The sequence below is a fragment of the Canis lupus genome, chromosome 24, assembly GCF_011100685.1.
Source record: "Canis lupus familiaris isolate Mischka breed German Shepherd chromosome 24, alternate assembly UU_Cfam_GSD_1.0, whole genome shotgun sequence".
Classification (NCBI taxonomy): Eukaryota; Metazoa; Chordata; class Mammalia; order Carnivora; family Canidae; genus Canis; species Canis lupus.
Window position 1 is genome coordinate 17,053,628 of NC_049245.1, and position 132,556 is coordinate 17,186,183.

General features: G+C 43.5%; 1 protein-coding gene and 1 long non-coding RNA gene across 3 annotated transcripts; one reads left to right on the plus strand and one right to left on the minus strand.

Annotated features, from left to right (window-relative positions):
- The first annotated feature begins 554 nt into the window (after window positions 1–554).
- SLC23A2 (solute carrier family 23 member 2) lies at window positions 555–106,639 on the plus strand. Of its 2 annotated transcripts, NM_001313813.1 has the most exon segments (16): window positions 555–623; window positions 31,912–32,173; window positions 48,058–48,156; window positions 55,698–55,814; window positions 57,778–57,935; window positions 73,458–73,546; window positions 74,555–74,625; window positions 75,549–75,730; window positions 84,722–84,842; window positions 85,600–85,756; window positions 89,485–89,632; window positions 90,773–90,878; window positions 96,529–96,658; window positions 97,319–97,456; window positions 100,071–100,166; window positions 101,947–106,639. In NM_001313813.1, coding segments are annotated over 15 exon segments (1,953 nt in total). In that variant the 5' UTR covers window positions 555–623; window positions 31,912–32,065; the 3' UTR covers window positions 102,180–106,639.
- LOC119865629 lies at window positions 43,646–47,594 on the minus strand. The gene is made up of 2 exons (XR_005377645.1): window positions 47,463–47,594; window positions 43,646–44,041 (listed from the first exon to the last, which is right to left on the minus strand). It is a non-coding gene; the product is annotated as an uncharacterized LOC119865629 (long non-coding RNA).
- Window positions 106,640–132,556: the final 25,917 nt, after the last annotated feature.

A 132,556-nucleotide genomic window follows, 5' to 3' on the forward strand; every position in this document is an offset into this window, starting at 1 on the left:
AGGGGATCCCTGGGTGGCTCAGCGGTTTAGCACCTGCCTTTGGCCCAGGGCATGATCCTGGAGTTCCGGGATCGAGTCCCGCATTTGACTTCCTCCATGGAGCCTGCCGCAACCCCCCCCCCCCATGAATAAACAAAATCTTAAAAAAAATTTTAATATATTAAGATCTTATGCTAGAGAATATGGAGTTTGAAAATTATCAAGGAGGAAACCCCAACTAAGTACGAAATTGCTGTTTCCAGGCATTCTAAAATACCATTTTACAAAGCATTCAGTGCAAATTAAGAGTCAATTTTGAAGGGAATGAATGAAGGTCCCATTTGTGATCCTGCCCAGGAGCTGGCTGGGGCCTCCTAGATGCTCCTCAAGAATGAAGGCGTAACAGAGCAAGTTCTAGGATTGGGCACAGCTGAGTGAGAAGTAGACTCCATTCATGTGGAGAGCCTTCTGGTAGATTTATTATTACTGTTTTTATTTACCATCTGTTTTTCTTTAGCTAGGTCTTGACTCTGCTAACCGGGACCCCCCTGTGGTTTCAAGCTTGGACCTCAACAGCACCAGGAAATGTAGCTCAGCGGATTGTAACGGAAAGCATATGGACAGGTCCACGGCCCAGCATTTAGGTGCGTCTGAAACCCAGCCTTTTTTGTTCTGCATTTTGTGATGCAGTTGTGCTGACAGCCTTTTAGTGTTAGAATTCATTTGTGCTTGACCTTGCCCTTTGCACATGTCACGAACAGTCTAAATGCAATCCTGGGAATAATTAATTGTTCCATTAATGCTAATGATAAGGTAATGGACTGCTTTAGGCCAAATTCCTTGTAAGCAGATTACAGTAGAAAATAGGCAAAGTCTTGCCACTTAGGGGTAGTGATAAGGTAGGAAGTAAATATTTTCCTTTTCCTTTTTATGCTTTTGACATTATCAGTAAAAATTTGAGTACCTATTGCCAGTTGAGGCTCCTTGTCTGGGTCCCAGGTCTGAACCCTGGGGGTTAAGATTAAAGACCTCTTCCCTCTTTTTCAAGCATTCTGCAGTTTAAGTAGTAAGATTATTACATTGCATTCCTCCCTTCCCCCATCCCAAAGCTTGAGGGGCATTTTGGTTATTTTATTTTATTTTTTATTTTTTTAAAAGGTGGGTAGGTAGGTAATCCTTTATTATTATTAATATTTTTTAAAGATTTTACTTATTCATAGAGGGGGGGGGGGGCAGAGACACAGGCAGAGGGAGAAGCAGGCTCCATGCAGGGAGCCCAATGTGGGACTCGATTCCGGGTCTCCAGGATCACACCCTAGGCTGCAGGCAGCGCTAAACCGCCGCACCACCGGGGCTGCCCATTTTGGTTATTTTAAATTTTTTGCTGTTACAAATAATACTGCAGTGAAATTTCTTATACTTATTTTAGGGAGAATACCCATAAGTAAATTTCTAGCAATAAAATTGTTGGGTACAGTGCTTAAGATTTTTTTTTTTTTTTTAAGATTTTATTTGAGAGAGTGAATTTGCATGAGAGCACAAGCAGAGGGGAGGGATAGAGGGAGAAGCAGGCTACCCTTGGAACAGGGAACCTGATTTGGGACTCTATCCTAGGACCCTGGGATCACGACCTGAGCCCAAGGCAGATGCTTAACCAATTGAGGCATCTAGGTGCCCAATTTTTAGTTTTAAAATTATGACATATTGTCCTGTAGGGAAGCTGCAAGAATTTATACTCCTACTAATAAAGTCTCTCAAACAGGTTGTCTTGTCAAAACTAAATTTATTCAGTATAGTGGGTGTAGAATGTTATGTCAGTGGTACTTTTATTTATTTTCTTTTAATTTACATTAAAATTTACAGTTATGAGAGTTTTCACAGATGCTGAAAGGGGATCATTTTTTAAAGTTTTTTTTTTTTTTTTTAAAGATTTTATTTATTTGACAGGGAACATAAGCAGGGGGAATAGCAGGCAGAGTGAGAGGGAGAAGCAGGCTTCCCGCTGAGCAGGGAGCCGGATGTGGGGTTTCATCCTAGTATCCTGGGATCATGACCTGAGCCGAAGGCAGATACTTAACTGACTGAGCCACCCAGGCACTTCTTAAAATTTTTTTTTCATTTTCATTTTTTTTTAAAGGTTTAATTTATTTATTCATGAGAGAGGGAGGGAGAAGCAGGCTCCATGCAGGACTCGATCCCGGGACTCCAGGATCACACCCTGGGCCGAAGGCAGATGCTAAACCACTGAGCCACTCAGGGATCCCCCCTTTTCCATTTTCTAGTAGAAAGTCTGTACTTGCTATTTAAAACAGGAAATTCCAAGAATTTAGGAGGAAGATTCTTGATCCTACCACCTAATGATGCCACCGTAAACATTTGTGGATTTCTTTCACTTTTTGTTTTCTATGCAGTTTTTTTTTTCTTAAGCTGGTATCATTATATTTAATACATTCTTAAAAGTAATGTTTATTAACCATGAGGAAGGTGAGGGGAAGACTGTTCTGTCTATGGATACCTGCAAAATACATAGTTTCTCAGGTCTTAGAGTTTGTTAGTGTCTTTCTATTTTAGTCCACACATCCCTTTCTCTGCTCTATTTGTGCATAGAGCTTCTGTTTGTGCATAGAGCTTCTGTCTCAAATCTCTGGCCTTCAGGGGCTCTTGTCAAGTGTTAATGCCACTCCCAGCTCAAGTTCAGCATGTCCAAAAACTTTGTCCATTACTTATCTCGTCAAGCCCCTTTCCTTATTTAAAGGAGATACTCTTGTTCTTTTTTTAGAAGTCCTCTTTGACACCAAATCTTCCCCCCCTTTCAGATCTCTCCCTTTGTCCCTTCTACCATCCCAGTTGCCAAGATCCTCATACTTGGGTTAACACAGTAGCTTCTTAACTTTCCATCTTGAAATTTTTTTTAGCAGTAGACTCGGTTTTCCTCACCTGCCCAAAAACTCATGTTTCATAAAGCTGTGTTTCATTAATGTTGGATTTTTAAGACTCCTTTGACCCTGCAAGGTGTTTTTGTCTTCCACCTCCTCTCGTGTGCTGTGGCTAAGCTGTTTGCATGGCCTAGAGATTCCCAATACTTGGTTTCCATGGTGGCCTACTGCTCAGGACTTTCTCTCCTCCAAGGCTGACATCCAAACTCCACTTTCCCAAATTAATTTCTGACTATTTCTGGCCCTTGTGAGTTCCTTTCTCCCAATTGTTCATGCACAGTTTAATAATTATCATTTCTCTCAAATTCACTTACTGTCCTAGTCCACTGAGATGGCAGGTGGCTTTACATGTAATCCATTTCCATCAGTGCTGAGATTTGTGGCGGCTCACGAAACTAGCCAAATGGTTGGTTTATCCCCCCCCCCCTTTTTTTTTCCTCTACAGGTCCTAAATATTTAGCTTACAAAGCTGGGAAAAGCAAAAGCTTGCTGATTAGTATGTTATCGAGAGCATACACGTGATAGTTCACTGTCTGGGCATTCATAGCTGAGAACAGTGCCAGGAGCCTGTAGACTATGTGGCCGGTTCTGATTCAGGCACATTTTATAAGTTGATCCATAGACGTGGAAGGGTTCAGATAGAAACTGGATTAAAGACTCGGAGCTGTGCGGAACCGTGTTTTATTGGTGGCTGACTTCCGAGAGGCTGTGTGTGGTAATTCTGGTGTTTTTGGTTTACAGACTGTGCTGTTGACATCAGTGCCCCACTTTCTCAGAACTAAACATGTTATATAAAATTCATTGTTGATAGTTTGATTGGTAGCAACAAGAGAATTAAATATTTACTGGAAAAAGTGGGTACTTTCAAAAACCTATGTAAACACTGATGATGATCAGGGAGCTTGCATAAGAAGGTAAGGAAGGAAGACGGTTACTATGGAACAGTTACTATGAAGGGACTCCAAGCATATTAGAAGAGTGTTGGCCTTTTCAGTGGGGTGTGTTATAAAATCAATGTGTTAGTGTTGAATTAAGACCCAACTATTGATAAATTGCCTAAGTCCTTGGCTGGCTTTCTCTTTGGTATGGAAAAATCTAATCGATAAATTTGTCCCATTCCTTCTAATGATAATTAAAAAAACCAAACAGGTATTATTTGGCTTTAGGTTTGCCATATAAAGTCAGAACTTGCAACTCAGTAGTTACAAGGGCCCTCTGGTTTTGAGCCCTTTGGATGGACCCTGTTAGTTTTATTTTATTTTTTTAAAAGATTTTATTTATTCATAGAGAGAGAGAGAGAGAGAGAGGCAGAGACACAGGCAGAGGGAGAAGCAGGCTCCATGCAGAGAGCCCGATGTGGGACTGGATCCAGGGTCTACAGGATCACACGCTGGGCTGCAGGCGGCGCTAAACTGTTGCGCCACCGGGGCTGCCCCTACCCTGTTAGTTTTATTTAGGTTTCTTGTGCTGGTTCTGAGCTTGTAGGGCAGACTCCCCCTGCCCTGGCTCCCCTTAGGACCTTTCAGCTAGCCTTGTTGTTAGCAAGTGGATTTACTCTTTGGCCTTTCTCACATCTGGCTCCCTCCTTCTTTCCAGTGCTGTGAGTGTGAGAAATTAGGTTATTAAGGTTTTGGCACCTGCTCCCCTCCATCAGAGTGCGTGCTGCAGAGCTGATAGTGTAGCATAGTAATATAGGGTTTGTTCTGATGTCTGAGCTAGGAAACACGGCCATGCCTATGTTACGTGTATGTGCGTTTTGTAAAACCTAAGTATTGGAACATACTCTTTTGATGGGGTCTGATCACAATTACCATGGTTGTGTACTTGCATAACTTTTCTCTTTTCCTGGTATCTTCTTTCTTTAGACCAGTGCTGTTCAATACAGTTACAATGGGAGTCACATATGTGATTTTCCAGTAGGTATATTAAATGAAGTAAAAAGGGGGTACAACTAATTTTAGTAATGTACTTTATAACATATGAAAAGATTATAATTTCACAATTAATTATACGATTATAATTTCGTATAAAATTATTGATAGAGATATTTTGCTTTTTTCCTCCATAGTAAGTCTTTGGAGTTTCATGTGTATTTTACATGTAGCAGCACATCTCCTTTGGACTGACCACATTTCAAGTGCTCAGTAGTCATGTAGGGCTGTTGGCTCTTGCACTGGGTGGCACAGCTCAAGGCCCACGTTGTTCTGCACCACTAAATAATATGTTTTCAACTTGTAAGCTTTTGGATTTTGGGGTATTTCATAACATAAGCCACTGCATAATAGCATGTAATTATAATAGTTCATGGGCTGCCTAATAGAATGTACTCATTGTCAAATGATGCTTCTTTCAGCTTCCCTTTCTCATTTTTTTTCCTGTCAAATTGAGAGATTTCCTGTTGCCTGGAAAATGCTTCTGAACTAGTTCTATAAGTAAATTGATTGATAGGCAGTATTTCTAGATAATTTCATTTATTCCCTGGCTTGAGAAGAAAAAAATTTCAATGTATTTTAAATTTATATATTTATATATTTATATATATTTTTGTATATATAAATTTTTATTTATTTATTTATGATAGTCACACACACAAAGAGAGAGAGAGGCAGAGACATAGGCAGAGGGAGAAGCAGGCTCCATGCACCGGGAGCCTGACGTGGGATTCGATCCCGGGTCTCCAGGATCGCGACTTGAGCCAAAGGCAGGTGCTGCGCCACCCAGGGATCCCTGTATATATAAATTTTTTAAACTAGTTTTCTATTTTACCCAAGAGCCACAAATGTTTTGTAGCTTACAATTTTTACATATGATTGATTTTAATGAATTAATATGTATACATTAAAATTTATTAAAAAATTTTTTTTCATGAGAGACAAAGAAAGGCAGAGACATAGGCAGAGGGAGAAGCAGGCTCCCTGCGGGGAACCAGATGTGGGATTCAATCCCAGGACCCCGGGATCAGGACCTGAGCCAAAGGCAGATGTTCAACCAGTGAGCCACCCAGGAGCTCCTACAGGATCTTTTCTGGGAGTTTTATTTCCAGTTACTTCAGCTCTCCTGAGCCTTGCCCTCTCCCACACAACACTTGTGGAATCTCTGCACACATCCTGTCCATCCTAGGTCTCACTTGTTCTCTACTGTTTCTCCTCAGGCACTCTGGTGCTCTCTGGTTTCCTCTTCCCTTCCTCACCTTTTTTACCAGCTGTGGATGCCACAGGGAGTCATGTGATTGCCCACTTACTGGCATCTTGGTTTCTTCACTGAACTGTCTGGGTGATTTACCAGCCTTCCGCAGTAGCACAGTTCTGCTATTTCAGTTTTTCCACAGTTTTTGTCCTGGTTACCCTCTGCTTGGAGAGAAACCAGGTATCAAAGTGACTTTCTCCATCACCCATTTACAAGTTCTGGGCTCAGCCAGACCCTTGATTCTTTTTTTTCCTTTTTTCTCCTTATGTGAATCTTTTCACTCTTCTTTTCTTCAATGTCATCCTCTCTCCTCTCCACCATGACTTCCACTTCTTCATTAAGAAAACAAGTTACCAGGTAGATGTTCCCTCAACTTCTGCCCTCCTCCCTCATTAAGCATTGAGAAACAGTGACTATTTGTGTACACCTCTGCCCACTTTGTTCCACAGAGGATGTGAGGTAACCCCACAGGTGGTCTGTGTGGAACTGTTGTAACAGATCCTAGAAGTTTGCCTACCAGGGTTACAGGAGAACTGCTTCCTGGTCCCAGTGGCATCGTTAGGACTTCTGGTCCCTGGTTTATGGAGACATGTTTGTGTTTTCACAGAAAGCGGGGTCTTAGAAGTGGCACAACCCTCGGGCTGCGGCAGGTTTAATGCCCTCTTGAGATGACAGAGCCCATCCGGGGCACAGTCAGGGCTGGAAACTCCATCACCTCTTTTGTGGCCTTGCCTTATCTTAAATGAAAATACTTCAGATAGATATTTTTCCCCTGGGAGGGAGGTGGGATTGGAGGTGACAAGGAACTGAAATTTATTTGTAATTAAAGAAAAATAGATAGTGGATCTACATGGAACAAAGTCTAAGAGCTTCTGAGGACAGACCAAGTAATTATGTCTCCTTCCTGTCTGATTGCAGATCCCTTCTCTGCAGGCAAGTACTTGTACCAGGTTTTATTTGTGTGTTCTGTGTATTCTTTTGGTAAGAGTTTGTTCTTTAATAGTGAAATTTCACATGTAAAGAAAATGAATGAATGAACACTCAGAGGCCAGATACTCAGATTTAATAAATCTAAACATGCTGGTGTCTTTGCTTTGTCTGTCTTTCTTTTAAAGGAAATAAAAACATTTTAGATAATCTGTTCTTTGCTAGTGTCCTCTCCTTCCCTTCTCTAGCAGAGGTAACTCTGCATTTACATTTTTACTTTTTTGGGGGGGAGGGTAGAGGGGAGGGAGAGGAAGAGTATCTCATACAGGCTCCACACCTAGTGCAGAGCCCAATATGTGGGGCCCAGTCTCCCGACCCTGAGATCATGACCTGAGCTGAAATCAAGGGTCACATGCTCAACTGACTGAGCCACCCAGGCGCCTCTTGTATTTTTACTTTTGTATTACATGTTTATATACCCATAAACCCACATTCAGTGTTGACTGCATGATTTAAAACCTTAAGCTCATGTGGCATGTGTTCTTCAGCCTGCTTGCTCATTCAGGAATGTCTCAAGGCATGTTGACCCAAGGGGCTAGATAGAGTGAATTCATTTTAGTTGTTCTTTTTTTATTCTATTTAAGCATCAGAACTTATATATTCTGGGATGCCTGTGTGGCTCACCGGTTAAGTATCTGCCTTCAGCTCAGGGCATGATCCTGGAGACCCGGGATGGAGTCCCACCGGGCTCCCTGCATGGAGCCTACTTCTCCTTCTGCCTGTGTCTGCCTCTCTGTGTCTGTCATGAATAAATAAATAAAATCTTAATAATAGTAATAAAAAAAGTATGGCTCAGGCATTTCTAATATAACCAAATGTGAAACAGAAGCTTTTTTTCTCTGACATAACCTGGCTCCTTTTTTCTTACTGTTTCACCATTGTTAACATACTGATTTATTAATATGGCTCAAGATGTTTTCTTGCGGCCAGTTGGGAGGAGAGGACATACTTCCACTCATATCCCATGGGCCAGAACGTAGTTGTGTGGCCACATCTAGCTGCAGGGGAGGCTGTGAAATGTTGCCTGAATTTCATTGGTTGTGCCCAGCCTAAAATCAAGAGTTTTTATAAAAACAGTAATTGAGTGAGGGAGGACTCTTGGAAATATATAGTGGTCTCTGACACTTCTGATAAAATATAGAAGTAGTCACACAAAACAATGCATAGTTGGAAATAAGTTGTACATTTTACATTTTAATTCTTTTTACTTTTCTGTATGTTTCAAATTATTCAAAATATTTTTTTGAAACAAAGTTTTGTATTTACCAATTATTTTACCAAGTGTCAATTCAACATTGTAACACTAGGGGGTGGTGTTAGGCAGTGCATTTGCTGTTTGTGTTTCTAGAACTATTTTTTTTCTCCCAGGTTGGGCTCATTATAGAATCAGAGCAGTTTCTGTCCAGTTGGTAATCCTAAACTTTCTTTGTTGTCTTACTCAGTTTTTCAACAGTTTCCAACATTGAAATGTCAATGTGTAATGTTTATTAGGAAAGATAGAAATAAGCACATATAAGAATGTTTCTCAAAAGTTTAGATTTTGTTTTTAAAAGGAAAACATAAACTGGATATTGCATTAATCAAATTATATATTTTCAAATGCTTAATTATTTCTTGGGATGCCTGGGTGGCTCAGCAGTTGAATGTCTGCCTTTTGGCTCAGGGCGTGATCCTGGGACACAGTATTGAGTCCTGCATCAGGCTCCCTGCATGGAACCTGCTTCTCCCTCTGCCTGTGTCTCTGCATCTCTCTCTGTGTCTCTCATGAATAGCCTTTAAAATAATTATTTCTGAAGAGTTAAACATTTTTTTTTGTCTTAAGTTTAGCCTTTTAGTTGGCTTGCATCATTTTTTTGGTCCTAAATTTACCAACTTTATAGGTACTAAGATTTGAGCTACCTTTTTTTTTTTTTTTAAGATTTTATTTATTTATTCATGAGAAACAGAGAGAGAGACCGAGAGGTAGAGACACAGGTAGAGGGAGAAGCAGGCTCCAAACCAAACTGGGAGCCTGACGTGGGACTTGACCCCGGGTCTCCAGGATCATGCCCTGGGCCAAAGACGGTGTTAAACCGCTGAGCCATGTGGGCTGCCCGATTTGAGCTACTTCTAATTTGTCTCTTAATATAATGGGTGAGGCATAAAACTTAGAAAACCAGATGAACACAAAAAAGAAATACTCAGAATCCTGCTTTATAGAAATGACCACTGTAAAGAAATTGGTGTATTGCCATATACTTTCCTAGTATACTTGTCCGTGTCTGTATACAATACTTTACAAAGAGGGGGGATTATATGAGTTAATGGTAGTGCTAAGGATTTTTTTTCTATGTTCATACTGTATGAACTACCTATTTTTCTGAAGTGTCTTATTCTAGATTTTTTAAAATAAATTTAACATTTTATTTTTTTATTTTTTATTTTTTAAAGATTTATTTTTATTTATTTACGAGAGAGAGAGAGAGAGAGAGAGAGAGAGAGAGAGGCAGAGACACAGGCAGAGGGAGAAGCAGGCTCCATGCCGGGAGCCCGATGCGGGACTCGATCCTGGGACTCCAGGATCGCGCCCTGGGCCAAAGGCAGGTGCAAAACCGCTGAGCCACCCAGGGATCCCCTTATTCTAGATTTTTAAACTGATTTTCTGAGACCCATTACCTATGAATAATTATTTTCTTTTTCCAATATTAGAACTTTAAAACCTTTTTCCAATATTAGAGCTTTAAAACGCAGTAGTTAGGATAATTGTATTTTTAAAAAATATTTATTTTTCTTTCTTTCATTCATTCATTCATTTTATTTATTACACCCAGAGAGAGGCAGAGTCCTAGGCAGAGGGAGAAGCAGGCTCCCTGTGGGGAGCCGGATAGGGGACTAGATCCCTGGACCCTGGGATCACGTCCTGAGCAAAGGGCAGACACTCAACCACTGAGCCAACCAAGCACCCCTGTTAGGACAGTCTTCTATACTGGAGGCTGTGAGACTCCTGTTCCTGGCTTTATGGGTACTGTGTGGGGTATTTCAGGGTAAGTATCTCATTGGTTATGTCATGAGATGGGGATGCTTTTTGAGGACCTTTTTTCCTTCTTTGTTGAATGTGCTGAGTTTTATTTGAAAATTGATGCTGAGTTTTATCCCATGCCTTTTTGGTTTCTTCCTTTTACTTAGTTGTAGTACTAGCTTTCCCCTCCCTTTTCTTTGTCAAGTTTGTGATCAGGATGATGCTAAATTTCTAAAATGGTTAATAGGGCCCCCCCCCCCCCCCCCCCCCCCCAGTGCTCTGGAGCTGAGTAGCTTAGGAAGTTCCTATTTCTTAGTGCTTGGAGACATTTGCCTGGGAGGCTACCAGGGTCCATGTATTTTTGAGTAGAAGGTTTCTATCTTGCCTTGGCCTTGGGAGGCTTGTTTAAGAACCTTCTTGGATGTATTTATATTAATTTACTTTTTTTTTCTTGCCAATTTTTCTGTCTTTCTCTAATTTCTTATGCTTTCTTTAGGGTACTTTTATTACTCATTCTTTATTGTTGTAAGGGTGTTTTTACAGTTTCAGTTTCATCAGTTACTTGGGAGAAAGTTGAAGATTTTGAAGTTGTTGCGACTTTGTTGTTTAATAATCCTTTTGACATTATGGTCAGGCAGTGAGAAATAATAAATGCTCCTTTTCTTGGGGGCTGAACTTTTCATTTGGCATGATGACCAGTTTTAACAAATGTTCTGGAACCAATGAAAATAAAGCTCTGTGGGGTGCACAGTTTGGTACCTATTATGTTAGTCTTATTTGTTATATTGGTCACATTTCCTAATCAATAAAAAATAAAGCCCACGTGGAGATTGCGCCTGTGTCCCTGTCCCTTGACCCTTCTGCCCCCATCTTCTTGGAAACAGGTACGTTTATGAACTCGTGGTCCTTTCTTCCATATTGTTAGCCAGTGTGGACTTTATTTCAGTGAAATACTGTTTGGAACATAAAAACTGGCATAAGATTTCTGGTCTGAATTTTTTACTTTAGCAATGGAAAGTTAGCCTTTTTCTCCCCCCATTTGATACTTCCTGGCATGATTTCATAGTGTCTGATATTTAAAAAAAATGAGGCAGCATTAATGTTGCTTTATTCTTGTGTCACTTTAAGGTGTACATTTGGGCATTGTCATTTATATTGATACATCTGAGAATACTTTGCATTTAAGTCACATTTAGTTTGTGTTTTAGTTTGTAATGTTCCCATTTTTTTAAAGATTTTATTTATTTTATTCATGAGAGACACACAGAGAGAGAGGCAGAGACATAGGCAGAAGGAGAAGCAGGCTCCCTGCAGGGAGCCCAATGGGGGATTTGTTCCCTGGACCCTGGGATCGCTCCCTGAGCCCAAGGCAGATGCTCAACCATTGAGCCACCCAGGTGTCTTTCTGTTTCAGATTTTAATAGTGGTTTCCTTTAAGTAAAAAACACTTTTTAAAAACCTATCCAAAACATAAAAACCCCATTTCTCCAGTAGTTATCCCATCCCTAAGATCCATTGGTATTTTAAAAGTCCTGCATGTTTGGGAGATAAGTTTAAGCATTATCTTATTGCCTATCTTCAGTCTTTAATAATGTCATCTTGCTCGACCTGCTTTATTAATTACATTTCCACATAACCTAGCATATTCTTGGAGAATAATTTGACCTATGCATTTTGTTTCATAATCAGGTTTATCTTCATTATTTAGTTTCGTCCTGACCTTGATGGTTTTGTTTGGCATATGTGAATAGTACCTCTGTATTTTAGGGGCCTTTCTGAATTTTATATAGTTGGAAGAATAACCTTAACCTGTCCCTCCCCTTTCTGAGCCCCTGCACATCTGAGGTGGCATTTTTTTACTTTCTCACATGAAGGGTAGCTTGTCTGGATATAAATTCTTCGGGAAAACCTTTTTTTCAGTTCTGTCTTCATTTTCTATCGATTTCTGGCATTTTTATGCTGCCTTGGAAAATCCTGGAGTTCATCTTAATTATTGCTACTACTTAACCCAAATACTTTCTCCTTCTTCCTGGGTGTTTCTACAACTTTTTCTTCCTGTAGCTAAATTAGTTTGCCAGAGGGTGTACAAGAACAGGTTTCTTCTCTCTGAGTTTTGTATGAATCTGGCTTACTTTGTAATCTCTCTACTCAGATTTTTCTTAATAGAGAATAAAAACCTTCTATTTTGATATCTTTTTATATCTTTTTTTTTTTTAATTTATGATAGAGAGAGAGAGAGAGAGAGAGAGAGAGAGAGAGAGAGAGAGAAGCAGGCTCCATGCACCGGGAGCCTGACATGGGATTCGATCCCGGGTCTCCAGGATCGCACCCTGGGCCAAAGGCAGGCGCCAAACCGCTGCGCCACCCAGGGATCCCCGATATCTTTTTATATCTTGAAGCCTGTTCCATTCATTTTTTTATGAAACCGTCTTATTGAGATAGATTTCACATGCCACAGAGTTCGCTCCTGTTTAATCTGCACAGAGCAGCAGCTTCCAGGGAATCAGAGACTTGTGTAACCGTCACTGTCAAGTTTGGAACATTTTCTTCATCCCATAAAGAAATGCCAAATTCATTAATAGTCACCTCCATTCCTGTACCCCATCTCCACCCCAGGCAACCACCAATCCACCTTCTGTTTCTGGATTTGCCTAGTCTGGACATTTCATGTGAACGGAGTCCTGCTACATGACTGGATTCTTTGTTCTTTTTTTCTTTTTCTTTTCTTTTCTTTTTTTTAAATAAATTTTTATTTATTTATTTATTTATTTATTTATTTATTTATTTATTTATTTATTTATTTATTTATTTATTTATTAATTATAGGCACACAGTGAGAGAGAGAGAGAGTCAGAGACACACAGGCAGAGGGAGAAGCAGGCTCCATGCACCGGGAGCCTGACGTGGGACTCGATCCCGGGTCTCCAGGATCGCGCCCTGGGCCAAAGGCAGGCGCTAAACCGCTGCGCCACCCAGGGATCCCTCTTTCTTTTTCTTAAAGATTTTATTCATTCATGACAGAGAGAGAGAGAGAGAGAGGCGAAGAGACACAGGCAGAGGGAGAGAAGCAGGCTCCATGCAGGGAGCCCGACGTGGGACTCGATCCTGGGTCTCCAGGATCACACCCCAGGCTGAAGACAGGCGCTAAACTGCTGAGCCACTGGGGCTGCCCTTCTTTGTTCTTTTTAAATCTAGTCAAGGAGCACTAATTTTCCGTGTCTTGTATTTGCTGTTTGCTTTTGTCCGTCCACACTTCTCATCTGTGAACTGTTACGGCCTTTCTAGACTTTTCCTTGTCTCTCCGTGTTTCTCCGACTTGTCCTCCTCCACCTGCTTGTTTTCTGCTCTTTCCTTTGGTTTTCACTTCTCATTGTTGCTTCTTCACCACCCTGAGCTTGTCCTCTCTTGGTCTGTGTCCATTTCCTTCACATAATTGTGTGATCCCATTTCCCTTTTTTAAAAATAGCAACTTTTTAAAATTCCTTTTTGTTCCAAATTGAAATTTTCTTCTGATTCCTGCAGTTTAACCTTTTTGAGGTTAAGAGTCTTCACAAAACAGTCTGGGAACGATTCTTATGTTCAGGATATGGAGACTGGATTATTTTGCCCACAGGCCGCATACTGGGTCCTTCTTTTCACTCACTTTGGAAGTAAGGGGCCTTCTGGTCTGTCTACCTGGGCATGTAGACCCGAGGTGTTGGCTGTGTCATATGTGACCGGGGCCCTAGGAACTTCTGTGACGAAGCTCCTGCTCCAGAACTGTTAAAGCTCATGGCTCCCAGCCTTCTCCCCACTCCCACTGCAGCTTCTACTCCAGTCAGGTGGCACCTCTCTCTTGTGCCCACCACTGACTTCCCCTAAGATGATTCACAAGTGAGTAACCATCAGAGCTGCTGTTGTCTAGGCTGTCCTGTCTCTCCCTCTGCCTTTCTCATGTCTTCCAGGGTGTACTGTGCTGCCCCTTCCTGCTTGAGCCATGTGGTCCCTGTGTGGTGTTGGGGAAATAGAGGCAGGTTCTGGCCCTCTCACCATATCCCAGGGGCGCAGGTGCCCACCACCCGGGTTTCTGGCAGGCCCTGGCCTGGAGCCAAGACTAGGAAAGACAAAAGTATGATGACAGGTGTGGCTTCTTCCCTTCTGTCGGTACTAGATTGTCAGTGTGTGTTTGCTATCTTGCGTGTGTCTGCAGGCCCTTCCACTCCTCACTGGGGCCTCGGCAGTGGGGACCTGCACATCAGATGCCACACGCATCGTAACCCGCATTCAGTGGTTGACTCTCAATATTGCAGTTAGTTGTTGCTTTTCTTACTATTTCAATGAAGAGATTGTGCTTTGAGATGTCTTTTTAATCTTTGAAAGTCTTTGAGCTTTGAAAACAATTGCTTTGGGGCCCCTACCCTAGATGGGGAAATGAGAAATTACCAGGAAGTAAGAATTAATCGCTCCTTTCACTGAGCTTGAACACAGTTTGAGTGGACTTGTTCATCTGACCAGGAGTGTTTGGAAAGATAGGTTTTAATTTCCCTTATTTGTGTGGGTTTGAGAAATGTAATCCCAGCAACTGCTTGGTTTCCACAATAGAATATCCACCCGGCCACATAGAAACCTGCTCTGGATCAATGGTGAGCAGGCCATACCAGAAGCATGTAGTAACCATTTGTAACCAGGTGGTGGCTGTTGTGTAATGTCTGACTAGGTGGTATGGTTATACAATTTTGGCAAGTCTGTGTGGGTTATAAAAGCCGAAATTCCTTCAGCACCTGAAACGGCTCATGCTGAGCATCAGGACGATCCGGCTCAGCACGGGTGCCTGCACAGAATTGGTGGGTTGGACACTGATTAACGAGTATTTTTGTGGAGAGGGTAAGATTTCTCTTTTCAGGTAAGACCATTTCTTGGTCCGTTAGCTCTGCTTTGGGGAATTAGTGTCTGTGTCTGTCTGTGTGTGCATCTGGGCCGGGTGTTTGCGTCTGCGGCCACATACCTTATCACTGTGTGTGCTCCTGTCTGTGGTTGAGTGGCTGGTTTTGTGCACATACATAGCTATGTCTACGGGTGTCTCTGTGGGTGCGTGAGGAGCCTGTGACTCAAGTTTGCCCAGCTGAGTTACCAGAAAGTCTCCAAAGTCTGAGTTCTCTGGACTGTCAATATTTAAAAAAACAAACATTAGCATTTATGCAACTCTTAGAAGGCAGTGCCCTTCATTAAACATGTGAGAGAGTGACCTTAAAACCCGATCTGCAGCAATTGAAATGTCAGATGCTATGCTTTCAAGTGCTCATTTACCTTATTTTCTGAGTGAGGTCCAGTCCTGGGCCATCCAAGATTTCATGTGCTCTTTTATGCAGATTTTTAGGGCCTCAAGGAAAAGTAAGGAACACAGATTAAACTTCATGGAGAGCGGGAGTCTTTTATAGCTGAATACATCAATTTTTTAATCCTTTAAGGTTTGGGGATTATGAAAATGTTAGGTTCAGATGCTAAAGAAAGCTGTGCATCTGTGGCATAGGATTCTAAGTGACTGTAGTCTCTGTATTTTTTTTTTTTAATTGTTTTTAAATTTAAGTACTCTCTACACCCAGCGCGGGGCTCAGACTCACCACCCGGAAATCAAGAGCGCTCACTCTTCCGACTGAGTCAGTCAGGTGCCCCTAAATGGCTTTTTTTGTTTGTTTTTTTTTAATGAATTAGGAAGAACATGTTCCTTTGCAGGGGAAAAAAACCCACAACCCAACTATATAACCTACTCCCAGGCATAAGATGTTTATTGACCGTCAGGAAACAGGCTCCCGTTTATCGAAGGTCAGGGAGAGCCTATTTGGATCACCGAGTACTTGGGGTTAACTTGGAGAAGAATTACAGTGTCCCAGACCCAGGTAATTGCAGGGCAGTTGAGGCAAACCCATTATTCAGTCATCAGGTAATCCATCAGGGTAGGTGAAATTTCAGAACGTGCTTTTCCTTATCTTGGGAAAGCGTATGAGAGAGGAGGAGGAACTCTTGGGAAAGCAGGGGTTGGTGAGGAGGAAAAAAGATGTCACAGAAGAGATTTGCAGATGGAACAGATGACAGGTAGTGGAGAGGACTTAAGGAAGTGTGCTGCAAAACCCAGCAAGAATAAGTTAAGAAATGAAGGAACAATGGATGGAGTTTGACCTCTTTCTGCAGGTGAGAGAAGGAAATTTGGCTTTGGCACCAAGGACAGGAAGAACTGATAAGAACATTCCAAAGAGGAATGGTATGGTCTAAAGAGTAGTTCATGGTGAGGGCTGATAACTACAGGGAGCTTGAGGCGATGGAGTGAACTATCATTTGGAATGCTGCTGCAGGCACCTGTGCCCCCCCCCCCCCCCGCCCCCTGCAGAGGCAGCAGGGCAGAGTAGTGAGAGGTGACTCCATGCTCTCCCGAGGCTTCCCCTGAGAAACAGGAGGCACGAGTTCCCAGTTGTGCTGGAAAGGGAAGATGGAGCAGGAGCTGGAACAGTGCCAAGGGGTGCTCAGGGTTAGCAGGGGCCAGCCATCCCTGGAAGTTACCTGACCACGCAGGTTTGTCTTTGTACTGGGAAAGGGGCAGGGAGATAACAAATGACAAAGATCATTTGGAGGTGTGCAAGAGGAGGAAGCTTTCCTTGCATTCCTCAATAGCACCGGGGGCTTTTTTCAGCCTCGTCCAAAATGACCTCCGTTCATCTTTGGGCCCTGTTCTGTTAGTCTCTAAGGGAATTGAGAGCAGATTTCACGCTCTCAGAATGGTTGTTGTGGCTGCCATTCGCCCTTGGCTGTTGTCCAAGGGAAAAATCAGCCTCTCTGCTTCAGTTTTCTGAGTGGTGTGACAGGTGATTAAGAATAGCCCTTCCCAGCTTTGTTGCAAGGGTTAAGCGAAATCCTGTTTGTGTCTTGGATAGGATAGGCAGTCAGTTAAATCTGAATGTGTTTTTATCTTGTCATTAAAATTGCATATAAAATTAGCTTTCCAGTGGCCCCCAAAATGATTAATACATTTAAGAGAGTCTTTGTGAAAACACTGTTGGTACAAAAATGGGATGTAAAACATACAGTAGGAATAAATGTAGTAAAACCAACCTTGGGATACCTGGGTGGCTCAGTGATTGTCTGCCTTCAGCTCAGGGTGTGATTCTAGGGTCCTGGGATCAAGTCCCACATTAGGCTCCTTGCAGGGAACCTGCTTCTCCCTCTGCCTATGTCTCTGCCCTTCTCTGGGTGTGTCTCATGAATAAATAAAATCTTGAAAAATTCTGGACTCTGCTTGAATTTTCTCAAATATACTTCTGTATTTTGATTCTGGCCTATAAGCTCTACCTTTTGCTCCATTACCTCCCCTTCTCCCCTCACTTGTCCAGGGCACATGCTTTCCCTGAATGAATATGGAGGGTGAGGATTAGGTTTTGTTTCAGGTGTATCACTTACTGGCCCTGAAAATAAGTTTTCTTTAGATATTTGAATGCCTTTTGTGTGGTAGACACTGCCCCTGTCCCTATTCCTGCGTGGTCTGGGAGCTGGCCCAAGCCATGTGCTTAGAGGGACAGCTAACCCAGGAATTCTTTTGGAGGAATTCTTCTTGGAGGAGGGAGGGGACTTCTTGAGCTTCATCCTGGGAACTGCAGGTTCATGTGGTCCATGTGGATGGTACCTGGGGCAGGAGAGTCATGGTTAGGATAATGAATCTTAAAATCTTGTCATAATTTGGGGAAGAAACTTCTGCTGGATGAGATCAGCCCCAGAGGTGGCTGTATAGCATCTAATACCTACAGCATTAGGTCAGAAACATGAAGATCAGTATGGATTTTAAAGTCCCCAAACCAGTGAAACGAGCTGCTTTGACCTTTTACTGTATGCTTGACTCTCTCTTCCCCTAGCTGAGCAGTCAGTGAGTCAGCATCTTGCCCTCTGGGTCCCATGACCATTGCTTTTCATGGCTCAGCTTGTATGTGAACTGACATCAGCAGAATAGCCCCTCTGACTGGATTTAAGTGCTCTCTTAGGATTTAGAGTTTAGTTTGGGTCTAGAGCTTACTCTGTACTAGGGCAGTTTGGGCCCTGTCTCCAAAAGAGATGGAAGGGGTCTTCTGCAGGCAGGGAGTATTCTTTAACATCTTCTGTTTTACCAATTTGTGAATTTTATGCTCCTTAAAATATTTGCTTTAAGTTAGGAATGATCCTCCCTCACCCCTCGACTTTCCAGGAGGATTTGCCGTGTCTACCCGGTGGTCCTGCAACCCACCCTTGCGGCCCCCATTTCCAGGTGATACCCAAGTGGTCCAGATGCCTTTTCTTCCACCTTCAGAGTGGGGCGGTTGACATGGGTGTGACCTCTAAAGCGCTGCTCCTCCTGGGGTGTCCTCAGTAGGTGTGTTTTTAACAGGGAACCTGGCAGTGAACTCTGGTCTCCCATTCAGAAACCCAAGTTTTATTGGCTGCTTTGAAGCATTTCTTTCTCTCAAGAGAAAAGTTGACAAATCAAGACTGTGACAGAAGACTAACAGCTTGTTGGGTGGCGTTGGAGATTTTTTTGATTGCAGTCATTGAGGTGGTTCAGTGTCAGGCTCTGGCAGATGTTAAACAGAAGCCACTTGGAGGCCACAATTTTGGATACCCTCTACCCATGTAGCAAGGAGATATGATGATACTTTATTATCAGTGTTCTTATCTTGCACCATTTGAACAGACTTTTTCTTTTTCTTTTTTTTCTTTTATTTTCTTTTTTTTGAACAGACTTTTTCTATGGATATGTTACTTGAAGCCCAGCAAATAACCTGATCTAAATTGGGTACCTGGGGGACACCTGGGGTGGCTCAGTGGTTGAGCATCTGCCTTTGGCTCAGGGGGTAATCCTGGGATTCCAGGATCAAGTCCCATACTGGGTTCCCGTGGAGAGCCTACTTCCCCCTCTGCTTGAACTCTGCCCTTTTCTCTGTGCCTCTCATAAATAAATAAACAATCTTTAAAAATAAAAATAGTAAATTGGGTACCTGGAATATGCCTTTTTTGTCACTGGGTAGGGCTTTGGTTACATCAGTGACTTTTAGGATTGTTTTTGTTGTTGGTTTTTAACTGAGCCACAGTAAGGTATTTTACCTTGAAACTAGATAGCCTTATCTTGGGAGGTGTACTCTGAAGTTTCTTGTCCTGTTAAATATCATTGTCTTAAAATTCTGGTTGAGATCCACTAGGGTGGATATCATAGCCCGCTGCTAGTGGGTAGTAAATTGCAGTTTGAAAAATAAGAGCAAAAGTTCGAAGTGTTTTGGAAAGGCTGTAGGAGGATATTTTCCCCCCTCTGTTATACCCCATGACACTGTAACTGTCATCACAAGATCAAATAATAACCACCACTTACAGGTTCATTCATTGTTGCCTAAAGGAAATAATAATAAGTAGGATGAATGTCAGAATCGTAAACTTTCTAAAGCAAGACCCTATGTATTAGGCAACCACTCAGGTCCTTTCATTTAAAGGGAGTTGAGCATGTATAAATTGAGGTTATGTGTTCCAATAATCTTTTTTTGTCTTGGATTAAAAGCATTTAAGTCAAATGTTAGCATTTAACAATTTAATGGAGCAGTCACAATTCAACTATAATCCTCTAATAATGGGATTTAAGCAGAGAGGGAGCCACGGATTGGCTTTTAAAATGTGCTTTATCATTGAACCTGGCCAGCCCTGAAAGCTCTTGTTTGTACCTTGGTAGGAACCAAACTACAATGTGGCAAGTTGAGATTTTGAGTTTCTTTATCCTAAAGTTTTCCTTGTTAGTCATATTCTCAGCTGTCTGGATAGGTTTCTGCAGGCAGAGAAATTACCCCATCCCACGTTACCCATACAAAGGTGGGGGTGATCTGAGAATCACTAGCATCAGATGTTTGCGTGTTTGTTAAATTTATTTTTAAATTTATTTTTAATTTAATTTTTTAAAAAAGATTTTATTTATTCATGAGAGACGCAGAAAAAGGCAGAGACACAGACAGGGAGAAGCAGGCCCCCTGCAAGGAGCCTGATGGGAGACTCAATTCCATTCCGGACCCTGGGACCACACCCTGAGCCGAAGGCAGATGGCTCAACTGCTGAGCCACTCAGGCATCCCTAGGAGCTTGGGAGTATAAAGATGAGTTGTACACAAGGAAGATTCTACTCTTCGGGAGGATTCCTAGTGGTTAGTTCATTCAGCTATTGAGTGCCTTGGACTAGGAACTGCTAAATGCTGAGAGGAAGACACGTTTTCTTTAGGATTTGGTTTTACCTCCAAGAAACATGAAAAGGCTTGGTTAGAAAACTCCAGGAGCAGTTCAGCCTTTAAATTCCGGTTGGATAGTACCATCATTAAAAAAAAATTTTTTTTTAAGATTTTTATTTATTCATGAGAGACACAGAGAGAGAGAGAGAGAGAGAGAGAGAGAGAGTGTGTGTGAGAGAGAAGCAGAGACATAGGCAGAGGGAGAAGCAGGCTCCATGCAGGGATCCTGATGTGGGACCCGATCCCGGGTCTCCAGGATCACACCCTGGGGCTGAAGGCAGACGCTAAACCGCTGCGCCACTGGGGCTGCCCAGTACCATCATTTTTCTAAGTCAGGTAGCCATGGTAAGCCACAGTAGGGAGTTGACCCATGCCTCGACAGCAGATAAATGGTCAGATAAAAACAATTAAGTACGGAAGATATGATGACTGGCTGAATAGTTGATCAAAGAAGTACTAATTCAAAGCTGTTACTCTGCATTTGTTCGTGATTATTGGTGGCTGGCTAGCTGGTGGTTCAATCCCTAGGGAATTGGAAGTTTACTAAAGACTTGAATATTTTACTTCCCTACTTGCTCATAGCAGAATTTGCTAAATTACTGTTTTTCTGCTCTGACAGGCGTAGATTTATTTTGAGGTTGAAAAAAGTTATTTTTTATGAGACTGTAATGATTTCCTGCTTGCTTTAAGGTGGTGATTCTTAACCATGGCTCCAGGGGGAGCTTTATAAACCGAATGCTCAGGCTCCATAGGCCTATTCGGCAGTTCTGTGGGTAGGGGACCCCAACATATATAGTATTTTTAAAATTCATAAGTGGTTCCAACATGGAATCACAGTGGAGGATAGTTTCTTTGGGGGCGGCCTTGGGTATGGGTACACCTTTCAGTGTTAGTCCCCCCCCCCCCCCCGCCTTTCCCAGCTAAGCGTAATTTATAGAACTTAAGTTTTTCTCCGTTTCTTTTCTGACAAGTTATTTTACAACTTGAAACCTAAGAACTTTATTCCATGTGTCTTGTCACTCTAAGCCTGTGTCCTGACCACTCATCAGAAAGGAACAAACTGTTTTGTGTGGTCTTGTTATGAGGAACTGACCACGTTTCTGGATTTGATTCTGAACAGAGTGATGGAACCAGTTGCTGATGTAGGCATCATCAAGCTCTTCAGGGAAATAGAGGGACATACTTTTCACTGTTAAGTGTCTCTATTTTCTGAGTTATTTTACTTAAGTCTTTTGCCCCTTATCAGCATTTTGGTTGACCTTTTGGTGTATGTATGTATGTATGTACACTTAACACACACACAGTGGTTTAGGTTAGTGCTCTATATAACTTTTTATCACTGTATGAATTGCCTTTAATTCTTTTCACTCATTGCCTGATTTTTAAAAATTGGTATTTTTTATTGTAAGAACATTCAGCCTAAGATCTACCCTCTTAACATCTTTAAATGTACAATACTGTATTGTTAACTGAACAGTGTTGTATAGCAGATCCTAGAACTTACATTTTATTTTATTTTATTTTATTTTATTTTATTTTATTTATTCATGAGAGACATACATAGAGAGGCAGAGACACAGGCAGAGGGAGAAGCAGGCTCCATGCAGGGAGCCTGATGTGGGACTCCATCCTGGAACTCCAGGATCACACCCTGGGCCCAAGGCAGGCGCTTAACTGCTGAGCCACCCAGGTGCTTAACTGCTGAGCCACCCAGGTGTCCCTAGAACTTACCTTTCACAATAAACTTTGTACCTCTTGAATAGCACCTCCCTCCCAAGTCCCTGGCAACCACCATTGTATTCTCCGGTTTCTGTGAGTTTGACTATCTTAGATACCTCCTATAGATGGAATCATGCCCTCTTTGTCCTTCTGTGACTGGCTTATTTTACTTAGCATAGTGTTGTACATACTTTCTGTACCTAAGATAGGGTGAACATCTTTCCATGTCAATAAATATTTCTATGTCATCTTTTTAATGTCTACATGGTATTCCTTTGTGGGAACATACCATAATTTTGCCATTCAGTTCCCTAGTGTTGAGTATTAGATTTTTCGTGATTTTTGGTCTTATTAATAATGCTAACATGCACAATTTTGGAACTAAATCTTTGTGTCCTAATTAACAAGTATTAATATATCTATTAACAAATACTAGAAACGAACATGAGTATATCTCTTCTGATGTGTATAACCAAATTGCCTCTCATTATCAGCAAACTTATTTTTCATTAGGTGTGTGTGTTTTTGTATTTGTTTACTATCTTACAAATAAGCACATTAAAAACAAACCACATAGGGGTGCCTAGTGGCTCAGTTGGTTAAGCATCAGCCTTCGGCTTAGGTCATGATAGCAGGGCCCTGAGATGCAGCCCCACTTTGGGCTCCCTGCTCAGTGGGGAGTCTGCTTCTCCCTCTCCCTCTGTGCCCCTGCACTTGTGTGCTGTGTGTGCGTACTCTCTCTCTCAAATACATAAATTAAAAAAAAAAAGCCACATAAGTTAAAAAAAAAAAAAAGTACCTCATTTTATTGTACATTTCATTTGATTTTGGACACGGTTGGAACATTTATTTTGTTGTTTGTATTTGAGAGGGATTAAAGATTAGAAGCTCATATATTTTGTCTTTTTTTATTTTAAGGACTTTTGTTTCCTCTTTATTGATTTTTAAGAGCTCTTCAAATACTAAAGATATGAACACATGATCTTATATAGGGTACATTTTGCTTTTTAACTTTGTGTGATTTTTCTCCATACAGAAATCTAAAAAATTTATATTGTCTAATCAGCCTCTGTCTCATTTTCATCTTTAATGACATTCTAAGAAGGGAGTCCTCCACCCTTACGTTATATAACCATTAGTGGCCCGCCCTTCCTTTCTTCCATTCATCTTTTTTTTTTTTTTTTTTTTTTTTGGTGTGTGTGCTGACCTTAGGACTTGGTTTTTCTGCATTTTATTATCTAGTAATGAGCTGGTTGTTTTGGCATGTTGTATTGAAAAATCCATACTTTGCCTTATGATTTGAAGTGCCTCCATATCATATATTTCTTGGTTTTGGGGGTTTCTCTTGGTTATTTGTTTTTGTGAACTCTTCTGTTTATTACAACTTTATTAGAGTTTCTTTCTGATAGAACACATGTTTATTTTTTCAGATATTTATGGCTATTTTTTTATTGCTATTTTTGCTTATCCTTCAGGAATTTTAGCAAGCCCCCTTTCTCTCCTTTGGGGTATTAATTTTTATTAAATTTATACACACACACATATATATCATAAAGTGAATATTCTTATAGCAGCTCTCTTATTCCAGGATGTAGCCTGTTTCTCTGGTTATTTAGATCTGTTTTATGGCCCTTAGTAATAGTTTATTGTTTTATTCAGAAAGGCCTTGCACATTATTTATGAAATCTAAGTAATGGCTGTCATTGCCATCTTAAACAGGATTCCTACATCCACCCTTATCTTTTGGGGCAGTAGACTTTTTTGTAGATATCTCAGGTTTTGTGGCCCAGATATCCTGTCATATGTTATTCCTTGCTGTTGTTTACTATTTAAAAACGTAAAAACCACCCTTAGCTGGGGACACTACAAAACCAGGTTAGACAGTACTTTGCTTGGGGGTTGGGGGTGGGGACTGTAGCTCTCACTGTGTCATCCTTGTCATCTCCAGTGAGCCTCATCTCTCATCTGACAGCTCCTCCTCACCCTTGTTGCCGGATCAGGGGCAAGATAGCAGTGGTTTTGCTTAGTCTTTCTTTCCCAAGATGCTTGTTGCTGGCATTTGGGGAATGTTAGAGTCCATCAGCACTGAAAGAGCTCTGCTAGTGTGTTTTGTACCTAGCCATCTATCTGCTGGTAGGTTTGCTCAGATTTTCCTGCTTCTTGATAGTGGTTCTGATTTGGTCTTTTACTTGCAAACACTTCTGTCAGCTGAACGATCACAGTGATGTCAACACCCTGGCGTGTCCCTGACACCAGTGCACCTGGTGTGTCACAGATGTGGTTGATGTTGGCTGATAACTTCCTTTTCCAATTTAGTGAGAGTATTAAGAATGAGTGTTACGTTTTATTGGTACTTTTATTTTTTATTTTATTTTATTTTATTTTTTACTTTTAATTTTTAAACATCATTTATTCATCTCACAAATCCTAGGAAGCCTTCAGTACAGGTACCAAGTCCGAAACTGGGAACCAGGGATATGGGAGGTAGACTCTGCCCCTTGTTCTGACAGTGGTCTGGCTGGGTAGGCAGATGGATCTCCCCACAGTGTAGCCATCTTTGTTGTTCCCCCGTGCCATGGTGATGTGTGGCAACCAGAGGATGCATGTGTGGGAATTACCCCAATGGAAAGGGGCGAGCGAGGTAAAGGGTATTTATTTTGGAGGCACTGCACATGGAAGAGCCTGAGGAGCTAGTGGAGGACCCAGCACCTGAGGACCCAAAACAGAAATGACAGCATAGCGGGCCCAAGCTTCCCAGTAGGCATCACTGTGACTCTATAGCCTTGCTGCAGAATTCGGCTGTCATTCTGAGATGCATCAGGACACCAGCAAAGGGCACAATGGCTTCTGGTCATGCTGGCTGATTTGTATGGATAAGAGGAGTACTCGAGGTGGAACAGGACCGGGAGATCAGAGGTGGTAGGATGGTGTCAATGCTGCAGAGCGCACAGATTTGGGAGTTTTCTGCTCTGGGAGATGTGGGCTTCAGCTTGGGAGAGGGAGCTCGGCAGTCCTTGCCCCTTGGGGCCCCCTCAGAAATCCCAGAGCCGATGGCACACAGCAAGTTGGGCAGAGACTGTGCTTCCAGGCCAGCTTGTATTATGTTCGCTCAGGGAGGTTGGCTGGAAACTGAGCATTCGAAGGACAGTCTTAGGTCTTGATTGTATAAACACTGTTAGGATGGGAATGCTCATTAAAGTTTGAATCGTGCCCCACTGTTTAAGGCTGTGTGTCCTTTGGCAAATTACCTCACTTCTTTGCAGCTCAGCTTACCCTTTTGTGAAGTGGGCACATGCTTGCAATACTGTGCTTACTTGGGAAAATGAGGTGCCACTGACACAGTGATGCAGGTACTTAGTGGTAGGGGACTGTAGCTGTTACTCTCACTGTGTCATCCTCGTCCTTTTCATCCCCAGTGAGCCCCATCTCTTGTCCGACAGCTCCTCCTCACCCTTGTCATCGAATCAGGGGCAAGATAGCAGTGGTCTTGCTTTCCCAAGGAGTCTTTCTTTCCCAAGGAGTAGGAAGAGGGGCAATGGATGGACTGAGGGTGGGCAGATCTTCCCTAGTGAGATTCCATGGGAGATCTTGTCTTTTGTTTCATTATAAACTCTAAACCAGACCTTAAACCCACCCCCACCCCCCTTTTATCTTTATCTGGGCCTTGGCATTACCCCACTCAAGTTCAGCCTGTGTGGATGAAGCACTCTGATCTCAGGTTGGTGCCCGGGTTTTTGGTCTTGAGGCTGTCTTCATAACTCTCAAGTATTTGGCTGTGGATGCTCTGTCATCTGGGGCCTTCCGAAGTACATTTCTGTGCTCGGTGTTCGCTGTCTCCTTCCTTCCTTCCACCCTCTGTTTGTCTTCCACTCTTCCCAGGTCGTGGCACTCCCTGCCCTGAAGCCTCTCTCAGAGCATCATTGCCTTGCACTTTGTTTGGGCCCATCCCCTCTTGTGCTCACTTGTTTCCACGTCTTCAGGGCACTCCAAAGGGTGCTGCTCTGTAAGAGATGGCAAAGGCAGTCGGTACGTCCCAGTAGCGCTCATGAGGGCCAGTTAAACACTAAGTAGAGAAACAGAATACTTGATGGAGAGTGGTCTTGCCACAGTGGCACTGTCCCCCTTTGTTCCTGGTCATGGGGGCAGTGAGGAGGGCTGGTTGCTGCAGTGGATGATTGTGTTTGACATGAAGATACAGTTCAGCTAGGAGAATAAAAGCATTCTCTGGTAAAAAGCCCTGTCTTTTTCCCTGAGGTTAATGTGGGTGAGTGCGGGTTTGAGAGCACTGCCCGTCTGCTCATGGCGGTGGGGCTGCGTGATTTACGAAGGGCTTACTTGGTCCTTCCGATAACTGCAGAGTGTAGTCTTGTAAAAACCTGGCAGTGGCTCATGGTCCTCTTTGCTGGTCCCCTCTTCTGTGAAACCTAAGCTTCTCACAGCTAAGGTGAAGGTCTGTCAGGGCTGCTTCAGGGATATTTTATTGTCATACTGTGTGTGTGTTGTTTTGTTTTGTTTTGCTTTGTTTTTTTTTAGATCTTGGGAAGCTAATGGGTGGTAAGAGCTAAGACAATGTAGAAAATTGATGGATTTGATTATAAAAATGAAAATAATTCTGAAAGATCATCCACAAAATTCATGAGCAAATAAGAAGCTGGGATAAGATATTTGGAACCAATAAAGCAGAATATTAAAGGGTTTATGTCCTTAAAAAATAAAGATTTTTAAACACTATAGGCAAGGGGATACGAAGATAAGCCACAAAAGTCTCTGTACTTGCTAGCAGACATGAAAAACTCGTGAGTCAGTGCTTCACAAAATCCTACCCACTGGTGTAGGTTTGTAGTAGAGTTCTCAACTTTGATGAGATGGACCGATTCTTTGCTGGTGGTATTGCCAATTAGGAGAGTCTTCCTGGAAGATAATTTTATGTCTCAAAAGCCTCATACAGTTATCTCCTTAGTCCTCTTCAGGGACTCTGTTCCAGGGGACTGGGATGTGCAAAGGGTTTGTTACACAGTACCATCACATTTCATTGTAATTATTATAAGTATGGTCTCCCACATGGCCACCAGCAGAATTATAATTTCTACACTGGAACTTATCACTGTTACCATAGTTCTGAAGAATAATGAGATGTGTATATGCTAGAAAGGTAGTGGTGGGTTTTGAAGGGGGTGGTAGGATCACTGGGGGTTGTCTGGATGCAGAATTTTAGGGCTGCCTTCTTTCCTCTTGGAATACTGCCAGCATCACGTGGTGGTGGTGGTGGTGGTGGTGGTGGTGGTCTTCGTTGTCTTTTTTACTATTAAATGAGAAGTCTTATAAAAGACCATATATGGATCTTCCCTTAGTAAACAATCTTTTTGTTTGTATGTTTTTTCCTGACAAATAAAAACGTCTTTCCTGTTGAGATTTTGTATCTTCAGAATTTAGACATTTTACTGGGGTGTGTCCGTGGGGTCCTCTTTCAGTATTCTTCCCAGTCTAGCTCTTGAGATGTCTGGTGGAGGTGAAGTCTTCCTTTGCTGTGAGGATATTTTTGTCTGTTACTTCTTTGACTCCTTATCCATCTGTTCTCTTACTGTCTCTGAACACTCCTCTGTGTATGTCTGTATTTCTTTATTGTGTGAGCTGGATGAGGGAGGGAGGGAGAGAGAGAGAGAGAGAGAGAAGGGGAATCTTAGTCGGGCTCCATGCTCAAGGTGGAGCTGGATGCAGGGCGGCTCGATCTCGCGATCTTGAGATCATGACCTGAGCCGAAGTCAAGAATTGGACACTTAACTGTGAGTAAGCCATCCAGGTGCCCCTGGAAACTCCTCTTATATAGACATTGGTTCTTCTGGTACTAAAATCTTTTTGTGGAATAGTTCTGATAATTTATGAGCTTAGCTCCCAGTGTATCTATCAAGAGATTATATTGGCAGTTATTTTTAACCTCCAAGAACTCTTTGGTCATTTAGTTCTATAGTTATTACTATTTTGTGAATCCCACTGAAGATATGAGTTAAAATTACTTTTAGGGTACTTTCCTGATTCTTTTTTTTTTCTGCCTCGTCAGGCATTTAGTCTTTGTAGCTTGGTCTGATTTCTGCTTGTTTATTCCCCTCTGATGTCCCCTGACATGCCATCCCATCCTTGGTGCCAGCACTGGGGCTGGCCCCCATTTTGTGTACAAGGCTGCAGAGTGGTGGTCTCAACTGAGCTTTTTGAAGTCGAGTCCTCTGTTAGTTGCCAGATGGGTGTGCTGTGGGGATTGCAGAGTGGTTTTAAAATGTGATTTATGCTTTTGTATTTCCAAAAAGTCTCTGCAGTGTTTTTATAACCAGAAATAAAATAGTATTATATGTTATCACTATCTTGGACTCTCAGATTACAGACCCTGGTGCCATTTTGACTTTTTTTTTTTTTTTAAGAATTTATTTATTTATTCATGAGACACAGAGGCAGAGGTACAGGCAGAGGGAGAAACAGGCTCCTCACAGGGAGCCCCATGCGGGACTCAATCCCTGGACCCTGGGATCATGCCCTGAGCCAAAGGCAGACGCTCAACTACTGAGCCACCCACACGTCCCACCATTTTGACTCTTGCTCTGACCTGTGTGCTTGACATAGTGGGTGCTAGTTCTAGTTCTCTCCCAGTTTCTCTCCAACCACCTTTCTTCCTCTTCCGTTGCTGCTGCCCTGCAGCCCTCATCCCTTATCTGCACAGCCACTCCAGGCTTCTGACCGTCATCTCTACTTGTCTTCTACTGTGTCCACTATGTACACAGTAGAGAAGTTCCTTCCCAAAGCACAGATCTGACCACTATCCTTATCCTTTTTGGGTCTCCCTATATTCTCTTCTTTTCCCTGCTGAATTGAGTGGAACTTATTTAACTCAGCACGCTCCTGGTCCTAGCTAGTCCTTCTTAGCTGTGCATCCACCATCACCTGTGCAGTGAGCTGTTTGGTAACTAATCTCACTGCTTCTCTGATGTACCTTTGTACATGGTTGGGTTTGGTCTGCTTCACTTAGGTGGGCAGAGGCAGTCTGGAGGTGACAGGAAGCTGGCCTTATTGCACTCATCTATTGGTGGTGTCCTAGTGACCAGATGAGCAGCCTGAGCACTGTACCGGGCATAGAAGGCCCCAGATGAAGGGAGACAGAGAATCCGAGAGAGAATCACTGAAAGATGTATCCAAGGCTTCAAGAAGAGGACAAAGCATGCTGACTACAGAGTGGAAGTATGTATGTGAGGAAAAGACCAGTAAATACATAAGGGTAGAGCTACTATAGTTCAAGAAAAGGTCTCTAATCTGCTCTAGGAACCTGAGCAGCCATGTAAAGAAGTAGCCTCACAGGTGAACAATAGAAGAAGGGACACTCCTGCTTCTTTACAAACTTTGTTTTTCTAGGAATTCTTTGTTTTGTTTTTGAATTGTAAAGCACTTTAAGTGAGAGCACAAGAAAAAGGTTAATTCTGAGTAAAATCTCTGTTAGGGCCACAGGTAGAGCCTTCAGGGTTTTCAAAGCAATGTCCATAACTTCCCCTCTGAGTACAGAAAGTCCTCACTTTTTTTTTTTTTCCCTCTCACTTTTATATATAGGAAACTACATAGTAAAATGGGTCCTCATATCCCCTACAGGCAGCAGAAATGAATAAGGAAAAATATAGCCCGCTCATCCCTGCTATAATAAAAGGAAAATTATTTAAAAAGTCACAGAATTGCAGTAAGTCTCATAGACTTACTCCTTTACAGGGTTCTGTCGGGGGATATACTTCCCAAACTGGAACATGTATCCCTTGTTCTTGTGCTGAGGATCCACATGGCACATGGGGTATATCATTTTTGGAGGAGGGAGATGTTTTTGTTTATTTATTTATTTATTTTTTGGTGGGGGGGATGTTTTTAAACCAGGGTTTCTCAGCCTTGATAGTATTCACATTTGTGGCCAGGTTGTTCTTTATTTTTTTCAGGTTGTTCTTTATTATGGAATCTATCTCATGCATTGTAGGATGTTTAGCAGCACTCCTGGTCTCTACCTGTTAGATCCTAGTAGCTCTTCCCTGATTTGATGACCAGAAATATCTCCAGGCTTTGCCAAATGTCCCCTGGAGGGAAAATCACTTCTGGTTGAGAGCTACTGCTTTAAACAGGCATGGGTATGATGTAACCAAGAATGCAAAATGCACATGAACATTAAACTAGAAGAGTCCAGGGATCCCTGGGTGACGCAGCGGTTTGGCGCCTGCCTTTGGCCCAGGGCGCGATCCTGCAGACCCGGGATCGAATCCCACGTCGGGCTCCCGGTGCATGGAGCCTGCTTCTCCCTCTGCCTGTGTCTCTGCCTCTCTCTCTCTATCTGTGTGTGACTATCATAAATAAATAAAAATTAAAAAAAAATAAACTAGAAGAGTCCATCAAAAATGTTTGATGTTCTACTTAAGGCAACATGATGTTTGGGCACCTGTTTCTTTCGGCTTCCCTTTTTGTGCTCTACCTACTGAACGCCCAAATTTTGTATAATTTCTTTTTTCTTATTTGTCTGTATTTCAGTTTCTCCTCTGGCTCATCCAGTCATTGTTGAATGAAAGAGTCCCTGACAGACTTCCTCGAACAGGTTTCCTATTTGTATTTCTAAGCTTTGGGTAGGTCTGTCTTCACACGTACAGGATAGCTTGTTATTCACTCTCAGTGGGACATTAATTGGTGCTGAGATCCGACATCATTCTGATGAATGTTCTGTCCTTTCTCACCCCTACCTGCTTGTGGTATATATTTCTTTTTAATAAAACTTTGGGCATACTTAGGCATGTTTTATTGTACATGTGCCAACCCTTGTAGGGATCCTTTATGTCCTCTCATTTTTGGAAGCCAGAATTCCCCAAATGCTTATTAATTTTTGGGTGGATCTCTTTTATTGTCCAAGTCATACTTTTGTTTGAAATTGAGTTTTTAATTTTCTTCTTCACTGAAACTTGGCTGCATAGAATTGTTTCAGTAATTTCCTACTCCTGACTTTTGCTTAGAATTTCTCTTAGCTCGGAGCATTGCATTTTTCCTCATTGACGTCTTGGAGCGTTCCAGATCCATTTTGTTCTCCTCCCCCCGCCCCCTTATCTTTTGACATTTTACCTCCTTTTCTATTTTGTCTTTCTGGTTTCTTCTTTATGTTGTTATTTGATGAATACAGAATGTTTTGGCTTTATGTTTTGTGTGGCATTCTTCCAGCCCATTTAAAGGTCATTGTGACACATTCTAGGAACTTTGTGTGGTCATTTAATCCTAGGTTGGTTTTATTTATCTATTTCTTTTTAAATGTTCTTGAGTGCCTTCCCCTGCCTATAATTGGATACCTATAGGGAATTCAGAACTTTGATATCCATGCAATCATAGTATATTAGCTATAACTGCACTCACTGTCTAATATGGTTACTGCTAGTCACACGTGACCATTTCAATTTAAGTTAATTAAAATTAGATACAAGTAAAAATGGGTTTCCCCAACAGCCTCGTAGGTAGTGACGATTGGCTCGGACAGGGCAGATGCAGAACATTTTCATCTCTGCAGCAGGTTCTGCTGGAGAGTGCTGGGCTGTGAGAGCTGGACCCTAGTGCGTGTCAGAGAAATCCCTGTGTGGCCTTTCCATCCTTGTACTTGGGTATTGCTGATGGCCCAAGTCAGTGGTCCCCTTGAGGGGGCAGCTCAGAATCTGCATGATTAACCAGAGATGGGGGACTTTAAGTATGATTAAGTAATGTGCTTTCTTTGCTGTTTGGATGTAATGCATACCCTGACTTCTTTGCAGGAAATGCAGTGAACGTGTGTCCTGTGCTGTTTGTGGTGATTTGGCTGCTTCCTCTCTCTCTAGGTGCTGAGAGATGGCGCTTATGGGGTTCCTCTCTGCCTGAGCATCGGGCCCTCTGGACACTGGAAGAGCCAGCTCAGATCCTGGGCTCTGCGCCTGCACAAGCCTTCTCCTCCAGCCACTTCAATCCAGCGGCTGAACTGCTTGTTTCCTCTTAATGATGGGTATTGGTAAGAACACTACGTCCAAATCCATGGAGGCTGGAAGTTCAACTGAAGGCAAATACGAAGATGAAGCGAAGCATCCTGCTTTCTTTACTCTTCCGGTAATTCTGTTGTTCCCTTCTTTCTCTCCCCTTGACTCTCAAGTACTTTCCGTATCGAATCAACATAGGATTAGCTTTAATACTCCTCTGTTTTCCCTGAAGGTTAAGGCATCTGAGAACCAAATGCTTTTCACGGGAGCTAGTCTTTGGGAACCCCATTGGCTGACTCTGGTTTTGGCTCTGCTGTGTGGAGTCACCTGATGGGATTAACTCCAGGAAGGAAACACACACTGTTGTGAATGTTGTAAAACCAGCCCCATGCTTACTGTGTACTGGAGGATGCTGAAAGCTTAATTCTCCCTCTAAAACTATGTTCTAATGAAGTAACCAGAAACCCAACTTCAGACTTACCTTGCAAAGTAGAAGAATGAATGAATGACTCACCACTTGGAACCCCAAAAGTCCATGGTTTATATTATGTTTTTTTATGGCAAAATGTAGTTTTACCTGAACAAGTGTTACCAGTTAGAGAAGGCTGATAACACATTTGTTATAGTCAATGCTGATACTTTTCCAGATGCAGAATTATGATTTGATGTGTATAAAGTTATCTAAAGTGTTGGTTCAAAAAAGGAAAAAGCTCTTTAGAGAAAACATCCCTCCAGGTGTTTTTTTTTTTATTTTTTATTTTTTTATTTTATTTTATTTATTTATTTATTTTTTTTTAAATTTTTATTTATTTATGATAGTCACAGAGAGAGAGAGAGAGGCGCAGAGACACAGGCAGAGGGAGAAGCAGGCTCCATGCACCGGGAGCCCGATGTGGGATTCGATCCCAGGTCTCCAGGATCGCGCCCTGGGCCAAAGGCAGGCGCCAAACCGCTGCGCCACCCAGGGATCCCTGTTTTTTTTTTTTTTTTTTTTTTTTTAATACTGGAAATGAGGTTCAGGGCAAGAATATCATTCTAGGATTCCCTAAAGCATGGTCCTGGAATTTGCCTCACTGTGGCATTATTCTGCAAGAAGAATGTGAACATGTATCCTTAAGTACATTGACTTCAGTGGCATTCACATTTTGATTTTTACCCTATTGATTCACAGAGAGGTGTCCCATTGGTTTTACAACTGGCATCACTGTTTTCTTTCTTCCTATAAAGTGAAAATTTTAAACTGGATTTTCTATTGTGTTGAAGGCTTAGGGTTACTATTTTCTGGAGGCAGAGGCAAATTGGTTTTCCAAGTTTAAATTAGATCATCTTTAAAGAGTGAAAAGGAAGCCTTTATGCCTGAGTATTGATTTGTCTGTCCTGCTGCCTGAGAGCCCAGCGGACCATTCCACCCTTACTATCCACTTGACATGAACATGAGCTTGCCTTCTTCACACCCCCCTTGTAATTATGGGTAAGAGTTTTAGGTTGACTTGTTTTCATACTCAAATTATGAACTTTGCAGTTAGTTGAATCCACAGCATATACTGTCCGTTTTCATATTTATTCCCTGTTTTGATTTCCTTCTACCTTCCTCTTCACTCACTTTTCATTTAAAAACAAAACAAAACAAAACAAAAAAACCACACAACAAAACCCAAAACACTGGGGATCCCTGGGTGGCTCAGCAGTTTAGCACCTGCTTTTGGCCCGGGGCGTGATCCTGGAGTCCCAGGATCGAGTCCCGCGTCAGGCTCCTGGCATGGAGCCTGCTTCTCCCTCTGCCTGTCTCTCTGCCCTCCCCCCCCCCCCCATGTCTATCATGAATAAATAAATAAAATCTTAAAAAACAAAACAAGACACTGTGTGAACGGTCACTACCTTTGTCTTTGTACATCTGAAAATAACTATATTTTGCTGTCAACTATTGGGTGAACCTCTGTTAATTACACACTAGAGTTTTTCAGTATCTTTGTTTCTCTTTAACTGTTTTCTCATGGTTTGGGTATCTTTTTCTAGTGCTAACTTCTGGATGGATTCCCTGGTGTTATTTTCCAGTTTATTAATTCCTTGTGGACAGTCATGTGTTTACGTTGAATTTTTGTTGCAGGGATTATAATTCTTATTTCTATTTGGTTCATGCCTGCCTATTTTTCATTCTTAATTTCTTGTATGTATGTGTTTGTGTTGTTTAAAAATGTTTCTTCATTTAAGTCACTGAGGACCCTAGTACTTTTTTTTTTTTTTTTTTTTTTTTTAGGATTTAAAAAAAAAATTATTCATGAGAGACATAGATGAGAGAGAGGCAGAGACATAGGCAGAGAGAGAGAAGCTGGCTCTGTGCCTGGGCCCAATGTGGGACTTGATCCCGGGACTCCAGGATCATGCCCTGGGCCAAAGGCAGATGCTCAACAGCTGAGCCACCCAGGTATCCTTCTAGTACTTATTTTAAAGTAATTCTTCAATTGTTCTCTTTTTATCTGGCAAATCTCTTCTGAGATTTTCTTCCTCTGTACACCCCCCCCCCCACCCCCCATTCCCCCACTTGTGTTGCTGTGGTTTCTCATTCTCCCTTCCTGGACCCAGTCCAGAACTGGGTTTTAACAGCAAAGATCTAACTCTCTGCCTCAGTGGTGTCAACCACGACATGACCTGCTGGACCCTAGCTCTGAGCACTGGACCTGGTTCTCATCCTCCTTGTTGGGGGTGGGGGCAAGTCCCTGTCTCCCCACTGGTGCTGAGGGCTGCCTGACTGAGGCTGCCAGCCTCAGAGCCTCATGGGGCCCAATGTCAGCCTATTTGTTACTTTGTTTCTTGTGACAAAGTTTTATCTGTTTTGGGGTTTCCTCCTCTACCATTATTTATAGGAGTGGGGCTGGGAAGGACTGTTCCTCAAAGCATTAGCTTCCAGATCCATCTTCACTAGGAGTCCCTCCAAGTACATGGGAGCTGAGAACATGGACATGATGTGTAGTTGAGTGTAAATATAATGTGAATATAAAGTTGGTTTAACAGTATAGCGGTTTCTTTTGGGAATTTGCAGAATTTTTCGCCTTGTGTTGGGCTATAATGGTAAGCGTCAGAAAGGAGTGAGAAAGAGTAATAAAGTTGGCCTCATGGGATCAAGTTGCCGGCAGGAGAGAAATGGCAGGGGAAGAGGCCAGGAAGGGTCAGCACATGAACGACCAGGATGACTTGGAAGCAGGGATGTCAGGAAGTGTGTTCACACAAACTCCTGCGGAGCTTATGAGAAAGCAGACGGCAAAACAGCTGAAGGAAAACATGAACAACAAAAGTCTGTCAAAGAATGTTTGTAAAGAAATAGTTGATGTGATTGAATTTGGGGTTATAGAAAGTTTTGATAGGAAATATTTTGTAATAAAAATAGGAACACTGTACTGCCCATATTTAATCAGTAGTGAGATTGCTGTCCCTTAGAAAACTTTGAGATAGAAGACCGTTTTTGCATGGCTTGCTTGTTAACAGGACAGTCTAGTGGCTAGAGAGGAGGTAGTCTCTCCACTGTCCAACCGGTAGGCTTATTTTGGTTGCTGCCACTCTGCTCTTGGGATGTTCATCTGTGTCTCCCTATTCCTCATTTGGCCCACGAGTCTAGACAGTAATTTCATAGAATTGGGCAACCTTAGAGCTAAAAGTAGCCATAGAACTGTCTTAGTGGTTCTGTGGGAAGGTGAAATGCACGTAAGTGTTCAGTTCGTACTGTATGTTAAGTAAAGTTCACATCTGTTGGATCACACAGTCTCTTGGCCCAGCTAGCTCAGCTCTGGGTGAGTAAGGCAGGAGCTGCACACAGACAACACTGGTGACAGGTATAGTGTACATTGATCTTCTGAGTTTGACAGATGTTCCTGGGCATGGTCTTTAAAAAAAATAAAAGAAAAAGGGAGTTGGGATGGGTGGTGATTGAGCTGTTGTAGCTGCTCCTCTGGTGGGAATAAAAAGTGGAAGAGGAGGGTTGGTGTCTTCTTGCCTCCAGCTCCTTGTCACTGTAAGCATCTGGTGACCTTGGTGATTCTTTTCTCTCTCTCTCTCTCTTTTTTTTTTTTTTTTTTTAAAGCTTTTATTTATTCATGAAAGATACACAGAGAGAGGGGCAGAGACACAGGCAGAGGGAGAAGCAGGCTCCATGCAGGGAGCCTGATGTGGGACTCCATCCCGGATCTCCAGGATCACTGGGCCAAAGGCAGACACTAAACCACTGGGCCACCCAGGGATTCCTGACCTTGGTGATTCTGATTGTGTTTTTGTTTTCTCTTGTCCTTAGAGCATGGCCCCTCAATGCACTGGAAAATGGTATTTCTTTTTATCTAGAGCTGTGCTGCCTGATACGGTAGCTGCTAAGCCACATGTGGCTACTTAAATTCATTAAAATGAAAATCTAAAATTCACTTCCTCAGTTGCACTGATCAAGTGCCCGATAGTCACACAAGGCAACTGGTTAGCCCATCTCTTTTTACTTGCTGGTCACGATCTTGCTAGATGCTAAAATGAAGGCTCTTATTTTCCTATTTGCTTTGGAATTAGAAATTAGGGCTTAGGCTGTTGGCTATTATGGTGCTAGAGACTGGTGCTCTGGAGTGCAGGGAACGGGGACAGCAGGAATCAGCTGGCTGCTCCTCAAACCAGTTTTGGGGGAGGGTTTGTTGTTGCAGGTTGCCGAGGGTAGGAGGGTGGGTTTTGGTGGCCACGTGCTGGGGATTTTATCATTGGAGATCTTTTGCATCCTATGTTGGATGAGAACTTCCTCAAATGTGGCAGAAGCTGATTTTTTTTTTTTTTTTTTTTTTTTTTTTTTAAGAAACTCAGCATGGAAAGGGAGTCAGGATTTCTTCATCTTTTATTTATTTTTATTAGAGAGTGCATGCAAGTGTGTGAGTGGGCGTGGGGAGGGAAAGGGAGAGATACTATTAAGCAGGGTCCATGCCTAGTGCCATGCCTGATGACACAGGGCTTGATCTCAGGACCCTGAGATCATGACCTGAGCCAAAATCAAGAGTTGGACACTTAACCCACTGAGCCACTCAGGCACTCGGGAAATTAGTTTCTTTGAACAAAGTAAAGCAAAAATCCATGACAGTACTTTAAAAAGAAAAAGAATAAATTCATATGTAGAAGAAGAGTGATGAATAGATCACATTTGAGAACAAGAGCTTTGCAAAGCTCTAGCATTTGCAGAAGTTAGATTGTGTGATCAGAGTTGATATTAAATAAGAGAAACAACAAAAGATCTCCTTATCCCACAGGAATCTTGTTAGGCAAATTTGTGTGCTTTTAAAGGCAACTAGGAAATGTGTAATATGAGTGAAGGTCAGATGGCAAGAAATTAGAACCAGAAAAATAGCAAAAAGTCTTGAAGAACTGTTATACCCTAACTTCTTAGGCCAGGAAGGACAGCCAGGACAAGGTCTGCAGTTCTGTGTGGGGAGCTCTTGTGTCACCTGAACTTGGAGGGGATGTCAGGGGAAACCAGGTTAATAGCCTGAACTTAATGTTGGCAGAGGTCCACCTATAGTACAGCCCGTTTCAGCACGTCGGAGTTGTAGTGCCAGGTTCATAGCTGGCAGTAGTGTTTAAGGTTCCTTAAGGTTTTATGTCTTCTCCTTCTAATTGACCCTGTGAGACTATTGGGGTCTTCTCTCTTGAGGTTCCAAAAGTACATTCTTTAGTCTGAAGACATTAGGGGTCTGGACTGAGGAGTAGCTTCATTAGGTTCAGTTCTATGGAAGGGTGGGAGAAAAACTCCTCATTCATACAAATCCATAATTTGTTTCCCTTAGCTTATTTTCTTCAGAACCATATAATGGTAGGAACCCATCATGCCTCCCAGTGGGTGGGCACCACACAGACTTCGTAACAAGCTGCTACAGCCTAGTAGGAGATAGATGGCAAGTCTGCAATCAAACCCTAAGTGTCAGGGTTTGAATTCAGCATGATGTGCTGTGAGAGCACCCTTGAGGGATCCCTGCTCAGCCATGTCTATAGGAGTGGGCCTGGCCTGTCGGATATTCTCAGGGGAGATGACCTCAAGGTCCTGAAAAATGTCTCAGTAAAGCAGGTCAAGAGGAGGAAGACCTAGGGCCATTCAGCTGGAGAACAGCATGGCCATGTCCTCTTCTGTCAGCCAGGGCACAGGTCCTGCTGCATTAGTGCAGAGTGACTAGCTGAAATATGCTCTAAATGCTGTTTGCGTTGGCCTCTTGTAGCACAGAAAACCGTTTCCTAAGTTACTAGGTAGGAGAGGCTTGTAAGAGGGTCATGCACAGGCTCTCTAATGTTCAGGTTTGTGCTGGGGCAGTCCTGGCTTGGATCTCTTGTTCTGTATACACATCGATCCAGTTTCCCTGTACTCCTACAAGGGTCCTGGTTTGGATAATAAATCTTATGGTGACCTTGATTACAACCAAACATAACTATATCAAATAGCTGAAAACATTTTAGCTCTTTCAGAGAAACTTTTAGAAAAGTCTTCCATGTGGTTAGACTTTTTTGTGTGTTAAGTCTGAAAACACGAAAAACCCTGCTCATACATGTTCACATTAGGAAATGTGGAAAACAGAGCAAGGCATTTAAAAGGGAATATTTCTGAATTGGAAGGTTATGAAAGTGATCAGAAAATATAGTTGGGTTGCTTCCCTTCCACTTTGTAGTTACTAAAGTCACTTTTTCTCTTCTGTAGATTTATGCCAAATTTGACCACTTCTGTAATCCAGCAAACTAGAAAAATGGAGGGCTTTCCTTATTGGCTATTGACTTGGGGGATTTTATCAGCATCAGTAAAAATATCACCCTTGTCTTTCAGGTTCTTGGTAAAGGAAGGAAAGTTTAAACCTTAAATAGAAGAAGATGATGGATTGTGAGAAAGCCTATATACAAAAGGAAGGAGGTCATGATACAGCAGTCAGATAAAGAGCCCTGGTCCAGCCAGACGTATTGGGTCAGGGGCCAGCAGCTCAAAGTCGAGCTGTGTAAGACTGCCACTCTTTTCTCTTTCCTGTTCCATCTCTCCTCCTTTTCCTCCCTTCTCTTGCCTCTTATTCTTGAAGAGAAAGAATCTTGGCAGACATGGGGAGGGGTGGGCAAAGAATTCATATAAGAGTAGCTGTGATGGGACACCTGGGTGGCTCAGCGGTTGGGCTCCTGCCTTGGGCTCGGGGCCTGATCCCCGGATCTGGGATCGAGTCCCACATGGGGCTCCCTGCAAGGAGCCTGCTTCTCCCTCTGCCTCTCTCTTTCAGTCTGTGTGTCTCATGAATTAATAAATAAATCTTAAAAAAAAAAAAAAAGTAGCTGTGATTCCTCAAAGCCTCTGACCTTGCGATGGCAGATTTGAATAGGCTCACCTTCAGCAGAAGATTTGGTGCAAATGTTTCTGTTTAAAAGCCAGCATGGAAGCATAGAAGACATAAGAAGACTCATTCTTACGAGTTAAATGCCAGGTGCCATGGAGTCTCTTCTTGTGCATTCTAAAATAGAGGGCTCTGAGTCGTTAGATCTTAAAACCCAGAGTCTCAGCTGGATGGTAATAATAGGTATCTTAGGAAATGTTCTCTTTCTGAAGAATAATTAGATCTTGGGATCGACAACGTGTAATTCTGAGAATGGTCAGATGAGGAAGAGAGTGTTTGCTGCAGTTTCCCAGGAGAGTTGATTTAATTCCATTCTTCTGTAGGAGCTTGAATCTACTGCAGAGTGGCCATGATTAGGGAGGGAATGCTCTTAACAGGTCAAAATTGAATAGCCAAGACGAGCAGCCTTTTCTGTTTAAAGTCTATCAGTTGGAAAGGGGGGATCAGTTGATACATGCTTTGAAGTAAAAACCCTGAAAAAATGGTATGCAAATTATTTTGATGCATGGTATGAGAGATTCCTTCCCTTCTTTCTTTCTAGAGTTTGTCTTAAAAATTAATTTAAAAGGGGCACTTGAGTGGCTCATTTGGTTAAGGGTCTGCCTTTGGGTCTGGTCATGATCTGGGTCTTGGGATTGATCCTGTGGCAGGCTCTCCTGGCTCAGTGGAGAGTAGGCTTCTCCCTCTCCCTCTGGCCCTTCTCCCTGTTTATGCTTTCTCTCTCTCAAATAAATATTAAGAAAATAATTTTAGGGATGCTTGCGTGGCTCGGCAGTTGAGCATCTGTCTGCCTTTTGCTCAGGTTGTGATCCCAGGGTCCTGGGATTGAGTATTGGGCTCCCAGTAGGGGGTCTGCTTCTCTCTCTGCCTGTGTCTCTGCCTCTCTCTGTGTGTCTCATGAATAAGTAAATAAAATCTTTTAAATATTTATCTTAAAGGTTCTTATTTTTAAGTAATCTTTATATCCAAGGTGGAGCTCGAACTCACAGCCCCGAAAATAAGAGTTGCATATTCCATTGACTGAGCCAGCCAGGTGCCTATTAAAAATTAATTTTTATGCTCTCGTTTCAGATAGTATTTAGTATTTCAACTTTTTTCTTTTTTTAAAGATTTTATTTATTTGAGATAGAGCACGTACTCATGAGTGGGGGGAGGGCAGAAGGAGGGGGAGAAGCAGACTCCCCACTGAGCCTGGTGCAGGGCCTGCCTGGGCCTTGATCCCAGGACCCTGAGATCACTACCTGAGTGGAGGTCAGATGCTTAACCAACTGAGCCACCCAGACACCCCTAGTATCTTAGCGTTTAATTCAAATAAAACTTTGGTAGTTTATTTATTTATGAGAGTGCATGTGCTCGTGAGTTGGGGGGGAGGTGAAGATGGAGAGGGGAAGAGAATGTTAAGCAGGCTCCACACCCAACACCGGGCTTGATCTCTTGACCCTGAGATCACGAGCTGAGCTGAAATCAAGAGTTGGATGTTCAACCCACTGAGCCACCCAGGCACCCCTGAGCTTTGGTAGTTTTAAATGAGAAATGATCGTAATTTAAAAATTACCACCTACTAGTTGGGACACAGTTTGGTATAAATGATGACAATAACAGAGTTGGTGCAGTCTCTTCCTAGAGAAGGTTTATGAAGTTGATGAGTGTTTCGGCTGATTGTCTCCTTTGTGTGTGGCCAGATCCACAGAATCTGGGCCTGAAAGCACACCCTGTCTAATCTGTTTTTTGTTTTTTTTTGTTGTTGTTGTTTTGTTTTGTTTTTTTTTTTTTTGAGGCTTGCTTTGTGCTCTAAGCTTTACCAGATGTGACGGGAGTGCAGCAGAAGCAGTTGCCCAGGCTTCCCCTTCCTCCTCCCCACCACCAGTGCCATCCCTGTGGCCACTGCGTTCTTCGGATCTTCACATCAATCTGGGTCTTTGTTCTCCCTGCCTCCCGCCCGGCCTTGTTCCTTTCCAAGCCCTGTCTGTCATTCCTGCCCATGTCCTAGACTACTTAAGATTTTTTTTTTTCCTTCTAGGCTCTTATACCTCCTGAACCTTTTACCTCTGAATTCTCTGTTCACTCCTAACCTGTATTTACCTAAGCTAGGTAGCCAGGATCCCTGGCTTTGACAATGAGAGGTAAGGTATTTCAGATTGATTTCTTTACTATAATCTAAGTCCATAATTCTGATGGAGAAAAGACTCATTTCCTGTTAGGATTTGATACAATACTTGAGGAGGAAGGTAAGCAATAGGAGGTTGACCCAGTGCTTCTTTTCCCTACTACCCTGATTTTACCTGTTCTAAAGCATCCACGTTTCTCGTCAGGCTTCATGGTACAAATGTGATGTTGGAATAAAATGGAAGTAGCAAGAAAACCGAGGTGTTCTTTTCCTTTTTTTTTTTTAAATTTTTTTTTTTTTTAATTTTTATTTATTTATGATAGTCACAGAGAGAGAGAGAGAGACAGAGACACAGGCAGAGGGAGAAGCAGGCTCCATGCACCGGGAGCCCGATGTGGGATTCGATCCCGGGTCCCCAGGATCACGCCCTGGGCCAAAGGCAGGCGCCAAACCGCTGCGCCACCCAGGGATCCCGAGGTGTTCTTTTCCTTTATCTTTTTTTTATAGTTCACTTAGGTTTCTTTTCTGTCGTTTCATTATTTGTATAACTTCTTTATTTACAAGAGAAATATGTTCACTGTGGGAAATTAGAAACTATGGAATGATGTCATGAGAGGAAAAACAAATGCATTTAAAATCCTACAACTAGAAAAACAGTATGCTATTTTGGTGTATTTCTTTCTAGAGATTTGAAACAAATAATTTGGGAGTTCTTTTACAAAATTCTGTTGTATGCACACACTGCTTTATAAAGTCCACTAACTTTGTATTCTATCCTGGCATATTGATGCCCTTGAACATAATTTGGAATTGTGACATAATAGCAAATTGTGGATCTGACTTTTGCACCTTCATTGGGACCTTGGGTTGTTTCTCAGTGTTTGCCAGAGTAAATACTAGCTTAATGCATGTTAACATTATTGCAAAACATATTAGTTTTGAATATTAACGAAGTGGAACACTTTTTTCTTGTGTTCCTTGGCCATTCACATTCTTTGTGAATCTGTCTACTCCACCCCTTTTATCTATGTTGAGCTATACCAATGGTCAGAAATGCCACAGACCTATTAGAAGTCATGTCTAAACAATTGAGCCACATAGGCATCCTGATACCTCTGTTCTTTAAACACACTTTAATTGTAGAAATGGATACTAGAGGAAATAATCAAGTGTGTGTGTAGGAGGGTAAAAATCGTGCTACCCTCTTATTAAAAAAATAGACAACAGTTAATTTGGGTTACTCCATTTTTACTTTGAAAATAAGTATAAAATGGCTCCTTAGCTACTGGATGTATGAGAGTGGTGGGTGATTTATACCCCACCCCAGATAGGTTCTGAACCTCTGATCAGAAGCATGGGGTTTTCCAGGTCCCTGTACCCTTCACCTTACTGGTGTCCACAGCTGCTGGTTCACACTGTCACTCTCATTCACTGACGGTTTAAACTGACATTGCTGCGATACTGACCCTCGTCATGACACTCTTCCGCTATTCCTCCTGTCTCTCCTGCTTCCTATATATTGAGCCATTTCAGGATTACTGTTTAGAAACCAGCATTTTAGCATTATTATCTTTGTTTACTGGAAATAAAACACATGAGTAAGAAAGATGTGTTTACTGAGCAGTGGACCTACCCTCCTACACAAAGACAACATGAGCCCTGCAAATTGGGAACAAGCCATCAGCTGGACAAATGTAGGCAGAGAAAAGCTGCTTGGTTCACAGCTGATGGAGTGATTATACATTATTGGTTTGGCAGAAAAAAATTAAAGCCATCAAGTCTGTTTTCAGATAGTTTTGGGGGAGAAAGGACATCTTGTTCCCAAAAATAATGTTTTTTTTTTTTTTTTTTAAATAAACACTAGATCAGTTTCCTAAGATGAAAGATTCCAAGATCCTGTTATCTGCCATGCTATTAATAACACAAAATAAAACCTGCCTTATTATATTTAAGAAGCTTTCCCAGTCATGTTTTATTTCAGTTGAAATAATATTTAGAGATTCAAAAATATGAAGCTTTGATAGTATCAGCAACATTATTTTTATCCTTTTCTCTTAAAGTCAGTGCTTTTCCTGAACAGATTTTAACGTCTAATTTTTAAAAATTTCCCATTGAAAAAACATACAGATCATCAGAATAGCTAATTTAATAGACCAGAAGAAACAGTAAAACCAGTGTTGTTTTTTCAGCAGTGTTTGGTCATTTTCTGCACACACACAGAGTGGAGGCAGCAGGTCAGAGGGCACCCTGGTGGGCATGTCCCCATCTCCTGTCAGCTTTGCTTCTCTGGTGCCAGATCCCCCTCTCCCTTCGGTAGGAACTTGGTTCATCCCCCGCTTGCTCCAGAACACCCCCCTGCCTTCCAGGCTTGTTTCCATTGCCCCAGGATGTTGTTGGAGTGCTGGAGCTAGACATGTTCTCTCTTTGGGGATGAGTGTGGCACAGGTAAAGGGCAGCAGTGCAACTCTGGAACAGGAAGCTGATGGGGATGGAAGGTGGGCTCTCAGGTCCCCGGGGATGGCTTGACCTGTGAAAATATGTTAGAGATCATGGTTAGGTTATTTAGGTCAATAATATTTATAGTTAAGTAAACATCTCGCACTGGCCTGGTAAAGTAAGTGATTGATTTTTGTGAATCAGACACCTTTGGATTGGCTTACAAATCCAAACTGGCCCTTGTACCAGTTTATTTCTCTGCCCTTCCCTGCACCAGTCTCCTTGGGGACAGCCACCCAGGCACCTAGGTAATTGATTTCACAGTAGCCTGGATACTTTCCCACCTGCCGGGGAAAGCTGAGCAGCTGTGATGCTGTGCTCCCATCTGGGCAGGCTCCGGGACCATTAGGGCCACATCCTTGCTCTCTCCTGAACCAGACTACCTTATCCAGAACACTGTCTTCAGTACCCAGTAGCAGCCTCTGTTCCCATTGCTGTGCCCTTTACTGCACCTCGCCCTTTCACTCTCCCATTGCCATCTGAGTGGCCTGTGCTTGGCGCTGCTCCGTGGCTCCCTGCTAGGGCCTTGTGTCCTGTCAGAATTTCTTAGCCTGACCCCCCACTCCAGGCAGCGCTCTTGGAGGAGGTGCAGGACTGCCTCTTCATTGCCTGGGCACAGCAGGTGCACCAATGGAGTTCATCAAGTGAATATGTGAGCCTTTGCCTGGCCTGGGAAGCATTCGCATCTTTTGGTACTTACCTCCTGGTGAGTGTGTGTATGGAATAAGTCCAAAAAGGCGTGGGAATTAATAAATTCTGACAAAGTCTGCAAAGTTTGGTGCCAGCATATGAATTTTAAAAAGTCATCGAGGTGAAATTTACACAATTTAGCCATTTTAAAGCGAACGATTCAGTGACATTTAACACATTCACAGTGTTGTGCAACCATCACCTCTGCCTAGTTCCAAAATCTTTTCATCACCCTGAAAAGAAGCCCTGCGCCCACGGAGCAGTTGTTCCCTGCGGCGACTGGCTGTGAATGCAGATGAAGGTGAGTTTTAGCCAGGATAGGACTTTGGATCAGATCTGGGTTTCTTTGATGACTTAGTAACTGAGCATTATTGTTACAAGAGAGTTCATCCTGAGTGTGTGTACGTCTTGGCGTCTCTGTGGGCTGAGCACTGCTGTGCTAGGACTTGGAGCATGGTTCTAATAGTAAGTTAGAGTTTCCTGTTGTGGACCTGAACTTGGCTGGGAAAGTCCATCTTGCTGGCAGCTGGTTTTACGGGCAAACAAATGCCCCAAACCCAGGTAACTTGTGTAAAAAGCTATCACGTGACTTAAAAGGTAGTTCTGGAAATCTTTATCTGTAGTGCCATAAGGAAATACTGCCCTGGTAGAGCTCTCTGGCATATTTTTAAATTAGCCTCACACTTGGGTTATTAACCTGTATGAAAAGTTTAATTTTTCACTGATTTATTAAACTATTAAAAAACAAATGGATTGAAGGGTGTTTGGACCTCCTCAGTTTGAGCTATGCTGCTTATTATTAGATCTTTAGAGTCTATAATTTCTTCACCCTTGTAAAAAGAAGTTGTCCTCATTATAGGAAATTCCCAAAATAGAGAAGGAGAAAAAGGTGAAAATGGCCCCACTGATTAAAGATAACCATGGTTAATATTCTGGTGGACACCTTTTTTATTGTTTGTTTAAAAACGCAGCATACAAATAACATACAAACACATGCCGATTATGAAAGACCCAAATGTTAGAGGAGGATTGGGAGTGAAAAAATCAAAGGAGTGCCTGTGCCTAGGGCAACCTTCCTATTGTTGGTCTGGGGCCTTTCTGCATTCTTTCCCAAGTGTTCAAACAGGCAGACTGTTAACGATTTTTTTTTAAAAGCATAGTTAGGATAGTTCTAGACTTACTGTTTTATGACTTTTTCAAGAAAAAGTATTTTTTGGGAATTCTTTCCTTACCAGCACATTATTTTTTTCTTTTTTAATGGCTTTTTAATCTTTTTCACTTTTTTTTTTTTTTTAAAGATTCTATTTATTTATTCATGAGAGACACAGAGAGGCAGACACAGGCAGAGGGAGAAGCAAGCTCCATGCAGGGAGCCTGAAGTGGGACTTGATCCCAGGACCCCGGGATCATGCCCTGAATCGAAGGCAGACGCTCAACCTGAGCCACCCAGGCATCCCAACATTAATTTTGAAATTATATATTTTGATATCCCATAATCTCACGATATTTGTATTTATTTTTTTTCTCCATTGGTTTAATGTCTTTTTTTTTTTTAATGTTTGTTTCCAGGGATTCAGCATTTTAAGTATCAGTCATCAGTTTGGTTTTTTTTTTTTTTATATCCGTCATCAGTCTTGAATGCATATACTATTTGCGTGGATATTCCTGGAAGATAAGTTTCTATGAGTGCAGTTGCTTGATCCAAGAAAATGCCCCTTTTCTTCTGGTCCTAATTACCCTCCACAAGGGGCCGCATATCTCTTAGATAACTCAAGGTAGCTTTCTCCCTACACCCTGGTCAACACTGGATTCACCTTTTAAAATATCCCCCTAATTTATGTTAAAAAAATGAAAATTTCTAAAAATTTCCTTTATAATTTTAGATGAGGTTGAACAGCTTATCATGTGTTTTAGATATTTAAATTTTTTCCTGTGAGTTGTAGACCTCTGTCATTTGCCCGTTTCCTGTGGATTGTTTTATTGATTTGTGGGTGTTCTTTATAAACTATTGATGCCGACCTTTGTGGCTAGACCTTCTTTTAAGCCATCACTCATCTTTTTCTTCTTTTCAGTATATTTTACAATACCAGATTTTAAACTTTTTTTTTAAGATTTATTTATTTATTTATGATAGAGAGAGAGAGAGAGAGAGAGAGAGAGAGAGAGAGAGAGGCAGGCAGAGACACAGGAGGAGGGAGAAGCAGGCTCCATGCTGGGAGCCCGACGTAGGACTCCATCCCGGGACTCCAGGATCGCGCCCTGGGCCAAAGGCAGGTGCCAAACGTCTGAGCCACCCAGGGATCCCCAGATTTTAAGCTTTTTATGTACTTTGTCAATTTTTCTCTGTACCTTAAAAATGCAGTTGTGCTATTATTCATGCATAGTTATTTTCAGCATTAATTTTTCAAGATGGGTTCCTAGAAATGGAGCCGTTTGGCTAAAGAGTAAAATATTTTAAGATTTTTGCTACAGGCTTCCAGGACCTAAGATGATTCCATGTGCCTCACCAGGGCACGCATAAGGGGTGGTAATCTGCAGGTTCCCAGGGGTTCGCCTCCACTCTTCAGAATGAGTTCTGCTTGGGCAGCCTTGGTGGCGCAGCGGTTTAGCCCTGCCTTCAGCCCAGGGCCTGATCCTGGAGACCTAGGATTGAGTCCCACATCAGGCTCTCTTCATGGAGCCTGCTTCTCCCTCTCTCCCTCTCTCCCCCCTATCTCATAAATAAAGAAATCATTAAAAAAAAAAAAAATTCTGCTCCTTACCTTGAGGGCCCAGAAACTAGATTGTGTCAGTATGAATAGCCCCAGGCCGCCTGTCCAGTGCCACCTGTTAATGCCTGCATGTACCAGGAGGCTAGTTTGTACAGTAACCAGTGATGGGAAATGTCAGCATCTTAGGCGATCAGGATTGCGGAATTACTGGTGGGGAGGGGGGCGGGCAGATGTGCCACAGCACGGAGTTGTCATCATGTGACTTGGGAGGGATCATGACCAAGGCAGCTCAGGATGCTTCTCCCTCGCTCAGACACAGCTTTGGCACCCAGCCAGGCCTCCTTGGCCTTGGAGGGTGCTGCAGGCCCTGCTCCCCTGGCTTTCTGTGGGTGCTCCAGTTTGGGCCTCCCCTTGTGAGACTCGTGGTATATTTCTCCCCTGTCAGAAGCACACACACAGTTGCTGATGCAGTGCACACGTGCCCAGAATTTCCTTTAAGAAAACTAGAAACTTGGCTGATTTGGTAGGCAAAAAATGCACAGCTTGTGTCTGTTAGAAAAATTACAGAAGGCGTCTGGGGAGAATGTTTCTGTGCAGTGCATGATATACAGTGAAACAGCCTGTAAATGATTTTGTTTCTCGGCAGGTGGTGATAAATGGAGGTGCCACGTCCAGCGGTGAGCAGGACAATGAAGACACTGAGCTCATGGCAATCTACACGACAGAAAATGGCATTGCAGAAAAGGTACCTCCTTGCTCCAGCCTCTCCTGTTTCCCAGGCCCCCTGCAGGGTGTGGCTATCCTTCCTGGGGGCTTGTGTCTACTCTCCTGAGTGATTGTGTTCTCTTCATGGTGGAAATGGATGAGGAGTAGCAGTGACTAATTTTTAATTGTCTTGATGGCAATTAAGGTGAGACCTATATAGAAGTCTTTGTTTTTAAAGGCCTCAGCCAGTATGCTGAGGGGGAGGTGGTTCAGAGTTGGAGTCTGGACTCCGGTCTGGGTGCTAATGTGACCCAGATCCCGAGGGAGTTGCTTAAGCTCTCTGGGCATCAGTTGCCTCATCTCCAAAATGGGAGGAAAAAATTGTCAGCATCTGTTCAGTTCTGAGGTTTAAACAAAATAATAACATAGGTAATATTAGTGTTGTGCCTTGTACGTACTCTGTTGCAGTAAATGAGAATAAAGCCAGTAGATAGCTTACGTAGACTGTGATAATGAACAGAATGATGGAAATCGCATGCTGAGGTGGGAGAAGTTTTTGTTTTTTTTTTTGCCTCATCTCCTTGGGGTCAGTTTGTGTGACTTTATTAACAGAGGCCAGGAGAGGCCTGCCCAAGGAGGATCTAGATGCCTTGATTGATTTTTTTTTTTTTTTTTTTTTTACTTTGTATCAATCACTATGCCTATTACATGAAAAGTTTGATTCTAGGGTATTTCTAGATTGCATGGCAGCTCTAAGACTTCTCAATTTCATTTGATAGACTTTTATTATTTTTTAGAGAGAGAGGAGGGCAGGGCAGAGGGGGAAGGAGAGAGAGAATCTTAGGCAGGCTCCATGATCGATCAGTGTGGAGCCTGACTTGGGGCTCGATCCCATGACCCCAAGTCACCATCTGAGCTGAAATCAAGACCTGGATGCTTAAAAAATTGGGCTACTAGGCCACTCTTATTTGGTAGACTTTTAAATTTTAAAGCACATTTTATTTTCACTGTGAAAATCTAATTTAATCAGTTTTTGTAATGAAGCATTATATTCTAGAACCACTGTATTGTACTTTTTTTATAGTAAGCTCTATACCCACTGTGGGCTTGAACTCACAACCCTGAGATCAAGAACTGCATGCTCTACTGACTGAGCCAGCCAGGTGCCCCTGGTTGTACTTTAGTTAATGTGCACTAAATATTCTAGAAACAGACTATTAGAAAGTTGATACATGCAAATATAGTACACAGCTTAGGAATTAGCACCATAAATTTATAGTGTAATCACTAAAATGATAAAGAACAAGGAGACTATATTGAAATTCTGGAACATGTCTGTGTAGTTTCTTTTTTTTTCCATTTTGGCCATCTTGACCAATATTGCTTTTTGGTTGAGGTATTATAAATTTGGTCAACTGATTATAAATTTTATGGAGGCCAATTAGACATGTTGAGATGTTAAAATTCCTGTGGTATTGGATTCTGAGGTGCTCCTCAGAGTGCAAGAATTGAAGGAGCGGCTTTTGACATGTTGACATGTGAGTGCCTACCTCTGCAGCTGAGACACAGCCCACAGAGACGGATCTGGGCAGGGAGCAACCAACTGGCCTCCTTGGGTCTCAGCATCCGAGTGGTATATCTTGTAGTCCACTTCTGAATTCACAGCCTTGTTAGCAGTATCCAATTTATGCATACTGGGTCCTTTATCAGAGTCACCAGAATTTCCAGGGTATAGGCTGTCATGATTTTAGACTTCCATTATCCAGGAAATGATGATCATCTTTTGAAATGAATAGCAAGGAGCATTAACACTCAAGGCTTTTTAACATCTATAGCAGTACTTTTTACTGATGGCTAGTGAACTGTTGTCTCGTTTATGCTAGACACTTACTTACCTGTTTGAAAATCTTTTTCACTGTCTAAACTTTGATACATTAGTATTTCCTTGGATGCTAGTGATATAGGATATCTTCCTGTTTAACTGGCTGATTTTATGAAATGACAAGTTTGGAGAGAAGAGCTACCATGTATTGAATGATGCTAAATGGTCCAGGCTTTGGGCTGTATGATTCAAAGAGCGGGTCACATTTAGCCCTCACCGAAACCCGATTAGAGAGGTGCTACCACTGTCTCTGTTTTAGAGAAAAAGAAAATGAAATTTCTGTCTTCTGTCTTGAATTCATGCAAAGAAAACCTCATGCTGCCCTTTGGGATCTTGCCCTTTTTTTTGTTTTTTTAATTTTATTTGAGATAGAATGAGTGAGAGAGAGAGCGAACAAGAGCGAGAGTGCACACACAAGCAGGGGGAGAGGGAAAAACCAGATCTCCATTGCAGGGAGCCTGATGTGGGGCTCAATCCCAGGACCTTGGGATCATGACTTGAGCTGAAGGTGAACATTTAACTGATTGAGCCACCCAGGCACCCCGGGGGTCTTGCTTTTTAGAGGGCATTGAAAGGCTGTCTCTGAACACCTGACTGAATTAACAATGAAACCTTGCAGGAGAGGAGGAGTAGGGGCCAGAGAAGATCATCCCACATATATTCTCCATATTCATGTTTTCTTAATTATAGTGAGCTATTAGTTTTCAAATACTTATTTTATATAAAACTTCTGGTATCTCTTAATACTCTTGAGCTCCTTATGATAAATGCTGGTTAACATGGTGTTAACTGCAAGATACCCATCTTGGAATATACTCAAAGGGATTTATTTCTGAAAGGACCAGAAGGATAATGCCTTGAGTCATGAACCATGAATCTGTAAGATAGCACTGGGACCCACGCCCAGTACATTCTGAACTTGACCCCAGTACTGTTGGGATTCTTCAGTGAGGGATGCTGAGGGAATTGAACTTTGTTTATAGTGAGGGTATTTGGAACAAGGATGAAGTAACTACAAGTAAACGGTTTAGAAATATCAGCATTTTGTTGTTTTACAGATTCCCCACAAAATATGTTTACAGAATCATGTGAAGTAGTTGCAGTGGTATTGGCAAATCACTGTTAATCACAATTTCAGAAAGTCAGTTTCTGGTAATTTCTAAAGAGCAGCCCTGTTTTTCCTGGGAGGCCATGTAGCATGGTGGCAAATGCAGTCTTCGTGTTCAGCTCTTGAGTCACTCACTCAGTCCCTCAGTGTCTCTACCCCCTCATCTGTAAAATGGGGTTATGATAACACGTAACTTCCCAGGGCCCTTGCACAGAGGACAGGAGAGTATAAAATAGCTTGAGGCTTTTAGGAAGCAGAGATTGCCAAAATGCGAAAACAGTCCCAAGTGAACTAGTTCACTTGCATAGTTCAACGTGTACCACTTGAATATCCCACCTGGCTTGGCACTGGGTTCTTTAGCTCCCCATTGTTTCAACAGCTGTCACCAAGTTTGTTAAATAGAAGATCAACTTATTTCCATAATGTTGAAATTTATTTTTTTTAGATTTTTTTTTTTTTTTATTCATAGAGACACACACGGGGCGGGGGGGCGGGGGCAGAGACACAGGCAGAGGGAGAAGCAGGCTCCACGCAACAAGCCTGATGTGGGACTTGATCCCGGGTCTCCAGGATCACACCCCAGGCTGCAGGCGGCGCTAACCGCTGCGCCACCGGGGCTGCCCGAAATTTATTTTTAAAGTAAAAGACCTCCTTTAAACTTTCAATCCTTGTGGATTCTCTTTAAAATTAAGATACTAGTAGTTCTTGTAAAAGGTGGTTCTCTTTGGAGTAGATTAAACAAGAACACAGCGTAGGTTATTTTTGAAGCTGGGGAGAGAGATGGGGTGGGCATTCCATATTTCCACTTTTATACATGTATGGAAAATTGTGTAATACGAATTTTTTTAAAGATTTTATTTATTCATGAGAGAAACACAGAGGAGCAGAGACACAGGCAGAGGGAGAAGCAGGCTCCATGCAGGGAGCCCGACGTGGGACTTGATCCTGGGTCTCCAGGATCATGCCCTGGGCTAAAGGTGGCGCTAAACCGCTGAGCCATCCAGGCTGCCTTGTGTAATATAAACTTAAGAGAATAATTGAGACATACCTTTTTGTTGCTACTCTTTCATTCTCTGGTATTGATTGTGGCTTTGAAGAAATCAGGCCAGTTTTGTTTTCTTCTTTTTATCAGCACCTTGATCTTTTTGCCTGTATTTTGGATTCTTTATCTTTGATATTCAGTAACTTTACTTAGGTATGTTTTGATGTTGACCATTCTGGGTCAGGATTTTTTGGCACTTGGAGTATTTAGCATTAAAGGTCCAGTTACTCTAGGAAAGCTTTCTTGAATTCTGTCTTTATTTTTTGTTTTAGTCTGTTCTTTTAGTTTTCTTATTTGGGGGCTCCAGTGAGAGATATTTTGAATCTCCTTTGCTTGCCTTCTCTGGCTGTCCTTTATCTCTAATCTTTTTTTCTCTTACATGATTTGATACCCCTCCCCCCCCACTTCCAGCCTGTGACCCTTACTCTGTTTTCTCTTTATGTCTGTTTTCTCTTGTGCTTTTATCACTTCCACTATTTATTCCTTTTTTAAAAAAAATTCTATCCAAATTCTGTCAACATATTCTATTTCGCTTTGCTCTTAAATTTGTTTTAAGGTTTTTTTTTTTCTTTTTTTTTTTTAAGATTTTATTTATTTATTCATGAGAGACACAGAGAGAGAGGAGACACAGGCAGAGGGAGAAGCAGGCCCCATGCAGGCAGCCTGAGGTAGGACTCGATTCGGGACTCCAGGATCACGCCCTAGGCTGACAGCGGGTGCTAAACCGCTGAGCCACCCAGGGATCCCATAAGGTTTTTCTTAATACAGTTGATTGTTTTATTGAGTTTTGAAAATGTCCGAGTCTGAGCAACATTGGTGGTATGGTGGTAAGCATGACTGCCTTCCAAAATATCTGAATAGTTTTTCATCAATTCATTGAGTACTTTGTGGGTCTTTTTTTTTTTTTTTTTTTTTTTAAGATTTTATTTATTTATTCATGAGAAACACAGGCAGAGGGAGAAGGAGGCTCCATGCAGGGAGCCCGACGTGGGACTCCATCCCGGATCTCCAGGATCAGGCCCTAGGCTCAAGGTGGAACTAAACTGTTGAGCCACCGAGGCTGCTCTTTGTGGGTCTTCTAATTTGCAACCATATCCTTTAGTTTTTGGAATTTTTTCTTTTTGATTAATTCCTATATTGTTTTCCTTGTTCTGTTCTGACTTCTAAAAGCTTATTTCTTTTTAAAAGATTTATTTATTTGAGAGCGAGAGCTTGTGAGAGTTGTGGGGGGCAGTGCAGAGGGAGAGAGAATCTCAAGCAGACTTGGTGCTGAGCACAGAGCCCAACATGGGACATATCCCATGACCCATGAGATCATGACCTGAGCCCAAAGCAAGAGTCAGACGCTCAACTGAGCCACCCTGGCATCACTAGACAAACTCTTAAGAACAGGATATTCCAGGGCATCTGGGATATTCTATCAGAGCACTTGACTCTTGTTTTTGGATTAAATAATGATCTCAGGGCTGTGATTCAGCCCTGTGTCGGGCTCTATGTTCAGCATGGAGTCTGTTTCTTCCCCCCCATCTGCTCCTCCTTGCTCACTCTTCTCTCAAATAAGTAAATAAAACCTTAAAAAACAGAAGAAAACAAGATATTCTAAGAACTCACAGGTTGTCTCCCAATTACCAGGCAAAGACTGGGCCATTTTTTGACGTGTGGGGGCTTGGACAACCCAGACTTGCTGAATTAATCTTTTCTTGCACACCAGTACATAACCACATTTTTCACACGCATGTATTTTCTCTACCATCCCTACAAACAAATTTTTAAAAGGCATATGCAATCCATTTTAAGTCCTTCAGGAATGTAAACCCGCCAATATCCATTGTTTAGAAAGGAAGAAAAAGTTTTCTGAAAGGTCAGCCTCAGTTCTCATTTGGAGTAGCTCAAATGTCAACTTACATCAGACATTTACCTTTAGGCTTTAGAAGGTGAGGCTGTGGGCAGCCCGGGTGGCTCAGCGGTTTAGCACTGCCTTCAGCCCAGGGCGTGATCCCGGAGACCTGGGATCAAGACCCACATCAGGCTCCCTGCGTGGAGCCTGCTTCTCCCTCTGCCTGTGTCTCTGCCTCTCTCTCTCTCTGTGTCTCTCATGAATAAATAAATAAAATCTTAAAAAAAAAAAAGTGAGGCTGAATTGTGTCACTTCTTTTGTTCAAGGTATTTGGCCCCCCAGATCCCCATCTCCGTCTGCACAGGAAGTCGATTGACAAACAGGGAGTCTGTGTCTTTCTGTGGACCATATCCATGGATAAGAGGGCATAAGTGGGGCTGGAGAAGTCAGAATGGTCATCTTTTACTTTTGTTTCCTGTTAGGTTTTTTTTTTTTTTTTTTTTTTTTAAGTTACAATAGACTTAAAAAAAAAATGTGCCTCTCAGAGTCTGAGAAATTTTTCATAGAGTTTTAGAAGAGTTTTGAAGTTCATAGAGTTTTGAAGAGATGTAGGAGGATTTGAGGTTACCTTGACTTTTCTGTTTAGCTTAGAAGTAATGCAGATATTGGCTGAAAACATCCAGACTATAACCTAAAGTGTTCAGTCTTTGTGAAGATTTTGGCTCAAAAAGCATGCAACACAAAAGTCTGTAGTAATGGTTGGGGAGAGAGAAAGAAAAAAAAAACTGTCCCCTAAAGTATAAATACATCTTTAGTCTTTTTTTTTTTTTTTTTTTAAAGATTTTATTTACTTATTCATGAGAGACACAGAGAAAGAGGCAGAGACATAGGCAGAGGGAGAAGCAAGCTCCCTGCAGGAAGCCCGATGCAGGACTTGATCCCATGACCTGAGCCAAAGGCAGACGCTCAATCACTGAGCCACCTAGGCATCCTGTTTATTAGTCTGTTTGTTTTTTTAAGATTTTATTTATTTATTCATAGACACAGAGAAAGAGGCAGAGACACAGGGAGAGGGGGAAGCAGGCTCCATGCAGGAAGCCCGATGTGGGACTTGATACCGGGTCTCCAGGATCACACCCCAGGCTGCAGGCAGCACCAAACCGCTGTGCTACCAGGGCTGCCTTTTAGTCTGTTTTTAAACAAAATTGGAATCCTCCTGTGTCCTTTTTGAATTTGCTCTTTTCACTCACCATTGTGTCAGAGCATCAGTGCTTTGAATAAGAGGATGTAGGACTTTTTTTTTTTTTTTTTAAGATAGAGATCTTTCTCCTTGCAGGTATGGGGTGGAGCAGAAAGGGCAAATTAGTGCTCTCTGTTTGAAAGTGCTCAGCATTTTATCACATTTTTTCCTTTGGGGTGCCACTCAAGGACGACTCATGCTAGGGTATTTCTTTGTGGACACCCTTTCCATGTAGGGTGTCCCCAGCAAGCTGGGTGCTCTTGCTGGTAGGTCAGTGACAAGGGATACTGAGCCCCCAAACTCTGAGGACAGATTGTCTAGCTGAGTGTGTTGAGCATTGTATCAGAGGCAGGCAAAGAGAGTGGCCCCCACATTATAAAGTTGTTTTTCAGTAACAGCCGCCTGTACTGAGCTGAGTTCATACTGGTTTTCACTTTTATTAAATAATTCCTTTTCTCCTTGTTGCTCTCAGAGCTCTCTTGCCGAAACCTTGGATAGCACTGGCAGTCTAGACCCCCAGAGATCGGACATGATTTACACCATAGAAGATGTCCCGCCCTGGTACCTGTGCATTTTTCTGGGGTTACAGGTAAGATGGTTCCTTTAGGATGTAACCACCCAGCAGACGTTTGATTTGTCCGAATTCTTTAAAAATTCAGTTTTGATTTTTATTTATTGACGACTTTATTACAAATTATTCTTTTAAGAATGATAACTGGGACTTGCTAGCATTCATTTCATAGTAGTGAAAGGAAGAAAAGAACAGGAGGAAGAGGTTGACCTGGGAATAGAGGAAGGAAAATGTTAAAGGAACAAGCAAGATGAGTGATGCGGCAGGAAGGAGGAAGGACCATGGAGATACAGAAAGAGGAGAGGGAGGGAAGAGAAGTTTTGATCTTCATTCCTATTTCTGCAGTCCAGTCATGGTCAGTTCTTCCATGACACGTGGGTGACACCAAGAAGTGCCATGTTGGCCAGGATGTATGTGGGAGGTTTCAGCCTTATCTGTAAGAGAAGGGAGACATTGCTGTGGTAGAAGCTTCGTCTGCTGTGGATTGCAGTGGGAGCAGAGTGAGTAAGCCAGCAGACAAGGGAGCACCAGGTGGGAGGTGACACAGGCTGACACAGAGCCCATGCATCTTGAGTATTTTCCTCCTCTCTCTCAGTACTTTTTGCCACTTAAGGATTGGAGTGGGGCCTTTGGAGAAGGGCATAAGTTGGGGGCCCCTTTCCCCCGGCCTGTATCTGGTTGGTGGTTTTAGCCTGGACTCTCTTCTGAGGTTTGACTTGACTTCCCTTTCTTCCTTTCTCAAGTTGGAATGGGCTGTTCAACCTGAGGCATTTCAGATGCTGAGAAAATTGGTCCTATTGCCCAGACAGGTGTAGTCACTTGGGGTGGGGCTGTACCTGGAGACCTTTGACGCTTCGGTCCAGTTTCCAATACTCTTCGCACCCCTGCCTGCACCTTGCACACAGGCCTCAAAGCACTTGGTCACCTGGACTGGAAGTTGTCTAATGAAGGAGGACTCAAATAGCCAAAGGAGTGAAGTGGTCTTTAGCTTGGGCTGAGTACCCTGAATCAGGTTCAGGAAACTCACCTTTAGAAATGTTTATATTATAGATGTCTGATAAAGAAGTATTCCCTGGTCAAATGGGATCGGGAAATCTTGCATAAGTCCTGCTTTTCTTGATGATATGGAGTCTTCTTAAGCTTGTGAGCAGTTCCCCACATGGAACACCTAATAGTGTTGTATGGTTGAGCATCGGGCTGTAAGTAACCCATTTTGGCAAACATGAGCAGAGATGGGGAACTTGGGAAGGAAGGTAGGAAGTTTGCTGAACAGACAGAAGGAGTGTGACCAGTGAGTGCCAGGGATGTCCCACCAGGGCTGAAAAAGTTGGGGACCAGGCCCCAAAGGAGGAGTCGGGGATGGGTGCTTTCTGGAGGGTTCCCACAGCTACCATACACCCATAATCCTTCTCTGATGGTAAACAATGCCAGACCCTTAAAAAGATGGAAAACACCTTGAGCAATGAAGCATGTGTAACTTTAATCCACAGATCTGAGAGAATAAAAAAAAAAAGGCCGGTTGATTATCTCAAAAATATAGAATTCCACATAAAATATTGACAAATCCTGGAAGAAAAAACTAGTGAGACTAACTAGGGTTTGTTTCAAGAATGGTTCCATGAAATAAAATTCATGTCAACAGATTAAAGGAAAAAGATCTCAGATTTTAGCAATTGATGCTACAAAAGCATCTGAACAAAGCAGATATTCCCAGCCAGAGTTATGTAAATAAAACCTCACCTGTGCAGGCCTGAACTCAGGTGAGCTGAAAGACGGGAAAACATACCAGAAAGGAGAAACACTAAAGAAGAAAGAGGATTTGGCACAGGGTATGCTTGTGTGCCCCAAGCACCAGAGATCCTTCTGATGGACCATTTAAGAAAAATAATGGTGGGGCGCGGGGTTGGGGTGGGGGCAGTTCAGTTAGAATTAGAGACAAAGAAGGGTTTCCTGTCTTCCTGACCACCTCCTTCATCCACAGCACTACCTGACGTGCTTCAGTGGCACCATCGCCGTGCCCTTTTTGCTGGCTGACGCCATGTGTGTGGGGTATGACCAGTGGGCCACTAGCCAGCTCATCGGGACCATTTTCTTCTGTGTGGGAATTACAACCTTACTGCAGACAACGTTTGGATGCAGGTGAGATTGGGATGCTGAATTGGGATACTGAAGCCCCCTGAGGCATGGAGCCAGGCCACTCACCCAGGGCTGCTCGGAAGGACTGGCTGGAGCTCGCAGGGGGTGTCCTAGTGGCCACTGCCCCCCACCCCCCAACCCTGTGTTGGTTTCCTTGGTGGAGGGATCAGCCTCCCACTCAGGTGTGTAAGCTGGAGACTCAGACTCACTCTCATCTCCTTCCAGATTCCCAGTGGGCAAGTCTCATTCTCTCCAGGATCCCCTTCCTGTCCCCCTTCCTTTAGCTCAGATCTGGAGGTGCTTCACTCATGCCCCATGGTTCTCTCCTCTCTGCTCTGTGGGGACACCATCTCCCCCAGGCAGTCTTGCTAACATTGTGTCTTTCTCTGTGCTGCTGGGCAGCAACCCCACTCTCTGTTCCAAAATCTGACTGTCTGACTGCCCCACCCTGTAGGCTTCTCCCTTGCTGTGTCCCACCATCCCCTGGGTGGGGCCCACCTCTGAGCCCCACACTCACCCTGGGCAGAGTTCCTCCCCGAGCCTGCTGTTGGAACCTGCTGTACTTGTGCTCCCTCAGCAACTGGTAAACCCTGCCTGTCCTCCCACCTTGTCCCTCCTGCTCTGTGAAGCATCCCTGTCTCCCCAAGGCTGCTGTCATGGCCTCCCCTGAATCCCCGCACATACATCTTATGTATAGTCTCCTAGTGTGGCTCTTATGCCACTTTGTCCTTTTTTGTTGTCATGTCTTTTCCCACTGGATTGTGCTCCCCTCATTAGTGCCAGGGCTCTGGCTTGTCCACCTAGATCCGTCCAGGTCTGCCTCCTCCTGCAGGCTTCTCGTTCCTCTCCTTTCTCCTCTTCACCCTCGTCACAGTACAGCCTCCTTCTTTGTCCCCAGCTCTGCTCATGGTGTGGAGACTGCTGAGGCGGGACTGTCCCCAGGAGAGGGGGCAGCAGAGGACACTTGAGAAAGTTCTGTCCCTTGCCCCGTTAGAGACAGCCTGAGGAGGCTTCTGCCTTTCCTGCTGGGGGAACAAGAGGGAGAAGTCACAGAAGGCAGCTTGGGAATCATGGACTGTACTCTGAGGAGTAAGAGTCCTCAGAGACCTCAGGAGGGCTGCCCTTACTTGGGCCAGGAGAAATTCCAGAAGGGCTGTGAGTAGTGCTGAGGCATTCTGGTTGGCAGTGCCGGCACCAGCCTGGGAGGGGATGGGGTAGCTCCCTGGCAGGTCTGCTGATGGATGGAAGGCTGGGGGGCTGCCCAGCAGTTGGAGGGCAGGAGTTCTGCCCCTCCAGGACTGCCTATAGCCGTTACTCTGAGCACATCCCTTACCTCAGAGGGTGAATCTCCATAGAGGATCTGTGAGGGGAGGAGCAGGTGTCATTGACCTGCTGCGGGGAGGGAATGCATTCTGGGCATTCCACAGAGGACTTGAGTTACTGTCTCAGAGCCAGGTAGGGAAATCTGGCTGGGAGCATCTTTCAGTCTTTTGATAAAGCATTTGAGGCTCTACATTTCAAGCCTAGAGTGTATTAAAAAGCTTTTGTTGACTGACTCTGGAGCCTTACCTGGTACACAGTCCACTGGTTCTCTGGTTGGGGAGTTGTTCTTTTTCTAAACTGTTGATGCACTGGGGGGCTTGTAGCATAAACCATCTATAAATTGGGCAGTGCTCACAGTTGAGAATTGCTGGTCTGTCTGAAGAGCAGAGGGAATGCATATGTCTGTTTTGTGGTAAAATATGGACTGTTGGCTGCTCTGCCCTGGTCTCATGCCAAGGAGGCTAATCCTGACTGACAGTTGAGCCTGGCAGCCACAGGCAACTGTGCTGTTGACATAGAAGGGAAGGTTGGGGTCTTTGGGTAAGGACCCTCATTTATGGGAGGGCACTCATTCAGGACCCTCTTGCCCATTCTCAGGGCATGAGAGACCTAAACAGAGCAGCTTGGATCTGTGCACTTCAACCCCATGGCCATGCCCCCCCACCGCCGCCCCCAGCAGTTGAGCAGAGAAAGAACAGGAGAGGGATTTGAAATACCTGCTGGAATGGCTCAGAGACCCAGCATGCAGAGCTGCAGTGTGTATGCACGTGCAGACGTTTGTGAGTGCAACGTGAGTGCGTGTGTTACCCAAGGGGCTTGGTGAGTATAGCTTTCTTTGCTCTCTTTCGAGGGGCGTATCAGGGAAGCCCCACCTGTGTCCTTGTGTGAGAAGCAGCGGGTCCCATTCCCACTGTGGTATGGCCATTTGCTTAGCTATAAATTGGGAAGTGGGTGTCACGTCTGCCAACCACATTAGCGAATACGTGCTGCTGGGGCAGGATGATGTGTTGAATGAAGGGCTTCCGTGTGGTTTTGTCTTGGGATGTGGATTTTCTATGGCTGTGTGCGGTGGCGTCCATACTTTTAACCTGGGAAAAGAGGGGGAGAAAACTCCTGACCTGCTCTCACAGATTCGTAGCGAACAGTCCATGTGTAAGGCACTGGGTGACGGTGCCAGTTGTGGAGGTGTTGAAGTGAGCATGTGCTGTGGAGCAAAAAGGGCAGCCACCTGCACCCTTTATAGTGATGTCCTGGGGATTTGAAGGGAGAGTCCAAGGAAGGTGATAGCATGTGAGGTCTTGAAGACTCAGAATAGGCTCCTTCCTGGCCCAGGAGGGTTGAAAGAACATTTTCTGTCCTGGGAAGGGCAAGGGCAAAGGCAGGAAGTCAGCCTGCTGAGTCCTCTCCCTCCACCGGAGGCCGGGCTGTGGGCCAGTCTCTGATGCTTGGGCCTTGGGACGGGGCAGGGGAACTTGCTAGGGCTTTGTTGGCAAGACACTACTGGGGCTGTGCCTTGAGAGACATTACCTGGATGCAGTGTAGAGGGGGTGATGGGCCAGATTCAGGGGACAAGGGATATCTAAGAGAAAGGCAGTGGGGATCCGTGCAAGGATTCGGGAGGGGAAATAGGAATGAGGATGTTAGAGGTGATAGTCCCTGTGTGGGATGGTAGCTAGCCAGAAGGTGGTGGGGAGAGACGGATGGATGGAGGCAGAGTGAGAGAGAGAGTGTGTGTGTGTGTGTGTGTGTGTGTGTGTGTGTGTGTGTGTGTGTGTTTGGGGGATTGAGTGATGAGTTCAACTGTAGCCTGCATTCTAGAAGTCCCTTCCTGCTTTTGATCCTAAGATGGAAAGAAAAACATGAGTGTACCTTGAGTGTTTTGATTAAAGGATATGATTGAATGAATTTGAGCAGCTGCCTTTGGGGCTGGGGAGTGTGGCAGAGCAGCCCACATGTCACCCCCCTTGGGTTCCTGGCCCTTCTTGCACTGAGCTAACTCTTGCTCTCCTTCTCTGTGCCAACAGCACTTTTTTCTTGCCTGGGATCCTTGCTTCCAGTGTTGTGGATTCCAACTCTGCAAAGCCTCAAGCTCTTATTGATAAATTCTTTTCAGTATTTGTCCACCATATATCTGAGGGACTGCTGAGCACGGGTGAACCAAGATGGTGAAGTGGATGAGGGGCACTCCCCTCCCTGCCTGGCTAGTCACCACCTCTGGGGTTGGTTTGCTGCACCTGGTTATTCACATGTTCCATCTACCCACCCTTCACCCTTTCCAGTAGAGCTCTGAATTCCCTAACCCCTGCTCTTCCCCTCCTTCCACTGGGCCCCATTGGGCAGGGCTCCCCTCTCCAGTGGAACCACCTACTGTGCCCCTGGCTCGTTTCCTGTAGGTTGAGTGAGAGAAGAGCAGAAATCCCAAGAGTGGCCAGATACCCCACTGCCTCCCCTGCACACCCCCTCCTCCAGTATTTCCAGCAGAGCAAGGCTGGCGGTCAGATCTCAGAGTGAGGACCCATCCATGATACTCCGAACACCTGGCTCCTCTCCTACTCGGGATGGGGAAGTGGGTGTGTGTCCCAGGGTCTGTTCCAGAGGCTCACCAAGTCGATGCTGCCAGAGCTGCCTGCTTTGCCCGTGCTGGCTCAGATAGAGTCGTGATGTGTGTGTTAGGTATTGGGTATGGTTAATTTGGCAGTGTAGTAATGTTGCTTTAATTATGAATAAACAGTAAAAATGAAATATTACAGTTTTAAGGAAAACTAATTTAGGATTGCAACAATAAAGGTAATGATGTGTTTTTAAAAAATTAAGTTGGATATTTTAATGGAAACTATAATCCCATAGGTGGTCAGAACCTACAGTACCCAGTGTAAAGCATTAGCTGAAGGCATGTGGTCAATAATGGTTTCTTTTCCCTTCATACATGAGGGTTGCAGAGAGCCCAGGAAGTGAGAGGGACCTACTCAGCCCTCTGGCCTTGGGCAGATGACCTCCTAAGCTCTATTTCCATTTGTGAAAAATGAGAAGCTGGTCTTCTGAAGGTGTCCTGTCGATGACATTTTGCCATTATTGTGCATATAGATTATTACAAGCTTCTATTACGTGCTTACGTTTGAGAAGTTGAGTATGAGTAAGAGTCACATAGAAATTCCTCTAGTTCTGCTGGATGCTAACGTGGACCTCATCATAGGCTGTGAATTACCACCATAACAGACTTGTGTTTTTGCTTCCTGATCACAATAGAATCAAACAAATAGATCGAGCAGTTGGGGCAGAAGGGATGGCCAGGTTGGGACCGTGTAGGAGGGAGGCCTGATGGAGGGGAGAGAGGGGTTTATTCCCAGTGTCATAACTGTAAGGATGGTAGGTGGCCTGTGCATGTGTGTGTGTGTGTGTGCGCGTGCATGTCTGTGTGTGTATGTGTGTTTGCAGTTTAGTGCCCATTTCTTTAGGCTTACAGTAGCAAAAGGAAAAGAATTTTGTGTTCAGCTGTCATGATTTCAGATCATGTAGTGTCTGAGTTCTGTAATTTCTTTGCGTATTTTCCCCACCTCCTACTGAGTACCCAGTACTCCATTGCACTGGACGCGGTGGGTGCTTGGAACCTAAAGACCTGCTGTGGTCTCTACCTGTGAGGAGTGGGCCCTTTCCTTTGAGGAAGCTGGGAGGACCACAGGTCTACAGCAGAAGAGGGAGGGAAGTGTCAACCTCCCTGACCTGTGGGCTGTGCCCAGGTCATCCCTCCTCATTTCATATGGGTACCCTGCTGAAGAGTGGGGTGCTGTTCCTGGAAGCCTGTTTCATTCCATTAAAATAACCATAATTGGCGGGGAAACAATGGCAGTGAAGCCAATGTGTGCTTCCACAGACCTGGGCATGAGTTAGGAGCACCAGCTTTGGGGTGCTACATCGTGAAGTCTCCTTTGGGGGCGTTACCCCCGGTGGGCTGGTTGAGGCCACCCCATGTGTGCTGCAGACCCTCCTCCCTTCACTGCACACCTGCCCCTGCACGAAGTGGTGTCCTTTCCTCCAGGGACTATGTTTTGAAATAGTAGTTGTGGGTCTCAGCCCCTGACACTGTGTGACTGCTGTGGCTTTAGTGCTTCCCAGAGCCTCTGCCTGCTGGGGGCAAAAGTTCTGCAAAGGCTGCTGCTACCACCTCCTTCCTCCCCACTTGCCCTTTGACCTTGACCCCTTGCACTTTGCTTTCAGCAAGGTCTTTATTGCTGAGTTTTCTCAAGTGAGGTTTCAACAATTCTCATTTTGGTTAGTTTGTGATGTCAATCCCAGGAACTCCTCAGGCTTGTTCCGAGAATTAATGCAAAGCTTTGAAATCCTAAGAAATCAGGGCAAGTTTGTTCAGATTCCCCCATGTACCCCCACCCCCATTACAGTGTTAGCCAGCTGGCAGCAGTATTGCCTCCCCTGGCTTTGGGGAGGACTCAGCTGATGCATCACCTTGGCTGCTGTTGCCTCTTAAAACAGACTCCAAGTGTTGGTATATCTCTAAACTTCTCAGAGTCCTACCACCTCACTCCCAGGTGTCAGTGCAGAGCTGGGGGTGAAGGAGGACCCTTGAACCCTGCCCCTTATCTGCCACACCCACCCTTCTCCACTTCCCCGGAGGCATGGCAGGTGCCATGTCGGGGGTTCCTCAAGAGGTGCCTGGGGCAAAAGACTGGGAGACCTCACTCTGAGCTCTCCCACAAAAGAAAAGACTGCAGGTAGACCCTTCCCAGAGGAACCCCTCCTGTTCATCACAGGCCTGCTGCAGGCATACACAACTTTCCTTTGCTGAGAAATGGTAGGAATTGGGCTGAGGGAGTCCTAGTAGCTGGTGTGGCAACCCATTCTCTAACCTTGTCTGTCCTGAAGAGGGCACTCCCCTGTCTCTCACCTCCCTGAGTTCTTGGGGCCTGTATGTGGTAAGTGCTTGCTGAGTACAGGGGTGGCTGTAGGATACCTCCAGCTTTCAGGTCTGGGGCTTTGAACTCGTGAAACTTATAAGGGTAGAGGGAAGCAGTGGGGGTGATTGGGCTGTCTCCTGCATTCTGTTTCTGTATATGCATTTGGGGCATACATGCAGTTTTTTGAACCACTTGAGAGTAAAGTTGTAGATGGCATGTTGGCTCACCCATAATACTCTATTAGGACTGAGGGTCCCTTGTGTAACCATTTACCACACCTGAGAATATTGTCGTTCCACTGTATCATCTAACATGCAGGTTATCTAATATCCCGGGTTGTCCCTGAAATATCTTCCTTAGCTGTTCCTCCCACTTCGCTGAACCCGGATGCAACCAAGGTCATGTGGTATATTTGTTTATTATGTCTCTCTGATCTCTTAATAATGAGCTGTTCTCACCTCTTTCCTCCATAGTGTTGCCTTCCTAAGGTGCCCAGGCCATTGTCTTGTTGAGCATCCAGTGGCCTGAATTTGTCAGATTGTGTCCTCAGGATGGTATTTGATTTTTTTTTTTTTTTTCTCCACAATCTCTCTTCTCTGTTGTAAACTAGGGGATGGAACCAGAGATACATTTAGATTCAGGGTCAGTGGGTTTGCCAAAATTATCATAGGGATGATAGTCTTTTGTATTCTGTCCATGAAGCCACACACAGTACCAGGTGGCAGGTTTTTTTTCCCTAAATAAAAAAAAATTGCTGTCCATTTAACTCAAATTTTGGGTGCTATGTTACAGAACTGGAAGCCGGTAAGAACTTGGAGGTAATGACCTTGGAGGGAACTTTGCCTTGGTCCCCTAACCAGCCGTATCGGAGAGCTTTGGCCTCAGCTGGCATCATGCCTCTCCCAGTTTTCCAGCCTTGTGACTGCACAAGCTATCTGGTCTCTCCAAGCCCCCTTCCCTCATCTGTAAAATGGTGATTAATAATGATGAAATTGTTAGCATCGAATGAGATAATGCTTGGAACCTGTCCACACCTGCCTGTTGGCTTATTTTAGTGCACCTTCTGAAAGGGAAAGACGCAGGTGGGTGCAGGTGAGGCAGGAGTGCAGTGGGCAAGGGCTGGGCTGTCTGGCAGAGCAGCATGTCCTTGATGCATGTAGCAGGTGGTTGAGTGCACTGCTCACCACACTACCAGCATCCTCTGACCAAGGTGGGCCCCTGAATTTGTTTCAGGTGATCAGAAAATGGTTAGGTCTTTATCTAGCTTCTCCTGCGGCCTGAGCACCCACCACCACCTCTTAGCTGAGGCTGTTCAAGGTTAGCTCCATGAGCACCAGCTTTTCTAGGTGATTTCTCCTTCGGTTGACATGCTGTTTCTCTGTGAGTATTTCTGATGTTCCCAGGGAGTAGGAGACTGGCAGAGTCCTCTTAGTACATGTGGGGTTAATGAGTTCAGTTCTCCATAAAAGTGTTTTAGGCTAACAAACTCTTTACTGGAAATAGTTGATACTATCATGTTTGACAAAGAGGTTATCAAAATTGCATCCAACTAGCCCTCCTAAATTCCTGTACTCTGTCTGGACAAAGCCTCTGGCTGTGAGCTGTGGCTTGGGAGGGAAGCTGGTTGGCTGCTTCCCGCCAAGGATCTCCAGGACTCTAATTGGAAGTGCTGATAGTTCATCTAATTTTTGCATTTGCCTGTAAAACCAGAATAGCATGAACTTGAAGATAAAAGGTTACACTTGGCTTTAGTGAGGTGTTTTTTTTTTTTTTTTAATCAACTCAGAATGCATTAGAAATCCAAGTGCAAGAATCATGAAACTGTGTAAGTATTAGAATAATACAAGGGTAAATTCTTTTATAACCTAGAAGTAGGGAAAGCCTTTTTTAAAAAAATTTTTAAACATTTTATTTATTCATGAGAGACAGAGGCAGAGACATAGGCAGAGGGAGAAGCAGGCCTCCTGTGGGGAGCCTGATGCAGGACTCGATTCCAGGACCCCGAGATCATAACCAGAGCTGAAAGCAGACGTCCAACCACTGAGCCACCCAGGAGCCCCTGGAAAGACTTTTAAACTAGGACTCAAACCCCAGAAACTATAAAAGGATCATAAATCTGATGACTTTAAAACTTTAAAAATTTTAAACTTTATATTGTAAAAATATACCATAACGAAAAATGACAAACTAGGGATGCCTGGGTGGCTCAGTGGTTGAGCATCAGGGTGTGATCCTAGAGTTCTGGGATCGAGTCCCACATCGAGCTCCCTGCATGGAGCCTGCTTTCTTTCTGCCTGTGTCTTTGCCTCTCTATCTATCTCTCATGAATAAATAAATAAAATCTTAAAAAAATAATGACAAACTGGAGAAAGTATTTGTCAGGTATCACAGATAAAGTCCAACATTTGTAATATAGAAAGAACTCTTGAAGTATTTTAAAAAGATACCAAAAATTATATAGAATAAGTAGAAGACATGAACAGATCACGGGAGTTATATAATAGTCCCTCTTCATATGTAAGAACAAGTCAATTTATAATAACAGAATATAAACTAAAGCTGCCTTTGAGATACCATTTTTCATATTTGTCAGATTCACAAAAAGGTAAAAATTTTGATGAGCCAAGCCACTCTGATGGCGAGACTCTGTGAGAACAGGCATTTTTATACATTGCTGCCCAGAGTGAAAATAGTTCAACCCTTCTAAAGAATGTTACAATATCTTGAGTACATATGCATTTAACCATTTGATCCAGCAGTCCCACTTACAGAAATTTACTCTGAAGATACACTCCCACAAATGCAATATAATGCCCCAAAACTTACTAATTGCCATATAATCTCTACCAGCAAAATATTTAACAACTTAAATGCCCATCTGTAGGAGACTGGCTGCTGTATGTATATCACACATTATAGTCCCATGCAGCCTGAGGAAGAATGGGAAAGGCCTCTGAACTAGTATAGGATAGGTTCCAGGATATGTTGAAATAAATTGTTTAAAAAAAAAAAAATGGGGATCCCTGGGTGGCACAGGGGTTTGGCGCCTGCCTTTGGCCCAGGGCGCGATCCTGGAGACCCGGGATCGAATCCCACGTCAGGCTCCCGGTGCATGGAGCCTGCTTCTCCCTCTGCCTATGTCTCTGCCCCTCTCTCTCTCTGTATGACTATCATTTAAAAAAAAAAAAAATGCACACACGAAGGAATTAAGGATAAATGAGGAATTAAGGAAAATGATTAACTATAGTGAGTAGCTGGGAATGGGGCGATGGGTGGGATGGTAGTGAGACTTTCCTGGTACAGCTCTCTATCTGGTTTGATTTTTTTAAACTATACAAATATTCAACATATTCAAAACATAAAGTCTAAAAGGATGAAGAGCAAATCCTGAAGTTGAATTACAGAAACATGAGAGCCTAACTATATGTCAAATTGCTAACCATACAGAATTCAATCACAGACTTCAGAACACAGTGCTTTACATGCCCTGAATGGGATTTATTCTAAGGACAAAATAGAAATCTTAATAGGCTTAATTATCCTAGTCTCATTAGTAGTGATTTTGGTGTAATTCTGGGACTGTGCTGTATGATGTAATAGGATAAAACAAATGAATAGTATGTTGATGATGATGGAAATTGGGACAGTCAATGTAGCAAAAGGAGAGATACAAATACGGAAAGAGGTAATCCAGGGTATTAGACTGAGCTAGAGGTGTCGTTATCACCCCATGATTCACAAATGAATCCTAGCTCTGTTCACTAAAAGCCACCCCAGGAACAGTGAGACCACCTGGTGTTTGATCTTGGTTTCTGAATCCTGCTCTGCACTAAAATGAACCTGGCCTTCCTCCAGTAGTAGACTCCAAGGCCAGGACTGAGAAAAGTGCAGGTTGACCCTGGAGCATCTTGTGCAGAAAACAAAGACTTGCTGGAAGAATAACAAAGACCCACCTGTGGTGGGGGGGGGGAGAGTCACGTCATAAAGAAGGGGAACCTGCTTGAACAGGCTGCTTTGGGCAAGTTTGGGACAGTCTATTAAGAAGAATCATCATAGAAGTGGATTATAAAACTGAATGAAAAAGGAATTCCTGCATCTACAATGACGTTCAAAACAGTAAAAGAAGGAGATAAGGTTGAACAAAAAAAACTCCTTTATGAAAGGCTACTGGTTTAATGTGGATGGAATGACCAAATGGAAGAATTGTAGTTCTTAATCCTGCTATGTAAGAATGTTAGTAAGCTGGTGGGAGTGTAATATTCCCGCAGTGGGGCACCTGATGTCCCGGGCAAGCCTCCTGATGGGATGCTTGAAGAAGTGCGTGGCACCTGAACAGTCTCCTTGCCAGAAGTGTTTAAGCCTGGGTCTGAATGTGACACAAGACACCCAAATGCAATATAAAAACTCTGATTGGATTTGGGGGAGCAGAGGCAGGTATAAGCACTTTGATAAATACATGGATGCAGTTAAATGTGGCCTGAATAGTAGATAACATCGTTAAATTAGTGTCATCCTTGGATGTGACATGGGAGAGTGATGGCTGTAGGAGGGTGTGTTTAATCTTAGGAGATTCAAGCTAGTTTCCAGATAGTGCAGCTGATAGAACATATATAAGAGAAACAATAGGAAAATGTTACCAGTTAGAGTTTCCTTTGACAAACTGTGTTTTGCTTTTCCTTAAGGGACTTAGGGTACACATTCCTGCTGGCAGATTCAATTTTGAAACTATGGCTCCTTGAACCAAAACCTGTTCTGTTTCTTAGAGATTATTTTAAAATTGTGCTGCCATTTAGACTCAAGTAAATATTTATCTAACAATGAAAGATTTTGCATGAACTGGATTGCTTTCTGGTAGATGGAGGAAGCCAGGCACAGAATGCACTTTCTGTGTTGACTGTATTGCTTTACTCATTTTCATTAAATGATTCAGTTCCAGGGAGGTAACATTTCCTACCTTCCAGGTGCTACTTGTAGGGCCCATCCCCTCTTTTAAACTTATTATTAAACTTATTAAAGACATTTCTCCTGATGACACCAGGGAAGATTGTTAGCCCCTGAGACCTGGGGGATTTGTCTGGAAAATTCATGCACGTTTAACTGTCCTCTTTATCCAGTGCTTTTAATCTTTACCTACCCCTCCACCCCCGAAAAAAAGTCCTGTCCCTAATTTGCAGTTACAATCAATATGACAGACTTATTTCTAGTCTAATAAAATTCTTCTCAAAGAATAACATTTGTAAATAGTGCTTTAACTTCTTAATTAGCTGCTTGTGTGCATGTTGGTGCTGGGGACACAATGATGAGTAAAACGCCCCAGTTTCTACTGTCAGGGCAGTTCCAGCCCTGTGGGGAGATGGTCAGGCCCACAGTCAGGGAGAGTGTCCATCTGTACAGATTGCTTAGATGTTCTGAGGGGGGCCCATGGAGGCCAAGGTGCATGTAGAGACCTGGGCTGGCAGGTCATTGGGGCCGACACGGCGGCAGAAGGGGGTCAACAAGGTACAGACAACAAGTGGAGTCAGGCCACAGCCTGTTGGAGTGCCTTGTAAGAAATGTTTGGGTTTCAGGTCAGCTTCCCTAGTTTCCTCAGAGCAGTCCTTTTGGAGCAAGGTCGCTCTTGCCTGCTGGCACAAAGTGGGGTGTTTGCCCCTGGTCTGCCCCGACCATCACTACATCAGCCCCTACCCCCAGTCAGGTGCCTGCAGTTCTCAGAGAATTCCTGGGGCTGCTGTTGCTCTCATTTGTGACTGTTCTTCTCTCTGCCTGGACCCTTCACAGCCCCTCCCACACATGTTACCCTGCTTCTTCCCCTTTAATCTAGGTGGGTGACTGCTCCTACAGACCCCCCCATCTGCATTACCACCGCCTTTGTGTGTGGCCACAGCTAGCTGTGTGCTTCACACAGCAGGAATCCTCGGTACCCAGGACTCTGTCATTGTAAAACAGGAAATCCCTTCACTGGCACAGGAGTTGTCTGCGTTTGTGGTGCCTGGTGCCTCAGCGTCACCCAGAAGTGAGTGTTCACAATGCAGATTGGAGGCCTCATCCGAGACTCTGATTAAGCAGGCCTGGGTGAGATGCAGACATCTCCATTTTTTTAACTAGCACCCCAGGGAATCAAGAAGCAGCTTCCTGGCAACTTGTAGGGTGACTTGCAGAAATCACAGCCAGAAAGTCCTGAGTTGTCAGGGAACACAGTAGGACTGCAAAGAAGGAGATCCTGGAATGTTTCCTAGAGGAGAAAGTATTTTCTCTGTGCCTGGAATGAGGAATACAAATGGAACATTGGAAGTGAGTTAATGACCGAGAGAGCAAAGGCTCAGAGGCAAGATGCTGCAGTGCAGGTCTGTAAAGGGCCCGGAGCTCTGGTCTCCTGGGGCTGGACAAGGAAACGGGAGACCTCTAGCAGAGTTTTAAAGAAACGGTTAGGTGAGTTTTTTTCCCTCCATCCTTGGTCTGGAGCCTAACATGGGAGCATGTCATGACAACCATGCCTGCCTGTCTGCTCAGATTTTTTTTCCCCTCAGAACATCTAGTGACACGGTTAACCTTAAAAACTCATCTGCAAAAACCTACCACTTCTTCCTGTGTTTAAGATAATACTTTCTGTACGCGCTATGGCAGCAGATTTTCCCTGTAAAAGAACTAGCAGGAAATATTTTCGACTCTGTGGTCTTGTTGTAACTACGGGACTCCACCACTGTAGCCCCAAAGCAGCTGCAGACAACTGGCGAAGATATGGGAGTGGCTGTGTCCTGAGAAAACGTTACTCACAAAGACGAGTCATGAGCCAGTCCCTGGTGTAAAGAGAGGCACAGTTTAATTAGGACAAAGTAAAAGAATAGACAGTCTTGTCTGCATGGGGAGCCCAGGGACCTGAAGTGGTGATAGGCATGTGACTGCAGTATAGAGAGTAGAGCCCTGGGATTGGTCAGCTGTATGCTGCTAAAGGACTTAAAAAAAAAAAAAAAAAAAAAAAAAACACATCAGATGACAGTATCTTTATCCTCCTCCATCTTTTTCTTAGAAAATTGGCTTTGTATTTAGGGAAGTTCTTGTTTGATGAAATAATATGTTTTTGTCACAACTTTACCTAAGAACACTTCCATTAAGCCGCTAATTTCTGCTGCCAGTTGTGGAGACCACCCTGGGGCACTTCTGCTGCTTGCTGTACAGTGTGGTCATGTATCCTCCTGCTCGTACTGCTTGTGGCAGATGGTGTGTGTGGCTGGACAGTGAACATGTGAGCTGGCATATGTGGCCATTTCCAGAGCATCCTGGGAGACCAGGGCAACACATGTGCAGATTTTCTGTGACCACCTGCTTTCAAAGGAATTCAGGATCCCAGTGACTTGAAATGAGGGAACTTCTTGGTAGCTATGTTCTCAGGACTTTTGGTCAAAGTTAAGCTGTAAAACGTTTGCCCTAAACGGTGCCCAGATCCAGACAAGGTCAAGAAGAGTTCATGACATCGGGGGCGGAACCCAGAACCAGTCTACACTTTCCTGTCCAGTGAGTCACCAGTGCAGTGTCGATTGCCCTGTTCCTAGGACAAGGCCTCTGAATGCAACCCACATAACGTGGCCCTGGGATGTGTTGCTTGAAATCTGAGACAATAGTAAAGCAGATGTTATTTGGGCCATTTGAGACGACATCCATTCCTGATTAGATGTTGACCTCCCTTTACCCTTTTAAGACATTTATGAAAAGTTACCAAATCAAACAGGGTTTTTCTTTGATAAACATTCCCACTTCAGGTGACCTTCACTTCTACTTTTGATGCTACTGTGCTCTGGGCTCAATTATAAATAGGCGGTTGGTGGAGGGCATGCCCATGTGAATGACTGCTAACAACACATCTGGTTTGTACTGTGTAGCCTGCCTCTATGCCCTAGAGCCAGCATCCTGCCTACTCTGAATTGATTTCCTTGCATGAGTAAAACAGCCAGGAGAACAAAAGAATCTTGACCCTGTATCTGGCACAGAGAGGTATGTGCTGCCTCTGGGCTTATAATGTGGCTGCTTATCCTTCAGCCAGAGCCACCTTCTCGCAGCCCATTTCCTGTCCCAATCTGGGCAGGACTCGCTGTCGGAATGCAGAGAGGCGAGTGCTGAGTTCCCCGACCGCTGGCCAGGACACTGATTCAAGGCTGCCAGGGAGTATTTCAGAAGTATCTGGACATCTGGGAGTTCCCAGCCCTGCACACAGAAGTTGTTTTTATATTTTACCCAGAAAATAGTGTTAAAAATAGCAGTCAAGTTCTTATGTTAGCCTGTAAAGCTACCTTTATACAGCTGTAGCTGAAATGCCTTCCACTTTCAAAGAAAATGGCAAATTTTTTGAATTTGAGTAGTTCAGATGTTTAGAAAGTCAGCATGAAGTATCTAAAATGTAATTGAATGGTGGCATTTGAGGATTGTAGGCAGGAGATTTAACAGAGAGTCCATATGCTTCCTGGGTCTGCTTTATTTTATTTAAAAAAAATATTTATTTTGAGATAAAGGGGCAGAGGGAGAGGGAGAGAGAAATAAAGCAGACTCCTGGTGAGTGCATACACCCACGTGGGGCTTGATCCCAAGATACTGGGATCATGATGAGAGCCAAAACCAAGAAGTCTGATGCTTAACCGACTGTGCAACCCAGGTGACCCTGGGTCTGCTTTAAAAATAGGGTTTAAAATGCTTTTTGAGTATTGTTTGTGATTAAGCAGAATATTATGTCTACTGTTGATTTATAAGTTACGGTTTTTCTTTCCTCAATAGCTCTAGATCACTAACACAATTATGATGCTTATCCTCTAAGATTTTAGGGCTGATTTGATTTACAAAATGGAATGACGGGAGAGATTTTTTTTTTCTCTGTGATAACCAATAAGGATATAAAGGTAGGGAGGAGGGGAGTGGTAAATGGAAGAGACACCGATGTTTAAGAAGGTGATCACAAACTCAGCAGGGAAGTGAGACACCCAAACACCTGACATCCTTTACTCCCAAGGGGGAAATGTGATGGCAGGGCCTGGGCCTGGTGTTAGGGTGCTGGCACTGACCACAGGGCTCCCCCAGGGCCCTTGCTGGGACTGTCTGTGGGGAGAGCAGCAGGAGGGGAAGACGGAGAAGCCGGCGGCCCTGGCTAAATGGTGGAGATCTGTGTGGACTGGGGCTCTTTCTCCCTCACGTGCCTGCATTTACTCATGTGCTATGTTCTATGGAAAAGACTGTTAAGCTGTCAAATCGTGAACTACCTCGGTAGTTCCTGATGCCGTGATCATGGTTTTGGTCTCGTTTCTTTTAGGTTACCCCTGTTTCAGGCCAGTGCTTTTGCATTTCTGGCCCCTGCTCGAGCCATCCTGTCTTTAGATAAATGGAAATGTAACACCACAGGTAACTGCAGTTATTTCCACGTACGTCATTGGGGTCCCTTAGCACAGGTGATAGAAGGGAGGCCTGGATGTGCTGCCCTTGGCAGCCTTAAATCCTTTCTGGAATTGGGCACAGAACACACAAACCAACAAACCGCTTAGAACACTCCAGTCTGTGGATCGTGTTTCTGTCTCTCTCTCTCTCCCCACTTGTTCATCCCTAATCCCAGAGCAAGTAAGGACCAGAAAGGACCTCATTTCTCTATGCTAATGAAATTAATAAATATGGGAATGGACTAGAACAACATTGTGCTATTTTTCTGCCTCTTTCTTTCAGTGGATTTTATGAACCACCAATAATCACTCTCTTTGCTGCGTCAGCATCCCTTCTCTGAAACATCTCTGCTTTTTGAGGATCTGGCTGCTTTGGTTTTCTGCAAATGACTTTCAGTCCCTACCCCTTTGCCCTCTCCATTAGTGATTACAGAGATCCTTAAATAACCCGATACAGTCAGGGAAAAATGAGATAAGAGGTTTGAGAAAATCAGATAGACCTGTTGTACTCTCAAAATGCTGTTAGACTTTTCGGTTCTAGGAGCAAGGTTTTCCAACCTTTGTTTCCTTCCTTGCTCCTAGGAATTAGTTTGTGACCACTGATTGGATTTAGGAACTGGAAAAGGCCCTCTGTTTTAAAAACCTCAGTCAGGCCACCTTGCTCTTGGGCATTTCACTTAGCTGCTTGCAAAGGTTGGTCTTCGTGTGAGGCTGGCACTAGCAACATGCATCCCCAGTTAAGTCATCTTTTGACATGCTGGGAGCGCTCAGTCGATGAATAAATTTGCTTCCATTAACATTGGGGAATCTACCTTTCAGTATGGTAAAGCTATACTGTGGTAACTTGAATTTTAGGGAGGGGAACTTTATACATAAAACAGGGAGGAGATTTCTTCTTACAAAGAGTAAAATGAATATATCCTGTGCAACATTAGTGTCACTCCAAAAAAATGTTGTCTTTGTTTTTGTTTTCAAGATGTTTCAGTGTCCAATGGAACCACAGAGCTGTTACACACAGAGCACATCTGGTATCCCCGGATACGCGAGGTAAAAGAGGAGCATTGTCTGCTTGTGGCTTCATTGTTGACTGTGTCCAAGAAATTGTAGTTACTTGCACTAAGCCCTCCTTTTCCTTTTCAGCTGCTGACATGTTTATTTCTGTTGTGAAACTAAATTTAGATGACGTCACCGTAAAACAAAGCATGCAGAAATGCTTTGTGCGACCAGACAGTATTGTTTCTTGCCCTTCATTCCTTTCCCCGTCTCCTCCTCCCCCACCCCTTGTGCCCCTCCAGTGTGACCGGCCGAGGGGCATGGCTCCCTTGGAAGGAGCTATAGAGACTTGCCTGGGGGCAGCAGAACTCTTCATCCCAGGCTGCATTTGTTTGTGTGTATGTGGAGAGAATTAAAGCTGCTTGTCTGCTGTGGTGCACTTGAATGAAACAGGGCATGGGAGTCCTCAGACATGAAGAATGGCTTACAGCTCATCTAGATCTTCTCAAACCTGGAAGATATTTATTTCACCGCTAGTTCAGAATGGGCACAGATACAGCTGTTATCCACAGTAGAAACATTCCTTTAGAATTTGTGTCGGTAACACTATCTTCTAAATGTCCCTCAGGGTCTCACTCTAGAGTCTGTGCTGTAGTGTCCCTCTGAGGCTGGGTTTGAATGTCCTATGTCTTGAGCGGGAGTGATAAATCTCTCTAGTCTGTGGGGAGGCAGGTTGGCTGTACATCAGTACCCATTTCTGTAATGCTTCTATGTCAACCATGTCGTTCATAGGTTGGCTAGACCCCATTCACCCTACTCGTTTCTTTTGGGGCCTCAGGAATATTCCATCTGTGTCATGCCTGTTAGGTAATAACTCACTGCTTGGCAGAACTTTCCAGTGTGGTTGCAGGTGACATTTGAAGTCTGCGATCTATAGGCAGCTCACTCTCCTGTCCGTGTCCTCTCTCTCATTCTAGATACAGGGTGCCATCATCATGTCCTCACTGATAGAAGTGGTCATTGGCCTCCTAGGCCTGCCTGGGGCTCTGCTGAAATATATTGGACCCTTGACTATCACACCAACGGTGGCTCTCATCGGGCTGTCGGGCTTCCAGGCAGCAGGAGAGAGAGCGGGGAAGCACTGGGGCATCGCCATGCTGTGAGTAATCTAGACCACTTAGCACAGACTGTCAGCACCTCCCCTTCCCCTTCCCACCACCCAGGGCAGCCTCTATTTTAAAGTAAGAATAGTCTGGCAGTTTAATCTTGATTTGTTTCTTTCCAGGAAGTTATTGAAGGGTTTAAGCCCCAGAGATTGGGAAGTGACATGCAGTCAAGGTATTCTAAAGACCTGTTTGGCAGTGATGTATATAGAGAGATTTGTAAGGTTTCAGACTTTAGGAAGTATGTGTAAGATGGTGGTGGCATTAGTTTTTAACTTTTGAGGTCATGCCAAGTCTCCTGCACATGAGAGGAAATACGAGAAGCTGAATCCTTTAGATGAAAACTTGGGGGGGTGGGGGGGGGCTTCTGGATTGGCAGGAGACCGAGATGCTGCAGGAGGGTCTGTTGGCATTGAAGGAAACGTGACTCCCCAGGCTTCTGCACACATCTGTGGGGAGGCCATGGCTCCTGCCAGAGTCCTGCCAGTCATTGCTGGTCCTTCAGGATGGAACTTCAAGTCTATTAAATATGTCACTTACCCCTTTATATGTCGTCAGTAATGATATCGAGGACTTTGATAATATTTTAAGGTTAGTTTTTAGAGCCATGGAATTCTGTATGCCACAAATAGAACCTCACATTCTTTTTGTGTTCCTGGAGAGTGTATATAAGAGTTGATCTTGTCACAGGGAAATGGTTCAAAACCTGGAATTTTGCCAACCAACAAGATTTCTAAAAGTAAATAATAAAAGGGAATTTCCAGTTGTTTTTGTTTTGTGAGGTCTTCTGTAATTATTAAACAATAAGCAGCACCTCTTGAGCCCATGCATTAGTAGTGCTTTGCCAAACACCCGTGCACACTGTAAATTAAGGTAGGCCCCAGTGTTATCCCCATTCAATAGCAAGAGGGGCAGAGGCACAAAGATGCACAGCTAGTAAGTGGTCAGCATGGCTTTCAGAACCCAAATAGTCTGACCAGAATTTACCCTATAACACTTAAACCTGCCTATCTATTTTGGAAAATGGTGAGCAAGTAAAATGCATCCTTGCATAGTTATAATCCATCTATCCTTACAAATTAAGGTATGTGAAAATGTCCAGGATTGTTCATGGGCGTGTAGAAGGGCATGGAAGAATGTTTGTTCAGGGAAATGCAGTAAGTTCCAAGAAGGAGAAAATGTAATTAGCATCATACAGTAAAATTAGAAGTCAGCAGAAAAAGGGTGAACAAACTCCCAGACTGCTGAGAAGTTGGAAAACACTATTATAAATGACTCTTAGAGGGGAGATTGAAACTTCACAATTACTGATAATGTAGAAGATGATGGTGAGAACTGACCAATCCCACAGAGCAGTCAGAAAAAGGTACAATCTTGAACACCTGGGTGGCTCAGTCTGCTTGTCCCTCTCCCTCTGTTCCCTCTCAAGCTCTGTCTCTCAAAAAAAAAAAAAAATTTTTTTTAATAAAGATTTTATTAATTTATTCATGAGAGACACACAGAGAAAGGGAAAGGCAGAGACACAGGCAGAGGGAGAAGCAGGCTCCATGCAGGGAGCCTGATGTGGGACTCGATCCCAGGTCTCTAGGATCACGCCCGGGGCTGAAGGGGGCACTAAACCGCTGAGCCACCTGGGCTGCCCACAAATAAAAAATCTTTAAACACACACACACACACACACACACACACACACACACCCATATAATCTTTAAAGCAAAGTACATGAAGAGCTTATCTTTAGAAACTTGAAAAACAGGATAAAAATGAGCCTAATAGAAGCAAGGGGTCAAAAATTAATACAAATACAAAAATATGAAACATATAGAAGTGAAAAATCCCAATGTTGGTTCTTTGGAAAATAACATGTGAACACACTTTTGACAAGGTTAATTGAGCAGAGAAGGGAGTGAATGCACAGATGCAGGATAAAACCTTAGATCCAGAAAGGAAGGGTTATAGCTATGCTCCCTGTCCCCAGATTTAAAAACAGCAACAACAGCAACGGCAAATTAATAAAATGGGTGGTTTACAGAAAAGCATAAAAACCAAAAGGGACTCCTCCCCAATTACTGACCACTAAATGTTGGGGTTCCTCAGAACCTGATCCCAAGCAGCCTCCCCACCACATGCTTTTCCCCCAGGAGGCCTCATCTAGTGCATGGCCCCAGCAAACCTTTTACACTGGTGACTTCACAAGAGCCTGCAGCCCAGACCTCTGGACACCAGACTTAGAGTCCAAGCCCTGGCCTGCACCCTCCAGTTGCTGTTACACAGGACACCTCAAACTTCAAAGGGAGAAAGCGTTAAGCTTTTGACTCTCTCCTTGCCCCTGGACCAGTGCCCTCCTCCTGCCATCCTGTTGTCAATAGGGGCCACAATCACATAGCCAGCTGATCAGCTGGAAACCCTGCTGGTGTCCCCGATTCTTGGCTTTCTCTCTTCCTCATGTGCAGGCCATCTTTCTGCCTCACCTCCAGAGTCAGTCCCCCACTTGACAATCTTCACTGTGGGTTGTTGCTTCCAAACTGGTCTCCAGCTTCTCTCTTGCTCCCTTCCTGCCTGTACACAGCCCTGTGAAGTACTAGGCCACTGTTTGCTCCTGTCTCCTCCTTTTGAAACTGCACTTGGACCCAAGCTAGAATTTTGGAGGCTTGTGGGTCTTCTCATTGTGTCTACAACCTCCCTTGCCATCCCTCGTTCTGTTTACATCTTGCACTGGGCACTTGGGGCCTTTTTACTCTGGAATGTCCAACTTTTGAGGGGTGGGGGGCAGGTGGGGAATGATCTTGAATTATTTCATGGATGCCTTCCTCCCTTCCATTCTTCTTATCTCTTTCTGGAACTTCTAGAATATTGGACCTCCCAAATGCTTCCTCTGCTTTCCGTTTCTTCACGTTTTTCTCTCTTTGTGGGAAAATTCCTCAGTTGTATCTGTGCATCCTTCTGTCGAGCTTTTCTTTTCTGCTCTCATGTTTCTTAGTTTTCACCCTGCTTCTTTTGTACTTGAGACGCCATCTCTGTGAGGGCGAGGCTTCTGCTCAGTGCTAGTCCCTACGGTACCTCCAGCACCTGGCTCACCACCTGTCAAGAGCAAGTGTTCAATAAGCACCTCATAATAAGTGAGTGGGGGACAGGGATATGTGAGTCCCACCCCTGACCACAGGAAGAGTCAGGAATGCTGTCAGAGGATTTTATCCCTAAAAAAAGTTCTGAGCTACAGTTGTTAGTAAGTATATTATATTTAAAGGAAGAGAAAATTCATGCACTGGTGAAGCGGTTCTGGCACTTTAAGAAACAAGGGAAACTTCCCAGGCAATTTTATCTCAATGACAGATCCTGACAGAGCAAATACAAAAGGGAAAGCTTGGACCAACATTTACTTTCCTCCCTAGAGTTGGTATAAAGCCCCAAGCTGAGTTCAGATATGTTTAGGTTAGTAGTATGCTAAGGCTCAGTGTCTTTCTCTACTTTAAGTCTTCTTGTGATCTTTTATTTTTTTAAAAAAGGTTTTATTTGAGAGAGAGAGAGCGAGAGCACACGGGCACACACACAAGCAAGGGAAGGGGCAGGGAGAGAGAGAGAAGCAGACTCCCTGCAGAGCAGAGAGTCCCCACTTGGGGCTCGATCACGGGATCATGGCCTGAGCTGAAGGCAGGCATTTAACTGACTGAGCCACCCAGGCACCCCTCCTTGTGATCTTTCAAAATGTAAATGTACAGAAGACTCTTCAAAAAAAGGCCTTGGTGTCTAGCCCTGTGCACACAATTTTTTTCGTGCCATATCTATTAACGTATCTTAGAAGAATGTTCTTTGGAATATTGTTTGGAAAATGATGCTATAGATAATACTAAAAAAGCCAACATATTATGTTTATCACTTTAGAAACTCAAGGATGATTAAATATTAGAAAATTTATTATTAAAATTCATTATGGGCCTATGATGGATTTAATTAATAACATAATGACAACTAAATCAGTCAAATTCAATCTGTATCTCAGCTTCCAACTGTTAACAGTATGGGAATAGAAGGATGTTTCATGAATAAGATTTTTAAGTGCCTTATCCTTTAATGATGAAAGACTTAAATATCAGGCCTGCCTGCTGAAATCAGAAACCAAGATAAGCATGTTTATTTTTTTAAAAAAATATTTTATTTATTTATTCATGAGAGACACAGACTGAGAGAGAAAGGCAGAGACACAGGCAGAGGGAGAAGCAGGCTCCATGCAGGGAGCCCAATGTGGGACTCGATCCCGGGTCTCCAGGATCACACCCTGGACCAAAGGTAGACGCTAAACCGCTGAGCCACCCAGGGATTCCCGATAAGCATGTTTATTATTACCAGTATCATTTAAGGTTGTTCTGGATGTCCAAATCCTTGAATAAGAAAATGAAGTAATGTGGGTCATTCCCAGAAAGGTCAGAGAAAAGGGAACGATAACTCTCCTATAAGAATTTAAATACATTTCAGAACCTAATAACAGCGCTGTGGTCCTGGGGACAGGATAGACAGAGCAGAATGGGAGGGATAGAAACAGAACCAAGAAGAAATTAATATTTAGTGTATGATGGCAGTCATACTGGAAATCAGGGGGGAATAGAAGAATTACTTAAGAAAAACTAGATAATTATTTGGAAAGAGTTTATATTCCTAGTTTATATCAAATTACAATTTAAATTGAATTAAAGACTGAAGTATAGAAAGTAAAACAATAAATGTGCCCAAGAAAACCTACATAAATATTTAAACAGGATGGGGTGGATCTTTCTTAAAGCAGATAATGAAGAGAAAGATTGATAGATTTTACTACTGATGCATTTAAAACTCCTATCAAAACCCACTGAAGCTAAATTATAAATGAATTTGGGAAAATATTTATAACATGCCATTAAAAAGGCTAATGTCATTAATTTATAGTTTCATTAAAAGAGAGAGTCTTGGTGGAGTAATGAGTGAATGATGTGATATAAGCAGCCATTTAACGAAAAAAAGGAAGTAGAAATAGCTGATTATCATGTAAAAAGGGTTACCCTCCCCAGTTCTCAAAGTACATATTCACAGGGATTTTTTAAAAAAGATTTATTTATTTGAGAGAAAGAGACTGAGCACACATGTAGGGGAAGGAGTAGAGGGAGAGAGAATAATGAAGCAGACTCCCCACTGATTGTGGCGCCTGACACGGGGCTTGGTACCAGGACCCTGAAATCATAACCTGAGCCAAAATCAAGAGGCAGCTGCTTAGCCGACAAAGCCACCGAGGTGCCCCTTCATAGGGATTTTACTAGCAGTGGGAGTAGTGGTGGTGGATCAGATTGTAGTGACATGGTTTCTTAAGTCAGCCAAAAGAGGCACATTTAGAGACAGATTCTCAAGGGAGGGCAAATGGGGTAACATTTCCAAGCCCATGCATTGGTCCCGCCTGGAAACCATTTTTCTTGAGAAAACATTATTTTGATTACTTATGTACCAAATTTCGAACCTATTTAAGGATAGAACAGTGTAATGAACCTCCATGTACCATCACCACATACTCAAAGAAGTCTCGTTTCCTCTCTTCCCCCAAAATATATTAAAATTCTAGTTATTTGAAATTTAACAGTAATTAAACAGAGGAAATCTAAAGTAAGGTAATAGTTCCTCCCACCCACTGCCACCCCTCCAAAAAAAAAAAAAAAGTCATGATTAACTAGTGAAAAGTTAGTAATTGCCCTCTATGCATAAATACAGTGCATGTATGCAGCTTTACTGTGGTCATCTGCTTTTCACTGTTTGTTGGGCTCATCTCTCCAAGACAATGTGTTTAGATCTATTCCATTCTTTGTAAATTGAACAATGTTTTTTTGTTTTTTTTTAAAGATTTATTTATTTATTCATGATAGATATAGAGAGCGAGAAAGAGGCAGAGACACAGGAGGAGGGAGAAGCAGGCTCCATGCACCGGGAGCCTGACGTGGGATTCGATCCCGGGTCTCCAGGATCGCGCTCTGGGCCAAAGGCAGGCGCCAAACCGCTGCGCCACCCAGGGATCCCCTGAACAATGTTAAATAGTATGAAATGGTGTAAATTTATGAAAACATTCCTCCTTGATACTCATGTTTGAAATACTTGCTGTTGTAAATAATGCTGAAATACCTACTATTATGTGTCGTGTAAGGAATGAATATTCAAATAAATGACTACAGTTTTTTAAATGGATGAAGTTGGTAGAGATTTAAAAGTATAAGATCCTATGGGGCACCTGGGTTGACTCCTTTGGTTAAGTGCCCGGACTCTTGATTTCTGGCTCAGGTCATGACCTCAGGGTCCTGGGATCCCTGCTCAGTGGGAACCTGCTTGTTTTCCTTTTCCTGTGCCCCTCCCCCTACTTGCTCTCTCTCATTGTGTCTCTCAAATAAATAAATCTTAAAAGTGTAAGACCTTGTATTGCAGTGAGTAGCAAGTGGATTTGTTTGTCTCTGGGTGGGATTGTAAATTCATCCAACTTTTATATATTTGGCAGCTTGTATGAAAAGCTTTTCAATAAAGAAAGAAAAGCTTTTTAATAAGGTGTTTACTGTTTGACAGACCCATTCTAGTTCTAGGAACCTGCCACAGGGTGATGTAGAGACAGGTACCAGGAAAGGGTAATCTATCACAGTTGTTTATGTTGTTCCTGCTGTCACACCATATGGAAATTGTGGAACAAGATGTGGTATGTCCATAAGATGGAATGCTAAGTAGCCACTAAGGTGCTGTTGCCCATTTCCATCTGTTGAGGTTGTGGCATTGCAGGGGCTATAAGCTAGTTGGTAAGTACATAGTGAAATGTGATTTCATTTTGGGTCAGATGATGACCTATTGGTGCTCCCAGGGCAAGGGTGATGTCAGGCAGTCCCATGTCCCTCTCTAACCCCAGTGCCCCAGACCTAGTGACGCCCTGTAAATATCCAGAGAATGAAAGCTATTCAGAATCTATAGACCAGAATGTTATATAGTTATTACACAGGGGTGGGATAATGTGTAATCTTCAAGATTTTATCTTTTTGCTTATCTGCCTTTTATAATTTTCCTACATTTTAGTCTGCATTACTTGTATAATGTTCGTAAGGTAAAAGGTCAGCAAACCAGTGGTTGGACAGAACCCTGGCCTGAGGACATGAGGCTGGCTCATCCTTTCCCCATCTCTGAGCCTCTGCTGCTGCCTCTCTGCTATGGGACTGCCTGCCCTACCTGCCCCACAGGCCTGTTAAGGATAAACAAACTAGAAGGGGATGGGTTTTAGAGTGGCAAGAAGATGGAGTGTTCGCCTGCCTAGTCTACTTGCTTCATTTGTGCTGCCGGATTTGGCCTGAGGTCTGAGTGTCCTTCCTGGAATTCTGTGTGTGTTCCCCCTCCCCTTGTGGATGTGCTTTGAAAAGTGAACACTGCAGCGCAGGTGATAACAGTCAGGTGGGGGTGTTGCCTGAAATAACGATAATAGACTTGGGGCCTTTTGGGATCTTACAGTATTCACTTTGAAATAAATCAGCATTTTTTGGAACTTGAAAATTCTATGTTGACCTAAATTTAAAGTACACCAGTTTTAGTACCTATCATTACCATACCCATCTTTTTGTTAAACTTCACCACCTGGAGGGGAATTGAAATAGCTTGGGCACCATGTATAAATTTCCAGCCTTGAGCTGGTAGTGGCTCAGTGACTTTGTGTTTGGGCTGAGACTCCCATCGCCAGGTGAGCAGAGCACTTGAGTAGGTGGGGAGAGGATGGAGCAGCATAGGCCTGTTCTCCACCTGGCTGTAGACCTCATGCCTTGTCAGGAATGTGACAGTGAAGCTGCACTTGACCGGCTGTCAGCGAAGCTGATAATTTCATCTCCACAATTGGAGCTGTGCCCAGGAACAATTAAGCTGAGCTTTGACTGGAACCCATTCTTATGCCAACTCTCCCTCCCTCGGGTTGTAAGTGAAAGAGTGCTTCCCTGTGGGTGATGAAACACATCGTTGTACCTTCATTGTGTCAGCGATGGGAAGCCATCCCACACCTGCCACACTTGGTAGCAGACAGATGAGGACGTGTCGGGTCCTGCTACAGGGGAGTTACCTGACATTGCTGACTCCCGTGGTCCTCAGTATAGTTGGGTCAGGAGTGTGGGACTCAAGGTAGAGAGCCTTCTGAGTCAGCGCCAGCACCCCTACCCTTACAACAATGTGGCAGGGTAGTTCAGAGCCCAGGCTGTCGAGCTAGACCCCCTGGCCCACCTGCCCTGCAAACATGATTTTGGCTGCATGATTTTGGACTGCTGGCTTTGGGACTTGGATGGTCATAGAAGCCACTCCTGCAGAAGGCTGGGATGATGGGCAGGGCAACCTTCACATAATGTCTAACACAAGCCTCTCAGGGATGTTATTAGTGTTGAATTCTCTACATAGCCTTCTCAAATATTGAAGCTTTTTGAAAGCAGTTTATGCTTTTGATATGTAAATCAGAAAGTATGGAAAAATAGAAGAAAGTTCTCAAGACATATTGTCACCTGCAGTCAATTCCTGTGAGCATTTTAGCCCCTATCCTCCTTACCTATTTGCATGCATGCATGCATGTGTGCATGCCCGTGTAGCAATTGCTTGTTTTGTAGTTAATTCATAGTTGTGATTATAGTATGCATTGTCTTGTATGTGGTATCTTTTTCCCTTATGCAGTGTGTTCATCTCTCATGAGTATGTGCATTCTTTGGGTTTTCTTACTCTGTTAAGGAAAATATAGCCTTATTTTCCTTATATGGAAATTTCATATGGCAATTTCATTTAGTGTCAAGATATGCTTAGAACTATCTTTCCAAAAATGGCATTTCCAAAACATAGGATTTTCCAGATAACAGTTAAGAGGACTAGCAGCTTTGTAGAGAAATGAACATATATGGTCAGTTTTGTTGTTGAAGCATTGAGTATTATTTTAAAACACAGTCATAGATCCATTAACCTAGTTTATTTTCTCTTTCTCTCATCAGGACAATTTTCCTAGTATTACTATTTTCACAATATGCTAGAAATGTTAAATTTCCTCTCCCAATTTATAAATCCAAGAAAGGATGGACCGCATACAAGTTACAGCTTTTCAAAATGTTCCCTGTGAGTAGTCACTTTTGTTTTTCTGACAATATTGCCTTTGTTTATGTGAAAGGAAGTTTTAAGCAGATCTTCCTGGGGGAGCTGTGTCCAAGTGGTGACATCAGGGTACTAATAACAACCAAATTGTCATGGGTTAAGGTTTACCAGTGGTAAAAGATTTTGATTCTGAAATCCTTTCAGGAGTTTGAAGGAGGACACTGTTCTTTTTTTTTTTTTTTTTTAAATTGGAGTTCAATTGGCCAACATATAGCATAACACCCAGTGCTCATCCCATCAAGTGCCCCCCTCAGTGCCTGTCATGCAGTCACCCCAACCTCCCTCCCACCTCCCTTTCTACTACCTCTTGTTCGTTTCCCAGAGTTAGGAGTCTCTCATGTTCAGTCATCCTCACTGATTTTTCCCACTCATTTTCTCTCCTTTCCCCTTTATTCCCTTTCACTATTTTTTATAGATGACACGTTCTTGAGGCAGAGGGAGATCTGTGTTCTCATGGCCTCTGCAAGCGCATCATCCATTATTATTTTCTAGCCTGGCTGGGGATTAAAATAACTTTACCTACATAAAACTGCTCTCTCTAAATGCGATTCCACTCAAAGAATAGGCTCTTAGCAAATCTATAATGTGTTTTTTTTTCTGCAAAGTACTGTGAGTGGTGGAAGTTCTGGGGTATGATACTCAGAGCATAGGAAGGGGTGTGTTTTGCTAGCATCCACCACCTCTTTTGGCCTCATGGAGCTTTTCCCTTTGACCACTTTAGATCATCCTGGCCATCCTTGTGTCCTGGCTGCTGTGCTTCATCTTCACAGTGACAGATGTCTTCCCTCCCGACAGTACAAAGTATGGCTTCTACGCTCGAACAGACGCCAGGCAGGGCGTGCTCCTGGTAGCCCCGTGGTTTAAGGTCCCGTACCCGTGTAAGTATTCTGATGGCCAGAGGAAGAGGGGTCAGGACCTCACAGGAGCCCCATTTAGAGGAGCTGGAAGGTGACAAACGATTCTGCAGCTTGAAAAGCCTTCTTTGTCCTAGAATGTCCCTTGAAGGTCTTACCATTTGAAGGGTTTGACAGCGGAAAAGGGGAAGGGCCCTGTCCTCAGAGGGCTGTCCTTAATGCTCAGAGACTAGCAAGTTCCTCTCTCAGATTAATTGGTTCTTTTGGTTCTACTGGGATGAAATCCTGGACAAGGAGTCTCTTGCCAGGGTTGAGGAAGGCAAGTATAGAGCTGCCTAGTACCTAAGCCGCCCACACTGAACAGGCTTGAGTGAGAGGGACCTGAAGATTAGCAAACTGACTGCTCAAGCATGATGGGATTTGTGTAATCTTTTAATGGGTAGCTATAATCTTTGTTTTTTATTTGGTCGCAGCTGTCAGAAGTAAACTAATACTCACCAATGGGTGGAAGATGGCTCTTAAGTTATAATTTAAGTGTTGGGTAACTCTTGGCAAGGTGTGTGGGGTGAGGGGTGCAGACCCAAGCTGAGGTTATCACTTGGATTTACAAGTGATACTTTCTAGGCCCCAGCCCCAAAAGTGACTTGAGTGAATCCAGTGGTTATTCATGCTTGGTTGTTCTTTTGTAAAGACACCATTCCTGGCACTTGGACCTTTTAATCAGAACCAAAACCTGGCTTTGGTCCGGTGGTGCTGATTAATTCTCCTGCTGCAGCCACATCTTCACATTTTATGATAGTAAGGAGAAAAAGCCGAAAAAGCTGAGAGTATTAAGATTGGGTCAAAGAAAACTGTTCTGAGCATGTTAAATGACCGTGATGTTGGTAGTTGTTCCTTCTATCATTGACATGTTTATACTTTAAAAAGCTCACTGTTTATAAAATAATGTTCTCGTCAGGTCATTTGGTCTAAGCATGTATTTATGTACACCTGTCCCTTTTCCCAAAAAAAGAATAAATGCATGGTTTGTAAACAGACATATAATCTGAGATAAAATGAGATTAAATCAGTTAACCAGGCAGTTAAGGGGAGGTGTGGGAGAGCAGGTAGGAGGAAGCCCCATGGCACCTGCTGGGAGGGCTTCTCTGCTGTGCAGGCCGGTCCAAAGATGAACACAAATGAGGAACACAGGAAGAGTAGCTGTGCATGTGCTGGGAGACCAGAGATCTCCCGGGGCTCTCCCAGGCCCATGCATGAGGAGACCTGAGCGAGTGGACCAGGCACTTGGCACCAGGATGGCAGCCAGTCTGTCAGCCCTTAACTGCCATGAGCTGCTATATTGCCACAGTTTCCCAGACAGAAAGGCGCCTCCAGAGAACCAAGAGGGCACATTCTCTGACAGTTTGGCTTAATCTAGAGACAGGTTTTCAGATGTCTGTGGCAGTGGTCCTTAGTCTTTTGTATGATAAAAATTGTTAAAATACAGATTTGAAGCCCAAGATGTCAACAGTGCTGAGGTTGAGAAACTGCTGTAAAGTAACAACGTAAGTTAGGTGTTCTAGTTAAAAGGGGAAATGAAATAAGACAAAAGGCTGGAAGCCAGCAGGATTTATGTGCGTGCACACGCACACACACGCACACACAGGCATGCAGGTAGCTGACTCTTGAACAGATGCGGGGGTCGGGTGGGGAGGTGGTGCACCCCACCCCACAACTGAAAATCCGCCTATAACTTCCTTCTCCCAAACTTCACTATTGAGAGTCTACTTTTGATCAGAAGCCTTACAAATAACATCAGCAGTCAATTAACACATTTTGTATGTTACATGTTTTATATACTGTATTCTTACAAAAAAGTAAGCTAGAGAAAAGAAAATGTTATTAAGAAAATCATAAGGGAGAGAAAATACATTTATACCACTGTACTGCATCTATTGGGAAAAACCTGCAAATAACTGAACTGGTACAGTTCAAACCTGTGTTATTCAAGGGTCAGCTGTAGATAGAAACGATCTGAAGGAAGAGGGATCGAAAATGTAGAAGAGTACAATTTAAAATCTTGAAGTAGGGCAGCCCGGGTGGCTCAGCGGTTTAGCGCCGCCTTTGGCCCAGGGTGTGATCCTGGAGACCCCGGATTGAGTCCCACGTCGGGCTCCCTGCATGGAGCCTGCTTCTCCCTCTGCTTGTGTCTCTGCCCACCCCCCCTCTCATGAATAAATAAATCTTTAAAAAAATAAATAAAATCTTGAAGTAAAAAAAATAAAATAAAATCTTGAAGTAGATGGAGTAAAGATTTTAAAAATCAAAGTTATGGGCTACAGGAAAAAGGGAAAAAATAAAACAGTAAGGAGACTAAGAAAATAAAAGGCAGTTTCTGAAGAAACAATAAACAGCAAAATAAGTATCCCCCCCCCACCACCGCTGCCAACCAACCAAATCAAGACACTAAAATGAAACCATAATGCTGTCAGTAACAAGGTAACTCTATAAAAGATTATTTAGGAAATATGAAGATGATATATGAATATAAATATAAAGAAAGTATAAAATGTTGCTGGATAAAGAAAAATATGCTCCTAACCCACCTGGGAATGCTGTGGTGACCAAGCGCCCCTGTCTGCTCCCAGGCAGAAGCAGTCTGCCCTCACACACTCCCAGGCTTGTCCTGTACACCTTACTTCATGTGTCCTCTTTCTCTTTCCAAACCTTGCATGTAGCTGCTCCTGTTACCTACGAGACACCTACCTAGCCCCCACCCAGGTCCCCCGGTGTAGTTTGTGTGGCTTGCCCAGCCTCTCCTAAACCTGCCTTCTCCATGCTGTTCTCACCTTCTACTGAGCACCAGCCTGGTCCTGTGCACCCTCCTGAGTCTCTCTGGACCAGAACGGAGCCTCTTCCTAACTTATCCTTGTGACCAGTGTGGGTTGCCTTCATTTAAAGTCTGTTGTATTCTTCTAGATCTTTCGGTGTCCTGATCCCCCAACTACTGCTGGCCTCTGTGCAAGATCATTTAACACATCTTTGTCACTATGCTTTCTACTTAGTCACTGTGTGGTAGCTAATGGTTCAAGGAAAGAAGGCACATTATCAAAGAAGTCTCTTCTTTCTAACAGTAAAAGTGCCTCATGCTATTTTTTATTAAATAACATCCATGGCCTTCAATGTCCAAACAGCTATTTTAAAAAAAAGTGACCTAGGGACTTCTCTTTGCTTTCTTAAAGGAACCTATGTAATTTTCCATAACATGGTTTACTTAAAAATAGTGCTGATTTTACATAAGAGGGTTGTCTGTATCTTGTGGTTATGGAATGCTTTACTGCTGGAATTTAATTTTAGCTGGTGACTTTCACTGCTTTTTCATTTAATGCCACTCCCTGGGCAAGATCACCATTATTTTGTGCCATGCTTTGTGCAGCAGGGTTAAAAAAAATCCTTCTGATACAAATATCCCATCCAAATAGGAATTTCTACCCCAGCAGTCTGTGTTAAATTGTAATTTAGTAGACCCCGAGCATGGCTTTAAAGCAGGAAGAGAAACACCCTCTTCTGGCCACTTTTTTAATAAAGATGGGGTACAGACCAGTCCTGGTTATGGCCACCTTCATCCAACTCAGGAACTATCCCTAGGCATCTGTTGCACTGATGAGTGACATTTAAAATAAGATTTTCCCTGAGCCTCAGAGTCTGAGTGCGTCATGTATTACTGTCTGATGTCCTGATTACTTTTGCCTGCCCTCTTTTGCCTTCCCTAGTTCAGTGGGGACTGCCCACCGTCACCGCAGCTGGTGTCATCGGCATGCTCAGCGCAGTTGTCGCCAGTATCATTGAGTCCATTGGGGACTATTATGCCTGTGCAAGGCTGTCCTGTGCCCCGCCACCTCCCATCCACGCAATAAACAGGTACGTTCCTCAGAAAATGGAGTTCTTTCTTAGGCCCAATGCCTCATTACTTGGCTCTGGTCTGGTTAATCTTGGAGAAGAAAGCGAGTTTCAACATGGAAGCAGACAGGGAGCAGGGCTCTTTATTGGTTGTCTGTCTTTGGACAGGTCACTGCTCCCGTGTTGCTCTCATTTTCTCATCTGTAGCATGGAGTGCATCTCCCACCCTTCCTTCTGCCTTGACAGGCCTGTAAGATGCTCTCTCTGAGACCATGAAAACAGATGCAAGACACTGCCCTTCTTCTTTGCTTGGTTTGGGGTCGTGGATGGATGTCCCCTTTGATTTCTTGTCGTCTTTACTGTTCTTAGGGGTAAATGCTGTGTCATCTATTCACAGTTAAAATTCATATAGAGAAAGAGACAAGAAAAGCAGGAATAGGTAAAGTCTGCAGAAGCTAGAGACTCATGGGCTGTGGGGTTTATCTTCTCAACACACCTGGTCTTCAGTTTCTGGATGCTGAGAGTGAATTGGACCTTGTGGAGGCCACAGAGAAGAGTGCAGATCAGCCCCCTTTGCTCAGCCAGCTGCTGCCCTTCTGGAAGGGATTGCGTGTGATGAGCTCCAGTGGGCTGGTGTCTTAGCATGTCTCGCTTTGGTTCTGTTAGTGTTCACACTCCTGGTTTTTACAGCTTTCTCTAATGGGTGTTGCATACGATTGAGTTATTTATATATTGATCCTTTAAAAAGCTCCAGTTTTGACCAAATTACAAAGCATTCCCTTCCTGATGAAACTATGTATTAATAGTAAAGGAATCAGATCAGCAGACAGCACATATTTGTCTTAGATCCCAACAAATGGCTCTGATTTCTGGCTGAAAGCCTTTAATTTGGAATGATTTTTTAAACACCTTTGTCTAATGTGTGGTTCACAGAAGTGCTTCTCACAGTTGAATGAGCATGAGGGATCCTGTTAAAATGCAGGTTCTATTTCAGCAGGTCTGGGGTGGGGCCCGAGACTATGCATTTCTAACCCTTCCCAGGAGTGTGGAGTCTTCCTGGCGGTGCATGGCACCTTTGGGCTGCGGCCACTTAGAGCATATTTTAGAGTGTTTCCCCCATTGAATGAATGTTTCTCTTTCCCCCATTCCTTTACATTTTAGGGGGATTTTCGTGGAGGGTCTCTCCTGTGTTCTCGATGGCATATTTGGTACTGGGAATGGCTCTACTTCATCCAGTCCTAACATTGGAGTTTTGGGAATTACTAAGGTACAGATATTTTTCTCATTAAATGGTTGGGCCTCTAAGTGTTGATCCATTTTATCAATTGGTCTAACCACTTGTGAATTCTAAAAGGAAGGCTTCTGATTCTGAGATCATCTTCCCCCTCCATCTCCTTTTTCTCATTGATGGGTTTCTGGAATGCTGATGGGGAGATCTCCCTCCCGTGGCTGCCTGGATAGCTTCACTGCTTCATAGGCATTCCACAAATACTTAATAAGCACCAACCCTGTGCCAGGCTACTGTTCTAGGCACTTGGGATACATCAGTGAATAAAACTAAATTCCTGCTGTTGGAATTTATATTCTAGACAGAGGAGGACAAACAGCATAATCAATGTGAGAAAAACACAGGGCAGGAGGGGGGTATCTAGAGTAAGAGCTAGTAAGTGTGAAATAGGATCAGGCTAAGCCACCCTGAGATGACCTTGTGCAAGGACATGAACAAGGCAGTTGGAGGGAGCCGTTCAGGCCAAGGACATGGCCAGTGTGAAGTTCTATCATGAAGCTGTGTTGGGAGAGCAGGCCCGCATGCTGCCCATCAGCAAGGAGGCCAGTGGGGCAGGAGCAAAGTTTGGGGTGGGGGGCAGTAAGAGCAGGGGACGTCCTTCAGGTAACTGAGGACCAGGTCACACCGACCCCATTAGCTGCCAGAGATGGGATGGGGATCCTCCAGGCTGTGGCTCCATGATGTTTTTTGTTTTGTTTTGTTTTAGAGAGCATGTACGCTTGTACACATGCACACACAAGTTGGTGGGGAGAAGCAGAGGGAGAGAGTGCATCTTAAGCAGGCTTTGTGCCCAGGACTGAGCCTGACATGGGGCTCCATCTCACCCTGAAATCATGACCTGAGCCTAACTGATTGAGCCACCCAGGTGTCCCTTCATCAGGGTATATTTTTAAGACTCATTTTAGCTGTTAATGAGAGTGGACCTTGGGGTCAGGGGAGGAGGTGGAAACGGGAGCAGAAGACAGCTCTAGTTTTAGATGTGAGATGATCCCGCTCCTTACAGGGAAACATAAATCTTTTTTTTTTGAAACCTCAATCTTACAGTAAATGTGGTTTTCAAAGCAGCAGAGGCCTTCTCCTTCAGACAAAATCATGTGCGGAGTTTTAGTGGATTTGACAAGCCACGGTGAATTCCCCAGGTTGAGCAGGACCTGGATTCAGAGTCCTACCTACCAGGCTCCCACCACTTTCTAACCAGGCATGTGACCTGGGGCAGCCCCACCCCACAGTCCAGCTTCCCTAAGGAACCTGCTCCTAGGCCTTCCAAAGTTATTACTGAACTCTAGATCCCAAATGCCTTGGACCAGAGCGCACACTCTGCCAAGCTGGAAGGTGCTCCCCACCCCACCCCACCCCCGCCCCTGTTGCTGTACTCTGGGTAACTAGAAACCCAGACTCTGCTTGCCATCTGGCATGGTCAGCTTGCACTGTAGGTCTCCCTCACCTGAGCCCTGTGTCTTGAGAACTTAAGGGTGAGCTGCAGCCTTCTAGAGCTATGGGACTTCTGTAAAATTAGAAATACCCCTTCCACATCCCCCCCCACCCCCACTCTCCAAAACTCTATAACCAGATAAAAAGAAACTAGAGACTTAAGTTTGGTTAATCTTGACTGTGAATCCAGGTGAAAAGGGAGCACAGTGCATACCTGACACGTTCATTTCCCTGAAAGTTGGGGCTGTCGCAGAGCCCAGCATCCGGTACATAGAGCTCTGCCTGGTGCTTTCGAGGGCCCTCACATGGTGTGTCCTCCAGTATCAGTGCTGGGTCCTATCACTGCCCACGGGGAGAAGCAGATGCCGAACACACAGAGCTAAGGACTATGCCTCTTTAGCCAGTTTGCTGTCATGACCCTGTGGACAGACCTATAACTAATATGAAATACCATCGTAGTAAAAGTGTTGTGGACAGAGGGACTCTTAGAGGAAAACAGTTTAACAAGCCAGCTCCTTTTCTGCACCCCTTTAAAACTGATCATCACATCACTTAATATAACCAGGGTCACTAGGGAGTAGGTGGTGTTGCTCATGGAGGTTCCATTCTGAAATGCCACTGAGGTGGTTTGGGGAATAATTATCCTTATTATGAATTGAATGGTGCCAGTTTATTCTGAAAATAAAGCACCAACCTCCATCCCTGGCAACCTGCCAGCACTTTTTAATGGGCTAATTGATCTTCCCTCTGAACTCCTTTGGATTACTATCTTGAGGCAAAGGTGGCATCCATTCAGGGGCCTGGAATTGGTTTTCATTGCCCTGACTCACAGGAGGATATAATTGAGCCATCTACATAGCTGCCTTGGGGTGGGAAGTGGGACTTAAAGCACAAATTTCTTTTTGGTCCCAGCCCTGTGGCCACTGGAAGGAGCCTATCCAGGAGAAAGGAGGCAGGAGTTGGAGGCTGTATTCTGACCCTCAACCAGTGGAAGGACTTGGAACTAGTCACTTTTCTGAGCAGAACTCTCAGCTCTGAAATCCAACGGTCTAAGACCTGGGTCTGTGCCGTCCAATTTGATAGTAGCTACATGTGGCTCTTTTAAGTTTGTTAGTTAAAATGAAAAAATAAGTTCCTTTGTCACACTAGCCACATTTCAGGGGCTCAGTAGTCAGATGTGGCTAGTGACTGTCAATGGGCAGCACAGATACAGGAGACTTCCATCCTTGTAGAAAGTTGTACAGGACAGCACTGGTCTGGGACATTGTGTCATTCCAGGGCCTGTAGAAAGAAGGTGATCTTTGGTTCTTCCCAAGGATCTGCCTCCATTTCTGGCAGCTCCAGTGCTTGCTACTCTTTATCGGGTTCTGACCTTTTCTATACCTGGAGATTCTTTCCTCTTTGATCAGGAGTTGAGGCTGCCAGCTACCCTGTTGTGTGTTTGGAAGCCCTCAGGTGGGATTCCATGTGCAGGACTTCTCTTCTAAGTGTGTTCCAGGGTCTGTCCCACAAGGAGGGATGGCATAATGGGGTGGGGGAGGTGGCTTTTTGGAATTCCAGCCCTGGTGCCCTAACCCTCTCCCAGTCTGACTGTGGACAGGTTACATTACCTCCCTGAGTCTTTATAAAGACTTGCCAGACATTGAAATTAATAAATTGATGTAATGCACTTAGCAGAATCTGGCATGTAGATACAGAGTAAGCACTAGGTAGCGTCCCTGCTTGACAGCCCTCAGTTTACTTCTAGGGACAATACCCACCACCTCCCCTGACAGTGCAGTCTCTTCAGAGAAGGGTCATTTTTCCTCTGCTGCATTCCATACTCTTGAAGACTTCAGAAAGTCAGAAATTCGATGTGTCAGGTTTTTGGTGGCCCTAGAAGCAGGGGCAGAGACTCTAGAGAGTGGGTAGCTGGAGAGGAGGGGCAAATGCTCCACCCACGTAAGCACTGGGAGTACAAGGATTAGGGCTGTGTTTCTGGTGTTTCAAACAGAAATGGAGAATAGGTACTCAGTTAATAGTCCTCGACCTGAAGAATGGCTTAGTTGCTGCTTGTTTGGTTGTTTTGAGCATCTAAGGCAGATCAGCCTTCCATGCATCATCTGCATATAAGTTTTATTGTTTCAAGCATCCCTGGGGCCAGCCTTGCCTTCCCCCTTGCACATCTAATCTCCTGGGACGTGGGCTTTGCACAGATGGTTCCCTGTGCCTGGACACTCTTCCTCCAGGGAACTCTTACTCATGCCTCCAGATCAGCTCTGTGGGACCATCCCCACCTCCTCAGAGCTCTTCCTCGGTGCTGGGTGCCCACACGCCCTAACGGTTACAGCAGTACAGTGATTGGATCAGGAGGTTGTGGCTTACTCATCTTTGTGTTCCCTTCCCCCTCCAGTCTCAAAAGTGCTAGTCACAGAGTAGGTTCCTAAAAATGTTTGCTGAAAATGACAGGTTTCCTTATCAAGTAAGGCAACCCAGCAGAAATCATCTGCTCCATTCTCCAGTTTGTGTACCCATTTTCGCTGCTTCCCTGCACTTGATATGTGGGGGTTAAGGTGGATTGTAACAGCAAGCCTGGGCTTCAGGGTCAGCCATCTCTTTGCTGGCTCAGTAAGGTTATACTCTGATTCCTAACCAACTGACTTCTGGGTCCTTTGAGATGCTGTTAGAAGCACCAGGCCGCAGGAGCATTCTGCTGTGGTGGACCCAGTCTGCATGCACCTGTGCTGCTGCTCTGTGTAGGAGCCACAGCTACGTGATCCTGTTGAGCACTTGAAACAACGGCTGGTGCAACTGATGGGCGAAAGCTTAAATTTCATTTCATTTTAATTAAAGTTAAGTAGCCATCTTCTCACTGCAGGTCATAATGAAAGCCCTGTAGGCACTCCCCAGGTGCTTCTGGAAACTCTTCTACTCAGCTTATATCTTCAAGGTATTTTCCTAGAAGAGGCAGCACATAGTAAGGGCCAATGGGGCAGGATTCTTGAGCTTGGTGCCCACTCCACATTCCACTGCCTGGGTGACAGCAGGCTAGACGCAAGTTTCTAGAAGTTGGAGATGAGGTTGAACAGATAAAGATGAGACCACATGGAAAGTATTATCCTGGTTCTACAGAGGCCTAATGTGAGAAAGCAGAGCCTTGGAATCAAGGAAGACTTTTTTTTAAGAAGAGGTAGCATTTGGGTAGTGTTTTGAAGGATGTGTCTGGAACCAGCAGAATGGGAGATGTAGGAAAAAATGTTCTGGGTAGACAGGCTCAGGGATGCCTGAGAAGGGGTTTTATTTCATGAGCACCAGAGGATTTAAGGGGGGCAGAGGGGCACTGACCTCCTAAATCACTGTGTTTGAAAGGTCACTCTACCACAGTGAGAGGACAGAGGCAGAGGAAAGGCCTGAGTCAGCAAGCCCAGGTGGAAGACAGTTGTCATAGCCCTGTGCTTGTTCCAGGCACTGTTCACACTGTTTTGCACTTTGTTTTGTTTAACCCCTAAAGCAAAACCTCATGGTTTATCACTATATAAACAAGAATCCCACCACCCAGAGAGGTCAAGTGACTCATGTGACCACAGTTCGAGTAGGGTGGAGTACAAACCAGGCAGGGGCGCTGAGAATCCACCCTCCTTGGCCTCTTGGCTGTGCCACCTCTCACAGGCAAGACACCCTAGGAGAGGAGGTTCCAGAAATATTTGGGACTCTTGTCTGATTCAGGGTGTGGGGAAGATGGGAGATGAAAGTGAATTGCTTTGGGGTAGGTTAACTTGGTAAAAGGTGACTCCAAGAGCCTAGAAGAAAAACGCAGATGAAGCAGGGTTTTGATGTTAGAAGGTCATCCCCACTGCTGATACTTAAGGGAACTTAAAACTCTGGACTCGAGAGTTGGAGCAAGACCATGCTGAATTGACATCACCCAGGGCTTCGAGAAGCAGAGGCTGAGCCCTGGTGCTGACTTCCTCAAAGGAGGAAGGGACGGGATGAGAAAGAGGAGACGTGGGAATCCCTTTCCTCTGGCTGTCTTTATAGTAATTGTACCCCAAGATCAGTCCTCAATTGTATAATGAGACCTCTCTCTTAATTAAAAGTTTTAAGAATAATCTAGATGTTGTCTGGGGCTTTTGTCACATTTGCCTGGGGGTGGGAGCAGCTGGATGAGAATTTGTGCAGAACGAGCAGTAATGGCACCTGCCTTTGGTGTGTCCCACAGGTGGGCAGTCGCCGGGTGATCCAGTACGGCGCAGCCCTCATGCTGGCGCTGGGCATGATTGGGAAGTTCAGCGCCCTCTTCGCCTCCCTCCCAGATCCGGTGCTTGGCGCCCTCTTCTGTACTCTCTTTGGTAAAATCCCATTTCCTTGATAACCTGACCTCTCTCCTCCTCTTCACTTTTGCTAACAAATACCTTCAGTAAGATGGAAGGTGATCATAAATACAAAGGGGATACACCTTCAGAACATAAAAACCCACATCCATCCCTGGGTTGAATTTATGTTAAAAGTAGGACCAAATGTAGGAAACTTGTGCTAGGAAAAATAAGATGACCTTAATCTTTAGTTGGTATACCTAACTGATTTAACTTGAATATCTTCTCCCCTGAATGGCCATTTAAAATTGATCATTTTTACCCGGGACTTGCCATGATCTTTGTGCCATCTGTGGTGATCAGGGCCCAGATCTTTGGGTAGGTTTCCCAGCTTAACCAAAATGTTTGTGCATAGGTTTTAAGGGGCAGCCGATGTCCTTAGTTGTCTGCTTGGTCTAAAGAAAGTGCAATGTGATGTTTGTGTTCTTCTGTAAGCCCATATGATGCTTAGGCTAAGTAAGAGTCATTTGGATCAGAGAGCCAGTGGTCACATTCTGACCCCATCCTGTCACTGTTCTGTCTCCCACTTTGCTTCTGGTGAGACAGAGAAGGGACAATGTGGGGAGTCTGTGTGTCTCCTGTATCCATCCACACAGAATAGCTCAGTGCAACTTGCCATCTGATGTTTCTCTCCAGGAATGATTACAGCTGTTGGACTCTCCAACTTGCAGTTCATCGACTTAAATTCTTCCCGGAATCTCTTTGTGCTTGGATTTTCAATCTTCTTTGGGCTCGTCCTTCCAAGTTACCTCAGACAGAACCCACTTGTCACAGGTAAGGAAAACTGGCCATGAATCTTGGTAATAGTTGGAACCACAGCCACAAGTTTGCAAATAGCCCATCCCCAATTAGAGAGGATTTTGGAACTTCAGGAGTTGTCTCTCTGAACATCTGTCTACGTATTCGAGACTCACTCTGCGCCGCTTATCTGGAAATCCTTTGAACATCCAGCATGAGCTGGTCTGTGCATGTGACATATGCACATTAAGGTCTCTTTATTTCCTGGGACCCTGTCTTTTGAGAGGATACCAGTGTATAAGACCTTTTGATTCCTCAGACTAATGCTTTATGAAAATGTATAGTTTAAGACTCAGCTTCATAGATTTTCAAATACATGTCTTTCTACTGGGATTACAACTACTTTGAATTCAAGATTAACCTTTTTAACACCTTATTATTTTAATAACCTGATGTCATGAAGAATGAACAAAAGGGAACCATTTTTTTTTTTGTGGGGAGGGCAGAGGAAGAGAAAGAATCTCAAGCAGACTCCATGCCCAGTGTGGAGCCCAGTGTGGGTCTTGCTCTCACAACCGTGAGATCGTGACCTAGGCAGAAATCGAGTTGGATGCTCAACCAGCTGGGACATCAGGTGCCCCCAAGGAGGAACTGTCTTAAGAAATAGCGATTGCTGTTGACATTTTTATGCAGAATTGGGGACCATTTGATTTTTTTTTTTTGAGGTAAAATTTATATAATGTGAAATTATTTTAAAGTGAATGGTTCAGTGCCATCTTAGTACATTTACAGTGTCTTGTAACCACCACCTGTATTTAGTTTCCAAAACTATCTCCTCACCCCAAAGTAGGATTCCACACCCATTAAGTGGTTAATCCTATTATCTCCCTTCACCCAGCCTCTGGCAACTACCAATTTGCTTTCTGTTTCTGTGGATTTACCTATTTTGGATATTTCACAGAAATGAAATCATACAATATGTGATCTCTGGCTTCTTTCACTTAACATAATATTTTTGAGATTTATATAAGAATATTTTCATTCCTTTTTATGGCTAATAATATTCCATTGTATGTATATACTGTAATCTGCTTATCCATTTGTCCGGTAATGGACATTGGGTTGTTCCTACCCTTTGACAGTTGTGAGCAGTGCTGCTATGAGCATTGTTGTACAAGTACAATCAGTCCTCGTTCATGGTAGCTGTGTCCTGGAAAGTCACCGTGAACATGGAATTAGCAAATCCTGACCCATCCCTTCTAGGGGAACCATAGCCAAGAGCAGTGTATATATAATTCATCTAACACATGTATTTTTCTTCCTGAGGCACGGCACAGTCTTTATGCACTTAGGAACAGTAGACAGCACTTCAATACAGCACTTGGAGGCCATTTTAAACAATGAAATCACCAACCAAAAACACAGAATTGGGGAAAAAGTGGTGTTAGACAGCTGCAAGCACACTGGAGATGAGCTATGAGAGCCGAGACAAGAAGGCAGAGTGTTACCTTGTTTGACCTCTGCTGGGAACACACATGTTAGGTGGACCCAAAGTTTGTGCTGCTCTGTGAATGACCATGAAAGCCAGGAGTATTCATTTTGGGTTTACAGATAAATTTTAGGGTGTTAGGTAAATTCACAAATACAGAAGCTATCTGCCATAATGAGGATCGGCTATATTTGTATCTCTGTGCTCAGTTCTCTTGGCTATATACCGAGGAGTAGAATTGCTGGCCGGTAGGGTAATTCTAGGTTTTAACTTTTTGAGGAATTGCCAAACTGATTCCCACCAGCTAAGCTCAGGGGTTTCTCTTTCTCCACATTCTTACCAACACTTGTTATTTTCTGTTAAGGATCATGTATTTTAAAGATTTTATTTTATTTTAGAGAGAGTGAGCAAGCATATGTGCACACATGTGTGGGAGGGGGGCAGAGAGAGAGAGAGAGACCGAGACAGAGGCCGACTCCCCGCTGAGCCCAGACTCCAACACAGGGCTTGATCTCACGATGCTGAGATCATGACCTGAGCTGCAACCAAGAGTTAGATACTCAACCGACTAAGCCACCCAGGTGCTCCTAAGGGTCATATATTTTAAATACAGAAAGTGTGAGAGCTTCTAATAACAGAGATTCTTGCTGCTTTTTTACGTTTTACTGTATCACATTCATGTGAGTTCATTTATATGCATCCAATTGCTCCTGATTAAAAGCAGCTAAGCACAAATCAGTGGCCCAGGATTCTGAAACCCTTTATGTGTTTGTAAATACCACCAATATTTTCATTGTATTCTTACTCACTTTGTAATATTTCAGCCTTACAACAGCCATCTTTTTATTAATTTTTTTCCTTAATATGTAAACCATGCTCCAGTGGCTTCTTAGTTCATTCTAGAGTGAGCTTCACTATTAGGTTTATCTTCTATGGACCATTGTTGGGAAGTTTTCTTTTAGGGATAACCTCTTGATTATTGTTGAAATTATTTATAGTGGCTTAAAATGTTACTGGCAAAAATGTATCTACTCAGGTACAATAGAAATTTATACTTTCGTCTATAAATTTCACATTAACTGGTAATTGGTGCCCACCCCAGTGCTCCTTCCTAGCCATCCTGGCTGTGGCAGTGACCCTGTGGCTGTGTTCTCTTTCTAGGGATAACAGGAATTGATCAGGTGTTGAACGTTCTTCTCACAACTGCTATGTTTGTAGGAGGCTGTGTGGCTTTTATTTTGGATAACACCATCCCAGGTATGTGGTATATATGAAACATGCTTGTTCCGTATGTGAGTTATTTGTTTTACCAAATAAATGAGGAAGCAGGCAGAGTGAACCTGTTCAAAGCCATCGCTGGTTAAAATGGTCTTTTCTGAAGTGGTTAAGATGACACTCCCAGCCTCCTTTTATGAATCAGCTTCTTGCTGATAAACCTAGTGGGGATTTTTTTCTCCCCACTGAGTTAGGAGAAAGCAGGTAAGGCCCTTGTCCATGGTCAGGTGCCTTGGGCACACTCTAGGCTGCCGCCGCCTGCAGAACTATACTTAGTACCTGCAGTGGCTCTCATCAGCTCATTCAGACACTCCTCCCAGCTGGCTGCTCACAGCCTCTAGGATTTCTCCTCCTTCCTGCGGCAGGCCCCTCTCCCAACTAAAAGCAAAAGAGAGTGAGTATGGTGGGTACAGGCTGTAGACAGGATCAGTGACTGAGGGATTGATGGAAGCAGGGGTCTCCCATGGCCCGTAACCCCTTCTCCTCAGCTGGGTGCATGCACTGTATGCTAAGTGCTAGGTGATGGGTGAGGCTGTGATGTGGGCCCTGCCTCACAGCCTTCCCAGCTTCTCAGAGTAGCCTGCCAGTACTATTGGAAAGTGCTGCCACACACTGGAAGATTCACCTCCTGTCAAGGAAGGGTCATGCTTGTTTTGAGTTTGAAGGTTTTGTTAAGATTTTTTACCCTTAAAGGCAGCACACCTCCAAAAAGCCTCAATCAAGAGGTTGCTGGGAAATACAAGGATGAACACATCAGGCAGAAGGAATCACATGCATGAATATGTGGAAGGTGTTAGATTTGTGGACGTCAGTAACTAACACACACTTTTAGAGCTAATGGAGAGAGAGGCACAGAAGCCAGATATATGGAAATGAAAGTTAACTTTGTTACAAAAACACTGAGGGAAGGGCATGGTTTAGATGTAAGAAAATAATGATGTTCCTTATACTATACCATGGACTTGAACTCGTTGTCTAGGTTTGGGCAGAGAAGTATGTTGTCCAGTATCACATGTAGCCAAGGGCAGGTGCCAGTGTGCCTCTCTTCACTGGGAAAATTGAGGAAAAAATAATTCAGGGCTCAGATCTTTCTCCCTGACTGCTGTATCAGGGTACAGAGAGGCCTAGAGTGTTAATACCAATGGAAGTTCTTCCTCACAAAAGGAGCATGAGGTGGGGAATACATAGCAAGTAGCACCCCTTTCCATTCCCCTCTCCACACAGATGGAGCAGAGCAGGGCAAAACTTGGTGTGCCTGGATGGGGGATGGTTTGCCCTGACCAATTGTTGAAGGCATTACATATGGTATAATAAAGACTGAATCCCGTTTTGCAGAGATCACACTTGCAATTTAGAAGTTCTTTTTTGTTTTTTGAGAACAGATTTGGAGAAGGAGATGGTGAGATGGAAGAGCAGGCAGCCAGTTAGGGGACTGTTATGATGACCCCAGAAAGCAAGTCACATGGCATGGGCCAGACCTCAACAGTGACGATTGAGAATATAGGTCACATGGAAGGACAGGAAGGAGGCAGAGCCATCTGATCGCCTGAACGGGGAGCACAGGCAATGAGGATAGATTAGCCATTCTTAGATTGCTGGCTCAGGCACCTGGATGGCTGAGTGCCATCAGCTCCTCCTCACAGGCTCCTTGCTGTCATCCTGGCAGGTTCCATATACGGGACAGCACGTTGGCCATCTGAACTCTTGGTGGAACTGTCACACTAAACATTCCATTATATTGTTTTGTGCGTGTGTGTATTAGGTACTCCAGAGGAAAGAGGAATCAGGAAATGGAAGAAGGGCGTGGGCAAAGGAAGCAAGTCGCTCGATGGCATGGAATCCTACGATTTGCCATTTGGCATGAACATTATTAAAAAATACAGATGCTTCAGCTATTTACCCATCAGCCCAACCTTTGTGGGCTACACGTGGAAAGGCCTCGGGAAGAGTGCCACTAGCCGGAGTTCAGATGAGGACTCACAGGCCACGGTATAGCTGTAGCTCACCCTGTGGCCCGGCCGCAGTGAGGCATGAATCTGTAGTTCCTTCCTGAATAACAAGCAGTAACATATATGTTTGTATATCTGCATTTACATTCTGCACCCAGAGCTAAGACGATTACAAATAGCTTTTTTGTTGTGGGTGGTGATTGTGTCTAATATCGTGTCTCACCTGTCTCCTTATTTAAGCCCTACCCTTTGCCCTTGAGAGTGTTCATTGAACTTGAAGTTCCTATCCTCATATGGGAGTGGGTGTTTGAAATCCACAGCAGTTCCTTGGTTTGGGTCTCCTTCCACCACCGTGGGCTAGCTTTCCCACAAGCTGCCTCGGTGGCCCAGGGGCTTTCTGTCCTAGAAGCCCCTGGACCTGCCTCTGTTTTATTTGACCTCAGCCTACAACCTGCAGAGACCTCCCTCTAGTCCAGGGGCACCACTATTCTCACACTGTCACAGCTGACTGGTCAAATGTGATTGTGTTTCCTGATACTCCTGAGGAAGGAAGCTCTTGACCTGGTTGAAAACAGTGAAATGGTTACCCCATGCCCACGTCTGCGTGGGTGAGGTTTGTACAGGTATTCTTAGAATTGAAATATGTTGTTTGAGGGATTGGAGGGGAAGGAACTTATCTTGAAGTCCTATCTGATTCTCAACTGCTCTTTCTTGGTACCACCCTTGCCCACACTGGGCCAGCACATTTCATACTGGCTTCTTTTTCACTATAATTGAGACACTCTGACATTTATCACTCTGGGCTGGTGTGATGGGTATAGAGTGCCACACAGGGCACTAAGCAGATGTTTATGGGAGTCTTGACTCTGCTGTCATGTGGATGTCAGTTACTGTTGCGCGTGTCTATAAATTACAAGATTTTATTCCTATTTAATGTTATTGACTATAGCAGATTTTTGAAATCAGTGTTTTTCCATGTGACCCTCTTACCTTGCATCCCTGTTACTTATCTCCCACCCCTCACCTCCCATTAAGAAAAGAACCAGCATTTGTAAAGCTGTGGACACCATCAGGGAAGCTTGTCGTCATGGCTTTTGAAGGCCAGTAATCATTATTGTGGTTGTGTTTTGTATTGCTTGATACCATGAAAATGTAAATACTGTAATGCCTAATCTATTTATCAAAACTGACTACTGGACCAGAGCCCAGAAACCATGGGTTAAGTTATACGTGAATTTGTTTTGTGAAGAAGGGAAGCTGGGGGCAGATAATCAACAGAGCAACCATATTGAGTGGTCGGACATCTTGGTAAATTCATCACTGCAGTTGTGAGTGTTTTCTGAACTTAAGACTTAAGGAGACTTTGTGTGGGTTGCCACATTGTGTGTCCACTGGATCTTGATTTTGCAAAGGGGAGGATTAGACCCCCTGGCCAAATGCACCTTTATTGTTTAAGTCCTTGCAAGGTGGTGAGAAAAGCAGTTGGCAGGGCCTCTTCTGTTGAGTTCTCGTTAATAACACTAAATCCTTTCTGAAAAAATGACTTCTGTGGAATTTGGTTTGAAATTTTTCAGCCAAAGGAAAACTCTCAAACATGAAGTAGCAACCCAGCCACGTGAGGTGGTGCTTCTTAGGTGGTTTGTTGACCTGGTTGACCCTTTTATGGCCTCGGGTATTCCTATCTCAGACAGCAGGGCATGGTTCTCAGCAGCCTTGTGTCCACTGGGTGCGTTTTCTTGCCCCCACAGCTGGCTCCGCGCCACCGCATTGGGATATCCTTGGCAGCATTACTGTGTCACTACAGCCTCCCTGACTCCTGGGAATTTTGGGGCTTCGCAGCAGATTCTGGCAGGAACGGTTCAGAGCTGCATTGTTTTGGCCAAGATCTAGTTGAAGATTAAGTAAAAAAAATTAGATTCTAAATTACATTTAATTCTGTATGTTGTTTTTAAAAATTTATCTGATGCATAATTAACTTTAGAAGCACACTGGTTAACGACTCTTATCCCTTTTACTTGGTAAGCACTTGTTGCCTAAGGCCATCCTGCACCAACCTGCTCTCAGTTTCCATTTGCATTTTTGCTCAGCGTCTTTAATTTTTCTGCTCTGAAAAATGGGGAAGACTGTTAAACATGCCAGAGATTCTAGCTCTCTAGAGGAGCAGAAGGACCAAATATCCAAATAAAAGCATCTGAACCATTGGATAATCTTAACTTTCAGCTTAACGTGACCGGGCATCTTCCCTCCCAGTGAGTGACACTCAGGATATGTGCTTCAAACATCCCTCCTTGGGCTGGGTTGTATTGGGAGATTCCAAATCTGCTGGTCTGGGGGCTGTAAGCTTTTAAATGTGGAGGGAAGCCCTATACCCCCATCTTCTGTTAGAAATGAGGGGTTTGTCCTTCTTGTTCCACTGGGGCCAACTTTAGATCCCCTAAGGTTGGGTGGGGGAAGGGGACAGGAGGTGGGGAAGAACGAGGGCAGCTCGACTAGAGGTCTCAATGAGTCTGATACTTTCTGTACAGTGTGAAACTCACCTTAAGTGTTTGGAGTCTCTATGATTTAGACAGTGGTCCTCCTGCTGGCAAATATGTTACAGAATGAGTCTGTAACGAAGAGAAAAATGTATTCATCTGCTCCTTAGGCTTAAGCACAAACCTGAAAAGGAGGTTTCGGGGAATGCAGTGGCCGTGCATAGTCCGTGCCTGTGCACTTCCCACTTATGTTGTTGGCCTGCATTGCTGGGGCTGCATACCCACCATGCTTTGGCCAAAAGAATGTTTTAAAGTGTTTTGGATATAAATGTCCTTGGGCGGGGCATTCAGACTCCAATTTCCGTAGTGAGCACCTACTCACCATCTTTACATTTACCTTGGCGATCTTGATGTGAGAAGTACCAAGTATTTATATGGACAGTAAATGCTGTCTTATCATGGTGGGTGGCAAGGGAGATCCCACCACTGGTTTTAATAAAATATCTAACATGATTGACATAATAATGGGAAATGGCTCCAGTCTTTGTCACATTAGGGAATTAAACTTAGATTCATTCATACCAACCCTTTAAGAGGATTTCAGATGTGAACTTTTAAGTTTCTGGTGATTGGTGAAGGCAAGAGAAGTGGCTTAACCAGGCCAGCTAGAATGAAGCATCATGAGTCCTGATGGTTTCCCATTTTCATGGTAACAAATTCACACACAGGATTTGCTTTATACTGTAGAATACTGACTTTCATGATGACGACTTGGTTTATGCATGAATATTGCAGTATTTCCATATAGTAAAATAACATTTCTACCCAGGATAATAGTCACAGTTTTCCAGGGAGGGAATGATACAATTTTCATGACAATGTCATGTGATAATAGAATTTCTCCATTGATGAATCTCTAGTACGTGTGTATACTTTGTTTACCCATGCGTCTATTTTATCACCATGAGCTAAGTTGGTATTTCTTTAGTTCGCAGCCCTGCTGAAATACTGGTACTGGCAACTTAGACTTGAAGTTGGTAACTATAATCTTCCAATACCGATGCCACAAGAGTGGCCAGGCCAGGTAGAAGGTGAATAATAGGGAGCTGTGGCAGATGTCTCCTTCTGGAACATGTTTGACAGTGAGCAGCAGTGTCTGCGTAGGTGCCGCGCTCGGGCTGGACCCCGAAGCCACAGCCCCCAGGCACCCTGGCCAGCTGTGGCTGTGCTCTCACTGCCCAAGGGCCTGAGACTTCACTTGGCAGGGCCCACCTCTCAGGGGAGCCGCCCTTTGCCTCTGAGAAGCACCTGGGGTTTTCACATGCTGTGCGTGTGGTGCTCTGTCCCCTGATGATTCAGACACCCGCCACTTCATCTGCAGTCACATCCCGAGTAGCGCAAGAAGACTGCCCATTGTTGCCGGCATTCGGCCTCAACCAGTGGACATGGAGAGCATGTTAGCGCTGGGCACCCCTCATTCAGCAGCCTCATACACATTCCTGTCCTTTTAGGTTGTTCTTGACTGTGCCTCGTCATCACTCCACAGAAGTCACATCCAGCATCCTTAGACTTGCTGTGTCTGTTTCCTGGCACTTAGAGCACCCTCACCAGTGTTGCTGTCTCACTGACCCCTCAATCTAATCCCCCTTTCTGTTCGTTTGTAACAACCTTTGTGGGACACATTAATAAATTTGACTGTTCTCAAAGCAGTGGGGATGCCTATATTTTCCTTGAGTTTTTGTGACTGACTTTGGCTATATATACCTTTCTGGGATTTTTTGTTTTTTATTTTTATTTTGCATACTGAGGGTATTTGGGGGTGGGGTTGTTTTTTGAGATGTGTAATTCTTTTATGGAGTTTTTAAAAAGAATTTTCATATTGTTTTTCTAACATGGCTTCATTAAACGTTTAAGTATTTTAAAAATATGTAATATTTGGACCAGATGTTGTGAATAATAGTAGAGATAAAGCTATTTTATTCTGTATTTTTAAAACCGTTCCGTACAAATAAAAGCTCTCCTGGACCCAGTTCTCCGTTCGTGTGCCTCTTCTTTTCCCTGGTCTTTAAAAAATTTGTCGTTAATTAAAAGTCATCACCTAGGGGAGGGAAATCAACAAATTAAAAAACTCAATCCAGCAAGCCTCAGATGTTACCATTGTCAGGGTCCTGGAAGACTTGAAAGCAGGAACCAGAGTGTCATCTGTTCCCATGACCAGAGAACCACAGCAGGCTCATTGGGGATTTCCTGAGTGAGCCTTCCATTACAGGATGCGACCTGCCAGACTGTGGCTGAAATTGTGAAGCTCTCATTAAGTCGGCGACATCTGGAGGCTGGTCAGAGAAGCTGTCTGTCCCCACGGTGCAATCAGAGGCTCCCAGAGTATTCAGCCTGACTGAGTATTGATGCTGGGCAAGAAATGCTGGGTCGTGGGTGCCATAAAGGCCTGGAACTGAGCTTGAGAGCAGCTGGTGACAGCTCATTCCATCAGGCCTGGTGGAGGGGTGTGAAGATGGGCACAGAGGTAATCGATGTATTTCTTAATTCGGAGCAACTTTGGAGTTCCCCCATTCCCATCTCCATCCCTGGTTCATTTCTGGCATTTTGGGCCACGAGTGGTCCCCACGGCTGTTCCCATAGGGCATGTACCCTGCTGCCTCTTGTTCCCAATATCTTGACCTGTGAGCCGCTGCTGGGCAACCAGTCACAAGGTGCAATGTTTACACTCGACATGCAGAGAAAACATGTACAAGGTATTAATAGAATGCCCATGTTCCCTGGACTCCTGGGTGGCTCAGTGGTTGGGCATCTGCCTTCAGCTCAGGGCGTGATCCTGGGATCTCATGATCGAGTCCCACATCGGGCTCCCTGCATGGACCCTGCTTCTCTCTGCCTATGTCTCTGCCTTTCTGTGTCTCTCATGAATAAACAAATCTTAAAAAAAAAAAAAAAAAAAAGCCCATATTCCCATCCCCACCCCTGTACCCCATCCGCTAAGAGAACCACTGGTTGGATTTGGGGTTGATCCTTTCCTTCACAATCTTGCCATGTATATGCCTTCCTAAACAATTTACTATTTAGTCTGTTTTGCATGTTTTTTTAACATCATGTAAAAAAAATTGCTATATGTGTTACTGCATTTCATTCACTGTTGTGAAATTCTTTCATGTTGGTATGTGTCTATAATGGAGTTCATCTCTTCACTCCTGGGTAGTAAAATTGAGGATTAGCAAAGAAAAGATCATTCTGAAATCTTCTGGAGACCATGAAGCCTAGAGAGCCAGGATCAATGGACGTCATACATTCCAGCAGCAACCCTGTGTGTGGAGTTAACATTTTTAAGGACTGAAGGAAAAGAACTTTGCACTTAGAATTTCAGATCTTGCCACCCAGATGACCCCATTTAAATATTTTAGATGAAGTACTTGAGTATGAGGAGAAAACAAACCCAGAAGGTGCTGTAGGAGATGATAGGGGCAAGGTGAGCAGTAAATACCTTCACAAGCACTCCAGGATATTTCTGAAAACTTATTCTAGGAATCAAAACAAGCCTCAAAAAAAATTCCAAGAATCGGTATAATGCAGAGCATAGTTCCCTAACTATGTGCAATTAAGTTGGAAGGTAATAAAAAGTTGTTTACAAGTCTGCGTATTTGGATGTCTAAAATACTGCTAAATAACTACGTGGTTAAGGAAGAAACCAATAGCAGAAATGTTCTTTAATGAAGTGTATTGTGTGTCCTCTGGTGGTTCTGTACACGCCTCCTTCCAGAATTCTGATTTTATGTCCACTCTGCATCTCTAGTTTCACTCATGCTGTCTTTTTCTATTTCCTCTGAAGTTCTGGGAGAAGTTCCTGAGGAACGATCTAGATTACTAACTGGGTTTTCTAGAATACTCAACCTCTTGCTCATGTCTTCTAGTGCAATTTTTAACAATCTATTTTGGGTCGTTGTCGAACATACGCAAAAGTAGATAATCGCATAAACACTCAAAAAAATTTTTAAAAATAGCATAAACATTCCCCACATGCCTACCACCCAGCTTAACAGATACCGATTCCTGGCCAGTCTTGTTTCGTCTACACCCCCTCCACTTCCGTCCTCCACTGTTCTGATCAAATCCCAGACATCTCACTTCATCTATAAATATTTCAGCAGTTACCACTAAAAGGTTTTTTAAAAAGCTATTATGTCTTTAAAAGATTAACAGTAATTAATATCAAATATTCAGTGATCAAGTTTGCAATTGTCTCATGTGTTTGAATTGTTGATACTTGGTCATTGGTATTGGTTGAAAAATCTCTCTCTCTGTTGCAGTTTATTTGTTGAACAATTTATTTGTCCTGCAATTTCCTACGGAAGTACTGAGTGCAGCCTCTTAAACATGTTCTTTTGCCTAAGTCCGGGTTCAGGGAGCACTGCTTTCTAAGTGTTCCTTCTATGAGGCAGCACATAGTCTCTCTTTTACAGTCATTGGTACTCAGTTCCCAGATACAGTGGTTTACTGGGGAAATCGCATTTTTTTATTTGGCTCTGTAGTTGCATTTCAAATTAAAACACTCTTCCATGATGGGATATTTTCATGGGTGCAATTAACTCTCAAGTCCCACTGAAAATATCTTAGGGACTTTGCTTAAACGTTTTCTCTCACTTCATACATTTCGTTGGGAAGTGTTTGTTCCAGTGGCCTTGAATATACCTTTCTTTGGGTCTACTGAATCTTTTCATGTTATCTGGTGTGTGTTTTTTTTTTATTTTCTCTGACTGCTTATGCTAAAAAAAAAAAGGAGGTCTGTGTTTGTTCAACAATAGGATTTATGGTGGATGTGGTTGATTACTTTTCCCCCAAAGCTTGTGAGTTGAAATTAAAATCCTTTAGACCTTTTGGCCTCTCCTTGGACTTGAGGTTGGTTCCATCTGCATCCATTTACCAGACTCTTGTTTATTCAGCAATAACTCATCATAGGTTTCTTCTAACATTTTGATTTTATTACAGATATCCTCATATTTATGTGAACGTGTGCTGAATGGAAAGTAATGATCTTAAGATCTTTTATTATCTTTGGGAAGTGGGTTTATAGGTTACATTTATTCTGTTTCTTTTTCTGCCTTAATTTTTTTTGTGTGTTTTAAACTATTTTAAATACAAATGACTCAAATCTTTTTTTCAAAAAAGATAAAAATTGTATTATAAAAACGTAGTAATATCACAGTTTAAGAAATAGGAAAGTCCCTGTACTTTTCTAATACAAATATAACATTGTCCTATATAGGAAGATTTTGCCTTATAAATGACATGGCTTGGTGGATAAAATCTTCCAGAACATTCCACCCTTAGGAGTTGGAGGATGAGTTGGTTGGGGAGGACACAGCTGGATTTGAAAACACAGGCTGCAGCTGAATGACTCTCAGATGGTGGATTTAGGCATTTGCCTCTCAGCTGTGCCCAGAGGTCTGTAGTGACCACTCCCACACCATGCCCTGTCCCCACAACACACCAAGGCTGAACTGGGCTGTTGTGATCTCTGAACACATGCCTAGGCAGAGGGACAAGAAAACTTCTGTTGCAGCCCCAACCTTCCAACCACTATGCTAAGCCTCAAATTCCCAATTTAACTCAACTATGAAGCAACTGTCCTTGGAGACTCAAAGATGTCAGAGGGCCTTTTATATATTTGTGTGTCCATACATACGTGAACACACAGTTTGTTTTGTTTTTACCTCTTGGGCAGTGAGTGATGCCCTGTGGTCTCCGGAAAATTATGAGAATGAATTAGAAGCAGGAAGAATCAGAGTGATTTAGGAATGAGCCTCTTGCACAACAGAAGGCTTTTTAAAAATAAAAATATTTCACCTGGAGTAGCAGCCTAAACCATTTTTATTGTGGTTCAGTGATCAGATAATGAGCCTTGCAGGTATACAGATCCATGTTCAGATCTCAAAAGTCCTCTTCCTACTGGAGCAGACTGCCAAGTGTCCCCCAGAATCTATTCCCTCATTCTTCCACAGTGATGCACAAGACTACACTTCCCAACCTTGCTTGTAGCTCAGTATGACCATGTGACCAGGCTCGGGCATGTGACAGGTAAATAAGGCTGAAGGTACAACTTCTGGGTTGTGTTGTAAAGGCTAAATGTTTACCCTCATGCTTGCCTTCCCCCACAACTCCCACTCCTCCTTGCTGGAAGGCCGAGATAGAGGCCTACCAACGTGGTCCATTTCAACAAGAACACCTGGGATGGCAAGAAAACACGAAAGAAGGAACCTGAACTCTTGCTGACAGAGAGCAGCCCAAATTTTGATGTAAGAGAGAAACTCACTCATCTCAACCATTATTACTTGTGTATCTGTCGTAGCAACCAAAAACTGTGCCCTATTGGAGGTCAAAAACCATTTAATGTTGGATTATCACTTCATATGTTTCCACCTACAATTGACCAGCTATATAGTCTTGAGCGTGCTATTTAACTTATTCTCTATAAAACCAGTAATACTCATCCAGAGTATTAGGATTACTTTGATTAAAATATAAAGCTTCAACAGGCTAGGTTCTATTCCTCTTCAACTCCTCTCCATGTCTTGTAGGCACACACAGATATTTTTATAGTCACAATCATTGGAAGAATTGGCCAGGCCAGCACTGAGACTTTGGATATGTTGATCTGTAGAGCTGTGGGTCCCATCCTGAATTCCTCTGTGTTCTCTGGACTACCCAAGTCCTTAAGTGGCTCCTAATTTTCCAAGAGCCTCATAGATACCCAGACGCATTCCCTGAATTTGATTACCACCCAAGATTTTGTGGAAGGTAACCTCGAGTCCGCTTAACAAATGGGACTCCAATATCTACATACATATGAGATGGAGTGAGACTGGATGTGGGGAGCTGGGCTACATCCAAAGCCAGATGTTCAGGGGCAAATGAAGATGGAAAGAGAAAGAAACCTGTCATTACTTGAGTTTTTCTTTCTCCATTGAAGTTTTGAAACTGTCAAAGTAATACATACTTAACCATGACCAGTGAAACAGTTCAATCAATACAAAGATGTGAAAAGTGAAAACTATTCCCTCTGCCCCAACCCAGTCCTACCCGACCATGCATAACCATCATCCCCCATCTGGTGTATCCTCTCACAGTTCTCTTTGTTCAATGAATGCATATAATCATAAATAGACATACACAAGGGTTGTGCTTGCGGATGTGTTTTTATTGAAGTAGAATGGTGGCAAACTACATTCTGAAACTCCCCTTTTTCATTTTATAGTGTAGCATGGGCGTTCCTACAAATGGGAAGGTGTAGATATATCTTTTTCCTGATATTTTATGCACTGAGGTACAATTTAACATAAGATTTATACACACTGATTTTAGTGCAGCCTTCTTTTCCATCATTTTCGTTCACTTCTTCCATTCCCTTCTCCCTCTCCCCATCCTTCTGCATTGCTCTAGTTATCCATGTCAGCAACTTGCTTGGTAGCATTCATACATTTCTCCATGTTCACACAACCATGTAAGCTATCTACCTATCAACACCACACCTATATATTCATTCATGTTTTATTGGGTTTTGCTCTATGGAAAAAAAAGGATCCACTTATACACACTTTTCTGTACTTTCCATTGTTCTCTCAACAATATCTTATGGAAATCTCTACAAGTCAGTTGCCATCACTCAGATTCATTTTTTCATAAAGATTTCATAATATTCTTTGCTGAGGATTCACTGTAGCTTATTAAGAGTTGATATTGGTGTTCTTCATTTTTAGCCACCATACATAGCTATATTAAACATTTTTGTACCTAGGTTTTAACAAATGATAAAATACATTCCCACAACTAGGATTGGTAGGCTAGAGAGTATGTGTATTTTATTTTTTAAAGATTTTATTTATTCATGAGAGACACCGAGAGAGAGGCAGAGACACAGACAGAGGGAGAAGCAGGCTCCCCGAAAAGAGCCTGATGCGGGACTCCATCCGGGACCCCAGGATCACATCCTAAGCCACAGGCAGACACTCAACTGCTGAGCCACCCAGGTGTCCCAAGTATGTGTATTTTAAATGCTAAGGGACCTTACTAGATTGCTTTCTAAAAGCAATAATAATTCTATTTCCATCAGCAAGGTAGGGCGAGACCTCACCCCTGTACCTCTGCCAGCAATGGTGTTACCTTTCTCTTAATGTCAGTCTAACAACTATAACATAGCATCTCCTCAGACTTTAGCTTACCTTTCCTTGACCACTGGTGTGTTTGAACAGCTTTTGTTTTATATTTCTCAGCCATTTCAATTTTCGGTTCTATGAATGGATTATTCATAGTCTGCTCATTTTTCATTTAGGTTATCTTTTATTTTGTGAGTTTTCTGTGTATTGTATTTAACCCTTCATCTGTATTGCAAATTTTTCCCCCAAATATATTTGTTTTACTGTTTCTTGGCAAGAAATACCAGAAACAATGTTAATAGACAAATAGATTTGGGGAAAAAAATTTCACAATACAGATAAATACCCATAATACATAAATATCCACAATACATAAAGATTTTATTAATGTTTATATAGTTATCTATGTCTGTGTCTGCAGAGCAAGTGTGTTTCCTGTTTTAAGACAATCTCCCAAAAAAAAAAAAAAAAAAAGACAATCTCCCCACCCCTAGATTACATGTATAGAGTCCAAGATTTCATTCTTGATTTTTATTATTTAATGTTTTATATTTAAATATTTAATGCTTCTGGAGGTTATTTTTATGACTGGCTATTCTACTATCTGTTCCTATTACAATAAGAAGGCAAATCCATGCTTACTATTCTTTTCCTTATATTTTTTATTTCTTCTCAGGCTTTTATTTTATTTTTAAAAACTATATTGCTTATTACTACCAGCAGGAGTGGCCTGCATGAGGCAGTGGAAGCGCTGGGCTCAGGGTGTGTTTAAACTGTGAGATGTTGGTTGGGAAGCTGGAAAGAAAGAGGGTAGATTTGGAGGCCAGGCCCACGGGTTCCTGAAATTAGTTTATGGGAATGGGTAGCCATGGCTGTGATAAAGGAGTTAGGACAAGCCAGAGCCATTCTGCCAAGAAGATTGAGAACTTTTTGGAAATCTAGCAGCCCTTCACAATTGAGTTTCTATTTTTGCATCATGTGGCCAAGGACACCAGGGTCCTTCTGGCTCTTTATGAAGGCAGCCAGTCTCGGTTCATGAAGCTTAGGAACTCACTCTTAGAGAGTCTGCAGTTATTACCATTCTTCCCAGCATACTTCTGGAACACAGCAATCAGGGACTCAATGCACGACTCAGTCTCTGTAGAGCTGAAGATTTTTGCCTTCTTGGAGTTGAACCAGAGGCTGTGATTGGGAGTGGCTCAGAGAGCTCTAGGCAGCCTCAGGCATTTCTTGTTTATTAACATTGTCTTCGTTAAGTCATCCAAATCTCTAAGCCTTGTTAAGATTTTAACTAGAATTACATTATATATTAATCCCCAATAAAGTATGTGATACTTCCTTTCATTTGTTTAGAATCTTGTTTTTAAGGACTTCAAAAAGATTTTATAGTTTTTCATATATGTCTTATGCCTCTCATTAGATTTATTCATCAGAAGTTAACAATTTTATTGCTATTGTGTATGGGACATTTATCCAGTACCTATTCTCTACATGTATTGTACAAATAAAATATTAGTTTTTATATATTTATCTTATATATACAGCCAGCTTACTAACTTATTAATCCTTTTAGTTTTCTCTTATTGGGCAGATTCTGAATTCAAACAGTTTGTGTTGTTGGCAAAAATAAGATTGTTTCTGCTTTACTTGCCCAATGTTCTGATTCTTTTATATTTTTCTGATCATATTGTAATTATTAGAGCTCCAAGACAAGGTTGAATAATAATGACGATGTCAGGCATCCTGTGTAGTTGCTGATTTAGGTTGAGTGTCCTTTTAGGGTATTTGCTACTAGATCTTAGTAAATAGACTTCATTATATATTTAAGCAGTTGTCAATTTTATTTAGCATTTTAAATGAGTGCCTGTTGATTTTATTAGATGGCTTTTTAGCATTGAATTATTTTATTAGATGATTTTGTCTTTTAATTTATTGTAATGATTACATTGCCAGAGTTCCTGATTTTAAGCCAGATTTGCATCTTGGAATATGGCACACATGGCCACAGTGTCACGCTCTTAGGTACACCACTGGGTTCTGTTTGCTAACAATTGATATGAAATTTTACAGCCATATCTATAAGGGCAATTGATTATAGTTTTCTGGCATTACAAAATGCCATATCGGAATTTAGAGTTCAAGTTATCATGGCTCCATTAAAGAGATTAGGAAGCTTTAAATCACTTATCCATTGTTTAAAATAATTTAAATTGTTCCTCCTTTGGAGATGAGTAGAACATGTCTGTGAACCTTTCTAGTTCTGGTGCTTGTTTTTTCAGTGGCTGTTGTTTAAACACTCTTTTTTTTTTTATTATAATTACTCTATTCAAATCTCCACTTTTGGAAAATTTTGCTAGAAAATTAACTGTTTTCTGTAAGCTTCAAATATACTTATATAGAGTTGGGTAAGTATTCTTGATAATTTTTATTTTATACTTTGCTGCATCTCCTTTATTAATCAACTTTAAAAAAAATTAATTTCCTCTTCCTATTTTCTTTTGCTTCAATTTTTCACTCTTTTTCTAATTTCTAAAAACTGATCATTAAATTCCCTTACTTTTCTTATAATGAAATTTAAGGCTATACATTTTATATTTCCTCTGAATACAGTTTTTGCTAATAGGTTTGATATAAATTATTCTTCTCTTCATTGCTTTCTAGACAGTTTTCAGTGCTACTTTGATTTCTTTGGATATTCAGAAATTGGTTCCTTAACTTCCAAATAGTAAAGTATTTTTTGTTACTTAATTATTTTTAACTTTACTGAATTATGATTAGAAAATGTAGCCATTTTCATGGTCAGTTTTTTTTTAATTAAAATATCTTACTTATTGTAGAGAGAGAGAGGGAGCAAGCACAAGCAGAGGAGGAACAGAGGGAGAAGGAGATAATCTCCAGCAGACTCAGTGCTGAGTGCAGAGCCCAACACAGGGCTCAACCCTACCACCCTGAGATCATGACCTGAGATGAAGCAAAGAGTCAAATGCTTAACTGACTGAGCCACCCAAACACCCTGTGATCAATTTTTAACATGAATCATAGGTACATTAAAAAATACATTCTCTACTTGAAAAAATGTAAGTATGTTGGTTGTATTATACAATTATTCTATCACCTTTAGTTTACATTTAGTAGACATGTCAGAATAAAAAGTTATATTTAAATCTCTTAGCAACTTTTAAAATGAAATTCTTATATTTCTAAGAATTTTTGCTTTTTATATTTAGTTTCCTTTTTAGAAAAAAAAAGTGATCTCTACACCCAGATTGGGCTCAAACTCAATGTGGGGCTCAAACTCCTGATCCCAAGATCAGGAGTCACACTCTGTACTGACTGAGCCAGCCAGGCACCCCTGTTCCCATATTGTTTTGTGTTTACATGTTTATAGCTGTTATATCTTCTTCTTATGCTGTGACACTTATCATGACCCTCCTTCTATTTAGTGCTTTAAAATTGTAAATTTCATATTGTTTAATATCAAAATTACCACACTTTATTAATAGTAATAGCTATAGTAGTAGTAGTAGGAGGAGTATTTGTATCTATTGAATATCTCTTTGCCCATCCCTTTATTGCAGTCATTCTTTAACATTATATGTCAACTATGGTTTTTGTACACAGCATATAGCTAGGTTTCTCGTTTTAACTTTGGCATTTCTGTCTTTTATTGGTATAATTCTGTTTGAACTTACTGTACTGACATTCTTGATTTTATTCTTTCTTCATTTTACATATTACTTTGCATCTAGTTTACTTTTTTAAATTTTTTATGAATTTGACGAAATTGTGTTCATTGGTGATCCTTGGGTTGGTCAGTGGTTTGGCGCCTGCCTTTGGCCCAGGGAGCGATCCTGGAGTGTCCCGATCGAGTCCCATGTCGGGCTCCCGGCATGGAGCCTGCTTCTCCCTTTGCCTGTCTCTGCCTCTCTCTCTCTCTCTCCTCTCTCTCTATGTCTATCATAAAAAAAAAAAAAAAATTGTGTTCATTTACTCATTCCTTTCCCTTCTCTGCCCAGTTAGGTAGTGAATATCATTGAACTTTCCCCAGATTTCACAATTAAACAAATATAATTCTATTTTAAAAACAAGACACCAGCCATTTCTCTCACTAGTCCCATCCTTTCCCCTCAGTAAGTTGAGACAAGCATAAAACTTTCATTTTTTCATCTCTTTAGATGATACTCAGAAAGCTTCTACTTCCCAACCACTCATTGCTCTTAAATTTTGCAGAGTTTAATACTCTTCATTCCAGCTGATTACTTGAATTTCTCTTACAGTATGTCTCTTCTATGCATAAGTCCTTGTTGAATATTTATACCATATAATTCCACATTGTGTATTACACTGTTTAACAGCATGCATTTCCAGAAGGCCACTGCTTGCCGCTGTTTCCTCTTTCCTTTACCCTCTCTCAACTTGAAATCTCTGTTCTGGGTCATATGTTTTTGGACAGAGTTCTTTCTTGAGAATTTCCCTAAGGAACAGTACATTCTGATGCCTATCATATCCACAAATATCTTCCTTTTACCCTGATATGTCAGCAAAATCTTGGTTGAGTAGAGGATTCTTGGGTTGCTGGTTTTTTTTTCTTTTAATTTTTTTTTAAGATTTTATTTATTTATTTATTTATTTATTTATTTATTTATTTATTTATTTATTTATGAGAAACACAGAGAGAGGCAGAGACATAGGCAGAGGGAGAAGCAGGTTCCCTGCGGGAAGCCTGATGCGGTACTTGATCTCCAGCCCTGAGGATCATGCCCTGAGCCGAAGGCAGACACTCAACCACTGAGCCACCCAGGTGTCCCTGGTTTTTTACTTTTTGATCAGCACCCATTATTCCACTGTCCATTAGCTTCCTGTGTTGCAGAGTAAAAGTCTGATGCCAGTTTATTTCTCCTATATAACTATCTAGTTCTTTCTTTTCTTTCTTTTTTTTTTCTTTTTTTTAGTTTTTCCTTTCAGCTCTTTCAAGTCTCAACATCAGACATCCTTTCCTTCAGTTCATTTCCTGAATGGTTTAATTTAAAAGCTACATTTTTATAATTGTGATTAGATGGTAAGATGCCCCCCCTCCCTTTTTGAGAATTGGCTTTAAAATACTTTTGCAAGGTAGGAAAGTAGGTAAGGCAAGTGTTAAATTGGGGTGAGAAGAGAGCGAGTATGTATTTTTTTTAGAGCTGGTTACTGAAGAATGTAGGGGAGATAGGACATGATGTTTGGAATTGGCTTTAAAATGCTTAATGGAAGAAAAAGAGGTAGATGGGGGATCCCTGGGTGGCTCAGCAGTTTAGTGCCTGCCTTTGGCCCAGGGCATGATCCTGGAGTCCCTGGATCGAGTCCCACATCAGGCTCCTGCAGGGAGCCTGCTTCTCCCTCTGCCTGTGTCTCTGCCTCTCTCTCTGTCTCTCATGAATAAATAAATAAAATCTTTAAAAAAAAGAAAAAAGAGGTAGATGAAGCCTGTGGCAAAATCTTTATAGTTGTTGAATCTAGGTGATAGGCATATGGGAATTCACAGTACTTTCTACCTGGTAATGTAAATATTCATAAGGCTCCAATAATATTTTAGTTCCACATTTTTTGTTCTGCTCTTATATCTTGCTAGGTACTGTTACTAATTATTTGCTCATATTGGGGTGTGATAGCTAAGCAAAGTCACGGAAGAAAGAAAGAAGAGAGCAGTTGTAGAGAATGACAAACACTTCAGTGTTGTTGGAGCATAAAGCGTGAGCCAGAGAGAAGTCAGTCATCAAAGTGGCACCGTAGGTAAGAACTAGTTCATGGACAGCCTAGTAGGCTGGAGTAGATGATGTTGATGCTTCATTCCCTACCCCTCTGGGTTACCCGTATTCACCTGCAGCTACAGAGAAAGACAGCTTCCAGCACACTGACAGCTTCCTACCTCAAGCAAATGGATGTTTTGCTTTTTCTTTGCATAAAGCTTGGGCATTATAGGAGTTTGCTCAGTTGAAGGCAAGTGTACCCAGAAGTGGAAAATGCAGGGATTTAACCTTAACCAGTGCATGACTGGTAAAGGTGGGCCATGCCCCAGACTTCCAGATGATTCTAAGGCATGTTGCACACAGGGTTTCAGAGAAGTCACAGGATTAAACTCCAGTTGCCTACAGCAACAAACTGCTCATCGTTACACTTTTAATTCACCTTCCTCCTTTCCTTGTGCCACTTCCTCTCTCCCTCACTATTGCATCCAAAGATTACTTCCTAAATAAAGTATGTGGTGTTTTCAAAATATATTCACCAATTCTTTGACACTCCTTCCTTCCAAAGGTGGAGCTAATTTCCCTCCCCTTGAGAGTGATGGCTTTCATAACGTCTTTCTAATGAACAGAACATAGCAATCACAATGTGTGCCTTCAGGTCCAGGTCATACAAGATATGATGACTTCCACTTTGTTCTCCTGCATCATTTGCTCTGGGGGAAACCAGTCACCATGTTGTGAGGACAGTTGAGCAACGTTATTGAGAGGTCCATGTTGCCCAGCAGAACTGAGGCCTCCTGACCACACCTGCATGCATGAACCACCTTAGAAGTGGATTCTCCAGCCCCAGTCAAGCCTTCAGATGACTGTAGTCTATGTAAGAGATCCTGAGGCAGAACCATTCAGCTAAGTCACACCCGGAGTGAATGTATGAAATAACCAGCCTGTATTATTGTTTTAAGCTAACTTTGGGGGTAATTTGTTATATAGCAATAGTTAATTAATATACAGATTCTGCTTTGGGGTTAAAACCAAACTAAAACATGTGAGGCTTCAGGACCTAATCCTATAAGTGTATGAAGTTGTGAAAGGATTTTAAGGGGGAAGCCCCCAGCTCCAATTAGCAGATCCCACCTTGAGTCTTTTCTCTCCCTGGGATGTCTGGTCTCACCTGCTGCCATGGCTTGTATTATCATCCAATGTGACACACACAAATCAGATCTCTTCACAAATGAAACCTTTCTGACTGGTTTTCTTGACTCTGAGACCCATCGAAATTTTCTGTTGGTCCTCTCTAGTACAAGCAGTCCTGTAGGTGACTTTATTCCTGCCCAGGATCTGGAAGGCACAGCTCCTTTGCGGGCGGCTATGCAGCTTCTTCCCTGTCACTTGCCATCTCCAGACTGCAGGGCCACAGCACAGTGTCTGGGAGTCCATGTCCCTGTCTGACCGTGTTCTCAGACTCCTGACTACTTTTGCTTCTCCACTGCTGATGTCCAGGTGGACATCTCTCTGCACACCAGAGCCTCTTCAACTGCCTCTCTCATACAAGATGTCTAAGGACTGTACATCCTTGCATGGGATACTTCCCCCAGAACCTAAGCCATGTCACTTCCCCCTTTCCTGTTAGGTAAACTGTGACCCGAGTTCTTGAAATGGTCCCCTGAGGTGACTACACTCAGCTTGCCATCCCAGGTGGTACCCACGGTTCCCAGAAGCCCTAGAAGTGGTCTATCTTTCCTGCCAACACCTATAGGCATATTGCAGGGAGGAAGCCTGCCTTTCTGTGAGCTCCATATGGTGGACAGAATGATAGCTTTCTCTGCTATGGGACATGCTCTCAGTGTCCACTCAGGTCCTCGAGGCATTTGGCACTATTCGACCGATGCTGCTCTCTGGGAACCTTTCAAGCAAGCAGGAAGTGCCAGGGGGATAACACCCACAGGAGAAGCTCTCAGCCAATGGCTGAAGGGAATCAGTAGCCAGCTTCCTCCTCCCTTGGGTGGGTAGTGGAGGTGTGTTCTACACTTTCTCCCAGAATCCCCAGTAGGACCGAGCCCCAGTTACCCATAGTAGTTAACGTGCTCCACCTGCCCCACGGTGGGGTCCTTCCCTTCCCCACTCCCCACCTAAGCAACTCGCACCTGTCTCTTGGGGTGTGCATTTGAGGGGACCCAAATTCTGACACCCACCCACGGTTATCACTGAACTTCATAGGTGCCTCATCCTGGAAGTGGGAAAAGGGGGGAGGTTGTATAGACTCTGAAGCTTCTACAAATGATTTTCTCAAAATAAATAAACTAGAACAAAAATCCTCTTTCCAGTCCCATGCAGAATGTATATCTTTCTTTCACCTTCTCTGAACCTGACAGAAAATCGCCCTCTCCTGTCGCAGCATGGTGCCCCTTGACTCAATCACCGGGGGTCTGATGTCTTCAGGGGTCTGTGTCAGGGTGTGGGATTGGGGAAAGGAGAACAGATCTCCCACAGCATCACAGATTATGGCTACAACAAAAACCCACTGGTAGGCTTTGGTAAGTCGATGACTGGCCATTCTAAATCTTTCCCCAGACCTCATCTTCAAGTTCCTGCCTCTAGAGCCAACTGCTTACTTAACATAACCACAGGATGCATCTCAAACCAGGAGGCACCACCTTTCCTCTCCATCAAATATGCTTCTCTTCCAGCTTCACTCACTTGCAACTCCTCCACTCTCCTGTATCCAGTCTGTCACTAACCCCTGTAGAGTCCTGCCTTGCAACCATCTCCTGCATCTGACCTCTCCTCTGCACACCCACTGTCGCCTCTGTCACACTGATTAGTGCTATGTGGTGTTACCACTGGTAACACTGAAAAGTGATTGTATTTGAACCTGCCCAGAGTCCACATCCTTTGGCAGATGACTGTGGTTTCTCTCACTAGAGGTGGGGTGTTCTTCCCATGCCTTGACTTTGGGCTTGGCCATGTGACCTCCTTTGGCCAATGAGATGTTTTAAAGACTTAAAATGTGTTTGTGGAGTGAAAGGTGCTCTCTTGTGCCTCAGCTATCGCTATGTGAAGAACAGACCCTGGCTAGCCCACTGGTCTCTGGAAGATGAGAGAATGCAGAGCAGAGCTTCAGGCCTGCACAGGAAGCAGAGCTGTCCCAAAGGTCCCCCACAAATGAGAAGTGTTTTTAGCCATTGGTTTCAGGGCCGTTCATTGCACTGCGGTATTGGCAATAGATGACTGACACACCACTGTAGTTTATGTGATCACAATTTTGTTCCTTAACTGCCATAATATCCTCTTGACTGCTTTCCGTGTGCTAATCTTACCCTTTGCTAATCTAGTCTCTAAACAGTAGCCTGAATACAGAAGTGATGGCCTTTCATAAAGTTCATCATTTTCCCTGTTCTGTGGTTTTGGCTTGTGACTTTTCTGATCTCTCAACCATCTTCTTCCAGATGTTACCTCACCAACGGCTCCCACAGGGGAGGTAAGGTCCAATGGCTCTATGAAATCCATGTTTGCAGGTTCTCACTGCAATCCAGATGAAGCCCCAGCTCCTCACTGTGGCCTGCCGTTCGAGGCATGACCTGGCCTCCGCGGCCTCACCTCCACCCATCTCCCCGCACCCTCTCTGCTCATCTGCACGCTTCGTTCATCATTCCCTCACAACAAGAGCCAACTGACTGGGTGGCAGAAGTTGCCTTCTCTGTCTAGTCACTCAGATGCTTCAAGACCCTGCTCCCCGTCCCTTCCCTGAGGCTCTGGGGAAGAAGAGGTTAAGGTTGTTGGAAGGCCTGGGCAGCCAGGCCTGTTCTCAATCAAGGCACAGCAGGAAGGCGTGGGGCTGCTTGCTGGGTCGAGGAAGTCTCCATAGCAGAGAGATTAGGTGGAGTGTGGGAGAGAACATGCTGAATGTTCGTCTGTGCACAGCAGAGGGTGGGCTGGGCCAGGGCCAGCAGTGAGGAGCCGTCAAGGCCTCAATGTGGTAAAAGCCCTGAGAGTTGGCTTTGTGACTGCAGAGACTCGGCCAGCTCTGGGCGGAGGGTCAGTGTCTCACACAGGCCAGGAGAGGCCGATGAATTGGTCCTGCTGGCTGAGCTGTCCTGCCCTCCCCTCTTTGGCTCCTTCCAGAGGTTTCTTGGCCCAGAAAGCATGTTTGTCCTCCAAGAAACTTCCCCCAGCTGGCTCCTCTCCGTGGGTCTGCATCTCCATGAGAGAGGTGGCGTCGGCTCCCACTCTGGCCCTGCAGTTTGAACAATGCTCAAGCCTAGGGGCAGGGGAGCCGTGTTCCCGAAACACCACAGGAGCCAGGGACCTCCACTCACCTTGAACTTGGTTTCTTGGCCGCATAAGTGGAACATAAAACACATCTCACCTCTCACCTTCTGTCCCAGCCACACCAGACCACACATGGCTCTCTGACATGGCGAGGCTTTACACTGCTTGGAACCGGCTGTAGCTCTGCCTGGAGTGCCCTTCGCCACCTAAGGAGCTCCTAATCATCCTTTCAGACTCAACCCAGACGTCACCTACTTCCTGAGGTTCCCCCTTCATATACCCAGTCCTGTCTTTCTAGGCCCTTCCATGGAGCTCCTGAAACTGTCAAAGCAGAGGCCACTACTGTTAGCATCCCTCCGGAGCACCTGATCCTGTTATGAAAACTGAACGTGGCCTGAGGCCTGGTTCTGTATTTATCGTCAACTCCCGGGTGGGGCTGGTGCTGCTGGTCCACAGACCACACTCTGAGAAGCAAAGATTTAAAGCATTTATCTCATTCTCTCACTTGTCTGACGTGCTACACAGCAAACTGTTTAATAATACAGCTTAGGGGCACCTGGGTGGCTCAGTGGTTGGTCGTCTGCCTTCGGCTCAAGGTGTGATCCAGGGGTCCTGGGATCGAGTCCCACATCGGACTCCCTGCATGGAGCCTGCTTCTCCCTCTGCCTGTGTCTCTGCCTCTCTCTCTCTCTCTCTCTCTCTCTCTCTCTGTGTGTGTCTCGCATGAATAAATAAATAAAATCTTAAATAAAAAATACAACTTAGCCTCTACTTTGCACTCTCATTCAGCTAGTAGCAGAAAACATGCTGGTTAATTTCTGGTACACTTGGTCATTCCAGGTTAAATCTGGTTAATTCTAAAATTTTCCTTCCTGTCTCCTTACTCCCACATTTTTTCTAGAATTTCATCTCAATTTTGCTGGTGCTGCTGCTGCTGCTGCTACTGCTGCCGGGGGTGGTGGTGGTGGTGGGCTTATGTGGTGTCTTGGCAGTGGGGGGCTGGGAGGAGGCATCTGATGCTGGGTGGATGTCATGCTGAGTGTGGGGACAGCATCCATCCACCCTGGCTCCCCCAACTGTGAGCTATCCTCAGGGTCCCTCAGCTTTCTCCTGTCTGGCTTCCACGCCCTTCTCTGGGGGCAAGGGGAATGTTGCTTATCTCCCCCACCCTCAGTGGCACCCAGAAGCTTTCTGTACCTGTGTAGGTCTCTCCCCTCTTGAAAATGCCCCAGGCAGCCCCCATGTCATGGGCACCAGATTACTCCATGTGTCTGAAGGGAAGTGGCACAGTCTCTCCCCACTTTCAGGTCCCAAACTGGTCCGAAATCTGAGGGTCTTCTTGTCCACTCCCCCATCCTGGATATAACCCTAGAGAGGAGGCCACTCATGGAGAGCTCAGAAATCCCCACCAGCTACTAACTAACTTGCTTCACCGCCAGCTCGTTCTCCCTCCCAGCTCCCTGCCTCTCATAGGGCTGTTTAATTTGTCATTTTTTTGATTAGTTAATATATGCATATGGAAGAAATAATTCACATAGTACAAAAGAGCACTCAACTTGTTACGCAATTTGTTTAATCTTCTTATCTAAGGCAATATTATTCAAGTCTTTACCCCAGCAATGGCAAAATCCCCATGCTTCTACTTCATCCCAGCTTTTCTCTCCCCTCCCCTCCCCTCCCCTCCCCTCCCCTCCCCTCCCCTCCCCTCCCCTCCCCTCCCCTCCCCTCCCCTCCCCTCCCTCTCCTCTCCTCTCCTCTCCTCTCCTCTCCTCTCCTCTCCTCTCTTTTCCTCTCCTCAGTTCTGGTTGGTTATTACTATTGGTTCTAGGGCATTATTTCTCCGTGGGGATGAATTAATGTGCTTCTAGGAGACAGATATTCTTTGTGCAAGACAGTTGAGCATATCACAGTTTGCTCATAAGCTTTGCTCCCAACACCCTGGATGGCGTGAGTGCTACTCAAGCGCCGGGACCACCGAAGATGCAGACACTGCTCCTTGCTGAGAACTGCCCTCCCTGGACACTTGGACACCTCTCCCTGTAGCTCTATGATCTAGGCTATCTGCTTGCAACATATCTTTTCATTCCTTTGCTATAAAAAAAAAAAAGAAGAAGAAGAAATCAGGATACTTAACAAATGCCTACCTCTATTGATTTTATAGTTTCTATTTTATAACAGGGTATAACATTTATATAGTGTTTTGGAACCATAATCCCCTAAATTGTTTTAGCTTTAATCCCAGCATCAGTATATTCAGTGCTCCCTTTGGGTGTTTTTACCTCTGTTTCTCTATCCATTTGCTTAGCAGACTTAGTCATTGAGTATTTTCTTCAAGATGGCTGAAGTTTCATAGTTTTGAAATATTTGCATGTTTTATATTTTGGTTACAGTTTAGGTTGATATGAGTTATTGGATCATGTTTTCTTTCTCTGTGGACACTGTGGTATCCATTCATCAGATATGTGTTTAGTGCTCACAAGAGGTACATGATTGCTTCATGGTTTTTTAGCTTTGAATGTTGCTGTGCTGCTGTTTGTAGCCAGCCTAACCTTTTCTTCCCCCCAAAGATGATTTACTTATTTATTTAAGAGAGAGGCAGTGCAAGAGAGCACAAGGAGAGCCACAGAGGGAGAGGGAAAGAGAGGCTCCCCACTGAGTAGGGAGCCTGAGAACTTGAGGCCTCTGGACTCCATCCCAGGACCCCAGGATCATGACCGGAGCCAAAGGCAGACACTTAACTGCCTGAGCCACCCAGGCGCCCTGAACTTTCTTTTTAACGTGGGTGATTTGACATTACTGCTGGGTAACTAGGGGAATCTTTATCTTTGAAGTACAGTAACATTAATAGGACTTATTGGTGTTAGGGTGTTAGTTGGTCTATTCCTTTAGGAATTCATTCAATCAATGCTGTTGGGGGTCTCAGGTGCCAGGCATGATTTTAAACATTGGGGACACAGGCGTGGATGGAAAGGACAAGAGTCCGTGTCCCTACACTTCATGAAACTTATATTTTGGTGTAAAACTTAGGAAAGAAAACTGTATCTATTTTCTCAGAACATACATGCCCTTTAAGTCAATAAACTCAAGTTTTTTGTTTAGAGAAGTTTTCTCAATTCATATATTTGGATGCCAGTATACATGTGTTGGATTTCCTTTGCTTTTGTTCCATATTTATTATTCTTGTCCTTTTAAAATTCAGTGTCTGGGGTTTTAAAATATTTTTTATTTTGGAAGAGTGGTGCAGAGAGAGAGAGAGAGGCTCTTAAGCAAACTCCATGCCCAGCACAGAGCCTGACTGGGGCTCAAGCTCATGACCTGAGATCATGACCTGAGCCAAAATCAAGAGTTAGACATCCACTTAACCAACTGAGCCATCCAGGTGCCCCTAAAATTCATTGTTATTCTCCATGTTATTGTGTTCATTTTTCTAGAATTCATCTTTGATGTTCAGAGCTGAATTTTTCCTATTGTTTTCATTCTTCTCTGGGTCTTTTGTTTTTGTGATGATTTTATTTTTCTCTTTTACTTCTTTCCTAAGTCTTGGCAGCTTATATTTCTCTTCTTTCTTTTGTCTTAAATTTCCTCTTGTGTGCTTGTAACTTTTCTTTGCATTATCGTTTATAGGTGATTTCTTTCATTATGTTATTGAGTTTATGAGAACATCTTTTTTTTTTTTAAAGATTTTATTTATTTATTCATGAGAGAGAGGCAGAGACACAGGCAGAGGGAGAAGCAGGCTCCATGCAGGGAACCCAACATGGGACTTGATCCCAGGTCTCCAGGATCACACCCTGGGCTGAAGGCAGATACCAAACCACTGAGCCACCCAGGCTGCCCATGAGAAAATCTTCATCACAATTTCTATCTATCCAAGACAAAGTTTTTCCTAAGTGGTAGCAAGGAGTCTCCCTCTCTGGCTCATTGGAAAGCTCTGGACAACACAGGGGTGTGTGTGTGTGTGCATGTGTGTAATAAATAGAATACTAATAGAGATATATATATAAACAATAGTATTAACAGTAGTATTCATATATATTTACTTCTTATTTACTTCTTTCATTACACTACAGTAACTTCACAAGCCTTTTTCTCCTGCGTGTTGAGAACACTTATAGCATTGTTCATATTTATTTGAATGTTTGTTGAATGAATCAGTGATTGACAGAGGCTTCTATGTCATAATGAAAGAGAAAATAGGAGTGTGGGGTAGGAAGGGAAGACAGGAGAGTGAGGGCAGGGTGCAAGGCCAACTTCTGCTGATTTCACAATGTTTCCAAGAGCGGATGAGCATTGTGCTCTCACCTCCAAGAATTCTGAGGTGATGCTTCTTTTGCTCCCAATGCCCAGCCCTTAGAGATTGCAAAGAAGCAATAACCTGACTTTCTCTATTCTCACCCCCAGGATATATACCAACCTCAGTTTTCTCATTTGATTTCAGGTTTTAATTGAGGCTAGCAGGGTGAGGATCAGTAGGTGTCATTCTGTACCTGGCTCCGGGGGCTGAGGAGGCAGAAAGCACAAAGGCTGAAAGACACTTTTGATAGGCCGCTTAGGTTCATATCCTAGCTCTGACTCTTATTGCTATGAGCTTGGGCAAGTTATCTAACCCACTCCTTGCCTCAGTTACCTTTTCTTTAAGAATGAAGATATAATAATACCCCCTACCAGGGTTATATGAGAATTAAATGAGCTAAAGCTCGTGGCAAGTAATGTGGCAAATAATGTGATCGGATTCATTTTTTCGTTTCCTTCTTCATCAGATATGTGTTGAATGCTCAGAGTATGGCAGATGGAGATGATAAGCTGATAAACAAGATGCCATCTTGGCTGTTGGGCTGGTTGACTGGAGGAAGCGCTCACTATAGATGCTTTGAAATGTTGCTGTTAGAGCACTGAAGAAGTGATGGAATGGGTGGGGAAAGGCTTTTCAGGGACGGTTTCCCAAAAGAAGTGACACTTGAGCCAAGTTTTGGAGAGTGAGCAGTCATGAAGAGGAGCTCCAGAATACGGGAAGGAAAGTTAAGTAGAGTTCTAATTGGACTGTGGAATGTAGGAGAGGGAGCAGATGTTATGATCGACTGCTCTTTTACTTTGGTCACATGTTTAAATTGGGAAGATGAAGGGTGGAGAGCCTCAAGGATAATGGGAGAAATAGTCCAGCAGAGAAGGGGAGGAAAGAGCATTCAGGAGAAGGGAAATGCTTGAGCTGATTAATGGAGGTGTGAGAAGGCATGGGAACCCACCATTCAGGATCTCTCAAGGGTGCCCAGGGGCCGGGGTCCCAAGGAGAGGAGCCATCCTGCCTGGCCATGGAGCTGGGCTGCCAGAGATGAAAGGGCCAACAGGTGGGAGATGAAGAGACTATGTGATAGCAAGCATTTTCCCCCTCTGCCCACCTCTTCCCTTTCTGAGATCACTGACCCATCTTACCTGCCCACCCTACCCAGGTGCAAGTCACAGCTGATGATACCCAGAGACTGTGTGAGTTGATGGTGGGCACAGCATCTCTAAGTACATGTAGACTTTGGGATCAAGGCTGCTATCTGGGCAGAAGTTAGAGTAGATATAAGGGAGAAGGCAATACAAGAAGTAGGGAGCAAGGGAGGGAAGGAAGGAGGAAGACAGAGAGGTGGGAGGCAAGAATGAGAGAAGACTGTAGGTCATAGTCTAGCCTCTCTTGGTACTGGCTCACTTCCTTCCCCTGAGTTCTGTGAGAAACTTTAGTTCTTTATTTTTAAAAGAGTTATTCATTCTTCATTCATTCATTCATTCATTTATGAGAGACAGAAACATAGGCAGAGGGGGAAGTAGGCTCCCTATAGGGAGCCTGATGCAGGACTCAATCCCAGAACCCTGGGATCACAACCTGAGCTGAAGGCAGACACTCAACCACTGAGCCACCCAGGCATCCCAACTTTTATTCTTTAAAATCAGTCTCTCTTTACTTAGGCTGGCTCCAATGGCTTGTTTCTTGCAACCAAAGGGTGTGGTGAGTTGATTTCTCTAAGTCTCAATTTCTGAGCTGGCCTAAGCATTGTTGGACTAGATGCTGTTTAATAGGTTTTTTTCTGGCTCCCTGATTCTTATATTTCTTCGATTTCACCATGCCTAACACCTTATACACCATGGATGTCTAGTAAATATCTATCAACATAATTTTGACTGTGTACTGCATTATAACAGGATAACATTTTCACACCAAGTAATTAGTACTTCAATACATCCAAGAATGGAGGGGGAGCTTTGATGGAATGTAACCTTTGGGTTAAGGAAACTTGAATAGATTCCTAGAAAAATTATGTGAAATCTCCCATCTAATATGAAACACGGTTCCGTTACCAAATTCTGTTTATAAGCACTTTGTTTAGAGGGATAGCTGCTCAGAGAACTTCGCCTTATGGCTCTCTACCAAATAAATACTTACTGGGAAAAGATGCATATTTGCAAGAAATGAACTGAGTCTAAGCTATGTACTCTGAATCCTTTTCTTTCCTTTCCCCCCTCTCACAAGTGAGGGAAAAATCTAGTAAGGTAAGTCTCCTATCTGGGGCCCAAGACTCGAGCACTAAAGCCTACTTAGATGCCAACTGTGTGAGAGCTTTAATCTACCCTCCAATCTCCAAAGATGAGAGTCCAGACACTGTACTGTATAAATATTTAAGATGCTATGGAAATTTCTTAGTGGTGGATAAGGTGGACTCTTTTAATTAAGATAGCCCTTCTCCATGAAAGACAAACCTGTGGGGTTCAGTGACAAAGTCTGTGTTACTCAAATTTCCGTAGATCTCTCCACTTTATGAAAACAAATAGTCACATTAACAGCCATAAATAGAAATTTCACCAGCTCACTGAGACTTCAGCCATCTATAACTCTATACTGTTTTTGGAAGTGGGGTGTCTGTAGGGGAAGAATTCCCAGAAAGCATCTCTCACAAGCTTGTAAACAAAGCCAGGAGACTCCAGACTTGTGTCCACCAATATTCTGGTTGTGTCTGCCTTGCCCATTTTATCTTATTAAGCTTTTTCTTCCTTTGTATTAAAGGTTTTTATTTTTTGTGTTTTCCCCTCCGGCTTTATTGAAATATAATTGACATACAACACTAATGTAAGCTTAAGGAGTACAGCATGATGATTTGATACATGTGAGTATTGCAAAACAATTACTCCAATAAGATTAGTTAACACATCCATCACTGCCCATAGTTACTATTTTTTAATCCTGTTAAGTTCTCTAATAGCCACTGCTGTATGATGAACAATCTGGACCTTAGTGGCTTAAGATGACAATCATCTGTTTTGCTTGTGCTTTTACTCCTTCACACAGCAGTGGTCAACTCTGGATCAGGTAGGGGGCTTTACAGATTTTGGCTGGGTCTTTCACATGTCTGGGGCCTTGGCTGGGACAGCTGGGTTGCCTTGGCTCTGGGTCATGAGATCTCTCACCTACCAGCAGGCTAGCTCAGGCTTACTCATAGGGCAGAGTAATGTTCCAATGGAGAGAGAAGAAGGCAAGGCTTCTTGAGGTCAGGCTCCAAAAAGGTACTGTTCAGTACCTGCCACATTCTATTGGCCGAAGCAATAGTGTCAACCCAGATTCAAGGTGGGGAAGTAGGTTCTCCTTTTTGTGGGGAGAACTGCAAAATGTTTACAGGAAGGGGAATAATTGTGACTATTTTGGCAATTCATCTACTACTTTCTAGGTAATGTCAACATCCCAAGCTCTTGAAATGGAGAAGCTGAGTAGAAAGTAGGTTCCTGAAATGTTACTTAGCAAGAGGGTCCCCAAAGCATTGCTGCTTGGGCCCCAGAGTCTCCCTGCAGTTTATGAAATACTCAAATTGTAACGTAGAACTTCTTCTATCTTCCTAGGATCCCTGGTGTGTCCAGAGGGCCAAGTTGGGGGCAGAGGTGAGTGACAATTTCATCTTCCTTCTGTCAACTAAAACTTTGTTACCGGACCAAACCAAACATGGTTTCTTCTTTCCTTGGAATTAAAATGATCTCCCAGGAGGACTTTTTTTTCCCCCTCTCAAGCAAAGCAAATAGATTTCCAGCCAGCCCACTGTGCTGTGCCAGACATGTCCAGGTATATTTGGGTCCCAGTGGCAGACCTTGCTTAGTCTTCATTATGTCTCTATAACGCGTTAGATATTCTATTGTAAATTCTCACCACCTGGGTGGCGCAGGGAAAAAAACGGGATCTGAGGCAATAATTCAAACAGTCTCTCTGGTCTCCTTCAAAACTTCCCACGTTTCTCCTGTGGTGGCATGTGAGATGATGCCTCTGGGTCTCCCCTGGGCCTCCAGAAAATCTGCTCTGGATCATCCCTTGAAAGCAGAATGCTGAGGGGTCATGGCTTCATTCCGAGTGTTCAGCTGCTGATGCCTGAGGCTCATGTATCTCATGGTCTGGGTGTTCCATGCTCCTTCAGAGCCCTGTAGTAGCCCCTGACCTCCTCAGTGGTGTTAACCAATGTTCCCTCACCAATGTTCCCTCTGAGTCCCCCTCATGTCCTCCCGTCAGCCCCTGACCTAGCCTCCAGGATCAACTTGCTCCTGTCCATGCTGGGTCTCAGAGCAGATGATTTGCATGTTCTGTGTCACAACCCCTCAGCTCCCCTCTCACCCCAGCAGAGCTGTGGTGGACAGCTTCATGCATGATGACTCATCCCACTCATCCCCGCAAGTGACAAAGGCAGTGGCTCCTGCTTTTCTGCCTTAGATATTTCCTTGAGACCAAAGAAGTCCACACAACCAGGAAGTAAGAAGAAGTAAGCTTTCCTGGGAGTAATCCTCAACTGGTGGGAGATGAGGTAAATGCCCCAGTCCCCCGACCTTCAGAGAGGATAGTTCTGAGGCACGTCTTATACAGTTCCTCAGAGGGGCCCCAGTTGTAGACCGCTTGTTAGCTTCTCTTGTCCCCCTGCCTTACTTCCCTGCTATCTGGGATCAACTCCAAGTAAGTAGCCTGCACCCGTCTTTATCTCAGGTTCTGTTTTTGAGAGAACTCAAACTAAGATAGGCCCTATAGGAAGCCTGGGACTCACAAGTTAGCTTTCTTCTAAGGCCTGTGGTCCTCGGGAGCAGGTGGAACTTTGGCATCTTGTCTGCTGGCACCACAGCAATTGTGGGTGGCTCCAGAAAGCTAAACCCAGGCCCTACCTCTGCATAACTCATAAGTAGTGTCTTTATATTGTTTGCATGTTTAAATGGTAATATTTTGAATATATTGGGTTAAATAAAATATATTATTAAAATTAATTTCACTAGGATTTTTTTAAAAATATTTTTTATGTAGCTAGACAGCTGTAATTGCACCTCGGCTTGCACTGTTTCTGTTGGAGAACAGGTTCTAGACAATGCTTACCTGCTGCTTCCCTGGAGTCATGTAGTTCATAGGCCAGTCCCCAGGAGTGCATGGTGGCAAGAAAACATGGTTTGAAGGTGGACTTTCATGTATCAGTTTAGTATTTGTGAAGTATTAAACCTGTTACAGATGTATTGTCCCTGCACCCCCTGGAAGGATAAGAACCCTTTCCTTTCTCTTCTGTGGCTTCCATATGGGGAAATTGATGAAAAGAAAGATGTTTTCTGGTGTCTTGAACTAATCAATCAATTTATTCACCAAGACAAAAAATATAAGTAGAGGGGAATGGCTTATGTGTTTTTTAAAGATTTATTTTTTTGCGGGGGGATGGTGCAGAGAGGGAGAGAGATAATCTCCAGCAGACTCTCCACTGAGCATGGAAGACAAATGGGCTTGATCCCAGGACCCTGAGATCATGACTTCACCCT